General features: G+C 31.1%; 10 protein-coding genes and 1 pseudogene across 20 annotated transcripts; 4 read left to right on the top strand and 7 right to left on the bottom strand.

Annotated features, from left to right (window-relative positions):
- The first annotated feature begins 10,348 nt into the window (after nucleotides 1-10,348).
- On the top strand, nucleotides 10,349-14,231 carry LOC100776827 (probable polygalacturonase). The gene is made up of 6 exons (XM_003533549.4): nucleotides 10,349-10,473; nucleotides 10,675-11,010; nucleotides 12,225-12,345; nucleotides 12,767-12,941; nucleotides 13,094-13,164; nucleotides 13,317-14,231. The coding sequence occupies exons 1-6, from the start codon at nucleotides 10,438-10,440 to the stop codon at nucleotides 14,030-14,032; spliced, it is 1,455 nt and encodes a 484-aa protein (XP_003533597.1). The 5' UTR covers nucleotides 10,349-10,437; the 3' UTR covers nucleotides 14,033-14,231.
- Nucleotides 14,232-14,817: 586 nt separating this feature from the next.
- On the bottom strand, nucleotides 14,818-19,950 carry LOC100801808 (mitogen-activated protein kinase homolog MMK2). The gene is made up of 6 exons (XM_003534498.4): nucleotides 19,522-19,950; nucleotides 18,302-18,431; nucleotides 17,354-17,491; nucleotides 16,712-17,044; nucleotides 15,839-16,022; nucleotides 14,818-15,138 (listed from the first exon to the last, which is right to left on the bottom strand). The coding sequence occupies exons 1-6, from the start codon at nucleotides 19,680-19,682 to the stop codon at nucleotides 14,963-14,965; spliced, it is 1,122 nt and encodes a 373-aa protein (XP_003534546.1). The 5' UTR covers nucleotides 19,683-19,950; the 3' UTR covers nucleotides 14,818-14,962.
- A 4,341-nt stretch (nucleotides 19,951-24,291) lies between these two features.
- LOC100801262 (protein BPS1, chloroplastic-like) lies at nucleotides 24,292-27,079 on the bottom strand. Of its 2 annotated transcripts, none has more exons than XM_006586625.4 (2): nucleotides 26,691-27,079; nucleotides 24,292-25,590 (listed from the first exon to the last, which is right to left on the bottom strand). In XM_006586625.4, the coding sequence occupies exon 2, from the start codon at nucleotides 25,576-25,578 to the stop codon at nucleotides 24,520-24,522; it is 1,059 nt and encodes a 352-aa protein (XP_006586688.1). In that variant the 5' UTR covers nucleotides 25,579-25,590; nucleotides 26,691-27,079; the 3' UTR covers nucleotides 24,292-24,519.
- Nucleotides 27,080-33,029: 5,950 nt separating this feature from the next.
- LOC100800724 (probable serine/threonine-protein kinase At1g01540) lies at nucleotides 33,030-36,769 on the bottom strand. Its single transcript, XM_003534496.5, has 7 exons — nucleotides 35,850-36,769; nucleotides 34,473-34,577; nucleotides 34,240-34,362; nucleotides 33,980-34,150; nucleotides 33,705-33,834; nucleotides 33,403-33,612; nucleotides 33,030-33,275 (listed from the first exon to the last, which is right to left on the bottom strand). Exons 1-7 carry the CDS (start codon nucleotides 36,464-36,466, stop codon nucleotides 33,150-33,152), a joined length of 1,482 nt encoding a protein of 493 aa, XP_003534544.1. The 5' UTR covers nucleotides 36,467-36,769; the 3' UTR covers nucleotides 33,030-33,149.
- A 6,651-nt stretch (nucleotides 36,770-43,420) lies between these two features.
- Nucleotides 43,421-51,129, bottom strand: LOC100799658 (CAAX prenyl protease 1 homolog). Its single transcript, XM_003534494.4, has 14 exons — nucleotides 50,920-51,129; nucleotides 49,554-49,701; nucleotides 49,323-49,407; nucleotides 49,144-49,239; nucleotides 48,888-48,953; nucleotides 48,614-48,712; nucleotides 48,367-48,480; nucleotides 47,704-47,814; nucleotides 46,339-46,401; nucleotides 45,553-45,645; nucleotides 45,175-45,288; nucleotides 44,437-44,508; nucleotides 44,183-44,248; nucleotides 43,421-43,735 (listed from the first exon to the last, which is right to left on the bottom strand). The coding sequence occupies exons 1-14, from the start codon at nucleotides 50,948-50,950 to the stop codon at nucleotides 43,619-43,621; spliced, it is 1,275 nt and encodes a 424-aa protein (XP_003534542.1). The 5' UTR covers nucleotides 50,951-51,129; the 3' UTR covers nucleotides 43,421-43,618.
- A 5,252-nt stretch (nucleotides 51,130-56,381) lies between these two features.
- LOC100800193 (50S ribosomal protein L5, chloroplastic) lies at nucleotides 56,382-59,623 on the bottom strand. The gene is made up of 3 exons (XM_003534495.5): nucleotides 59,250-59,623; nucleotides 58,450-58,650; nucleotides 56,382-56,898 (listed from the first exon to the last, which is right to left on the bottom strand). The coding sequence occupies exons 1-3, from the start codon at nucleotides 59,508-59,510 to the stop codon at nucleotides 56,557-56,559; spliced, it is 804 nt and encodes a 267-aa protein (XP_003534543.1). The 5' UTR covers nucleotides 59,511-59,623; the 3' UTR covers nucleotides 56,382-56,556.
- Nucleotides 59,624-61,770: 2,147 nt separating this feature from the next.
- On the top strand, nucleotides 61,771-69,086 carry LOC100776293 (uncharacterized). 8 transcript variants are annotated; one of them, XM_003533548.5, is made up of 11 exons: nucleotides 61,772-62,711; nucleotides 62,815-62,913; nucleotides 63,086-63,285; nucleotides 63,459-63,652; nucleotides 63,860-63,965; nucleotides 64,122-64,432; nucleotides 65,640-65,670; nucleotides 65,935-66,050; nucleotides 66,306-66,387; nucleotides 66,497-68,071; nucleotides 68,766-69,086. In XM_003533548.5, the coding sequence occupies exons 1-11, from the start codon at nucleotides 62,650-62,652 to the stop codon at nucleotides 68,918-68,920; spliced, it is 2,931 nt and encodes a 976-aa protein (XP_003533596.1). In that variant the 5' UTR covers nucleotides 61,772-62,649; the 3' UTR covers nucleotides 68,921-69,086. The 8 variants fall into 8 exon arrangements, with proteins under 8 accessions (XP_006587831.1, XP_003533596.1, XP_006587834.1 ...); XM_006587771.4 differs by having other exon boundaries at nucleotides 65,887-66,050; XM_006587770.4 differs by having other exon boundaries at nucleotides 65,884-66,050.
- Nucleotides 69,087-69,933: 847 nt separating this feature from the next.
- LOC100775747 (protein REVEILLE 5) lies at nucleotides 69,934-74,421 on the bottom strand. Of its 3 annotated transcripts, XR_416140.4 has the most exons (9): nucleotides 74,082-74,421; nucleotides 73,695-73,751; nucleotides 72,632-72,755; nucleotides 72,384-72,549; nucleotides 72,139-72,261; nucleotides 71,495-71,604; nucleotides 71,255-71,314; nucleotides 70,655-70,746; nucleotides 69,934-70,459 (listed from the first exon to the last, which is right to left on the bottom strand). XR_416140.4 is itself a non-coding variant. In XM_041005166.1 (8 exons), exons 3-8 carry the CDS (start codon nucleotides 72,710-72,712, stop codon nucleotides 70,431-70,433), a joined length of 564 nt encoding a protein of 187 aa, XP_040861100.1. In that variant the 5' UTR covers nucleotides 72,713-72,755; nucleotides 73,695-73,751; nucleotides 74,082-74,421; the 3' UTR covers nucleotides 69,934-70,430. The 3 variants fall into 3 exon arrangements, 2 of the variants coding, with proteins under 2 accessions (XP_040861100.1, XP_006587829.1); XM_041005166.1 differs by lacking the exon at nucleotides 70,655-70,746 and having other exon boundaries at nucleotides 69,934-70,454; XM_006587766.4 differs by lacking the exon at nucleotides 70,655-70,746 and having other exon boundaries at nucleotides 74,082-74,417.
- A 2,365-nt stretch (nucleotides 74,422-76,786) lies between these two features.
- On the top strand, nucleotides 76,787-77,604 carry LOC100775202 (uncharacterized; annotated as a pseudogene).
- A 2,114-nt stretch (nucleotides 77,605-79,718) lies between these two features.
- LOC100799136 (C-terminal binding protein AN) lies at nucleotides 79,719-86,931 on the bottom strand. Its single transcript, XM_003534493.5, has 7 exons — nucleotides 86,257-86,931; nucleotides 85,365-85,518; nucleotides 85,134-85,264; nucleotides 81,108-81,884; nucleotides 80,903-80,950; nucleotides 80,568-80,681; nucleotides 79,719-79,958 (listed from the first exon to the last, which is right to left on the bottom strand). Exons 1-7 carry the CDS (start codon nucleotides 86,812-86,814, stop codon nucleotides 79,887-79,889), a joined length of 1,854 nt encoding a protein of 617 aa, XP_003534541.1. The 5' UTR covers nucleotides 86,815-86,931; the 3' UTR covers nucleotides 79,719-79,886.
- Nucleotides 86,932-102,526: 15,595 nt separating this feature from the next.
- On the top strand, nucleotides 102,527-104,987 carry LOC100527231 (uncharacterized). The gene is given in 3 exon segments (NM_001249809.1): nucleotides 102,527-102,607; nucleotides 103,034-103,109; nucleotides 104,478-104,987. Coding segments are annotated over 3 exon segments (513 nt in total). The 5' UTR covers nucleotides 102,527-102,601; the 3' UTR covers nucleotides 104,909-104,987.
- Nucleotides 104,988-105,021: the final 34 nt, after the last annotated feature.

Genomic DNA, 105,021 nt, shown 5'->3' with positions numbered 1-105,021 from the left:
CACATACATGTCTGATATATCAATGTATCATAACCTGTTATAACATCCAAAAAAGGGTTCTGATATATTGTAAAAAGGAAAGAAGTGACAGAATACTGAATCTGAGTATAATATCCACACCAATTCCAGAACTAAAAACATGTAGCCTTCCAGTTTTGATTTCCCAGTAAATTTCTCTTCTCATACCAGCTGCAGATTTTATGCTATATATGTCTTTGATTTACTTCTCCCTTCTCCTTTACTTGTATGTTAGCCTGTTTAATGGAATAGAATACTAGAAATATTTTTGAGAACTTTTAAAAGTTTTTCTGCAAGAAATTTTTTTATATTTCTCGTAGAGAAGCTCCATCTGTAAATTTAAGAGGAGACTTCGTGATTGGACATTTGAATTTCTAAAGAGAAAGTCCTTAGTTTTATTTTTCAACCCTTATAAATCCAATTTCCTGAATTTACAAATAATTAAAAATATGTATTAGTTTAAGATTACAAACATAGAAATTGGATTAAAGTTACAAACATCTTCTATGTGAACCCAACTTGTATTTTGCTCTCGTCTATTTTTTTCAATTACTTATTTTTACATATAAAATCAAATATGCTAATATAAACTAATTAAAATGGATTTCCCAAGGCCCATGCCTCGTTATTTAAGCTATACTTTCATTTTTATAATAAGAAAACAAAAGTGCTGCATGCATCTTGACATTAATAACAAATTATTAAACGGTGAATTACTTCAATAAATCTATATTTTTTTTGGATAATTAATATATTATTAAGACGAAATATTCCATCATCGGCTAAATTTGCCGATAACAATGAAAGTTCCTTTGGATATCCACTTCCAGAGAAGACATTAATTATGACATTATATTGTTTTGATGATAATAATAATAATAATAATAAAAATAAAAAGTTATCGTTCTTAATTATTTGAAGAATACCATAGATTTCTGATTGTGGATGATAGAGAACAACGGATTGGAATTGCTGGATGGGGATATTGCTTATAACAATATATGCAGAGGGGAACGTGGTATACCTCTCTAAGGCAGTTGAGAAGAGTATGGGCTTGTTTCCAATTTTTGGTTGGATTATACGTTGTACGTAATTACGTAATTAATTGCATGGTGGGGTGGAAAGGTTTATTTAATGGAGGGGGGTCATTATTGAAAGAGAAGCTCATCCCCGTTACTTTTTATTTATGTTCTCAGATCAACATAAATACTCTGTAACAGTGTGTTTTGAGCAACTGGGATCTTTTTGTAATTAATAGCGGTACTTCTGGTACCGATTTACTTAAATATAAATATTTTGCTGATTAAAAAAAAAAATAGGTTACTGATTGTTAAAGATCAGTATGGGGTATTCAATGGGTTCCTTGATACCTAGGACTATTTATGGACTTCAATTCCTTAATAATACTTAGAGATTATACCTTGCTAACTCTCATCGATGATGAAAAAAAAATAGAAAAAAGTTACATAAACACCCAAAAATCTTATCATTGGTTATGATGTGATAAAAAGAAAAAGAAAAATATAAATATGATAAAATTTAATTATGATATGATAAGAAGGAAAAGATAGAAAAAGAAATAAAAAAAAAGTGTGTATGTATGATTTTTTTTTTTTTTACAAAAGATGTGTATGTACCATAAGAGATAAAAAAGAATGAAATATGTTTAATTTGGTTCCTCTAATATACCTTTTTGTGATTATGAAATTATTTTTTAAAATAGTCTTTGTGAAATTTCCTTTTTTATATTTGTTTTGGACCTTGTTAATTTGTTTTAATCATTACAATATATTCATTTTGTTTTATTTTTGTTCTTCAAAATAAACAAAATAATATAGGAATAAATTAAACAAAAAAAGAAAATAAAAGGATTGAAACATTTAAAAAAAAAGGCTTGATTGCACATTTAAATTACCACTAACTATCATTTTTTTTTAAAAAATTTACCTCTCAATTTTTCTCTTCATGCATTTCATTATCATATTTTAATTTTTGCGTATATTTTATTGATGTGCTAAATGTGTAAGTGCTAAAGTGTCTCTAAAATAGGTCATTCTAATACAAACATGATGGTAAAATATGCAAAAATTTAAAAAAAAAATATTGGTAGAATGCATGAAAAAATAAACTTAGGTTGTAAAAATGTGTGAAATTAAAATTAAAAGCATAATGATAAAATACTCAGAATTTTTTTTAAAAAAAAACTTGGAGCCTAAATTTTATGAGGACCATTTAATAAAAAAATAACAAGAATAAAAAACAGTGTTATATTATAAAAATTAAAAACATTTAAATGTAAATGAATAATAGATATCGAGGAAGTGTGTAGAATGAAATGATGTTCACGTATAAATTAATCATATATGTACAACTGTGAGTAAAGAAATTATTACCTCATAAACTAAAACATTTACATATAAAATAAAGAAAATTTTGATAAAAATTTATATAAAAAATGCATATAAAATAAAATAAAGAAAAAAGTTGGTGATCATTAACCCTAGAGCTAAGATAACTATATATATATTTGGAGACATATTAGCGAGGAAGAGTCGTCGCAGATTAGCGACGGATTAAAAAGGAAGATTAGCATATCAAATACCTTAGAGAGAGAGAGAGACCTTCATTCACGGCGGGGTTTGTTGCTACCAGCGTCAACAACTTTTCCATTTTTGGATTTGTGAAATCCAGGCCATCTTCTGTTGTAGCTGACCCTCTGCATCCTCCACCTATTTCATCCAACTGCCCAAGCTTCTCTTTATAAATTACATATTTCATCCCTATAATTTCACCATTTTTAGTTTTAGTTCCTATACTTAAATTTTTTATTATTATTTATAATTTACATTTTAATTTTATTTTAGTTCTTATAGTTTAAAAATAATCTTTTTAGTCCTTACCGTATTTGTATTTTAATTCTCTTTTGTTCCTATAATTTAAAAGTAATATTTTAATCCATATAATTTGTATTTTAATTACCTTTTAGTTTTTACTAAAAAAATATAAAAATAATTAGTTACAAATTAGTTATAAATTATTAACTATTTTTTATTATAAATTATATTACGATAAATTAATTATAAATTATTTGTTAATATTTTCGTAGTTAATTATAATTAAAAATATTATTCATATTTTGATAGTAATAATTATAAGAGAATTAAAATATAAAGTACAGAGACTAAAAGAAAATTAAAATACAAATTATAAAAACTAAAGAAATCACTTTCAAATTATAAGGATTAAAAGAGAGTTAAAATATAAATTATAAAGACTAAAAAAATTACTTTAAAACTATAAATATTAAAAGATATAAATGATTAAACTATAAAAATCAAATGAATAACTAAATCTAATATTTTGATTATAAAATTCCCTAATATGGACAAGTAAAAAATGAACAATAAAAAGAAATATAGGAATTGATTATGGTCATGCTTTGGTAAAATTTTTTTACCATTCATTCCCTATTCTTGATTTTTTTTTCTTACATATTTTTATGTTATAATATTTATTTTAATCATTGTATTACTTATAATATTTAATTTATTATTTCAACACTATATTTTATCTATTATTTTTTGAATAATTTTATATAAGATTATTTATTTTAACTATTACTCTAATTAACATAATAAAAATATAATATCTACTTACGTATATTTTCTTATATTATTTTAAGCTTGATTAAAAATATTTTAAGAAATAATATAAGATTAATATGAGAATCCTTAATATGAAAAATGTAACATAAAATAATAAAATATAAATATATGTATTTTTGTTATTTTATACTTTTAAACTACTTTAATCATTAATTTTATTAAATATTTATAATTTAATAGGTTAATTTTTCAGTTTAACTACCAATAACTTCCAACCACCAGCTTTTTTATTTTTGTGCTTCCAGTTAATTTTATCCAACATAAATTAAGGGAGATATTTTCCATAAATTAATGGGAAGTCAAATTGGTGTACAGATTCAATGAATTGCATTGATAGGGATGGGATATGATTCGTTCATTCTATTGCATTATCCCAATGTTTAATTGATGAAGGTAGCTATAGGGAGGAAATTGAAGTACGTGGGAATAATAATATTAATAATAATAATAATGACATCACTGCAATGAAAAATTGAAAGATTAATGATGATCGAAGACTTACTAGTGTTATACGATGTAATAGACTAATAGTAGAAGAGAATTAATCAATTTCTTTTAACGCTAATATGTCTTTTGGAGCTAGTTAACAGTGCAAAGTCAAATGAGAAGAAATGGTTGAGTTCTCAACATTTATCAAAATGTGCATGCATGCAAAGAAAAAAAAAATCAAAGTGCTATAATCATTGATTGAAAAAACAGTAATTAAAATTACTATTAAATACATATTATATATATATTAAAGTATGTAACCATTTAAATTTGAATCGATAATCTTTTAATTGAGGACTATGATTTTCTTTACTCTATCAAGAGGAGCTATGTACTGTGGGTCCACAAAGTCTCAAACACATTCACAAGAGCCCAAAGCAAGATAATCCCAATTTGGTGCTCAACTAATGCTCAAAACCCAAAGATGGGCTGTTTCATATACAAATAAATTTATTCCACGAAAAAATTCAACTTATATGCATTATACACTCTATTGACCAAAAATATGCATATCCAACAAGTAATGACTTGGGATTTTGTTCATACAAGTACAAACACTTTGTGTACCCTCCAACCCATGTTCAAGCCGAAAACCATGTATGATGTATCATCCGAGTTTAATAAAGCAAAGTGCAACAACAACTCACCCTAAATTTAGACAAAAAAGAAGGATGATTCATAGAGCATAAACAAGTCCTCATTGAGCAATAATCACTTCATCTTCCTTTTCAATTCCCACACCAACCTAAATATGATGGATCATCTCTAATTCTTGTACCTTAATCCGTCTTCAATTTCTATATATAATTCTTCAAATATAATCAGTTTGAGAGCGATTAAGTATTAATTGTCTAATTACACCGACAATTTTTCTGGCTAATACTTTTCATAACTTCATATTGTACCTCTAGGGGATTACAACTTTCATCTTTAGATCTTCTTCATCACACAAAGCTAAGATATCCTTCACTTTCACTATGTCTTTGGCTTTGGCTTTGTTGCCACAAGTTGAAATTATTTTATCTGTGAAATTACTCCCTCTCAAATCTGTCCCTACCCATCTTGGCCAAAGCTATATATGACTATTGGATATTATCATCACTACTATCAAATAGTATTTCTTTTTTTTTGGGTTGGATAATTAGGCTATTCATCGACCAAAGCCAACTTTACTTATCAAAACCAGCATATTATAGTCTTTTAAAACCGCACTCGTGAACCCAAAACACAATTAAAGCCAAGACTCTCACTATAGTATGGTCTTTTTAAATCACACTCGTGAACCCAAAACCCGATTACAGCCAAAATACAAAAGTAACATCTAACGTTGCTTCACTACTCAACTTTTTTCTTTTTGCTTCCTCTGTAGCACACTTACCGTCACCACACTTTCGAAACCCAAATCCAACATAATTATGATTTAGACTAATCCAAAACGTTTATGTTGAGTTTCATGTTGGTATGACTATGTTTTTGTCAAATTAATTACTACCTGTTCTATAGGTCTTATTGTGCCTTCAATGTTTCAGACCTTTTAAGGTTGAGCACATTGGTTCAATTGCAAATAAATGATATATAGTTACCAAGCCAATCAAAGCTTCATTTAGTTTCCAATGTTTCCCTATTAAATTTGGTATGGGAGACCCTTCATACCAGTATATTTCCTCCTTTTGCTTATGATTTTGAAGGGCCCACAAATTCAACTTATATAGATATATTCTTGGTGATGTACATATTTCAGGCTAGGATACTTAATTGGCTCCGTCAAATTTTGGTCATGTTTTAGTTGAGACTTCAGACTTCTACTATTCTTTACAGGGATATCATTTTACAATCATGCCATAGTTTACAATATAGTGTTGTTTAACGATTTAGTGCGTGTCTGGATTTGGAATACACTTACGGCAGCAAGAAGCCCAAGGCTGTTTTGCCGTAGAAGCATTCTTAGTATTGTTTTTTAAAAACATAGGTTTCGATTGCCGTAACGGCAATTTAGACACTTGCTTAAATTTGATCGGCTCTTGTTTTATAGAATTATTTTGTTGAAATGATCTGTAACATTATTATGCAGGTATAAAAATGAAGGAATTTCGTTAAATCATCTTCGCCATCACAAGAGAAAAGATAATCATTTGTAGCCATATACGCTGCACTATCTTTAATTTAGATTACTCCTAAAGCAAGCCTATTTCTGGTATAAAAGTATAATACAGAAAAAACAAACTATTTGATAAAATGAGAAATGCTCATTATTTGATAATTTTCAATATATTTTAATTGATTAAAAATGTGTTACTAACACTCTTGAAACAGTTATTAATATACCTTGTCATTTTTGCCTAGCACGACAACGATAATATATAATACCTAAACCGTATATGTGAGAATCTTAAACGTTTTCTAGTACTGTTTGGATTATGGAAAATTACGTTAGTTCCACTACCGACCAAGATTTCTTGTTGTTTAATCAAGCATGTGTTTCTCTTCTCAGCCACCCAATCCAAGAGGCCAGGGTTGCACCATGAAAAAGACAAATTAATATTATCATTTTCAAATAGTTAATAATTGCTTTAATCTCCTTATCCATTATATAAAAAAAACTTTGATTTAGCTCTTTAATTTCTCTGTTTTATTAATTTCTTTTTTTATCCCTTGCGAATGTACTAACTTTTAATTGGTTGATTCATTTTTGAAGAATAAGGGTGATTAATATGAAAGCTAGCTACACATAGTTGTATATGATGGACGTGTATTTTTCATGTATGAAAACAAATCCGCACACACACAAATTAAAAAGCATATGCATTACATATTGAAAGAAGAACAACATATTTGATGCAGTTCAAATTTAGAGTATTCTGTTTTTAAAAATTTCTAAATAAGTTTTAAAAAATAACTAATTTTTAACTTAAATCAAATAAATACTATATAAAATAGCCTACAATGTGAGTGTACGAAAGAAATTATATTTTGTAATTGTAATCGATCAAAATTAAGACTAACACGTCATTAGTCTTAGAAGAATTAAGCTTTAATATTTTAAGTAAAATTTTAAGTTTAAGTTTTGATGATAAAGGTAAACAGCTGAGTTTTGTTTTACAAAAATTAGTCTTTTAACAAATTAAAGTTAATAAATACTTTGTATTAATACAATAAAATAAAAATAAAAAATTAAAAATTAAATTTCATAGTTCACATTAAAATTAAAAATATAAAATTGACTTGATAGCTAAGAAAGATTTAAAAATAAAAGAAAAGAGAAAAGAGAAAAAAGTTACCATTTTAAATTCATTCCACAAATATTTCTAATAAAATTAACAAATTAATTTATTGGTAAAAAAACAATTCACACTAAAATTAGATTAATATAAATTCTGACAAGAGAACAATTTAGTCCATCTAGAAAAGGGAACAGAAGGGACTCTCGTGATGGTTTTGAAGAGAAAAAGGAGTCATTTTCTTGGAATCACATCCACAAAGACCCACTAACGGAGGTGTGGGCGACCATTCGTGAGTGGAACAGAAAAGTTTCAACATATGTAATATTATATGCTCCAGAAGCCTAATAAACCAAAGAAAGACCCTACCACTTAGCTATTAACAAAGCAATTAAATAATATAGCATTGGGTATTTTAATGTTGAGTTTAATTATAATATATTCATAATGTAAAGTTTTTTATATTATTATTTAATAATAGAATGTTATATAATTAAAAATTACTAGCTTATGTATAATCATTCAAAAAATTATATTTAACTAATTATTATTTAAAGAGAAAAAAAATTATACATTAACAGTGTAAATTTTTTTTACAAAATTATTCAATCATAATTTATTATATATAATAAAGTTATTGACTTTTAAAATAATTATCTTAAAATAATTTAAATATTAATTAGTAATTGAACAATAATGTAAAACTATTTTACATATAAGCATTAAACTATTATTTAAAAAAATATTTATAATAATTATAAAAAATTATATTAATTGTGAAATGTGATAGATCAAATAAGGTTAAATAAAAACTTAGGATAATTAAGATGTAAGATTATCAAGTGTGTTAGATCAGTAAGGCAAGACCTAACTTGGCTTAGGCATAATGTTAAGTTTTTGAATAGAACAGATCTAATCAAAATAATTATCTTATTATAATGTATCATTTTAAAATTAAATTATTATATATATATATATATATATATATATATATATTATTGTTATAATTTTTAAATTTCTCTTTTATATCATATTACTTATCACATTTTTTTGTTTTTCTTTTATTTCTCACTTCTTTGAACCTAATCCCACCCATTTGGTGGTGGGGATTTAGTAATTTTCTTTGGAATTTACTTTGCGGCTGAAACACAAAGATGAGAATTAATTTGTCCACCCTTGAAGTGGGTCGGGGGACACTCACGAGACCAAATACGAAAAAGTGAGAACTCCAATAAAGTGAAACCTTCTGGGCGCACTTGGTCCCATCCCATTAACTATAATCCAACATAATTCTCTATTGATTTTAGATTTTATACATTATTTTAATAATCAAATAATTGATTATATATATAACTAATTATTATTACTATTGATTGTGTAATTACATTACATTATATGTTTAGATACTTATATGTAAAGTAGTTTTAAAATAATTTATTTAGTTTGAATTGTATAAAATTATTAATTTTTTAATAAAATTATAAAATCTTTTTTAATAATTCATTTTAAATTAATTAACTATTGGTAATAAAATAGAAAAATAAAATTTGATTGAAAAATCATTTCTTAAATTTTGATGATGATATTCAAAAAAAAAAATTATCATAAAAATATTTTTTTTCTTTGTTAAGATTAAAATCTTGAATTATAATTTAAACTACCAAACAAATTTAAATAGTAATACCAATAAACTCTGTTAACTATTTTCTATTAAAACGATAAATCCCTATTCCAAAGTTTGAAGTAGTAACCACATGAACCCATTAATCATCCTTCTTAAAAAACTGACTCAGTGACAAGCCTCCTCTTAAAAAAGAGTGAGAAAGAGAAAGCCTACAAATGAAGAGCAAGAAAAACAAATACTTAACTATAGGCTTCTTGAAAGGTATCTTTATATTGCTATCCTAATATATAGTAGAGATTCTTTTCTGAAGTGGGTGTAGTGATTTGTTTTTCTCGTGTTAAAAAATCGCTCTCTTTTTTATTTTACGTTTCAATGTTTATTTAGTGTCCATTTTAAGTTACATATAGAGGAGGAAAATTTTTAGTTATGGTTGAACTATAGTCTAAAAGTCCTTCATTTGCCAATGCCAGCCCAGGATGCAGAGAACTCTACAATTGTATGAAACGAGTCGCAACTTTTATGCTATGCATTTAACATAAATGTATGAAGTGTAGACTAAGAACATGAGGGCACAATAATAAGATAGGAAAATGAAATTCTGCCATGGAATAATGACCATGTGCCATTGACATCTCGTGACCATTGTGACGGCAGAGATGATGAGATGAGGCATTGATTTGATAGATCAAGCGTGAAGATGAAAATTCAACACACCTAATTTTTTCTCGAGCCTTCGTATAAACACTTTATAGGACCACAAATTTGAAGGTTGATTGTGTTAGACATGAGACTAAGAAACTTTGTCGAAAGATTCCAAGCTGGGAATTAAACAGTTTTATGCTTCATTTGAAATTTCATTAATAGAATACTGATATATTCTAACAAATATCTGAAACAAAAGAAATCGTTACTAAACGCTTCATCCATTATTATTAAAAAAAAAAAAGCATAAACGAAAACAAAAGATAAATTCTAAACAAAGAAATGAAGGGTTCATAACTTCAGAGAATAGCTACTTGAATTTTCATTAACATATTCTGTTTATGAAAATCCTTCAAAGTATAAAGAAAAGAAAATAAGCATGCACTCAATTTTGTGGAACGAATGATGTCAATCACAACTCCTATTCCAAATTGCAATTAAGGACAGAGAATTGCACTAACTATCATTCTTTTGGTATGTTATGCCTCCTAAATACACTTACTTAATTTTTACCCATAAAAATAGCAATCTCTTAAGTACATACAGGGCTGGTATTTTTTCGCTTCAAGAAAAACAAAAGAAATTTGTGTAGTTTATACTATTTTTATGTTTTAGGAACCAATGAACCTAGTGGCCATAACTTAAGTTCCACTATAAATACCTGCCATAGCTTCACTCTCCACTCGTACCTAAAACAAATTCCAAAGTTCTTTTTCTTAGAATGGAGTTCTTGTGGAAAACTCTCATGAGGATACACGTGAGACCCTTTTCCTCCTCTCTTACTCTATCTACTCTAAGTAATATTCTCATATTCTGTTCTTAGTATATACACTACTTTAGTGCATATACTTGTAGTTGTAGCTTCTACAAGAGAACCAACCCCTTAGCAAGATTATAAAGCCACCTACACCTTCATTTTCTAACAAATTTTCTTTTAATGGATGTATTGTTTTTGCAGGTGATTAGAACATTTTTTGCTCTCCTTTTGGTTGCACTTTTAAGTTCAGAGGGAGTAGAGAGCAGAAAAGCCAAAGTTGTGACCACTTCCTTAGAGTACAATGCTATAAACTGCAGAGCTCACAGTGCTTCATTGACAGATTTTGGTGGTGTTGGAGATGGAAAAGCATCCAACACAAAGGCATTTCAGTCTGCAATAAGTCACCTTAGTCAGTATGCTTCTGAAGGTGGCTCTCAGCTCTATGTTCCTGCAGGAAAATGGCTCACTGGTAGCTTCAGCCTCACTAGTCACTTCACACTTTATCTTGACAAAGATGCTGTTCTCCTTGCTTCTCAGGTATCTCATTTCTACTCCTTTGATGACAATTTAAACCATAGACATGAGGTTTTAAGGCATAGTGTAGTGTGTGTTCATTTTGTGCTTTTTGCAACATTGTGAAGTTTGTTCAAAATCCATCATATGTGCTACCCCACAAATTTTCACCACACTTATGTTAGATCAGAGACCTCCATCTGTTAGCATATGTTGCTTTATATGAACATTAAAATAAAGTCTTTCACAATTTTCACTACTCACATTACTGTCCAGCTTTTAAATTTTCGAAGGGGTATTAGTGCTCACAAGACTTTGAAAGTAGAACCAAAGCCTTTTCCTGTTTATTTTTCTACTGACTCTGGTTTTTAAGAAAGTGTTGTTGTACCAATCACTTGGCTTCATCTGCCTGTTCTTGCACCTTTCCTTTTGGCAGTATTTTGCTAGAACTGTTTCCAAAGTCTGATGACAGAACAAAACAGGATATGAAATACATTAAGAAATGCTCTATGATTTCATTAGTTTAATTGCATGATGGAATATTTTCGAGATTTAATTGGAAGAAAATCAAAGAGAATATTCTTTGATTTTTTTTCTCTCTCAAAATTCTTCAATTCATCAAAGAGTAATAAGTCTTATGTTACTGAAAAATTATTGTATGATCTAAAATTACCACATGTTGATGGTCTTAGTCAATTTTCACGTAACATGTAATTAAATTTTAATAATTTTTTCACATAAGTTTAAAAACTAGACCATATATTTTGTGGAAATTGACCGGAATTATAGACAATACATAATTTCCCCATTATTTGTAACTATCATAAACTCGTTGCAATTTTTTTAATACGAAAAAAAAAATTAAAGGGTTCACGTGAGCTACAAATAAGGAAAGATGTCCAATCAATGAAATGCAAAGAATGTGTCACAAGATTCCCCATTTTCTACCAAGAATATGAGAGCAATATTAGGTTAATGAGAGCAGTATTCTTAAATAATTCAACAATACACAAAATTCCAACCCCCCCCCCCCCCCCCCACAACAACCTCTTTATCCTGGCACTTTTGGTCTATTCCCACATCCAGACAACAATTTTAAGAGTGCCATAGAGTGGTCCATTACACACTTGTCTTGTGTTATCTAGGAGAATGGTTCCAAGTGTGACACGTTTTTGGCACTTTCATGTGTGCTATTGGCACTGCTAACTCTTTTTTATTGAATTCATAAAATGGTTTAGGATATAACTGAGTGGCCTGTGCTCGAACCCCTCCCATCATACGGTAGAGGAAGAGACGCACCGGCAGGAAGATTCACAAGCCTCATATTTGGAACAAACCTTACTGATGTTATTGTCACAGGTAAAGGGGCAAATAGTTTCAGTTGTATGCATCCAAAGGTTATTTCAGTTCTAATTACCAAAATTTACTTACTCACCTACAATATAACTTAAATAAATAATATATGCACTGAGAAACCAGAAGTTTTTTTTATATTATTGTCCAATTACAAACCACTATACATAGTATAATAAGTGGAGATATAAGGTTGGTTTTGTGGTGAAGGAATAATGGAGGGAGGAATAGGTTGTGGATTCGAATTTTCTCGCTAACAAATTAGCAATTAATATTTATCGATTAAAAAGAACATAATATAATATGTTAACTTTATAAAAAGTTATAATATTTTTATTGATTCACTATATAAAAACTTACACTATCGTGCATACATAGTAAACTCTTATTATTATTATTATATCAATGATGACCCTTTTGTTAACAGGTGAAAATGGCACCATAGATGGTCAGGGTGAGTTTTGGTGGCAGCAATTTCACAGGAAGAAGTTGAAGTACACTCGCCCATACCTGATTGAATTGATGTTCTCAGACAACATTCAAATCTCAAATCTAACTCTCCTCAATTCCCCATCATGGAATGTTCATCCTGTTTACAGCAGGTAATCCCATTTCACTTGTCTTCAAGTCTTATAAAAAAAATGTCCTTTTAGTCTTAGATATACATTTCTCATTTGGCACTGATATAGTTACTTTACTCTCTTATTGTCTTTTACTTTTAAGATTATAACAAAAAAAAATTAATACTATGCAGCAATATTATTGTGCAAGGCATCACCATTTTTGCTCCTGTCACATCTCCTAACACTGATGGCATCAACCCAGGCCAGTATTTCATAATCAACTTCAAATTCTTCAAATATAGAATAATGTATAGCAAGCAAGTATTTGATACAATGTAACCAAAGAATAAAGCTTGGTTTGAATGCTAATATTTGCTCTACCTATTTTTCTTTCTTTGTATTTTTTCTCATCAGATTCTTGCACAAATGTAAGAATTGAAGATTGCTATATAGTTTCTGGTGATGACTGTGTGGCTGTAAAGAGTGGATGGGATGAGTACGGCATAAAATTTGGGTGGCCCACCAAACAGCTAATGATAAGAAGGCTAACATGCATTTCACCATACAGTGCAACCATTGCCTTGGGAAGTGAGATGTCAGGTGGAATCCAAGATGTGAGAGCTGAGGACATCACAGCAATCCAAACAGAATCAGGTGTCAGAATCAAGACTGCAGTTGGGAGAGGAGGGTATGTGAAGGACATATATGTGAAGAGAATGACCTTGCATACTATGAAATGGGCATTTAAGATGACTGGTGACTATAACTCACATGCTGATAGTCACTATGACCCTAATGCCTTGCCTGAGATAAAAAACATCAACTATAGAGATGTTGTGGCAGAAAATGTGACCATAGCTGCTAGGTTCCAAGGAATCTCCAATGACCCCTTTACAGGAATCTGCATTGCAAATGTGACACTAAGAATGGCAGCCAAGGCCAAGAAGCAGCCTTGGACCTGCACTGATATTGAAGGGATGACGAGCGGGGTGACTCCTCCGCCTTGTGGTTTGTTACCTGATCAAGGGCCAGAGAAGATTACAGCATGTGATTTCCCAGCAGATAGTCTACCCATTGATATGTTGGAGCTTAAGAAATGTACTACAACCATGACATTTGTTGGAGTGTAGTAGTTTATGTTAAATTATTGTTTTAGGAATACTACTTCTCAGATTATCAAGAAAGCATTTCTCAAGTTCAGAAATGAATGGTGTTTCAAATTACAAAAAATGAAAGGTTTTTCTTTTCTTCTCTCCTTGTTTGTGGAACTTGGTGGCTTGATGCTGCTACAAGTTTCAAAGCTAATATTAATCAATATTTGCTGGTTAAGTCTTGCTGTGAGTATTCTTTGCTTATTCATTCAAATTAGACACAAAACTGAAAATGCTACAAAGAGTAATCATGATAGTTGAGCAAGCCAAGGTATTTTCTGAAAACATTTTCAAACACTAACAAACTGTTATATTTTATTTCATACAATGGGATAATGTCTGTCCCCACAAATAAAAAGTTTCTAATAAGAACCTAGAGAGAACTACACCACAAAAGATAGTTGTTGTAATTGAAAAGCCCAAAAACTTATAAACCATACATACACTAGAATCCCATACATTCAATATGGGACTCAAGTCCAATACCTTGTAATTGGATCCAGACAGTTTCCTTTCATACTATTTGTGTGTCTACATTCTAAAGGATGGAGAAACTGACAGAGTCAGTTAACTGCACTAAAATTGTTTGTCCTAGTAAGCTGAAGGATAGAAATACACCAACAAACAACAAGGAGACAAAGCCTATGGATGTTCCTGCTGAAACCTGAAAGTATGCTGTTTGGCTTCTAATTACTCCAATTGTACATCTCAACAATAAAATTATCCAAGAATGTAAAATAATAATCAAATGGAAGACAACCTCATTAAATTTCAAATAATTTTTACCAAAAGAATCTCAGTATATCCAATATGTTAAATACTTCTGTAGAGAGCTAACAACTCCTCGGTAGTGTTGTAATCCAGTCAAAAAGTATTTCACTATGCACATATGATAGTAAATTCCAAATCTCAATAAATAGGTGGATCAGGATTGAATAACACAGATTCTCTCCAGATGAGTTCCTTGATATCTTCTTCAGTGAAAGATGGTTGCTCAAAATCAAAACTGAAAGGTCTAACGCAAGCAGGTTCCTCATTAATATCATGAAGAGGAGCCAAGTATGGGTGACACAGAGCTTCTTCAACTGCAAAGCGTCATAAGTAACGTACGATTAATAAAAATATATAAAAAAAGAAAATCCAATAGCTATAAAAGATTACTGCATATATATTGTCGACATTCAAGAAACAATAGAACCTTGACCAAATGGCCAACCATACCACAAGCAGTAAACAGTCTCTGGATATAGTACTTTTTAACATTTTAAAATTAAAAGAAACTAAGAAAAAGAATACATAATTGAGATGACAATTTTGCTTTTGATAAGCAATTAGTTTAGGATATGGACAGAATTAAATGGCCTCTCTGAAGAATTGGTCTTGGACAAAACACCGTGGCATAATTTGATTCATGTTACCAACCCCATCTAGTGGAAAAAGGTTTTGATTGTTATTGTTTTCATTTAACCAACATTTAGTATTCAATGTTATCAGAAACTAATACATTTTCTTTTCATATTCAGATTTCAGTTACAACTTTATGAGCACGGTATATCAAGTTAATCATGGTAAATCATATTTGAACAGGATGAAATACAAACTACAGTTAGAAGCAAATGAGTATACCCACTTAACCAATAACAACCTCGCCATTAATTTGGTTGTTCAAACTTAAGAAATTTGCAGAGGTCAGCAAACTCTACATGCATTTAAAAGGGCAATTTACAAAACAAAATTACAAAAATTGTACCCAAAAAAAAAAGAAGAAAAACTACGTTATTTTACCTGTGATGCGCCTATTTGGATCAAAGACAAGCATCTTCTCTAACAAATCAACAGCACCAGGAGACATACTTGGAAATCTAGCAGCAAATTGTTGCCTTGGATATTGTGGAAGCTGTCTCACATATCTACGAGCATTATCACTTCGTAGAAATCCAAGGCTAGTGTCATCAGGTGAGCCTATGAGCTTTTTAAAAGCAAGGAAAATTTGTCAAACTTAAATCAATTTTTAAACATGGAGACTTAGTATGAAAATGAGAAAGAAGTTGCAATCTATAGGGGAAAATGCACAACCTACCCTCCCCCCATGCATTTAAGTTCTTAGTTTTTGGTTTAGAGTGAGTGAAGAAATTTTTTTTAGGGAAACACCCTAGCCACTAATGTTGTGCTGAACTGATAATGAGTCTCTTTCTCTTTAGTGTGAAAACCTAATGAAACTGGGGGAGATTCTCAATTTCTACAGCTTTCTTTACTTTTATTTATGGATCCTTAAGATAACAATCAAATCTCAGCCCTTGAGAGTATTATTCTTTGAGTGCCTGATAATTCTTTAACCCTTATTCTTTTGCTTGCAGACCATCAATCCCCCACATATCCCATATGCCTCTTCAGTTTGACTAATTCTTTTTAATGAAATTTCCCTAAATTTTACCCTTAATTCTCGCAACAAAGCCCTAACTTTGATCCATTGAATTCTGTGCCTTCTCTGCCCTGAATTAAATGATCCATACTCCGCACAGAATTTCTTTCTCATTCTATTTAATTGCAAGTGGATCCAACATTCTAATCTATAAAAAGAAGAATTAAAGAAAGCATGCTTGCAATTCAGGAACCAGATGTAAAAGGTATCATTCAGGATCTCTGACTAGCTAATACCTCCGTAATCAGCCTGAGCTGATGAACATAATCTTTCCCCAGAAATAGGGGTTGTCTTGTTATGATTTCACCAAGGATGCAACCAACAGACCAAATATCAATGGCGGCAGTATATTCTGAGCAATTAAGAAGTAACTCTGGAGCTCGGTACCACCGAGTAACCACATACTCAGTCATGAAATCAGTCTCAGATGTAGTTCTAGCGAGACCAAAGTCTGCAATCTTAAGATCACAGTTGGCATTCAGTAGCAAGTTGCTAGGCTTTAGATCACGGTGCAGAACATTTGCTGAGTGTACATATTTGAGTCCTCGTAACAACTGATACAGAAAATACTGGAAAATGTATCTTATCAGTCACTGTAAGACAGTATAAATATCTTTGGTTATATAGACCAATGTATGCTGAGTACTGTTTTAATTCAAAACAAAAAGGTGAGAGCCCAAGGAGATTCCAAACAGTAAAGTAAAGAAGAAATTTTGGAAACTGCCAAAAGCTCTTGGGAATTTTGATTAAGCTAATTCAGACATGTTTTTGAACTTCAGTTTGGCAATAATACTAAAAAGAAGAATAACCTATAGATCTTTTAATATGGTAGACATTAATAAAAGGCATATGCAAAAAGAAATGGTTATAGTGCTAACCCGACAATGATCATCAGTCAATTGTTGATTGGATTGAATTATTTGATGCAGATCAGTATCCATTAACTCATAAACAATGTACACGTCATTGAAGTTATACCTTTGTGGTGGTCGAATAATGTCTTTAAGGGCTATCACCTGCATTAGAGAAGTAATTGGTAAGTGAGCAGCCTTGTTTCAAATTGAATTCTAATAATGAATGTAAAATTAAAATCCAATAAAAAAACTCCCATGAAACAAGGTGAAAATATAACACCAATACCAACTCTTAATAGGTGTTGACTTACAAAAATGTGTGTTTCACAATATACTAATTAGAAAACAAAAGAAGAAAACTTTTTTTTCGAAAAAATAGATATAAAATGTTATGAAGGATGTAAATATCTAAGTAAGCCAAAAACATGGTACTCAAAAGCATATATAATGTAAATATATATAAAAGGCAAAAGTTCTATTATATCAGTGTATATTGATATCTTAAAAACATAAGCCAGAATACACAGAAGAGATATTTTGGTATGTTGTAATTTTCAAGAGTTTTAAATTTATCACAATAGAAAGCGTAACCAAAAGTATATCAATGAGTACTTCTACCAAATTATAGATATGTTTATGAGAACTAAAGCAAATGTCTAATTTGAGACGAACATCAGGATTATGGTTAAAAGGTCCTTCATCACTAGTAAATTATGGAAAATTTGCCTATAGTTGCAGTGTGCGATACAACCCAAAAATAAGAAGCAGAAACAAAGAAGAAATCAAAATATGAGGCAACAATAAATCAAACAGGAAAGTCCATACTGCTACATGGAAAATGGCACTCCCTAATATCAAAATTTGAGAGGAAAAAAGGAAGATAAAAAATAAATAATTAAATAAATAAGCAATACAAATGGGGGGGACAAGGTTTAGATATGAGAATGCAAGTAAAAAATTTATTTAAATTACATTTTCATGTTCCATGTGCCGAAGAAGTTTAATTTCTCGTAGGGTCCTTTTGGCATCTATTCTGTTGTCAAATGCATTGCCAACCTTCTTAATGGCAACTTCTTCATGCGTCTCTGCATTTACAGCAGCACTGAAGGAAATTGAAGAAAAAAAAAACATTGTCCCTCATATTGTTGATAACAGATTCTAAATTCATATGAATGAGAAAAGACAAGTCATTGTCTAACACACCAAATTTAATAAACCATCCACAAGATACAAAATTACCTTCAGTTTAATGAGTCTGAAAATCCTAAGGATTGTGTTTAAGTGCCAACAAGTACACCAAATTCTCATAGCCCCGGCTATGACACTCAGGTCAGGTAGCTTCAGCCAAAATGTAAATTAAGCTCTATAACAAGATAATCTGAGGCATAATCCTAAGCGCATGAAACTAGTTATGAATATATGATTAAATACACCCACAAGACTAAAACTTGATTCTCATTCAATTACTCTATTCCAATCACTCAAACCCAAACAATGATCACAAAGAATATAATTTTAAACTCAAGAAACACAATCAGCTTAGCACAATAGCCCACATTCCGCTCAGGAATCACATCAATCCCGTATTAAATGCATTGAAGAAAAAAATACAAATTCTTAAAATTACTTCAATCCCCCATTCACATAAATAACATATACATGCCAAACATGTACTTCAACCAAACCCTGCGACAAGAGTCTAGAATCATAGCTAACAAACAAGCAGCCACCAAATGGACTAAGCCTAACTAACATATTCCAAGTTTTCAAGAAATACACAATCACCTATGATTCTGAACCTCCCCTAACATTCAAATCCAAAATCAACAAAAAGTCCTTTGACCACCACCACAAACCACTTCCCTGCTTACAAAGCCAAGAGTTCCACACCCCAAAAAGATTCGAAATTATTGTATGGTCCGAAACCGCTACATGTTTATGGTCCTGAAATATTTCTAAGTAACACATGGCCAAGTTTTATATTGAAAAACTTGGCTAGATATCACATGAAATTTGGTCAGGGCTATACAAAATTTCTCCACGCAGATGCAAGCAATACATACATATCTTTAAAAAAAAAGAGCAACCCTTTATCCCCAAAACACCCTCACAAATAACAAAAAGCAACACATAAAACAAATGAATTCAGCCAAAACAAAAAACTGAACCCCACGAAAAAATTTCTTCCTTACCAAACAATTCCATATGCTCCTCTTCCCACAGGGCGAATAGGAGGGACATACTTCCTAGAGACCTCAAAGAGGTTTCCATAGATATTATACTGAACATAGCCTCCACCATGAGTGTGAACTCCTCTGATGTCAGCTGAAGCAGGAGCTGACTCAAGAGCCATGTATGTCTGTGTGGCGCTGAATGATCCAAAACCAGAAGATGAAATGAAACAGACCCAACAGAGAAAGCAAGGATTTTTAAGAGAAAGGAGCTAAATTGGTGAAGTGGGGTGTGCTGAATTTACAAGGAACGTGTCGGTTAGAGTAGTAAAAGTCGTTGTCATTTGGTTTAGGTAAGAGAGAAAAAAGGAGAATGTAATTGCTCATTTGGTTCCACTTGGAAAAATTGATTGAGTCCGGACTTGATTATAAATATATTTTCATAGTTTTAAATTAATTTTGAGTCTAAAATTATTTTTATTAGAAATAGTGAACTTACTCCTAATTTGAGTGTTTTGGCTTTCCCTCAAGTATTTTAATTTAGCTTTTGCGTTAAATTCAAAAATTTGCACGAATTTTTTTTAATTTGATTTTATAATAAAAGTATTTAAACTTAAATTATATTACTTTAAAATTATTTTTTTTAACATCTATTCAAACACACACGAGAGAGGGAGATTAATTAGGCGTGTTTGTTGCGTACATAAGCGTGCTTATGTGAACATTCAAGTTAGGCTTTTGAACTAGAAAAGCTCGTGTGAATCCGTGAAGATGTAGGCACTTTTTGGAGCTTTTATTAATTTTTTCTTCTCGTGCTAATGCTATCTCTGAATTTTTAGTGTGATTTTGGACTTTTCATTTTTATTTTTATTTTACTCATTTTGTTTTGACATTTGGTAATAGGTTTTTGTTTTGGGAAAGTGAAATCAAGTTGATGCAGTTTGTTTGATTTTCTTTGTTTTCCTTTTGAATCGAATTGTTTTGTTTTCTTTTACTTACAATTTTTAACCAAAGAAATAGTAGAATTAAAGATGAAAATTTGGTAATATATATATATATATTCCAAGTTTGTAACGGATTATATGTTAATAAAAATTATAAATTTTTAATTATTTATTTTTATATTATATTATTGTCTTAATTTTTATTTTATATTTTTATGGTAAATATTTTTTATTCTTAATTATTTTTTAAAGAAATGAAAGTTAAATTATTTTTATTTAAGTATACATATCTTTCTTTTTAATTTAAACTTTTTAAAATATATTTTTATTTCAAATATCTCGTGCACCCCTATATTGTCCAATAAGTTTAACTCGAGCGTAACTTTTGCTTGCAAGTTTATAATAGCACTCGTAATGAAACAATCATTTTTTGCTTTCTTTCTCCTTTTTCTTTGTGCGTGTTAAGCATTACTATATTTGTGGAATTTCCTTAGGCCTTGCCTTTCTCCTTATCTTTTTGAGTTTACTAGTTGAGATCTCTTTAATGGTGAAACTTCCTTTTGTTCTAATAATAAGGTCTAGTATACTTATAAAAAGAAAAAAAGCTGTACAATTATTACTAAACAAATGTTTTCATTTGCATTAACAAAGACACTAAATTGTTTAAACGCGATCCTTTATAATTATGTTTAGCAATTGCCATTAAAATTACTCAATAAAAATTGCACAAGATTTCCTCTCATTTTTTTTTTAAAGAACGGATAAAAAACACAAAAAATTGTGCGTCTACAACTACAAGCTAGGGGGACGACTATGACCCACCAAAATGGTCAAGTCTTGGAATTAGACCAACCAACAACTACAAGTTGTATGTGTAAGTAAGTACGAAATGATCATCAGATTTTCCATCCTCTTTCTCTAGCAATTTTTACACGTCAAATGCTTCATTACCCATTTCCATATGAACATGCTATTGTCCAAAACTCCAAATTAACAATTGGTGTAAAAATAAAATAAAGACAAAGGAATACTAGGGGTAGATCAAAAGAAATTTTCACTCTTCTACACGTATTGAGTTGGAAATACAGCGTAAACGTAGGAATTTAAATGATTTTAATGTTTATGTACTGTGAGTATAAAATATTTTAAATTATTATTAATTATAAATTATAGTTTGAATTGTTTTTAATATAATTATTTTAAAAATTAATAAATTTATTATATATTATGAGTTATGACTGGATAACTGATGTAAAAAAATATCAGTTAATACCATTTTTTTCTTTAAATATAATGCATCATTCCTATACTGTTATGCAATAATAATAAAAATTCAAATCATCAATGTTTAATTAGTCAACTTAAAGGAATAATAACCTTTTTTAAGTAAACCTTTCCATGCTTCGTAGATATTACAATGCTATATACAATATTCAGTCAAAGTTGGAGCCAAAATGTATAGTCCTCTTGGAATCAACGCAATTGGAGTTGGATTTAGACATTTAGTCTTTCCTAGTAAGTCTTCGTTTGTTGTTCTTTATCTGTTATTCTCTTTTTTCTGGTCCCAAAAATTGACCATTGAATTTGAAATCGAGTAAAAATAGAACTTCCTAGATGGTGGCTCTCAAGGTCTTGACTAGTGGGTGGGTACAAATCCCACGCTTAACCTTCATTACTACGTCATATTTAAATATTATGTGCTGAACTCTTTCATTTAAGCTTTATAAACTTTTTATTAACATTTATCTTGGTTTCACATGAAAAAAAAAATGGGGTGATTGTTTAAAAAAAACACAGAAAAAATGAAAAAAGGAAAATCGTTAAAAAGTATTAGCATTTATCTTGGTTTCGCATGAAAAAATGGTTTCATTCAATATTGGATACAAAACAGAAGGAGAGAAGCGTGCGTGTTAGTTACAAAGACATTTTTTTTTTCTTTTTGGTGAAATCAAAGACGATTAGATAAAATAACAAACTAGAAAAAAAAATATTATTGTACAATTTTATTTTGGCCAAACAAATTTTCAAGTTAAAAAATTACAAACACATCCAAAGTAGAATCCGTCACAACCTTTCAGTGACCAACAAAATTACAAGTGTCTGTCCTGTTAATTACTAGTCAGTATTTCCTCATCTGTTAATTACAAGTGTCTGTCCATTCCTCTCGGTATTTTTGTGATTTTGACTACTAAAGCAAAGGAAAGCCCATTTTACAGCATAACGCAACTCTGGGCTTGGGAAGTCAGCACACTTTGAGAAATAGGCTGTCACTTTGTGCACCAGCACTATTCCAATATTACCCTTCCGTATAGTTGATATGAATTGATCAATCCATAAGCGGCCCAAATCCACACACATGTGACTTTGGTGGCTTTATTAATATGATGCTCTAACAATCTGAACTCGTAGATCAATTATGTTATAAAATAATTAATGTTATTATATGTAACACTAAAATTTCTAATGTATATTTAATCCGTATGTAAATTTAGATAATATATTTTGTAACATTTAATTTTAATCTAATAATTAATTTGTTTACATATATGAATTTTCAAAAAAAAAAAATAGTTTGAGTCACTTACAGATTTGAACAATCCATAACCTTGTACGAATTAGCCAATCCGTAAGCCCAATTTACGAATTGCCCAACCTATATGAAGAGCAAAATAGGAATTACACAAATTATGCTGGATGTACTAATAATTTGCATGGTACACGTAACAACACCTGAGGAATAATGGAAGGAAAGCCCACTAGAAACCATCTCCCACAAAATGAGTAAAACTATATTTTGGTGCGTTATATGACAGATATGAGATGAGTCACATCAGTTTATAAAAATTTTAAAATCACTTTAAATTTTCATCCCCTGAAAATAAAAACGTCAGTCAATATAATCCTTTAATTGAAGTAAAATAAAAGACTAAATTGATTGACTTCTAGTTTTTCGGGTACAAAGTAATTTTATCTTTCAAAATTTATGGGACAAATCACAAACCTTCTTTTAGCTTTTAGGAACATGGTATGCTACTCCCCAGAGAATGCAAGTAGTAAACTTGCAAAGTTCCATACAAAAATAAAAAGCAAAAACGAGTAAACAAGGTTGCAGAGGCAGAAGCAAATAAATGTGAACAATGTGTGTAAAAATCATAAGGTATTTTTATTTTCTCACAATTTATGCTTTGCAACAGATTTGATACTTGAGCAAGATAAGTCACGTACATTATTGAACATGAGTTCCCCCATCTAAAACTACTAATCTAAGTGAAAAGATTCAAATTCAAGTACAAATAAAACCCAGAAAAAGATATTAAAAAATAAATAAATAAAACTTGTCAAAAACAATACCATGCAATTTAGATGTAGCTCACCAACTGTCAATAAAAAACCTACTTTATTGCTTTCTGTTCTCACTTTTTCTTGTATATACTTCAGAAAACAGGAAATAGAATGAGACAACAATTTAGATGTAGCTCCACCAACTGGTAAATCTGTGCTCAAGAACAGAGAGACAAAGCATCATAGATGAATACTTCTTCATATGTATTTGATAGTATACTAAAATGCTACAGATTATACTCCATGGAATAAAAAATAAAGCTGTCAATTGCCCTTATATAATCTGTTAATCAAGTTTCAGGGCAAAAATCCTTCCCAATCCAGACGAAAAGACAAGTTAAGAATCAACAACCAATGGCAGAAATTTCACACCCCTTCCCCACCCCTCCAAAAGAATAACCGCAACCACATTTTATGTTTCATGATTCAATCACAAAAATGGAAAAGGTGCAGAGATTTCAGGACATAATGAATAGAAAGAATGACAGGGTTGCAAATTACAAACTTCTGTGAGCACAAGCAACTTTCTTATATATATTTTATCATATAACATTACACAGAAACAGAACATCAGAAATATACATTTCAGAACCATAATAATATAATCATATAACCTATTACTCATTCTAACTTGAATACAATAAGCCAAACATGATTGAAAACCATCAACCATAAAACATGAAACCCAATACCTAGATCCATCAGTATCTACCACAGTTAGGCTGCAACACATTCAATTGACTATTTGTGCATCTCTGTTACCCGCCTGAATGCTGTCAATGAAAGTTGCACCTGACCTCAGACTAGATAGCAAGGTATCACGACCGGTCAAGACCACTTGGAAAAAGCTATCGACTTCCTTTGTAAGAAGATCTAGTCCTTGTGAAAGCTTCTCTGTTGCTCTGCTTAATTCCCCAACAATCTTCGCAAGTGATTCTGTCTCAATGGTATCTGCAATGCCCTGGATAATAGGATATAATTCCTTCACAGAGGAATCAACTACTTCCAACTCATTCAATATAGTAAATCTCCCACTTGAAAATCTTACTCTAATTTCCTCATTTACAAGATCTTGCAAACTTTTAAAGGTTGGAGCCCAAGAATATACATCAGCCACATTCAAATCTGACATATTCTTTGTAGAGCCCGAAAAAGCCGCAGCAAACACACTGCATACAAATACTGTCTGCACCTTTACTCCATACATAGCTTGCATCAAAACCTTTCCTTTAGCGGACTTTTTAACCTTTGGAAGATCAAGTGACCGCAGAAGATCATCCAAAATGCTGCCACATTTCTCAATCCTAGGGTTTCCAGAACCAATATGCTGTTTCCAACCATCAAGTGAAGAACATGCCCGAACATACTGCTCTGAAGAGGAAGAACCTAAATTGTGCAATGCACACTGAAGTAAAAGATGACCCTGGTTCAGGCGTGATAATTCAGAGCTAAATGCAATGCATATATCTAGCAACTTCACACTAATGTCCAAGTACACGTCTATCCATTTCTCATCCCAATCATGTACAGGAAGCTCAAGCTCTGTTATGATGGTTTTAATGTCATTATGGCTCTCACAAAGTGACTGCATAGCCAAAGTCATCCAAGACAAGCTGAGGATCTCATCCTTGCTCTTGGGAATAAGCTTTTTCAGCCTCTCTTCCAAAGTTGCTTCAAAAGCATGTAGAATTAACAACAGCTGTGAAGAAATTTTAGGGCTTTTAGGTGATATCATCCTAAAAGGATTTCCAAAAGGGAAGAATGATTGGTTTGCATCCTGTGCCCGACTCATTTGGAATTTTTACTGAAACATGCAGGATTAGAAAGTAAGAGACAGTGTTGTTGAATAAAAACCATACAAAATCAATTATCAGTCACACAAGAAGCAGTTCACTACAAGTTATTTATGCACTAAGTTCATAATTACAGAGCCAAAATAGTATTTTTGTTTATTTGGTACCACCATAATTAGGGCCTTAGGCTCCCCAGTGGTACTCCAAGGTATCCCCTCAAGCTTCGATCCTTTGGACCAGCTATGAGACTAATCCTTAGTCAAGATTTAGTCACACTTAAAGTTCTTTACCCCTCCCCAAGAGTGTATTCTGCACGGATCAAACCCAGGTTTTTTCCCACAAACTTAGCGTGTGTTGCCAACTAAACTACATCCATTGGGTTGAGCCCAAATAGTAGTATGTTCCAAAGCAATGTTATTAAAATGGAAAATGGAAAAAGGCATACACAAAATTCTGATAATACTTGCAAGGTCAATATCAAATAACTACCCTCCATTAGCCACTCCAAACACAAACCCCACCCCCCCTCCTTCCCATCTAATAATTCCATTAGCATGATAAGCATTTAGTTGGTTTTCAAATTCAAGCAGTAACAAGGTATGAGATAAGTTCTGATCAACTAATCCTAAATAACTTAATGATAATAAGCTTTTTTTTATGTAATGATAATGAGCTAATACAAAGTCAGAAGTACCAAAAAAATTTAAAAAATTCCAAGATAAAAATATTTCACTTTAATTTCCTTTTTTTTATTCTCTCAGAAAAACATAAGGGAATCAGAAATTAATAGCCAACTAGTTAAACTTCCCTACAAAAGCAAATTAAAAAAACAAAAACACAAAATAGGGCAATCACCAAAACCTAAGAGGCTAAGACCAATCAAAATTCTTCCTCCTTCTACTTTCCTACAATTTTTGCATATAATTAAAAATCCTCCCTCCCCCCTTCCCACCTCAGGAAAGGTAAAAATTCTAAACAATATCTACCTATCACTCCCTCACCACACCTAATAGTCATATAAATACTTTTCAAAGGGAAAACAATCTTTTTTTAAAAAAAAAATCCAACAAAACAAAATAAAACAAATATACATAAATCGTCTGAACCTCACCAAATACAATAGATCGAGTAGCTGGAAAATCAATCAAAGCGAAAAACTTGAGCAATTCTCAGATTTTCCACTAAAGGACAAAAATTGGGGGTAGGCAATTCTATTTCGATAGATTTTCAGAGAATAAATAAATAAATGAAAGATCGAAAACTTTGGTTGAGGAAAAGGGGAAAGCGAGATGATCAAAGAGTGAAAGAAAGCACCTCGAAGTGATCAGATCGGAAAAGTTGAATTAGGGTTAGTTGGGTGGTTGTTTTGTTCCTTTGATACGAGATAGGATTTGAGTGTGTGAAATGTGAATTAAATGAATGTTGGTGATAGCTAGTGAAGGAGGTGATAATGATAAAGCTACCAAGTTTGGCATCAGATTCTGTGAACTGAGAAACGTGGTGTCATCTTGTTGGTCCCTTGCCCATCGTATTTATTTCGTTAATCATTTTTTTGTTGACCTAATAACACGTTGTCAGAATTTCTTTTTCCCAAAATATTTTCAGTCTTATCGTAGTACTGCACTCTCTAATATTTATACTATGTTTCTTTCCTTAAAATTTAATTGTTTATACTTAAAAATAATGATTTTAAATTCACTCTATAAATTAAAATAAAATTTATTTTTATATTATAATATTTTATAATTTAGTGATATTCTTTAATTTAGACCCGCATGGCTTATATAATGTTTATTTAGTAGTGGTATTTCTGAAGAAAAAAAAAAGTAATAGTAGTATTAAAAAAATAAATTATAATTTTAATCTTTTTAGTTTCTTAAATTTATGATATTGATCTTTCTAAATTTTAGTTGTATCTTTTGATTTCTCTAATCTTATAAATAACTGATTTTAATCTTTCTGATAAATTATAAACAAATAATTTTGATTAATTGAGTTATTAAATTAATTATTTAAAAAAATTGAATTAAAAAAAATTTATTCTAATTTTTCACAATGTTATATTCTTATTCTTTTCCGTAAACACTTTCTCTACTTCACGGTGGCATGTAATGTTTCCATCGATACTAACGTTACATTAATATTAGTAATCTTTTATTAAAAATTAATGATTTTTATTTAATTTATAATTAATTTAAATATCTAATACTCATAATTTATCAAAAATATCAAAATTACACATTTATAAAACTAAATATCAAAATTAAAAATCAAAATTATGAATTTAAAAAATTAAAAAAAAATCAAATTTGTAATTAACCCTAAAAAAATTGTAGGCAGGAGCGTTGGAATTTGGCAAGCTTATCTGCAACATGATTCATCTCAACGGACGGCTAACTGAACGGTTCACGTTTCGCTTCCTAATTTTAATCGAACGGTTCGTATAGATTGGCAGTTCCATTCTGAAAATTAAGGAAGAAATATTTTATTTATTAAAAAATGTAAAAAAAAAAAAGTTGTAATTTTCAATCCATATATAATATAGTTTTATTTTAACTATAAATATGGTATCTTTATTATTTTTTTGGTCATTTTCAAACGTTGTGTAAAATAATAAAATTAGACAATAAAGTTTATTTTTATTATTAGTTTGTATAAAATTATAAAATAAATAAATAAATTTATTACAACTATAAATAAAAATGAAAATTAATTTTCCAAACCAATGTGCTAAGCCCAATGAAATGGCCGTTGAAGAAACGTCAGAGAGTGGGGCCCACTCCACAGAACACTTTTGATTGTTAGGTTATTAACGTAGGATGCATCAGCCTTAGATGTCTCCTCTAAATTACATCATCACTTCCATTTCCAAGTCAAATAACCAGAAAATAGATTTCATCGATTATGCAGAAGACATCATGACAGAGAATTCACATGGTAAGTAAAATATGTGACCTTCTCTGCAAGAAAACAAATCGAGCCATAAAAATTAGCTATATGCGTGAGTCGCGTGACTAATCTGTGTGTGACGGGAGGGATTCGGCTTTATTTTTGTCATCATGACTACTACAATATTACGTGACTACAACTCTTATTATTATTATTATTCTCATTAATTGTTATTATCATCACTTATCATTATATGATTTGTATCACATTTAACATAATATAACTCAAAAATATTCATCACTTATAAAATCATCTATTATCATATTCAAAATTAAGTCATGACTTGAGTTGTGATGATGAGAATTATATAAGGATATAAAAGAAAAAGCAATATAAATATAATATGTTGCTTGATTTCTATTTTCACAATAAAAACAAACAAAAATTAGATCAAACAATAATAAAAATGTAATTTTTTATTTTGGTTTGATTTTTTTTTATAATTTTGTCCAATCAATTCGATAGTTTAAAATGATTTAATTTATATTGGAACACCAATTTCAGTTATCAACTTACTTTTGAGGTATAAGTATATAACTAATTTTCTTCTCTTTTTTTTTCAAATAACTTTAGCTTTCTTTTAAGAAGATTCCTTATGATACATATTCTCATCGTTTAAGATAACAATTTTACAGTTACACTCCCTTTTTGAGAAATATTGTCCCTTTCTACATTTCCCGGAAACAACAATTCTGGTCCTAAGTCATCTTTGTCCACAAACATACATGATCCTTTACCAAACAGGGTGTGAAATATTCTTTGCTCCTCTTAGTAAGGATGTCTCCTTATCTCCACCTCTAAGCAAAGATGAGTAGAAAAAAGTACCTTAATTTGGAGCATTTGAGCCGGAACAAGCACTCATGTTTTGAAACGTGGTATAGCTTAAAAGATAAGCGTTAATAGCTGGCATGAACTGAATTAGGCATGGAACACTAAACTTTTTTCCCATAAAAATATCAAATACCCCATCACTAAAAGAGCTCAAAAGAAAGGCATGAATCCCTTTCTACCAATATACATAACAAGAACCACACGTCATGCTAACTTCTCATTTTCTTTTTATTTACGATCATATGATGAATGAATGAATGAGTATATGGAATAGTAGTTTCTTGAAGGCATCGCTTTAATTATGTTTGATCGCAAGAAACTTTATAAAATTTTGTTTAGATGCAGAAAAAATTTGGCATTCCTACTACTCTAGTGCCAAATGAAAATGATGAACAGCTAACCACGTGTGCAAACATGTTCTCCCAAGAATTTTAGAAAAAAATGTTACACACATACACAATTCAACTTGAAGGTTTAATATTTATAGAACTATAGCACTAAAAGACATGTCCAGCATATATAAACCATATAACGTAATAATTATTGTCCCTCACTAGTTCTACTTTTCTTAAATAAATATTTTGTTTCAATTTTCCTTAAACTTTTTTTTATCAATTCAACACAATCTTTGAAAAGAAAAAAACCATATTTAGTATAGTCAATTATGCGCTTGCGCTATATAATGTAATGTGTGGCAAGGTCTGATTAATACTACTTATTATAACAAAATTAATAGCTTCGATATGAATTTGATGACTTTTATTTAAATATAAGATATAATGATGAAATATGAGACTAAAATTAAAACATGTCATTAAAATCAATGAATTAAATCATGCAGTTCATACAAAAATCAATTGCAGCAAAATTATTTTAGAAATTATTTTAATTTTATTAATGATTTTGAGTTTGAATTATGAGTTTTACAATCTATAATAATAATTATATTCGACTCAAGTAAAATTAGTTGTAATAAAAACACTTATGGTCTATATAAAAAAAATCAATTAATTATATTTTATTTTTTATTTTAACAAAATATTTGTTTTGGGCTCGATGAGCCATCTGAGGCCAATGTTACCAAATTCAGTTATCTCTCACATGACCATACTCCAACGCCCTATGACTTAAAAACTTTTCCCGCCCAAAACATTACATCATGAATATGCACGATCTGTTAACAACAAGCACCACAAATCACAGGATTTAAGGATGACAACGATCGTCTTGTTACTCTCTTCTCTCGCGCCAAACATTATTTCTCGACAATATAAAATCATTAAAAATTATAATATAAATCTATCCATATTATCCCATTCCATTTAGTAAAAACGTTTACAATAAAAATAAATTTTTTTAAAAAATAGTATCCTAAAATGCATTTAATTTTTTCCTTGTTTAATAAATTAAAAGGTTTCTAAGATGTTGTAAAAATATTTAAAATTATTACATCTATTATTACCACGTGATTCAACTAAAATACATTTTGAAAAATAGTTAAAAAAAACATTTTCCTTTTTCTTTTGGATATTTGTTTAGAGCATTTTAGTAAAAGAATCTCCTCCCACTTCTAATAGGAAGACATTTTCAAGACAATATGGCAAAATGTTAATTGTACATGACCTAGCAGAAAAGGCAATTCATTAACGATCCATTAAAACATCACATGACATGAGTGCACGCTCCTTCAACCTTACAATGAATGAATTTGTCAGCAAATTGTAGCACCTCAAACAAGGGTTAGCATTTTTTATTTTTTTTGAGGAATAACCAATAAGTTTCAAATGTCTATTCCACTCTGCCCCCAAGAGTATTCACCAAATAATGGTGCTTCTATCTGAACCATGCTACCAATATTTATTAGGAAATTTAGGTTGCCCTTTTGATGCTCGAAAGGTTATGTAAATGATAAGCAAAGCAAGAAAAATCAGAACAGAACAACGAATATACAGGACGAATGAGATTGGGAAATGTCACATGTAAATATAACACAGTATCTTACACATGACTTTCAGGTCAAGAGGATGAGCAAGATTAACAACGTATATCCATTGTTGACTAATTAATGTATAACATTTTGTTTTTATAACAAAAAATATATGGTATTAGTTCATTAATCGGTAATCAACAAACAATTAACATAGCATTTTCAGATATATGAGTGTGTTTGTTATTCGTGTGCTGGTGATTAAAAATTGTTTGCTCCACAGTTCCCTATTACAGTTTCTCATTTGAGTGTACTGAGCCAACATCAAAACAAACAGTATTGCATAAAAGGTTATCAAAGTAAAAGAGGTCTTTTTCTATAAAAAGAAAAAAGTCAATACCAGAGGAGCTTATCCTTATCTATACTGGAAGCATCACGTGGTAAGCATAAAAGGTGGGGTAGTTTAAGCACATTGTCTCACCCCCGACCATTCAATTCCAACATGTTACAAATAGATTATAGGAAGAGAAAGGCTAATAGTAAATACTACTCATTTGAATACACTTTTTTTTTTTATTGATTGGGATTTATTAAAAATCACAAAATTATGTGAATCTCATTTCTTATTTAATGCATTTTACTCATGATTTTGTAGTTTCCAATAGATTTAATTAATAATAAAGAACATGTTCAAAAACGTTACTAGCACTCATATATATAAGAATAAGAATATCATTTCACACTGTCTTCTTTGCATTTAGTTCATTCGTTTACACTGTATAAGAATCTCTTATGCTTTAGCTGGGCCTTTTGACAGCTTTGGTGATTCTTAATCAAGCCAACATCAGGCCCCTAATGCATATGATCAAGCTAGGTCTCCAAAGGTTGTAATGGCCTAATCAATTTGTCGATCTGAACTTTGTAGTTTGGTGAAAATTTTGGTCCAAAACAAGGGTAAAGGTAAAAAGTACATGAGGGAACTAATAGAGTAACATGGAAGAGAATCAAGATGTTTGTACCTTTATAAGTGGTTTTTTTATACGACTTGGTGTAATATGTGTAGTATAAGAAACTAACAAAAAATTGATGACTGCAAATATGTAATGATGAATAAGGAGTGTATTAGTTTCTAATCAGTGTAGGCTATTGAGCTTCTATGGACTAAGTTTGAATTAGTTTAGATAGCTAAGACTAAACCAATAGCCAAATCCACGGAAGACTTCCTTGTGCTACTATTTCATTGCCTGCTTGTAGAATGGAGTAATCTATAAGGCAAAATGACAAAAAGTATCTGACAAAATAAGTTGATACTTCATAATGGTTATAGCCGGCAATGAGAACAGGTCCATTTACCACAAGCATCCAACTATGGGGAGTTGGCAATGATGGTGCAATCTAATTGCTTCTTTCTAGATAGCTGGATTGTGGGTCTGTTCAATGAGTTGAGCATATTAAAGTGGGGACACCAATTTTACACTCAAAACGCTAAGCAATCCAATCATCTTATGAAGGACCATGATAATTACTAAAATCCAAAATGTATGAGCCTAAGGAAACTTGCTCAATTTTATTTAAGGGGGTACCCTTTTTCTTTAATGCTTATCTAACATTGTCCTTTAAACAGATAGCCATAAATATTTTTATTTTATAATAACGAATCAGAAAAGAAACTATAGATAGTTAAGAAACTACAGTGGAAAACTATATAATAAAGAACAAAAAAGCACGTAGTGGAATAATATATAATAAAAAAACAAAAAAGAAACTACTTTCATTTTTAAAAATTAACTTAGACACAAGAATTGGAAAACTGATAGAGACCAAAAACTAAGCACGTAGTTCTATTAAATTATCAGCTTGTAATCATCTCCATCTAGTACTAGCATCTTCACTTTTATCAATGACACCTCCACCTGTTCTCTTATCTAAATTTGAGTCCTTGTGCTCACTTTGATAGGAACGGGAAGACTCTCCCTCAGTTCTTTGTTCCTATAGATAGGAAAGAAGAAAAAAAAAGTTTAAGTGAGTATCACATCATAGCAATGTTGAAAGACATTGATTGCTTTTATTCCAATCAAGTTATAATGTAAAATTTAAGAAGGTAAAAAGAACATACAGTATGGAATAACAGGTCGTCTGCCTCAAGCATGTGTATCACATGTCCCATTTTTGGCCTCTTTGTTGCATCAGGATCAACACACCGAAGAGCAATCAACAAAGCACGTTTAAGAGCCTTTGAAAATGGCATCTCAGGGAGCTTAGGATCAACTACTTCCTCGGATTTTCGATTCCCAACCATAGTCTTCAACCATTCTATTAAATTAACCTGTAATTGTTCCAACATGCATAGTTAGCCCAAAAAAGAGAGAAGATAGCATAAATGTTAACTATGGTCTTTTATTGGTGAGGGCCTCTAACCTCTCCTTGCGGTCTACTATAATCAACAGGACTTCTTCCGGTGATTATCTCCATGATAAGTATCCCAAAGCTATAAATATCACTCTTCTCAGTCAGCATTCCAGTGCATGCATATTCTGGTGCAACATAACTACAGAAAAAGAAAAAAGGAGAGAATCAATATCTTTTGACCTTTAAACATTAGGGACCACTTACACATTGCAATCATACAGGAACTTGAACTAATTATAATTTGGTAAGAGAGATAGGAGAATGCTTAGCTTAATCATACTAACCCAAATGTCCCCATCACTCGAGTTGTGACGTAACTATTCTCAGAACACAAAAGCTTAGCAAGTCCAAAATCGGAAACCTTGGAGTTCCATTGGCGATCAATAAGTATGTTACTTGATTTCACATCTCGGTGGACAACTTTCGGTTCAAGACCCTCATGAAGATAGGCCAATCTGAAAAGATAAACAAAAAGCACAGTTATCAAAACAATCAAGCATCATCAGAGATTTTAATGTATGAAGATTAATCACAAATACGGTACCCTCTTGCAGTTCCCAATATAATGTTCATCCGTATGTTCCATGTCAAAGGGCTTACAGCTCCAACGTCCCCATGCAGCCATTGCTCTAGATTGCCATTGTCTACATACTCATACACAAGCATCCTGTGAAAACAGTACCACACTTCAGATCTCACATCATGTCAAACCAAACAAAATTGATAGCATCAATTTTTTTTTTCTATTTAGTTTTTAAGAGAAGAAGATATCAATACCTGTAGGCTCCCTCAACACAGTATCCAAGCAGCCTAACAAGATTTTTGTGTCGCACTCGACCAATTGCTTCTACCTCTATTTTAAATTCTTTCTCAGCTTGTCCCCTGAAAAGAAGTTAAACATGAAGTATTTATTTCACTGAGAAAGACAAATACAAGACCAGGACCACGAAAACTTCACTAGATAGCAACATGTAATAATCAAATAAGAGGAAGTGATAGAAAAATCAAATGATATAAATAAGAGTGAAAAACTCCTGATAAATGAAACATTATCAATTCAGTAGAATAGGAACAAGGAGATAAAAAAAATGATTCTTTTCTTCACACGAGTGACTCACTTAAAGGATAACTTCTAACAATATCAGACAAGGATAACACACCAAAAAAAAAATTTAAAAGCAGAAATACTATTTAAAGTAAAAGAAGCAAACAGTACCCTACAACAAAAAGCTGATATCACAGCAAAGGATAAATACGGTTGGTTGCCACCAGGACAATCATTGAAGAGAATAACGAACATGTCTAAATCATTTCAACTATAATAGAGGCAACTGAATATTTATAACTAGTATTTCAAGCAAAAGTTTACTAAACTTGTTTGCCTACCAAATAGGACACGACAAAAAACAAATCATTTGCTTTGTCCTTCCCCAGATTCACAATATCAACGGGCAACACAAGGTCAAAAAATCATAAATGAATTTTTCATCATCTGTGAACCAAGTTAAGAAAAGCCAGCTCATACAAGGTTGAAATTGCATCTCATCCATGAGAAAGAAATATTCGAACACTCATCACACAACATCAATAACAGAAAAGGATACACACTAAACAGAAAAAGTTATAAATAATACACAAATAACTTAGACAGTTCATTTTTTTTTAGAGATGTTTGAAGAAGACCACTCAAAAATCCAAACAAAGCATCAAACTTGCAACAAAGACTAATTGAAAAGGAATGGTAGTACAGCTAACTTGTTACAATAAATAATACATACACTCATAATATAATGTCTTTTACAGTGTCATCATATATGGTATTCTGGTTGTTTTTCATAATTATTACCTTAAAAGTCACGCCAACAATGATTCTTGATTGGTTTACGGTATAAAAACTGAGTTTAATTTCTATAAATTATTGGTTATATTGTCAACCAATCAGAAATCATTGTTGATTTATAAGATATTTATTATAAAATTCAACAAACTTATTATACATAACATACACATTGTAATGAATGACAATATCTCAAAGTATACACAATTTACTCAAACTCTTGGTGCGTGCATATTAAACTCAATTTGTCATCACTAAATTCATGTGAAAACCAAGCATATTAAGAGAAAATTGCAAAGAAAAAAAAAAAGGCATACTTGTTATTCAAGAGGTTCTTGACAGCAATTTTGGTACCATCATTGAGTACTCCATGATAGACAATTCCGTAGCCACCTTCACCAACCACATTTTCAGGGCTCAATCCTCCAGTGGCATCCTCAAGCTCCCTCAGAGTGTACCATCTCCCCCATCCGAGATGTGAAACCTCAGGCCCAAGCCCAGGTCCAGACCCAAGCCCAAGCCCACCAACACTCCCACTTCCAAAAGACGACGTCGTTTCACACCCACTCCCCACCGTCACCTTACTCTCCTCGCTCGAAACCCCATCGCACTGCACCACCACCCGGTGCTCCGTCTTCTTCCCCATCTCCACGTGGATCTCCGGCGCCACCGGCCGGAGCATGTGGGGCCCGGGAAGGTGCACGATCGTGTGGATGTCCTTCGCCGCGTCGGCGTCTCCGGTGACCTTGTAGCCGGGGACGGCGACGGAGCGGCGGCGGTTCCGGCGAGAGACGAGGCAGAGGGAGAGGAGGAAGAGCGTGAAGACGATGAAGACTCCAATGAGGATTCCGATCACGACCCAGAGACGGAGGCCGAAGATCGAAGTGTGCTTGGAGAGTTGCGTGTTCATGAAAGCTCCGTCGAAGATTGACATTGCTGCGGGAAAAAAAAGAGGGTAATGGTACGCCGGAAAAGTGAGAAAGGAGTGAACTTTCCGGCACGCGGCGAGGTTCTAGAAAGTGGGTCGCATTTGTTTCGCCGGGGAATTGAGAAAAGGAATGGACTTTCCCGGCACCGTTTGTGAATGGAGTTGAAGAAGAAAGAGAAGAGAATTGTGGAGAGTGAGAACAATGGGAAATTGAGCACTATGTAAGAGAGAGAGAGAGGCCAGCAAAGAGTGTTGAGGAAAGTCTGCCTCTTGCTTCTGTATCCTGTTTCGTTTCTCATACAATAATACTCAACAACAGATAAGAGGAACGTTTTATTCTTTTCCTATTTTTTTTAATAATATTGCATTAAAAAAATTAAGAGAATAAGTATACATAACACTTTATTCATTTTAGCAATCGGGGAACTAGTCAGAAAGTGGCAAAATGCTATAATAAGAACACTTGAAATCAAGGTAGGATTTTATTGTTCTTCGAAGAAGAATTTTATTCCAAGATGTATGAAATCAAATAAGAGAATTAGTTGAGTGTGAAATAAAAAGTTTTAAATTAAGAATAATTTTATCTAACTCAAATATAATTATATCTCATAAAAGATACATATAATTTTAAATATAAAAAATTTATTAAATAGTAAATATTCTAAATACATTAAATTATTAAATTGTTTTTTAGTTTCACATATCCTATTTAGAGTAATTGATAATGTTGATGTAATCTTGTAAGAATATGTTGTGTTCAAAAATAATTTATTTAATGAATAAAATTGTATATTGTAAAATTATTTTGATTCATAGACAATCGTGCATGGTAAACGAAGATTAATCTTTTAATTAGTAGATTGAAAGATATTTGTAACATTTGACCTAACAAAAAAAAATCATATTTAGATTAAGTCAAATAAATTTACCTTGAATTAGTATTAAAAAATTTCTAAGCATCTATATATATATATATATATATATATATATATATATATATATATATATATATATATATATATATATATATATATATGTTATTTTTATAATAATCAATCAATTTCCTCATCAATTATACTAAAAATGGTTTTATTAATTGATTGTATAAAAACTTTTATATTTAAAATGAATGTCTATCAATATTTTAACTTAAAACTATTAATTAAATTAGTACAACTTTCTACTAGTTCATTTACCCACGTGGATATATTAATTATGAAATATTTATAATATTTCATTAAGTATTTTAAATTATTTGTATAAAAATATATAAAAAAAAAGTTTAATATTGACGTACCCATAATGTAAAATAAGTTTATACACTTTCAGAATATTTAATATTTTTTCTAAGAAATAATAGTAAATGATATTTATATACTTATTATAATAAATATTTTGTAGTCTAACATTTTTAATAAGAGTCTTCTTTGACATCATCCGTAAAATCATGCAAGACGTAAACATGTCGACATGGGGAAGAAGGCTCCAACAAAATGACAAAGCCAAAAAAAAGAAGCTTCACGAAAATGAAACAAACAGAAACATTAACGTTCAAAATTGTGAAATCCGAACTACGGCAATGTGCCACATTGACTCAGCTTCAGGTATCTAATTCAGCACTATTGACTACTTTTTTTTTTTGCCAGAGACTTATTATTACTTGAAAAGAAAAAAGAGAAAATTAAGACAAATGCCTTTTTATCATATTTATTTTAAATTCAGCCAATTTTACGTGGGTCTTTTTAAAGAGAAAATAATGTATGCACCATTACCAATATGTAAATGATTTTTGTACTCTCTAACAATCACATTATGTCTTCTAAAAAAAGCAATCACAATATGTTATCTATAATAAATTTATTTATTTTTACAATAAATATTATAAAAGTCATATTAATCCTATTTTCTTATCATTTGACACGGTAAAATGTCTTACTATTGTGCATAAAAGTTCAGTTCTAAGCATACATTTTTTTCTCAACTAAAAAATGTTAGTGTATTAAGTGGCGGATGCACTTGCATGGCTATGGGCTAATTACCCCCACAAGTAATTTTTTTTTATTTAATAGAATAAAAAAATTTCCTCATAAAAAAATAAATCTTACTCTCACAAAAAAAATTTTCTGGATCTGTCACTTGTATTCTATTCAACATACTAACTTGATAAGAAAAACTATGCAACATACTAATCTTTCAGTTTCTGTACAAAAAAATATACTAGTCTTTCAGTTTTATATCATTAATTGCAAATATCTATCACAGGAAAAAATAATCGAACATTTATTGACCAAAAAAAAAAGAAGAAAAAAACTTTTTGTTGGGATTCATTTTAACGGGGTAGGTGGATGGGACATTGTACCTTAATTAATTGGAGCAGATTTCAGCTATATCATGTAACACAAAAATCTTTGTATTGATCCTTGCTTAGAGATGACACTTCAACTATCTTAAGACCAAATGTGTAAGATATTTTCATAATGTTTGCTCCTCTTGAGGCGTCTCATAAATAAAGTGATGCAACCAAAAACCCAAAAACATCGATCAGAAAATTATGTTTCTTTGATTTGGAATGGTTTTATTTAGCATATATATGTTTTCGTGGTCATTATTATAAATATGAATTCACAAACATACTTAAGAAATTAATATTCATTAACCTTCTTTTTTTTTTGCTCAGAAAATATATACCATATACATATTACATATAGTATCCACCACAAGAAACTACATACACATGGCCTAAATTTTACAATAAGAATATATCATGTTACTTTTATTTTCACATGGTTTGTGTTAAATTTTACAAGTCACACATAATAGTAATATATAGTATAATTAAATTATATATATATATATATATATATATATATATATATATATATATATATATTGTATATTTCTATTCGTGTATATTTATAAAGTACATTTTATTATTAAATATAACATGTTATAAGGATATTTTATATCAATCATGTATACTAATTTTATTTTAATAATTTGTAGGTCATATTTATCAACTTTATTGGTTATTAATTTTGTTAGAGAATTTGATTGATTATTTTTTATGGAATATCCTCTCTCAATCTTGTTTTTTAATTCACAAAGTTTGAGAATTCAAAATTCAATTTCACTTTGATAAATGTAAGGATGTAATGTTCCATGCATATAAAAGAATTATTATATGTGTTTAAATTAACATTGTAGTAAGAAATAATGAATTATAATTTTATGATAAAGGTAAAATAATAAATAGTTGTTTCTGCTTTATATAATATTACCATGATTTGACGGGGTAATTGATTTTTTATGTTATTTAAACCAATTATTAATTCAATGATAAAAAAAAATTGAACTTGTACTTGTGTACGTGATCAGATACATGAATTATAAGCTTCTTCCCCTATGCAATTACTGGAAAACGTGGAAAATTTGTTACAGTAGGAAAAGGATAATCAGAGTATGACTTAGCCAATACGAATAACAGTTTTGGAGTTTTCTTTTCGGTTAAGAATGCATGATTGAATCAAGAAATTAAATATTCACCATATGAAAACAACGTTAACTTATTATTATAATTATACAAGGTGGAAGGAAAAAAGAAAAGAAAAGAAGCGCATAATATAATGATTGTAAAAACTTGTTCTCCTGGCACCACAAAATAGAAAGCATCCAAGAATCTTTAGAATCTAAATAATTAAATATTTGAGTGTAGTGTATCCTGACAAAGCCACAAAAATGTACTAAAATAAAGCACTTAGACAGCATAATGCACCATGCGATTTTGAAAAAACCATTTTGTTTGTAGTTTTGTCTTGTGACAGTTGGCCTTTCTTAAAGAACATGGTACCTGAGTCTTGCAATATTGTTCACTCTTATATTATATACATGTGGTTATCTCTAAATTATGACTTTGATAATAATTTGTTGGATAGAAAGCATGAGGGTTTTAAGCCGTTGAACTTTTAACTGTTGCAACTATGTATATTATTCATATAATTGACTTGAGTGCCTCACTAAAGTTTGATGCATTGGATTGGTGGAAAATATAATAGCTAGGGAAGAAAAATACAAGGGGAGTAGGAAGGACATAAGTGGGGTAGGTCCTTTTGGATTGAATTTGTGAAACATTAAAACACAAAGTACATTGTAGAACTTATGGAATTAAAAGGGAAGTAGATAGGAGGTTGAGTGCTTATGGATTAGGAAAATAAAAAAGGACGTTGAGTTCTTTAGTTATGGACCACAGAAGGGAATTTCCAATGGGACAAGGAGAGCTACATTCTCACGATTAGAGAGAGAGAGAGAAAATTGTACTCTTGATAATTATTTTTTAGATTTAACTCTTTTAAAATAAGTGAAGTGGATTTTAGAAAGTGCTTTGATAAATTAAATCATGATTAAATTATAATTTTTTTAATTTTTTTTATATATTTACATGATTTTTTTATAGAACATAATTTCAAGTATTTAATACAGTTGTGTAAAATTTTCTTGGATTAATGACTGTCCACCATCATGAGTTGAATTAATTTTTAATTCAATGGATTAAGAGATATTCATAATCTTTAACCTAAGAGAAAAAATAGCATCATTATCTAATCTTTTCTATAATTATTTATAATAGTTATATACTCAATACTCAAACTACATATTTTTGAAATAACTTATTTTAATTTACCCACATGTTTGTTTATCTTTAAAGAAAGCAGAGAAAAAGATGATTTTTGTTACATTATATTTTTATTTAAATGTTTTATGCAAACTAATGATGTACCGTGCCTCTGTTAATTATTGGATATAATTTTGAAGTGAGGAACTTAATTTGAGCAATTGAAAAGATAAGAATTATAATGTGAGAAATTAAAATTAGATTATGCAAATTAATGATGCACCGTGCCTCTGTTAATTATTGAATAGAATTTTGAAGCGAGAAACTGAATTTGAGCAATTGGAAAGATAAGAATTATAACGTGAGCAATTAAAAATAGAAAGATCAAAGTTGTTCGTGAATCAAACAATAGATGCCAGAAACACAATCAAATCTTTATATACTTTATCCTCAAAGTATAGTTCTTTATTTTAGAAGAGTTGGATCCTTTTTCTTCTTCTATGTGAACAAAATATTATCCTCGTGTCTTTTACCTCTTATCTCCTTTCCCAAATTTTGTTTGGCTAATTACATTCTCACTCTCAAGATTAAACAATTTTTTATTGGATGTCTTTTCCTATTTTAGTCTTGTACATATTTTCTATAGTTTATATAACAATATGACACTCATATCCTTTCTGTTAATACAAATCTCACGGATTTCTTATAAAGTTGATACCCTTGCTTAAGATTTAAGAACTTTAACAATTTTATTTTACTTTAATAATAGGATTCTTAAGCATTTAAAACGGACCTTACGTCGTTGTATTTTTTTGGTTAATTTTGACAAGAAAAAATAGTTTAAGTTAAGAATTCATATATTATATAATAACCGATTTTACACTTGATATACATTTCAACAAATTCTAATGAAAGATACCCATAACGAGAAGTTATTATTTCTAAGAATTCGTACAAGAAAATTTAATGCCTATCTTACTAATATTAATAACTTTATTATCGTAACAGATATGTTATTATAATATCTACAATTAAAATTAATTTAAATACATATCTTGGTTACGTTTAAAAATTAAATATAGTCAATTCTATTAAAATCGATTCACATAATATTAAACAAATAAGAAAGTGTTGAAGAATCCCCGTGATAGGCACGAAAGAGCACGTTTGACTAATATTAATAACTTCATTACTGTTTTTATTATAATATCTAGAATTAAATTATTTTAAATACATATCTTAACTACGTTCAAAATGTTAATAATGTAAATTCTATTAAAATCGGTTCAACGTAATCTCAAACGAATAAGAAAGTGTTAAAGAATCCTCGTGATATACACGATAACACGAAAGAGCACAGCGACCAACAAATTCAGTCCAAGTAAAATAGTTGGCTGGAGAAAATTATATTACAACTTGATAATTTTCCATGTTTGAATAGATTAATATAGACGTTTAAAAAAATATAATACACAGGAAATCATTTACTTCACTTTTAAATTTAAAAACATATAGTAAGAATTGTTACAATTGTCTCCGTTAAAAGACATTTAAATTACATAACTTTTAATTTTAAAAATTACATATTTTTAGAAGATAAAATAAAACAAAAACACCCTCTTAATAATGGTGAGACTCCAAACGCTTTTTTTTTCCTCTGTTTCGAGGTCTCTTTAATTTAAGAATAGATCTATTTCATTTTTTTTTACTTGTAATTATAAAAACACTTATCTTATTTACTTTATTTTATATTTTTAAAACGGTAAAAAAAAAAACTCTTGTTTTAATTGTCAATATTTCTTGCATATTTAAACTAGAAACTTCACCAAAAAAAGAGTAGAAAATAAAAAAAATACTTTCACAAACTAAACGATTCCAAAAACACAAATGAAAGTTTCATTTAATTTCTAAAGCCTCAAAGTTGGGAGTAGATATTCAAAATTAGTTATCAATATTTTTTAAAATTAAATTATCAATAATTCTAAAGTTGCAAAGAGATTGGAAAAAAAAAAAGTTTTTAAAGGCGTACTTGTACTAAATACACTTAACACTAATACCTCATGAGAAGGAAGAGTAATTTTTTAAAATATAGAAATAACTATAATTTTTTTTATCCATAAATGGCTTGTGTAATCTAAACATTCATATATTAAGATGAACTTTTAATAGTCATTTATGGAAAAAAAAATTACTTTGTAATTTAAACATTCATCTATGAAGAGAAAGAGAATGTATTTTACTCTTAATCCCAAAAGGTCAACATTTTTTAAATGTAGTATGAAAGAAAGAAGATCGACAAAAACAAAAGTGGGACATAAACCAAAGCAGAGTAATAAAATGCCATCTAGAGATACGTAAAACTACGTTTTTGCTTTGTCCCAATTAGTCTTCACTATCGTAATCTTATCTTCCTGGACCAAAACACGATCACTGAAACCTAAGCTACATAAACATGTCACCTTTTGAGATATTACAGCTATTGCAGCACTAAATCATAGCAAGTTAGGGTATAGCCAATTTTTGCAGCTCTTCATCTTTAAGTTACTTGCTTAGTCTTCCTTCTTATCCGGTTCGTCCAGCACAGCCAATCTTTCAACAAGGGGAGGATGAGAATAGTGATAAGCAGAGTACCAAGGATCTGTATTCATAGCTGACAGATTCTCCTCCTGAAAATGCAGATATAGAGCATTTTACTTCCCATCACCAGAAACAAAATCTACTTGCACAAAATGACACGAGGAAGAATAAAAAGTGAAAATTGAAAATACATCCACAAAGCAACCAAGAATCAGTGATCTCGCCAAAATTTGCATCGATGTAGTTAGATAAAAGTATGACCCTACTAGACAAACTTTTCAATAAGAAGTTACAGGAGAAAAAAAATAAAAAAGCAAAATATATTCGTGCATCTCTGCTTTTAGAGAAAAAAATAGGTACGAGAGCTTCTTTAAAAATTTAAATGCATAAGTTGATTTTAACACGTGGAAGAAATTTATTTCATTTTACCTTTTAATTTTCTTCTACTATAAGCATTTACTGTGAAATTTATTCAAATAAGGCCTATGTCAAACCAGGAAAATAATAGTATGCAAGCACAGATAATAAAATGTCACCTGTAGTTTCACAAGACCACCGCGTAATCCAGATGCATATCCAAGCTTCTTGGCAAAGCCATCAGCCTGCATAGGATGACAAACATAAACAAAGTCAAAAGGACAGGTGTTCTCAGTTGTAGTTAAAAAGGGTAGGTGAAAATGGCAATGTATTTGGACTGAATAATTTGTAAACAAAATACATTGCTATTTTCCACTAATCCATCTTCACACTTCAACAAAGGGAGATGAAAGGAGAAGAAAAGGAAAGTAACCTGAAATTCAAATGATCGGCTGACTAGGTTCAGACCAAAGCTGACCAATTGCTGAAGTGGGATTACAGTATGCTGCAAATAAATCCAGGTGAAAAGGATATTAAGTGCTTTGTAAATAAAATCTTCCAAGGAACTATGAAAAAGAATAATGGCATGGAGGCTCAAAATTTGGACTTGTGCAAACTACCCAAATATCACTCCTAGTGACATCATGACAGTAGTGTTTTAAGGCACCCAATAGCAAAGATCAAATTTAAAGAAGTCAAATAAACCTCTTATTTTTTACCAGTAGAAGGGGATATCTGAGAAGGTAAAGCTAAATGAGTTTAAAAGTTAGTAACTAAACAAGGTTCCCAAAAGCACAATCCCGGATGTTTCCAATGGGCATAGCATTTGCTATGTAGGTTTGTATAGTGCAACAGACTATGCCCCTTGCATGAACATTTTGAGATGTTTGAATGACCAATGCAATGATACAAAGCTCTAAAATTAAAACAATTGAACAGGAGAATAGAAGTCAAAACCATTCAATTCAGCTAATGAGAAGGTACGGGGAAGGGTCATTTACGCACCCTTATCCTTGCATATACAAAGAGGTTGTTTCCATATTCAAACCCATGACCAACCAGTCATCAAGACACAACTTAGAAACATTCCCATGCAGCAAGATGTACATCCAATAGAAATCAAGCAAACATTTTTTTATTTAGATGGAAAGACCATAATTTTGAAAAGTACCTGAAATATGATGAGCCCAATGAGGACTGGCTGCGTATCAAACCCAAAGCTTCGATACAGATCAGCTGAATTTCGCACTAGTGTATATCCTCCAAATTGTAGAAGTGTAAGAATCTACAACAATATATCAAAGCATTACAAATAATCTCATAGTCAAATATTGCAATGCCTTTTTCCATTAAACATTTAATTATAATTGAATGTAACTATGAGGTATTGTTTACAGAGTTACATCATCAAATGCAATGGTAATAAGTTCTCAGTGATGTCATGCTTGATGCCTTCACAAAGTGAACCACAAATATTCCATTATCATGAATAATCAATATAGAGGCAATCTAGCATTCACTTTCAGTTCAGGAATGCTATTGCACAAACCTGCATAGCAACAAATGTGTACACAGTATGGTTGAGCTTCCAGTGTCCCAACTCATGGGCAATAACAGCAACAATTTCCTCATCGTCTTTGCACTGTATAACATCATTTGATAAGAGTAAGGATCAGTCATAACTAAAACACATTTCTCAAATTGAGTATTTGATATGGACACTCTGACACTCACCATAAACTACTAATATATTCTTGCTCATTCAATATTCATGATTCAATTGAGGTAATAATGATTAATTTCATCTCCTCTTCAGGTACACGTTCTCTATCCCTCTTGTAATTATTACTAGTTGTTATAAACATGGTATAATTGTACATCAATTTGTTTCTTAATTTTCCATCAATTGGTATCAGAGTTTGGGTTGATGCATGTTATGCCAGTATTTTAAACTTTAAAGAGAAGCAGCACATATATGAAATGATAAAAAATATATCCGAAAGTAATAGGCAAGGCAACCATTACATGGGATATTCATTAATTCAGTAAAAGTTAAACGTGGAACAACAAATTCAGTCACCTCAATCAATTTGAACATAAGCTTCGACTACAAACCAACCCTAGTCTAGTCTTCAAAATAGAAATTTTACAATGTATGTAGCATCTCGTTGAATGAAAGCTGGGAGAGGGAGAATAGTACAAACATTTGCAAATATTCACTTGAGAGTATAATGAATTTTACAGAAATAAAGCTCTTCTAAAAGGCTAAAACACAAGAACTGTATATCAACCTAAAAGACAAAATAAATCTCTACAGTTAGTAGTAATTCCTAACCTGTTGAATTAATGTGTCATAAAGGACAATCCTCTTGTTCTTGAAGAATCCATACATATAGGCCTGCAATATATATAGATAAATTATTTCAAGCAACTTTACAAACTGGAGATAAAAATGACATATGAAAGACTATTTTCTATACCTTTTTTTAAGACATAAGAAATTTCAAATAAAGAAAAGTTTTGCAAATGTCAAAGAGTGATCACATATCCAACTAAATATTACTACCTCCGGTCCTATATATAAGCAATATAATACAAATCAGGATCAAGGAAAGTGGTGGTCACATTTAATACTACCATATATTTAAATTTTATTCCAAAAGTGCCCTTAAGTTTAAATGTTGTAAGTGATGGTCTCATTTAATGTTAATACTCATAGTCCAATGAGTGGGTGTCTAGTAAATAGAGTTAGCAATAAATTAAGATATAAAAGACATTTAAATCTGAATAAGTTTGAAAACTGATCATTGTTGCTTATAATTAGAACCAAAGAAAAATACCATTTGTTACTTATATATAGGACCAGAAGTAGTGCAAGACACAAAAATAAACAGCAGCCCTAATAAGCCATCTTCATGAGTTTTTTAAAGACAATATACCCTAAGCAACTCAATATTGAAAAACCACAAGCTATGTAAACCACTCCATAACAGAGTGACGTCAAAAGCAATCCTATAATTCCATCAACAAAAGCATGACAAAATTTGAGCATGTAATTTAAATTAAAAAAAAAAAAATCCTACAAGTACATGACTCCCTGCTGTATACGTGCTTTGTGTTCTGTAATCTATTCCACTGCTATTCAGCTTTGATCGATCAACACCAATATAAAAGTCGTTTAAAAGAAAATATGCATTTGACTATAAGGATGTCCATATCCCCTTTTAAATTTGGGCTGAAAGGGAAGGAGCAGTCTTCAAAACAATGCCATACCATAAAATTTATCAAAACAGTTTGTTATATATTACTATTAACCAACATAGATAAATCTGTGACTGTGAGGATACATGACTGCTAAAGTATAATCATCTCAAGGGATTAAAATAAAAGATAAATGACAGCTAGGCTTTTAACACCTAGGCCAATAAAAGAAAACGCACACAAAACAGAAGAAAATTAAGAGGGGTTAGCATTTCCTAAAAAATCACTGTTATGGTTAGTGACAAAATTCTATAGATTTGAATCCTCAGCATGCGTGCAGATAGGGAGAAAGAAACCATCTCAAGATTTACTAAATCTCAAAGGAGGGGGAATAATAAAGAATACAAATAAAGTTAATCTATTTGAGAGTAAAATATGCATAGTAGCATGAAGGGTAACTGTATTGGATTTGAATTTACAGGAGATTGATATTCCTTACATTGCTGTGACTTGATCTTGTGGATCCATCGACAACAAATAGTTTCTTTAACGGATAGTTGAGGGAGGAAGCAAGTTTCTCGATTTTCTCCCTGAGTTGACCATCTGGAAGCTAGTTATCAAGTATATCATGAGCGCAAAGATAAAGAATTAAAGTGTAGCCAAAAAAAGCAGGAAAAATTACTCTGATCTCCCCTTCGATTTGCACTAATTACTACTACACCCACCCAACCCAACCCCGTTAATTTGCTAATTATGTTTACAGCTTTAACCCAGCAGTTATTGATCTGTTAAAGCATTAACACAAAAACAAACATGTGACTTTTTTTTTTTTTTTTTTCTAGTTTTTCCAAAATTAAAAACACAACAAGACTATTGTTCCCTTCCTCTGGGATGCTTCTCCCAAAACCAAGACAGACTGTTCCTCATCCAAGCCAAGCTCTAAATCATCCCATCCTCACACCACCACTGCCTGCACCAACCTCTACCAACTTGAGTACTTGACCTCTCCTGAAACCTCCTTGTCAGCCCCATACCCAACAGAGGAGAGTCTAAGTGTAATTAGTGCTAACCTTGGAAGAATTCAATGTAATTATCCCAAAACTAAAATAAAAAAATATGGTATATGTATTTTTTTTAAAATATCAAGTTAAGAAATTCTTACTGGAGTGAACTTATTGAAGAGTGGAGCTATTAGTACTGGATAAAGGGTCATCATCACAATAGAAAGACCAAACGTAAAAACCCAAAGATAGATGGCCAAGTATGGACCTCCTTTCTGCCAAAATTCACATGAACATTAAAATAGAAAATCAAAACCAAAAATAACTCTAAATCAAGAACAGCTAGGAAATCCAAATATCAAGCTAAGTTTTAAAGTGATAGTTATTTTAAATAGCAGAAGATTTTACCTGTACTATTACAATGATTGCAGCCACAATAGGTGGACCAATTATTACAGAAAGGAAAATTCCTTTAAGCATGTCCCTAAAGAATAACCATGGTGTTTGCTGTATAATAGAAGATAAAAACATAAGGATAGTAGGACACAAATATACGAATTTTACAACAGCAAAACTTATCAATATTACAAAAATGAGATGTCAAATCAAACTAAAATGGTGTGAACTAAAAACATGGATGAAATAACAGATAGATGGTTGAATTTGATGGAAGAATATGAACCTTATTAAAACCATGACGGGCCTCAATCACAAAAGTTGAGTACAGAGAAAAGGGCAAATCTGTTATCTGCACAATAGGTAGTCATGCACAATAAAGTTTATTAAAATGTAGATATTAGATTGATAATTCAAATGCACAGTTATCAGAAGCACCAAAAAGCTAGCACTATCATTATCTGCCAAAACCCAAAAAGTAATAAAAAAGAAAAAAATATTCCAAAAAATAAAACTTCAGCATTACTATGTCAGAAGCATACCTGTGACCAAATCATCAGCCCTGCTAAGAAGGCAAGGGTATGCAGTATTTCATTCTCAGCATTGAAACCAGCTATTGTCATAAAATCTCCTGATTTCTGTAATCAATAGACATCAAATAGCAATTTTACAATTGGCAAAGAAGGGTTTGTACATCATAAATACCACACCAAAATCTCACCTTCCAAAACCAGGGCAATACCCCAAAGTACAAAATTGTAGAGTCTGTCACTATTGTCACAAACTCGTGAACAAAATGGAAGTGGCTGAACAACAAAAAAGGAATTTGTAAAAATGCTAACAAGATACAATAACAGAAATACACAATTATGAAAAAAATATACCAGAAGCAACCTTGAGAATAAGATAGCATCATCCAATGAAAGAAATTCACATATATTCAGGAACAAACCTTTTATCAAGACTATAGGCTCTAGATTTCTCAAATTTCTCTTGGCTGATAACACCTTCTAAAGTCTTTGGAAGAGTAGGAAGTTTGAGGGCCCTATGTTGTCGCACATCCAAGTAAGTTTCAAAAATGTACATTAATATCATAAATCCTGAAAATAGATCAGAAGAAAACATGGAACAGTTAAATCCTATATTTTATTTTCAAATTTTCAGGGGCTAAATCTCAGCAACAGTGAGTATTAAGATGCATCGAGATTTGGGTTTCAGTTTATCAGTTTCACTTTTGCCTCTGTGTAGGCAGACCTATAGTTTGCCACATATAGATCAAACCCAACCCTAGTGGGATAAGGCTTTGTTGTTGTTGTCTGTTTTTCTCCCTAATTTATACATATGCACTTAGTTACAACAGTTTACTACTTCAACAACATACAAAAGTTTCCACAATAAAAGAGCTGCGTGACATCATGAATCACTGCCAAACATGTTCCATTACATCCATCCAATTTGACATACTTATGAAGTTGTTCATACTACCAAACACACCAAGTCATTGAGGCAAGCAAGCTATGTTTTAATAAACATCCGAGTGAAGAACCAACACAAGATCAAGCAACTAATAAACCTAGCTTAAACACCCCCGAATTGTATAGGCATAAAAACATTCATGTTTTTTAATCCTAAGTTATCTACACCACATACAACCAAATAATTGTAGTTCAACAAGATACAAAAGATCAAGCAATTAATATTCCAACCAGTGACATCTCAGATGCTGCTACAATCGCATCAGGCCACAACACATCCATGACCACCACCACAACAACAAAGCCCTATGTGAGGTCAGCTACATGGATAACAACGCAATTTAAAATTCTACTGAGTTACAACTCTAGGTTTCTTCTTCTCAAGCTATAATTAACTAGAAAAGAAAGAGAAAGACCCTGCCTATTAACATTACTTTTATATTCCCTACACTGGTAGATGGTCAGAAACCAAAGGGGTTTCCATTTTCAAAGAAAACTCCATGCCTAAAACAACAAGAACACAAAATGCATATTGTTCAATGGCAATGTCAATGCAAGCAAAAAAGGGGACTCAAAATCCTCAATTGAATAACCACGGCACTTTCAATTAACGCGTCACCGAAGTCCAATAAAAGGGTCGAATTACACGATAAACTCAAAAACTAGCAAATTCATTAGGAACCCAAATTACTAGGGGGAGAAAAAGATAAAAACTTTCTTTACAGTAACATGACCCAGTAGCCGAAAGATCTGATTTTTAAGTGTGGAAAAGAATAGAAAGGAGAAAAGGGGGAGGGGAATTGCAAAAGGGGGCAATAGAGAGAGAGAGAAGAAAGAGCTCACCGACAACGGCTTCCATGTAGGGAAACGCCATGGCTGAGACACACGCTGATGAACCGAACGAGAAACGAAGAGTGAGAAATCAGAAACAGAGTGAGGGTGAGATCATTGGGTTTTATATTGAGAGATTGGATTTGTTTAAACCCCAATGTTTAGGACAACTCAAAATTTTAGGTATTATTTATAACAATTAGTTCAGAACCATGCGTCTCCACGTAAAATTAGATGTATGATATAATTATATACATTTAAGTGTGATGCTGTAGAACATAGTAAATTAAAACTAAAATTAATATAAAATTATCAAAAAATGTAAAATTAAAACCTCTAAAATGAAAACACAAAATATAATATTTCATATGTCACTAGATATTTATGAACTAAGCAACTGCGTTGAGAATCAATTGTAATTATACATAATATAGTTTATCATTTAAAGTTGTTGTAAAAACTATAAAAATAAAAGATAAGTCATCCTTGAAAAGAAATAAATGAAAATTGAATGTAAAAAAATTGAAATACACAATATATTTTATATAATAAACTGTCTATCTACATGATAATAAGTTTAAAAAAAGATTCATAATAGAAGCATTCTTAACATTATCGTTGAACATGTATCAGCAGTTGTCTATTAGCTTTTTATTTTCTATTAATTGTTTGACCAAGTTTTTATGTTAGTGGTTTGATATTATTTCTTTTTTTTTTTGTTGCAATAAATTTGTATTTAAATAGATGATCATTCAATAGAAAAAGTGTGCATTCATCTCCCTTAATTTTGTGAGTTAATTTTACAATAAATTGGTATCTAGAACCTTCTTCTTAAGGACCTTGAGTGAAACCCATCACAAAAAGAGGCTTAAACACCTTGCTTTAATTCATCTCATAAATGGATTCTAAAACACCATACACAACACTAGTATCACCTGTGTTTGATGAAGACAAATGAAAGTCAAATGATTTTTGGGAAGTTGTTGAGGAAGACTACGAAGTTCTTCCCTTACCAACTAATCCAATAATAGCTCAGACAAAAAAATCAAAAATAAAGGAAAGCAAGAAAGTCAAAGGCAAGAGCTACTTCGTTTGTTGTTGTCTCAAAAAGAAATTTTCACTAGAATTATGACCATCAAATCAGCATATGAAATCTGGAGTTTCTTCTAGAATGAATACGAAGGAGATAAAAGGATTAAAGGAATGCAAACCCTACATCTGGTTAGAGAATTTGAGATGTAGAAAATGATAGAGTCTAAAACAATTAAAGAGTATGCTAACAAGCTTCTTAGCATTACTAACAAAGTAAGATTGCTTGGTTCTAATTTTTTCGACTCAAGAATAGTTTAGAAAATATTAGTGACTGTTCCTGAAAGATTTGAGGCTACTATTACATCCTTGGAGAATATTAAAGATTTGTCAAAACTTACCTTGACAGAACTTGTAAATGCTTTACAAGCCCAAGAGCAAAAAAGAAAAATAAGGGTTGAGGGTTTTGTGGAAGGAGCATTGCAAGCTAAGTTGCAAACTAACTAAGGAGAGAAAAGCAAGTGGAAGAAATACAAGAAGAAAATTTTCAACACCCAAGAAGTAGCAGCTAACACTAGCAACCATAATGAAGACAACAAAGAATTTCCTCCTTGTAAGCACTGTGACAAAATGAGTCATCCTCCTTTCAAATGCTAAAGAAGACGTGATGTTAAGTGTGAAAAGTGCAACAATTTGGGGCCTCATGTGAGAATTTACAAAAGCAATTTTCAACAAAAGAATGTGGTTGAAGCTGCATATCAACGAGAAGAGCAGCAATTGTTTGTAGCAACATGTTTTACAAGCAGCAACCCAAGTGAATGTTGGCTAGTGGATAATGGTTATACCAACCACATGACACATGATCAAGAGCTTTTAAGAGAATTTGACAAATCACAGGTATCAAAAATTAGAATTGGCAATGGTGATCTTATCACTGTTGAAGGAAAGGGAGTTGTAGCCATTGAAAGTTGTGCATGTACAAAATTAATTTATGATGTTTTGTATGTACCTAAGATTCATCAAAACTTGCTAAGTACGGGACAATTGATTGAGAAGGGGTTTAAAGTCATCTTTGAAGATAAACATTGTTTGATTAAAGATGTCAATGACAAGGAAATTTTTAATATAAAAATGAGAGGCAAAAGTTTTTCATTTGATCCATTGAAGGAGGAGCAAACAACATATCCAATTACTGTAAACAATACAAAAGTCTAGCACAAAAGGTTAGGTCATTTTCATCATGCAGCGGTTGAGGAACAATGCATAATCTCACTTGATCATCATACAACGAATGCTTTAAATAGTGCAGATTCTACCATGAAGAGAGCATCGTTAGTGTATTCAAAAGAAATGGACCAATGACTTTCATCCTCTAAAGCCTTGGAGGTTAAAAAGATGGAGTTGGAGATTGAATCACAATTTATGAATGAAGCTCGTTTAGAATTGAATAATATCATTGAGCATTCAATCTAGAATGACAAAAAGGAAAAAAAGATCATTTGTAAAAGAAAGGATGTATCAATTGGTGAATTGGAACAACTTTTTGCTTTAATTAAATAGAAAGAAACGGAGATAACAAACAATGACTCTAATTTAGAAGCGGTAGAAAATAAGATAAATAAAGTTGTCTTTGAATTTAAAGAGATACTGTCAAACATCCAACAAGGTATAACATCCTTCAAGCAAATGATTATTTTCATAGATAAAAAGAGTCCTAGAATTAGAAGTGGAAAAGAAAGTAGCTACTTTTGTAAGAAATTTCAAGGAGCCTACACAAATAGCTACTAAAGCAAAGTCACCGTGTGTTGATAAAGTCACCTGTTAGTTTGATATTTTTTATTAATTGTATAACCAAGTTTTTAGGATTAGTCGTTTTATTTTATGTTACTTAGTTATTGTCATGTTAGTGGTTTGTTATTATGTAGGAAGTAAGTTATTATTGCTTCTTTATTTGACCAGATCATCGTTTAGATAAAAAGTGTGCATTCATCTCTTTTAATTTTGTGAGTTACGTTCATTTTATAACAATAATTTTTCACAAAATACACCACCAAAAGTTATAATTATTTTTTTTTACCGATATTAGTATAGTCTATTATTATAAATGACGATTAAGATAAGTATGAAAATAAAGCACCACGATAATAAATAAATGTAGAAAAGAGAAAATGAATATTAATAATAATAATAATTATCATGGATAGTTATATAATGTAATTGTAATTATGTAAAACTTATTAAATAAGAATCAAAACTAATATGATTTAAATATAATATATTTTATAAAATAACACTCTTTATTTAGTTTTGATGATATTCATGATTATTCATGTTTTAAAATTTTATAAAAAATAAAATACATAATTAATTTTATTGATATTATTGTTAGATATATTATTAGTATATTATTTAGAAAAGACTAAACTATCAACTAAAAATTCAAAAGACTAAACTATCAACTAAAAATTCAAAACTTGTAATACTTCATGTTTTTTACGTCAGAGTCACGGTAATTCGTGTTCTTATAACCTACTCATTCTTCTCTCTCTTCCGCTTATTAACTTCTCATTGGTAATATATTCCTTTGAAGTTTGATTTACTCCCCGTTTTTTTATTATTTGATTATTCCAACTTCCCTTTTATTTGATATTGCATTCTCTCTTCAATGTTAAAACACTCAAAAAAATGGAAGAAGAAATCCCGATATCCTTTAATTTGCCTGCTACACGCCTACACTTCTTCACTAGAAGTGGATTTTGTATGGTTAGCACAACAACAATCACAGAGGCATATTATATGTGAGTGCCTCTTGCCTTTTCTGTCTCCACCCCTCTCACAAAATTAGCCCATCATATCAATGTTTGTATCTCATTGTCTCCACTATTGTATTTTTTTTTAGTTTAATTGGTCAAACCTTTTGGTGTTGCACCTGTGTTTCCGCCAGGAATTATATCAAGAAATTATTTTCTCAGCTTGAAGAAAAAATTATTTTGTATTAATAACATCCAATATGGTAGAATTGTATATTATTCTTTTATAAACCATTTTTAAAAAGAATATCCTTTATTAAAAGTAAAAAAATGCACGTAATTAAACATGTATTTGGGAAAAGTAATAAAATTAAATTTATATATATTGTATGTTATTATATAATAAAAAAATCTACAATAATATTAAATGCGGACACACAAGCACGGTAGCATTTGTATTTCTACTAGTGTTAATTATGAAAATATAAGAAGTTTAGTTTAATTGGTTGAAAGTGTGTGAGCATTTTAAATTTTTTGGTATCATATTGAACTCTGACATTAAAAAAATCATCAATGGTAAGAAATTACTTTTCGAATTAGTGAGTTACTGGTTAAATTACATAAATAGTATATTTTAAAAAAAATAAACTATAAGTTTCATACTTTATTAAAATAATTTGTACAAAAATATCACACTATATCTTAAGAAAATTCATAACAGTTCTATTGACTCACTCATTCACTTGAACCTGCCATTATGTTTGATTTTCTGTTTGGAGTGTTTCAAACTCAATTTAAAAAATAAAATCGATTTTTGTGGCATACTTAATTATCCTCAAAATTACATTTCTTATATTAAAACTCTTTTTTTTTTTTTATAAAAGTAAAACTTTTTGCTTTTGCAAGCTCAGCTTATAAACTAAGTCTAACCTAGATTTAACTTAGTAAACTTTAATTCAAAGAAACAATTGGATTAACAAAAAAAATTTGGCTGGATTATACTAATTTTACAACATTCTAATCCAACAACTAATTCTTCCTGGTTACATCTGTTATTTCCCGTCAATCTAGTTCAATTAGCTAGTCCAAACAAGTTTTGATAACACCAATTTAAATGTAACTTTTTAAAGATTTTAAATAATGATCAAATTCAGCATCTTAAATCTGTTGCTTTAATTATTAGCGACATTTTAAATTTTAAAGAATAATGCATGTTTAAATTTAATAAAATGGAAACAGTGAGACATCCAAAATTTCGTCCCCTTCTGTGGATTATTTTTTTTAACTAATGGAAAATTTTATTAAGAATTTAATATAAATACACTAATAGTAATTATACTGTCATCAAATAATAAATCACCATAAATAATAAAATTATTGTATTTTATAATAATTTTCTTTTAAGGAAATCATACCAAAGACAATTTCTTATAAGTTGACTATTTTCGAATATATTCTTACCTTAGTAATTAGTATAGTATATTTAAGAATGTTGACTATGATATTTGAAATCATAATCGAGTGGAAATTTGCAAATTGTAGACTAATAATAGAATAGAATAACTTAAGAGTGCTTAGAATCCTCAATCCATGTCACCTCAGTATTTTCCAGAAAGAGAACCAAACACACTTAAATAATTGTCAACTGAACCAAATAATCAGGAAATAAATGGAAATCAATTAGCAAGCATGATCTGCATAACCACATTATAACCTTATAGCGAAATAGTTGATGGCATATGCATGCCTCTTACAAAAAGAATCAACAACATATTAACATTACATCTGAATGAAACAAGGAATACAACACAGTGTCTCCTGGTCCTCAACCTTACTTCCTTTTATCCTATGATTTTGCATCAAAACTATGTCACTTCCTTCCTCTTCCCTTTGATTTTGCATCAAAATGATGAGACTTGAGCTTCTTTTTCCGAATTGTGGTGGCGGGACCACTTCCCTCTCTGAAGGGCATACCCATAAGAGCCAACAATTTGTGTGCTTCTTGGTCGGTTTTAGCTGTTGTTGCGATGCAGATATCCATTCCCCGAGGCTTACCAACAACATCAGCTCTGATCTCTGGGAAGACACCCTGGTCCTTAATGCCAATGCTGTAGTTCCCATGCCCATCAAAGCTGTTGGGGTTCACACCTTGGAAATCTCTTGTCCTAGGAAGTCCCAAGTTGACAACTCGGTCTAGGAATGAGTACATCATCTGTAAAAAATCAAACAACAGTTATTGGATTTCAGCTACATAAAAACACAGGAGGTTTTGGTTTAACTTATGTGGTTCTAATACTGGATATCAGTAAAATATGAGCTTACTGAAATGTAGAGTATTAGAATTAGAATTTGGTATTCAATGGAGAATTGTAATGTACTTACAGTTTTTAAATAAAGAATTTCAAACAGAGATCAAATTCACATACATATATTGCAACACATCACCAAACCCTTTGACATAACAGAAACTCCGTAGCATGTTTGGAAATGAATCAGAGACATGATTTTTCACATCCGATAAACACTACTAGCTGTAGCTTTTGAGATTTTTCACATCTGGGATGTGAATTGTTGTGGGTTGTAAATCGTGCTTCTAAACATGCGTATAGTCTCGTTTAGTAAATTCCTGATGAGAGCACTCTTTATTAAAGTAACATTGAAAATTAAACACAAATGGTAAGCGTAGCCTATCCAAAAGAAAACGACTTCGACCTTGATAAAAACACAGACAAAACAGAAGGCCAAAATTTCCTTTCACTTTTGGATTCTGAAGAAACAAGTTCAGGATAACAGAGAATAATGTTACCTACTGTTCTTATAGGAGGAGAATAATGTTTTCTAAGTAAACATTTTCTGTTACAAGATAATGTCTGATTGATGGATAGCATATTATGTCAACAAAGAATATAGCCAATTTGCAACATGATAGCATATATTCCAAACCTAAATAGCAACTCTGTTCTAGGTTACTTTTTAGTGACAAGTATGGAATCTGCATATTTCCCATTATTTAACTTCTCAGGTTATCACTGCTACTAACTTGCCATCAAACGAATATGTCTTAGTAAAGAAATGAAATCCTTTCATAATCATATAACCCCTATTGAACTATATCCCAATTCTCAAACTTCATTCTATTCCTATTTCGCTTAAAGGATGCCAAAAGGCTTACACAAGATTCCTAGCCGCAGATAAAGGACAAGTTAACAAACAGTGGCACATTTATCACAGTATGGAATTTGCACATTTGCCAAAGATTATTTTAACTTCTTAAGTTCTATAGTTGGCCACGAATACATTACCAATGTTCAGAACTGCTACTAACTTACCAAATCAAACCAATATGCCTTAGCAAAGAAATTAAGTCCTTTCATAATCATATATATCCCTATTGAACTATATTCCAAAACTCATACTTCATTCTATTCCTCTTTCTCTTAAGGGATGTCAATAGGCTTACACAAGATCCCTAGCCGCAGATAATGGACAAGTTAACAAATAGTAGTAACACATTTCAAAATAAATTTCCAGCAGCATATCAGCACTAGTCAAAGTTCCTTATACCTAGGCATTTAACCGTAACAACAAAACAGCCACACTATCAGGAAAATAATAAATCCACGTAACAGCAGGGTAGCATCTCGTTACCAAAAGCCAATAACATCATGATACTCGCATTGTTCTAAATAAATTCAGTAAATCATCACATCCCAATCAACTATATTCATTAAACAATATAAATTGAATACTACAACATGCTCACATTTCCTCTTAGTGTCACAGAAATCCCAAGTGGTTGACCTTCCCTGATCTTAAAGGTGGCAAGAGAAGCCCTGGCCCGAGTCTTAATAGGTCTCTGCCCTGTGATCAGTGCTAGATCACTTATTGCCGCGTCCAAACCCTTTGCATTTTGTGCAGCATCTCCGATACCACAGTTCACCACAATCTTCTCAATTTTAGGCACCTGAAATGAAGGAAAAGATAAAACCCAACATTGCAAAAATTGAAGGCAAACCAAATGATCATGCCCCCATTTCTTCTTCAACACTATTTGACACCAAAACTTATGGTATGTTTGGAAGATAGGAAAGAAAACACGGATAACAACTCATAGAAACAACAATTCAAAATTTTCTTCACTTCCATTTTCTCTTCAATTGAAATTTCAACTTTTATCTCCTCCCTAATCTTCCCACCGTTCCAAACACACCATTAATCCCCCTCCCCCCTAATCAAACCCCCAAAAAACTGAAATTTTACTGTGAAACCTCATGAAACCAAATCAACTTATCATGCTTCATCTCAATTGTCCCACTATGTGAAACCAAAGTAGCAAAACCCCATCAACCCAAACCATAAAAAATAAAATAAAACAACAACAAAATTCACATTAAAACCCCATAAATCCAAAGCAGCTTAACACACACCCATCACATTTCCCCCGCCACATGATACCAAACTCCCAGAACCCCACCAACCCAAAACCAACAAAGATTCAAACTTTCACAGCCAAACAATGTTAGAAAAAACATTAAACAAAAGTTACAAAATTTGGTAAAAAACCTGGTGTTTGTTGGTGTAGGAGAACTCTTCCATGAGCAAGGGAATAATTTTCTCAGTGTAAGCTGTTTTGAGCCTATTGGCCTTCTCTGCCTCAGACTTCTCCACCAACACAACCCCAGAAACAGAGGCCTTCACAGAGACCAGTGCATTCCCATGCTTGTTACTATGAGGGAACAGCAAAGAAGAAGAGAATTGAAAGGCACGAAATTGAGAGAAGAAAGAGGACCCAGATGAGTGTAGAAGCGAAGGAGCGGTGGCCATGGCGGTTGCTCAGTGCTCTAACTCCGAGCTGATTATTATAGATAGAGATAGCGTTGGAAGGGGTTTGGAGTTGTAAAGTGCCCCTTGTGTTGAATCTTATTTACGAAGCTTAACAACGTGGGATGAGAGTGAATTTTAGCCAACCAAAAGGGTGTACAATGGCTGTTGTGGGGACAAAAATACAAATAAGCTAAGAATGGATAAGGAGTGGAAAAATCAAACTGTGACTATCCTTTTTTTTTTTTTTTTACCATTTTTGAGAAGAAATGAAAAAAAAAATGTATGGAGTATTGTTTTAGTTATCTAAATTTTTTGTTTATATATGTTAATTTCTTAAAAAATAAATTATTAGAACTAAAATATTTTGTTTTCCTATAAAATTGGAAATATTCATTTTTTAATTAAGATATGGTAAAATTTACCATGATTTTTTTTTATTTTATAAATTTTATCATTCAAATTTTATTTTTACAAATTTTATCATTCAACTTTCATAATTTTGCAGAATTTACTATCAAAGTTTCTTTTTAACAAATTTTATCATCTAACTTTTAATATTTCACAAATTTTATCTTTTAAGTTTGTTTTTTATATATATTTTATCATCATATTGATAATAAATTGATGTAAAAAGTTAATTTTTCTAGATTTTTATACATTGGTTGTAGGCATCACGGATGTAGAAAAATGACTTGCTATATCGTATATAAGTAGAACCAGTGTAAAAAGGTCAAAATCATTTTTCTTCAATAGTGACATAATGCACAAAAATTAAAAATTTAGGTGATAAAATTTATAAAAATTAAATTTGAATGATAAAATTTTTAAAACAAGAAAAGTTGAATGATTAAATTTACAATTAAACCTTTAATTAACTTGTGTTTAATCAAGTTTATGTAATCGGTGAATAAATGATAAACGTTACACTTGCGCAAGGCATTATCTTGTTGGCTTCATGAAGTACATGATTTTAGGAGATTAAATTATTTTGTTGGGAAAGGCTCTTTGTATTTGAAATCTTGTGAAAGCGTATATGGATGTATTACATCTAGAGAAATGACCCAGGGTTTGGCCAAAATGATTGAGCAAGTACTAAAGTTGCATGAAAAAAGGAGAATAAATTGGACTTCATAGTCTATAACTTCTCCTACACACATAGTATCGGTATTGTGAATTTGCACAACTTCAACAGTATTTAATTTCACCCATCTGGCTGAATTATTATTTTGTCATTTTTTGGTCCCATTTTGTTATCATTGTTGTTGCAGAAACTTGTGGAATGTTTTTTTTTTTTTTTGACTTAAACCCAACATAATCCCACCTATGATTACTTCTATTTACTAATTGTCAAATAAAATTGAAATATATTTGCATCTAGAGGATATTAATCTTGATATACATAATAAAATGGGACTCTACCATAATGTTGGACAACGCTAGTTACTTTAAAAGATTAAACTTTAACATGTGATTTGGAGCTCAACCAAAATGATCGAGCAAGTGTCAAAGTTGCAAATAAATTTCCCTTACAATATCTAACACTCCTCCATACATACTCTTGCCCTTGGTATTATGACTTTACATAACTCCATGTTCAATTTCACTTTCATCCATCCTCGGGTGGAGTTATTATGATGTTATTTTATCACTAATATTAATGTTTATTATCACCACCACCACTTATTGTAATTATCATTATTTTTTATTTTTTATTTTCTCATTTCTTATTTTATAATTATTATCATTGTTCATGTTAATACTCGTGAAATATTTTTTTTTTTTACTTAAACTTAACATGATAAAATCCGTGATTACTTTTGTTTATTGAGTGTTAAATAAAGTCGAAATTCAGCCTACAATTATAATTTTGTATTCTTATTCTTTTTTTAACTGAAACATAAAAATTATATTTATGAACTTATTTTAATTTTATTTAAATAAGAATTAAAAATTATAATTAGAAAAATAAAATTCTTATTTCACGTGCTAAATATTTCCTTATAGCTATCTTTTTATTAATTGTAAAAATAAATGTTAAAGTAATTATCCTAAAAATTAATAATTTTACTATATATATATATATATTTATTTAACAATGTAAAAATCTTTAAATTGGGCATACTATTTACACATATAATAATAATTCTGGCAAAGCAGTAAGAATTAAATAATATTTTTTTAAACTTATAAGTAAGATTAAGACAGTAATTCTAATTATTACTCGTTTATTTATCATCGTAGACAAAAAAGGCATTCCTATCCCATAGCTTGCCGGAGATAATTATAATACCATAATAGTAACAACTTTCTCTCTCTCACTTCAAATCTCTCTCTCTTTTCGCTTACTCCCTCTTCCTCCTTCGCGATCCATCACTGCCAAATCTCCCCAAGATTTCGATTCCACACCGTTTCGGCGATCGATTTTCTCCATAACCCTCGATCCACATAGGTCCTTTGTAAAAAATCCAAAACCCTAGTTTTTTATTTTTCTTAATTTCATGGCGGAGCTTTAGATTAGGCACAAACCCTTCAATGATTATGGTCCCTTTCGTTTTCCCTCGGAGCTAAATTTCATGGGTGTTCCCGAAAGTTTTTTAATTGAATCTCTTATCCCTGTGATTTTGCGTTCTGATTTTGAGGCGATGAAGTGTATATATCTATCTCGCAAATTTCATTGAGGAGAGTGTTTTTCGTCTTTTTAGGTGATGGTTTTGCGAATTTTTCACAAAGGAGGAAGCTTGGGAGGGTTTTGGATAGTGGGTCTCGTTGATTGAGTTTGGATCAGTGAGTGGAATTTTGCCTGTGTATATTGGTTCTAGGTTATTTGTTTTCTTGGCTTTGAAGATTTCCACATCATAGATTGTAGAAGTGGGTGATGGAAAAATCAGGAATTGACCTTGTGCTTGCACTAGAATAAAAATATTTGAGGGTTTTTATTTTAACCGTGTTTGGTGTTGGGAGCAGAAGAGTATTTGGTTATGGTTCTCATCAGGGTGAGATTGTGTTATGAATTGTGTAAGTGATGATTACTATTGACTAGTGCTCTTTGTGGTTGATACTTTGCATTATTCATTGGTTGGAAATATTTGGCTGTTTTCATCAACTTTGTGGAGAGGAATTATTGGGTGGAGAGATCAAAATGAGTTTTCAAAGTGAAGATCAGGGCTTGTTGGATCAGGCAACTGATCAAGGATTGCAAGAGTAACCTTTCTTCTTTGATCAGCTTTTTGCTCGTTATACATGTTTTCTATCAAAATCAAAATATGATGCGTGTTGTAACACTTATCTGTTGATGGTGGTTCAGGAAGTTAAAAATTTCATACACAAGGGATTTTTTGTTATCGCTAAGTGGATTGGACATATGCAGAGAGTTGCCTAGTGGGTTTGATCGATCACTTTTAAGGTAAAGATTGTTGTGCCACATAGTCTGTTTCTACCCGGTGTAATGGATGAAATTCAATGCACTGATGCAGGAATTATGGTGTATCTTTTTTATCAATTTGTGATCTTCCATTATGTGTTACGCCTTGTTTTTTTGGTGATCTTTGTCCTTTATTTTTTTATTTGGAAATCAGTGAATTTGAAGATGCTTCTCAAGATCGGCAGAGAAGTACAGGTGGTTTGTCAGTGCATAGTTTTAGTCGACGTATTGAATATAGTTCATCCCCTCCCACCAGAGGTGATAGCTTTTCACGGGGAATACATGGAAAATGGGAAACTCGATCTTCAGGACGATCTGATAAAGATAGTGATTCTCAATCTGAATTGGATTCAGGTTTTTACACTTGATCAGCAAGAATATGCCTGTCCTTAATTCTCTACAAATTAAACTGTTTGGACTGATATGGCATTCTTCCCTATATCTATGACTTAGTGATGGGTATTGAAGTAGAAGTTTCTTTGAAAAGGGTTATTTTCATCTATTTCATTGTTTGTGTCTATTTGCAGATTCTGGAAAACGTTTTGGCAATCAATTGCGTAGATCTTGGCAAGGTCCTGAGCATGATGGGCTTCTTGGTAGTGGTTCTTTTCCTCGGCCCTCTGGGTATACCCCTGGGTTGGCTGCCCTGAAATTTCGAGCTAATGACAACTACCAGCTAAATCGGTCTAATGAGCCTTATCATCCTCCTCGCCCTTATAAGGTTAGTTGTAGTTGTTATATCTCATACACCTGTATGCTGGCTACATTGCAATATTGAATTATTGATTGCTTCCAACAATTCTTAACTCTCAATTATGATTTTCATTTGATGTGGTGAAGTCATGGTTAGTATTGAAATCGCACATAATTTTATTAACTTCAATGTCTGTTACCTTATTTTTTTTATTTTGATTTGGATGCTTTCCAGGCACCTCACTCACGTCGGGAGACTAATGACTCTCTTAATGATGAAACATTTGGTTCTTTGGAGTGTACAAGTGAAGACAGGGCTGAAGAGGAAAGAAAAAGAAGAGGTAATTGTTCTTTTTCAGAAGACATTTTGTCTTGCTGTATCTGTTCTCATTAAATTTGGCTTTAGAAGTTCTGTTTACCTTTGTAATTAGGGACATTGTTAAGTGCATGTTTAGTGAGTTTTAGACTAAATAAATGGATGACAACTTTCTTGCCAGCTTCTTTTGAATTGATGAGAAAGGAACAACATAAAGCTTTCCAAGAAAAGCATAAGTTGAACCCGGACAAGAATAACGACGATTTTGACATAACTTCACTTGCTGACAACGATGAGAAAAGGGTAGTTAATAGGAGCAACGAGTATGTGGAGCCTAATGTGACTCTATCAGTGTTAAGCAATGATGAGAAATCTTCTTCCCTTTCACAGACTCCTTCAGCAGCAAGACCACTTGTACCCCCTGGTTTTGCAAGTGCAAAGTTGGAACGCAATTTGGCAACCAAGACATCCCTTAACACTCATTCAACAGAGGTAACTAGATAAAGTTTGTCATCCCCATCTTAGTTGTGGCCTATTGTAGCTTAGTTATTCTTAAAAGCTGTTATTTTTCAAATGTTAAGCTAAAAGATTAAATTCTTAACGTATTGAATTAGGCATTCAACTAGGTTTTACTTCTAAATTTTAATTTTTGATATCATAATGTTTTGTCTTTGTAGGGAATTTTAGTTGTTACTTGTTACTGTTAATTGTTATGATAGAAAGTTGCCAAGTTGGTATTTCTTGTTTGAGAACTAAGTCCATACTATGTGGTATTTTGAGATGGGAATCATAGATGAAATTTTGTAGTTTAATTCACCATAATTGCTCAGCAAGCATAAAATTGTTAGAATAGAAATCACTAAAGGATTTTATGATTCCAAACTTCAAAGTGATGGTTAGAATGTGGTTATAAAAAATGTCCTAACTGTCTTAAGAGTGATCTTCGTCTTATAAAATTAAATAGTTTGAAAGTGAATGGTGGCTTCATTCAAGATTCTAGTTTCTTTTCTTCAATGCTGGAAGGTTCAAGACACATCAAATCTTAGATTCTGATAAAGCTAGTTTTGATTTTGATGTTATCTTGTTTGAATGTTGGTTTCATGTCTAATGATAAGTTAAAAATCTAAAGATTTCAAGTTTTTTATAGAGCAACCTCCAATCAAGGAAGAGTGCAAAGGAGTAAGGAGATAGTTTATGGTACCTGTAATTTGACTGTGTCCCAGGCGTAAGAGAGGATACAAGAGACTAGATTGTGATATACTGTTTAAAACTATCTTCTGCTCTAATATTTGATGTCCCAAGTACCAAACTCTGATGTCAAATTCAAATTTTGTATAACAGAAATGTTTTATTCAGAGTCTCTACCTTAATTGGATTAGGATTTTGCCTCTTTGCGTATTGGATGTTGAATAAATACAGAGGATATTGTAGGATTTTGCCACATTATGTCTCGCAGAGATACTGCTCTCCATAAAGATTGAAAGCCTAGAATTTGAGGACTCATTTTAAAATGAGAAGAAAAGTCTAATTTCTTCCTAGATTTTAACCAAGTTAACCTTTAAAACCATATAATGTTATTTATTCAACTAGCTGATAAATGAAGTGTGCTTTATTGTAATATATTATATTATATATTATAATATGTGCCATTATTCTTGGCTCTTTTTTAATACATTTTTTTATTCTGATGCTTGCATAGGTTGGACAACCTGCGCCTGGTGATACTGGAGGTAACCATGTATTCAGTATAAATTCTGACAATAAAGAAGGAAAATTATTAACCAAGCAAGTGAATAATGATCAACAGAATCTTCAAAATACAAATCTAAATATTTCAATTAACTATGAGAAAGAAAACATTTTAAATTTACCGTCAATTTTGGATATTGCCGACATTAAAATTGGAATGGGTGATCAATTGAGGAAGAGATCTGCTCTTTCAGTAGTCTTGGAAGCATCAGATGACAATGAATTTATTAATCTTAATGCTGAAGTAAAAGGAAAGGAGGCTGTGGGAGCTTTTAGTCCAGACAATTCAAATTCTATCCTATACAAGCTTTTTGGTAACGCTTCAACACTAGACCGTGACAAATCGACTAGTATTGTTGAGGTAATTGTGGAGCTTATTAGAATTTCCTTTGAGTAATGTCAAAAACTTTTAAGTGAACTTATTGTCTGCATTCAACTATGCCTCATGTCCTTGGGGTTATAAAAGCTAGAGAAACCACAACTGGCAGATATCTTTGTGAAAACAGATACTTAACCTACTTGGCTATATATATTGTGATTTTGACTAGTGTTCTGTTTCTGCTTTTATTCTGCCACATTATTATAGATTTGATTATTTATGCTCTTGCTCTTATAGCAGCCTGATCAGAAAGCAGATGAGACATGGAGTCCACACGCCTTCCAATCTTCCAAGTTTGCTCATTGGTTTGTTGAAGAAGGTATACTTATAAAGAGGCTTTAGCGCTTTCAATGTTTTATGCTTTTCAAGTTGTTCTTTGTGATTTGATTTTAACTTGTTTTGTTCATTCCCTACCCACTTTACTGCAGAAAAGAAGCCAGTGGATGACTTGACACATAGGCCGAATGACTTGCTCTCACTTATCGTTGGTGGAGAAAAAGGGGGGTTGCAGACTTCTAATGTAGAAACACCCCAGCCTATTGCAGCTAATTTTGCTTTCCTAAATTCTGAACCAACTGGTGAGCATATGACATCAAATGTAGCACATACTACTATTGACAACTCTGAGCTATTGTACAAGAGTGATAAACCTGAGGTTTTAGCAGCAGTTCTAACGTGTGAAGATTTAGAACAGTCAATTTTGTCTCAAGTTGGTGAAAATGGCTCATCACGTCCACAGCCCATTCAGGACAAAGATTTTGATGCAAAATCTGAGCAGTTGACTCCAGTTGATAATCATGCATCCCACCACCTCCTTTCTTTGTTACAGAAAGGAACCTCACACAATGATATGGAACTTTCATCTATTCTAGATTCTTCAGACAAGGTGCCTAATACTGAAGGAGTCACTACTGGCAATGTTCTTGATAATCCTGGAGAAGCAAATGTAGATGTTTCCAATTCATCAAAGACATTGACACTGGAAACACTTTTTGGGTCAGCTTTTATGAAGGAGCTTCAATCAGTTGGAGCGCCCCTTTCTGTTCAAAGGGGTTCAGTTGGATCTGCAGGGCCTGATGTTTCAGAGTCTCTTTTGTTTCCTTTCCCTACCTCAGACAATGTTCACCCTCCTACAGGTGAACTTACACTGAACAGGCACGGAAGTGGTGTCCTGCCATCAGAACAAACAAATCATCCCAAATCTAATAGATTTGAAGAGCAGTGGTTGGGGTATGGTGATTCTCAGGGAGATGGTAATTCATCGTTACTTCAGAGTGAAATTTCCAAAGCTAGTGGTTTCAAGGGGCCTCGTGATATTCACCTTCCAGAAGAAGATAGCTTGATTACAGCTAGTGATCCTCTGCAAAACTTTTTATCTGCTGGAAATTTAGTTAAAACAGATTTGTCCCAAGACACTACAGTTGACATTACTAGAAAACTGGCAGCTCTGAATCCTGCATTTAGAGATGACCGACTCGTTACGAGAAATCAAGAAGGTTTAGCATTCCCTCGTGGTCCATATGATATGAGGGAACCTGGTATTCCATATCAGAATCTTAATGTCCAAAGATCTCCACAGATCCACCCTCAGTTGAATCACGGTGGTCCAATGTTTAACCAACTGGATTCTCATCCCCCTCATATAAGTTCTTATATGAAGCTTCCAACTCCTGAGGGCATGGTTCATCATGACTCACCACCAAATCATCAATTTCCAGGAAATATGCTTCGTCCTCCTTTTCGTCAACCAAACAGTGGACTTGCAGGGCCAGGGTTTGATCCTCCAGTTCATCATTCTATGTTACAACAACAAATGCATATGCAAGGAAACCTTCCCCCACCTCATTTATTACGTGGATTCCCAAGGGGTGCACCTATGCCATCTCATGCTAGCAATCCAATGACTGGCTTCATGCAGGAACCAAACCCAATGCAAGGCCAAGGCTTCCCATTTAGTGGTCACCAGCATCCTACTTTTGGTGGCCCTGGAATGCAATTACAAGGTAGAAATTTAATGTACATTACTATTGTGCTTGCTTTTGTATGATTATTGTAGCTAACTTGAATTCATAAAAAATGCACAATTGTGCTTGCTGTTGTACATTTCGATGACAATTGATCCTCTCAATAGTTATTTCTGCTTGTTCATGTTTCATTGACCTTGATGGCTAGGTGTTTTCAGAGCAAGTTTAATCACTTTTCTCTGTGACTGCCATGGGCATGTCAGCAAACACAATGCGCACATGAGATGCATACATCCAATAAAGTGTGTACATGAGCACACACAATGCTTATAATCAGATACATTTGCACATTCACATAACACACTCATCCACCAGTTCAAATTATTAGTCTTGCTTTGTTCTAGTTTACACAGTTGCTTCTACTTTGTGAACAAATTAACAATATTCAAAACCATGTATGCTATGTTTGGAGTGGTGGTACGTTAATGACACCGCGATTCTATTTGCACATTCACACTCAAAGCTACATTTTATTGTTTCTGGTTTTCCATGATGGCACCAGAATTTTTTGTTGCTCATAGTGACACTCAAAGAAGATATCATGCCTGATATTGATTATTATTTTCTCGTTTTGCAACTGCAGTTGTATCACATGACACATTTTCATCCTCATTTTTAGTCTGTTGATCTATTTACAATTCCTGACATATATACTCTTTGGCTATTTCATTAGCTCCTGATGTTGGTGGTGGAAGAAATCATCCAGAAGCACTTCAGAGGCTTTTTGAGATGGAGCTGAGGTCAAAAAACCCAAAGCCAATCCATGCTTCAGGTCACAGCCAGGGGATGTATGGTCAAGAGCTAGACTTGGGTTTTGGGTATAGATAGTGTATTGTCATTGTTGATGTGTATACTTAGTTTGTATTCACCTGATGTTGTGCTTCTCTATACCTCCTGCATGGAAGATGGGTTTCATATGATGCTTTTCTTTGGAAAAATTAGCTATTCTGTAATTAATGATTTTTCATCAATTTGCATTTTGCTGGGATTTCAATTTTCCGCCTTCTTTTTATCGACATAATTAAAATGCTTAACAGGAACGTCTGTTCTCAGTGGTTATATTTTTGGGGCATGAAAGATGCCTGTTCGTTCGACTCAATCACATTTTAGCTTAATGGTATGCTTTCATGAAGAGGAAAGAAAAATAGAGAGAAAATAAGGATAATGATGTGTTTTATTTTGATTGTTTGAAAATGAAAAGGGAGATGAATTTGGTTTTTAGAAACTATAGATTTAAAACTTCCTTACAACCTTCGAATTTTTCTCCAATACAAATTTGATATTTTCCCCCCTCCCTTCGTCTAAAGATGGTTAGACACTTCATCATGTGGCATTATGTTCATACCAATGCGTGATTGGAGGAACTTATTTTGAGAAGAAAACTGTATTATCAGTTTTGGATTTTTTTTATAGAATTACTTTGTAAAATCTTTAGTAATCAATCATGCTTAATTCTGTGGCATACAAGATACATGTTACGAAAATATTATTAGACAGTACTAGACTACTAGGTATCTATGGTCCTAACTAGGATATGTAATCAATATTTTCAATGTACAAGAAAGTTCATGATATTTCACTGTGTCGCAAGGAAATTAATTGAGATTTGGACAGTCTTGAATTATGCAACATTTTTTCCATCACATTTAAATGTTTTTTTTTTACCTTTGTAATCTTTTTTTTCTTAATGTACATACATTTTAATGAAAAATATGTGGATGAGATTAATTTAGGTGCACATTTTAAGTACAGTTAATTCACATCATTTTCATATCTTGATACCCCCTTCTCTTTTTTAAAACTATTGTAACAATTGTCTCACCCAATTTAGTGCGTGTGCATGCATGAAATTAGCACAATTTATATATGCTCTTTATTGGTTTTGGTTTATATATACAACACTGGAAGCACCGCTCATGTATACTAAATTGTAGAAAAAAAGGATCACAGCATTACAGACAGAAGCTCTCAATATTCTGCACAGTACAGCCTCCAGGATACTTAACAGGACTCTGGACTCATTATCCTGCATTTCTATGACAACCATCTTTATAAGATACACACATAAGCCTAAATGACAGTAAATTACATACACGTAAACATCTGCACCCTACAAACTGTTTGTAAAATCTGTAATCCTACCCCTCTTGTGCCCCATATTTCACCATTTGGAGTTAGTGGTTGCTGAGAGGAAAGCTTATTGTGTTTTTGGAAGATATTTAAAATCTATGTTCTTGAGAAACCATTGGTAACACCTTAAGCATATAAGACGGCACTCTCTGATCTGTCACTGAGGGGTTGGTTGCGATGATGACTACCAGATTTTCCCTTCTCCAAGTTAGCATTGTACAACGACAGCAACCTTCTCTGCATTAATTCCGAATGTTTGGTGAAAAGTGAATCATTGAGTATATATTATGATGTTATATTATGGAAAGTCAAATGGAATAAGCCAAGATTTTATTCAGCAAAATGATAGGACAACGAATACTGCTTCAAGTAAGATCCATTGATTAAACACATAAAGTAATTCATGTGACATTTAATTGGCTGACCGACTACCTTTTCCTTACTTTTCCATATGCATGTGCCAAGGAATTGTTCTCTTAACGGAATAATATCCATTATATGCTGAGGAAAGTGCAAAGTGGCAGCTATAAATGAATTTCAGATTGTTAATCAGATACAATATACAATACCAGAAATGAGTTTGAAAGCGCTTATTTTATTATTGACAAACTTGAATAATGTAGCGTAGTTGACATTCAACACTAAAACTATAGGCAAATATATAAACAACATAATTGAACTTTTTTTTTTGCGCAAAGAAAAGCATGCAATATAAAAAAAATCGAAGTTCAATTCGGCATCATAAACACTTTCATAAGAAATGTTAAGAGAAAAAAATTCTGTAGTCCCAGAACTAAGTCTTACACTCTATGCAGTTACCAATAACAAAATACCAAGATTGCAAAATCAATATTTTGATTGCATTAACATAAACATACAATTGAAAATATCATCTCATAACAAGCATCATAATGTATAATAAAATCAAGTAGAAGATCAAAAGATCAAAAAGGCATCCAAATGCAATAAATAATTATGTTTGTCAACAAAATACCAAGAGAAGAGATGCATTATTTTAGGAAAAAAACTTACCTCATTCTCAAATTCAGGACTCCTCAAATTGGTGGAGAGGTTTCTCATCGATAGCAATACCTGCAACAGAAAAGAAAAATATAAATCCCCTACATTGGCCTATTAATTTAAGCCATAAACACTAGACTTCCTTATCAAGTATAGTCTGATAGCTCAAACCTTGGACACTCACCAAGTCACCATAAAAAAACAGGGAGAGAATGATATGGAGCCATAGAAAATAATGTTGCGGTCACTTACAGTTTTCACATTTATTGGGTTCATCTGTTTCAGTGTCTGTAGATGATTAGTCGCATTTGGATCAAATACACTTCCAATGAATCTATAGACTTGTGCAAAATCTGGCATTACTGTTTAATAGAACAGATGAATTTGTCAAGAGAAGCATGAAAAGAATAACGAATGCTAATAAAACAGATGATCAACAGTGGAAACATCGGACATCTTGCATGCTACACATAATGATGAATTTAATAGTACTAAGCATTTCTCTTTATAGAAGATAAAGAATGACTTGAACAATAGTAAGTGAATAATAATAATAATTACTATAGTATTAATGTTTCAAAGATTGACATCACATATTTGAATGTGCGGCTTACCCGTGCAGTAAACTCAGAATGGAGCAATGATTATAATACGCTTAATTTTTATAAGGTTTGTAGGTGTTGCATTTAATACTTTTTACTCATTAAATACATCAAAATGCATGAGCTGAATTCTGAGGGCAATGTTCCAACTCCTTAGTAGTTAGCCCTAAATCAACTCTTACTTGAGTAAAAGTTTGTCATAATCCAAGTACAAATCATCTGTTTACTATTCACGCTTTTCAGTCAATTTCAGGTTGTATCAAATTAAAATTTGACCCAAGAAAGCACTCTTACCTATAATTGACTTTCCTTGATCACTCTCTTTGCTACTTGGCCAACCCCTAGGAGTGCTCTCATTACTACTGCTATAGCAGTAACTGAAAGGATTGGCTTGTTGAATCACTACCACCATATCATCTAACCATAAAAATGAAAATTCATATGAACAGAAATTTCCACATATCTAAATTCGTCATAGAACAAATACAGAAAGGTAAATACATAATTGAAGTTAAAAAAAAAAAAAGGCAGATGAAGACCTAGGAAGACCGATCGGTGGTGCAACATTATAACCCCAAGATGGTAATGGTACACTGCTAACTGGAGTTCTAAGCACAGATGATGAATCTGGCCTATAAATGTTTGATGATTCAGATAAAGCAGATGAAGATTGGAATGGCCGTGCAACTTGGGATATAGTAGGAGCTGATAAAATGCAAAAAATAGAAGAGTTATTCATAAATTGACTAAGGTCACAGATACCTGAAATGAAGTTAGCAACACTAACAATTTTTAGAAGCCTTTTGTGGGTATGGATGAGCAGCTTTTCTCTTTGGACGAGGGGGAGGTACATGTTCACTTGTGCCATTCTTCTGAATTTTCATGAAATATTTCTGTGCATGACTCCTTATCTGCCAAAAAGTGGAAGGGGAGCAAACAATCAATTCTGAAGTTTTGTATAGAAGGATCAAATATATTAAGAAAAAGAAAAGCTACACTATATTTTACTACAAAATTATGAACATCCCACCCCCTGCCACTAGGATCGTATAGAAAAACACGGCAAGTATAAGTTGTGTTTCACTTAAAAAAAATAAAAAGAATAAATAAGTATTGATTTGGTGGAGAAAAAATTATATTAGTATTGTAATAATGGTTGATGTTTAATTAAAGCCAAAAACATAATGTTATGTGTAGAATTTAATGTCATCAATTCATCATCATGTGGAACTCAGGTTTGGGGTTTCACAACTGGCATTTTTTGAAGGAAACTATCATGTCAACCTTTACTCATTTTAAGAGATCCCCCTTTTTTTTGTGTGTATTTGTGCACATCAAAGGTATATATCCCCAACCAACAGCCAGATACTAAACCTTTTAAGGTGGAAAATTCACTAAAGTGGGTATAGGTTCTCTTAATAAACCTTTATTCATACACAGGATTAGAAATCGAACTCTTTACCAATATACTTAAAAAACATAATTACCTACCAACTATGGTGGACCTTTAACAGAAAAATTCTGGAGGAGGAATGCTAGCAACATACACTCTTTAGTCTTTATTATTAGTTTGAATTTATTGAAAATCATAATATAATGAGAGATGTTCGTTAAATAAGATGTGAGACTAATAAAACTTTATAAATTTCAACCAACAAAAAAGACTATTCAAAGAGTGTGTTGCTAGCATTTATCATTTCTTGGAATAATCTTAGAGCCCTGTATTAATTAAAGACATTAAAACTGAGTAAGTTCCCTAACTGCCCAATATAGGAATAGAAAAATGTGAAATAACCAATAAATGTCTAATTGTCAATTTTCACGCTCACTTCTTACTGGTATAAAATTACCTAATAACTGTTTTTGAACCTACAAATGCTTCAATCTTCTTCCAGTCACGTTCGAATCTGAAATCAGTCAGGAGAGAGAAACACAAAGTGAAAACCATAGGCACAAACATACAAACAACAAAAAAGAAAAGATTTTTAGACCCCCATGTTGAAAAAGAAACCCAAAGCACAACCCAAAACCAAAAGGGTCTCCACCGCAGCAAAAATCACAAACACAAAACCTTGCATAATTCAGAACCCAAAATTCACCCATCATGATCAACAAAACACAAACACCCAAACAAGTCTGAAATTTTATCATAAATTAAAACTTAAGAGCAAATAGTAAATTCAACAAAATGAATTGATCATAAATTGAAGAGCAAAAAGAAAAAACAAAACACATACAAGTGAAGAGCTTCAAGAAACTTGTCATGCTCTTGGTCAGTCCAATTCTCTCTGGACTTGGTAATGGTGTAAGGTTTTCGAACCTTCTTACTCTGATCCTCCATGTGGAAGGGGTCGAAGAAGTGAAAAGTTTGAGGTGGGTTTGGGTTGAGGGACACCATAACATAAATAACACTAACACTATGTATGTATCTCTTCAACAGCCTCTAACTATTGTTCTCTTGTTTGTGTTGTGCTTTTGGTAGCTTAGCTAAGTTTGAGTGGGAACGAGAGGCAGTGATTTTAAATTCATTTTTCCACAATTCACATGGTAAGACTGTGGCAACAGTGAGTGGGTTGTTTTGTTATTCTTTCTGAGAAAATAACGTTTGAACTAATTTATTTGATGTTGGTAATTTTAAAAAAGCTTAACACTTCTTCCATGGTCCATACCATTTTGTTTGATGTTTCAACAACATTTATTTATTCTGTTTTTTTGTCATTTTATAATATCAATGAAATAATTTTTTTTTATATTTATATCTTTCTATGGAGTGAAAAATAAAAAAAAATGAAAATGAAAGGGAGTCTAATAAATATAAAAGATAAAAATATAATAATTTGTATAAAATCTAAAATAATAATGATATATTTCTAAATTTTTATGCCAAATTCTTAAACGTAAAACAATATGGACAAAGAGTAGTGTCTACTTTTGGAGTTTTCAACATGTTTCACTTTATAGTTGATATCACATAACAAGAATTTAAATTGTGATTGTGACTCTAAATTTGTTTTAATCCTTAATATTATAGAGAATTATAGACAAATATAGTCAATGTAATTATTCACAAAGATTCCAAAAAAATAACGCTGTGACCGAAATAATGATTGGAAACTGTTTTTAAAACCTTAACACACTACTAGAAAATGGAAATTAGTGATGGTCAAATCCGTCAATAAGTTAATTTATGACAAACACAATTCGTCGCAAACGGTTAGTGATGGATTTTAAAACCTTATGTAATATGCATTTTTTGTTTTCAATGCAGCTTTGTATGAAAAATTCGACTAATCATTTTTACAGTGAAAAGTGAGGATATATATATAATAAAAACTGTTTGTACCTCTCACATAACTCGATCTTGAATGGTAGAGTTAGGGATACATCATGTTTAAGGTGCAGTTTGAATTTGATACTGCGAACTAGCAAAATATCACCCTTCCCCTTCATCCAATCACCATCCCTCTTCCCTGGATCAGAAAGAGGATATTTAATCATTATTAAACACAATAAGATATTCATAATATGTTAATAAAATAACATTCCATTAATTGAACATTTTAAAAAAATAAATATCTACATTTTTTGTTTCAACTTATTTTTTATATCAATAAAGTAATCTTTCATCAATTAAACTAATATTTTATTAGATAATTGCTAACTTTATATTTTTTTATGATTTACCTATTTTTAAATCCTTTATATAATTTTTTTTATCCGTAGAAATCAAAGACAATGTCAAAGTATTTATAATATGTCACACACTTTATTTAATCACCTGAACTAGATATCTTTGACTTTTATAAAATATACGCATGAAAAACATAAATATAGTTAAATATAAAAATAACGATGAAAAAACGAATAAGAAAATAAATAAGAATTATAATGTGAGGTATATATTTCAAAATGTACAAGATAGAATGTAAATTATGGATATAGTACCTTATTTGGACCTCATTTGAAACTTTTCATTTATTTTAATTATCTTACCATTGAAATATTTTTCTCAAGTAATTTGACCCACTGGATGCAGAATAAAGATGTAAACAATTCATGTACTAGGAAAAGATGTCACTAACTAGATAGTATCTTAAACATCACTAAACTCAAAATATCTTTTCGAAATCATAGAATAAAATGCAAGGTTTATGAAAATGATGTATCACCCACATTGAACATGAATCCGTGTTTGTTTGTCCCTTTTTTTCCTCTGAGGAGGAGAGGGGGGCGGGGATTTGGGTTTGGCACGAGGGAGGGATCATAATAGAAGCTGATGAAACTTAGGTCAAAATTCAAGGGGGATTAGCAGCATTGATTTTGTGGAGGACCTAAAAGTTGGCATTTACCTGCTTTTCAGTTTAGAATAACATGCTCTATGTCAACGTCAAACAATGACTGTCTATATCGTCTAAATAAAGAAAGTTTTGCCAAGTTAATAATGTCAATAATGAGTACAAAAATCTATTAAAAATCAGACCAAGATAATTTCTTTATAATTTATTTGTGATATGTGTGTTAGTTATGGTAAACAAAAGGATAAACTACTTAACTACACATCTTTTTTGTGGTTCAAGTTATTTTAACTTTTCATATAACTTTGATTTGTAAGACAATCTTGTTATATTAATGTCCAAGGGAATTATCTTTTGAAAATGAGTGTTAATTAGCAATATATTTTCTATCACACTCCTTACACATTATTTGTTACTTTCTCCGGTCCTATTAGTCATATTCTAGAAAAAATACTTGGTCCCATGGTTATCAAACTCGCGTTTTAAATTATAGAATCGCACGATTTTACGATTCCATTAAGCCTTAGCGAATTAAATCGGAAGCAGAATTGAAAATGGAGTAGACTTGTCTGAGTTAGCACAGACTCGGCGAGTTTGGATAGACTCGCGAGTCTACCCTCAGTCCGCGGGTTTAAAGAAAACCCAAAATGACGTCATTTTTGTGCTTTCATTTTTTTTCCTTTTTGATTTTTGTCAAATGTTTTTTCCCTTTTTACTGATGAAGTCTGCAACTGCTTATTTTTCAAGTGTTTTCCCCTTTTCACAGTGGTGGACCCATTGCAAAGGAGTTGATTCCCAAGCTCACTGTTGTGAGGAGAAATTTATCCTCCAAGCTGGGGGTAGCAATACTAGATATTAACGTAAGACCATCTTTTCTCAAATTATACATTTTTTTGGAATGGAGTTAATTTTTACTTCTATATACATTTCTCATTAAAATGTTAAATACAGGTTCAACCAGTCATTACCTCTACCATATTACTAATGCGGGTTGGAGGAATTCTATTTGTGCTTGGCAGTACATTTGGATCTTATCTTCTGGTAAGGGCTTGTTCTCTTAGCTTTGAAAGGAATAGAAGTTGTCATTCTTAAATTTACTTTTTCGATTTTGATCTTTGTTTTGGTACTAAAGAATTATAACCCTGATTTCTATTTTTTTTTCTTTTTCTAGTTCTTGTATTTGGGGCTTTCTACTCCAATTCTATATGATTTCTACAAGTATAGATCTAATATCCCTGAATATTATTTATTGCTGAATGATTTCATTCAGTTATGTGCAAACTATTTTTATTTCCTATGTTTTTATATGATGATTTTACCTGTGTAAGAACTTTAATATAATGTGTTCACTTTGGATGGCAGAGCACAACACTTTGCGGTGTATTGCTATTTTTTTATAAAGATGAAGTACTAGATTACCAGAAGGCAAATCAGGAAGAAGATCTCAAAAGCAAAGACAATTTAGAAATTAGAAAAAGATATGTGTAATTGTTTCACTGAAAAGGTTATTAAATTTCTTTGTTGCAGCGTTATGCTTAAACCTTTTTGTGTTGATGATTTTGTATGTTGGCACATAATTTGGTTATGAATATGCTTAAGCATTCTCATACCATTCTGTTGTACATGCACTAAGAATTTGATTATTTTCATTTATTTTAGGGTTGAAATATTTACTTATGATTTTATATATAGCAATATTAATATTAATTTTTATTTGAGTAAACTCTTATGAGTTTACGATTTAATTCTACGAGTCAAGTTTATGAAACTCCCCACGAGTCTAAGTAGAATCGTGAGTCTAATAACATTGCTTAGTCCTATTTATAAGTCATCAACTAACCTATTAATAATGATTTTTCAATTCTGTCATTTATACTATTTTCAACATTTCATTATTAGGAAAGAGAAATATTGAGATTGAAGGTTGTTATTGGTCCATATCCATTGATGATGATAGTAGAGTAATGGGTGAATATTAATAATGTCTTGAAAGAGAGAGAATGTGAGATGATAATTTAGGCTAAACACTTAATTAGTTATTAATGGAATTAGTTGGATATATAATTATGTTATGGTATAATTAGAAACTTGTTTTATTTTTAGACATATTTAATAGCTTAACTTCCCTTTTTTATCTTGATGATTCGATTGAAAGTGACCAATATATAGGACTGGAGGGAGTATTAGTTAAAATTTATTAAAAACTATAAATTAATAAGAAGAATTATTAAATCTGAAGTGAGACTCACAAATTTTAAGGTTTTCAATAATTTTTAGCTGATAGTGTGTTTAAAGGTACTTGATGGTAACATTTCTCTTTACTAGATAGCTCAAAGTGATTTATAGTAAAAAAAATAATATAATAATTACTTTAAAAGTGACATTTTATGTGATTTTTTAATTGTTTGATAATATAAAAATATTTATACTAATGTATCAAAATTAAATATTTAAATTCATAATTTAAAATGATGAAAGGTGACAACCCAACAAATAATTCATATACAATTAATGGTAGGACTTATTTAGTGGTTAAGATAAAAAGATGAAATATGATCAATTATCGTATCATATTTTAATCAATTGTTTGGTTAGTTAATAAAATACAATGAGGGTACTCTTTGTATTTATTTTGTCACGTTCATTAGTTTAGAAGATAACCTAAGGGATAATTGGGTTAAAAACAAATACGATAGGATATATAGCCTTCCAATTCTGCATAAAAAACATGAACGTATCACATTCTCCTTTTGTTATCACTTCGCCATCCGATACGTATACAATTACCCATAAACAAGCGACTCATTCACTAATTAAAATCAAGAAAAATTTGAGTCAAGGTAGGTTGAGTGATGGCAACTGACCATGATATTGATAGGTTAGAGTCTTAGAGAGTAGAGCGTGGAAACTAACGCATAATAAAAATTAATTAAGGAAATGTTGGCAAGAAAACTAGCAATATATACAATTATATATAGACCGGACAATCATTCCTTATAGTTCTCAAGCAGTCATGGATGGAAAATGAATACAATACTAGGAATGAGAAACTGGTCCAGTAATCCACTGGATTTGCCGTTAAGATGACAAACAAAATGAAGAAAAATAAAATAAATAAAATTACTATACTGATAAAAAAAAGCATTTAACATAATCTTAAATACTTAAAACTATTTTAAAAAGTAAACATTAAATATTTGTAATAGTTTTAATGTATTTATTTTCCTTTTCAATTAATATTTTCTATTTTCATTTCCTGAACTAGTGTCTTCGATTTTATGTTCAATTGATATAATTTGTATCAAGTTAAATTTATTTATAGAATAACATGCTAATTTTTTAAAAATAAAATAAAATAAAAAACATTTGTGAGAATTAATAATATTGAATTATAAATAATATTATAATTATAATATAAAAAGAAACAGTTAAACCATTAGACTGGGTCAATCACTACCTTGCTTCAATACTTGCGATTTTCAGAAGCTTGATAATAGGGGTTACAGTTACAGGTCAAACTGCAACAGGGCAAAGCCAAAATATCATCACACGAGGGCCAAGTTCATCACTCCAATGAAATCTCACTAAAGTTCCTCAATAAATCATAAATGAAAAATAAAAAATTATGCTCTACACTATGAATACATTCCAATCTTTCACAAAGAGACATTTGAAAGATCATTAAGTCACGGGACTGGAGTAATTTACAAGCTCCTCCCTTTTGAGTATTACAGACCTACAATCACTCTATTCAAGCCAACGAGTAACTCCATCTTCGCCTACAGTTGCCAAAATCTCAACGCGTACATCCAAAACAGCCTATTGTTTGTGTCAATAGGAGGAAACGCAGAGATCAACCAATCAGTTTGCAGAAATTTTACAAACTAAATTATCAACTTATATATTGTTATAGCTATCTGACAAACATGTGAATATAATATAACAATGAAGCAACACAAATTAAGGTATGTGTAGTGTAATGCATCAGGGAGATGACTTGCTCAGGTAAACTGATGAAAGAACTTCATAGTTTATCAGAATATAATGCTTTGTAAGGACATAACTTCTGTTCACAGGAAAAACCTAGACAGTGGATAAACTATCTATGTAAAATTCTTCAGGTCAATCAAAGATCAAGACAACCAAAAGGACAAACGAAGAAACAAAACGAGCCCTTAAAAGCAATCTTCTACATCTCTCCGACATATGTTCCTTATATGCTTTGAGGAAAATTAGGAAATATAGTGCTGGAAAATTATATGTTATAACCCATTATGGAAAACCTCAACCAACGCCACATGCAGCCAACTAAACTAAAATGTTTTGCAACTAGTTACCAGATTGCAGAGGAACCATCTAAATCTCATATATGTATCAAATATAGATAGATTGCAACAGAATTACATAAAGATAACAAAGAGAACTTACTGATGGGTTTCTACAGTTCACCAGTCTGCATTCCTGTAAGGAACCTTCTAGAGTCCAGTTCTCCCAAACATCAAAACTATGACTAGCAAATACAAACTCCATTCTTCTATTGATCTGCAAAATGACAGTTTATAACCAAATTAAGGGCCTTGTGTTTGCAGGGTAATATAACATAGTAGAGTTAGTCATATATCTAAATATTTAACTTTCATTGAAAATACACCACTCAAAAATAGAAATACAGCATGCAAAAGAATCAGCATATATGATAATAATCAATTCTAGAGGAAATCTATGATAAAATTGATAAACTCCGAGCATTATAATACACTTACCTGCAATAATTTTCCACCAGCAGCAAGGGATCGCAATCCAATTGTGTCCTGAAGCAAATGTATTAACATTCAAATATCAGCTAATTTGCATCACCCGTGAGTTAAAAATACATGTTACACCATTCTAAACTACTATTTTGAAGCACATGCTGGCATATAATAATATTAAGTGCCTTGGATAATGCAAAGTTCCTTTGAGACGAACCTTGCTTCTGAAGATGATGAGGAACTGTGCAGCAGGGTCTCTTTTTGACACATTTGACATGGAATCCATGATCCAACCTCCACCTTTAACCCTTTGCCTTGAGACATGAAGTGCAGAACAGTCTCTTGCATACAGAGCAATAATATATCCATCTTTCAATAGTTCAGTACAGTTTCCACTAAGTCTCAGACTTGACTTTATGACTTGAGCACCAGTGGGTTCTTGCATAGATTCTATTGGAGTTTTTCTATTTCTTGAGTCTTCAGAGCTAGAGCTCAAAGCTTGGTCAGTGCCACTCATAGCAGTATCATCTCTCTGAGATGTGCCTTCTTTCTCCAGTGCAGAAGGATCTTCATGTTTTTGTTGGGACTTGTGACGGGTATGCCTTTTTTTGGCCTTTTTACCTGACCTGCTGCGCCTTCCTTCAGATCTAGCAGAGGTACTCTGAGACAAACTTGAAACCTGATGCTGGGACGAAGACTCTTTCATTTGAGTACTTATTTTCTTTTGGGAATTGTCAGGACTTACATGAACATCATCTGTTTGCTCTCTAACAATAATCTGGAGAGCATTTCCGTTGTATTGCTGATCAGATTGTTCGCTTTCATTGTCAACCTCACTCTCTTCTTCCACATCTGACATGGCATTCTTTGGTATAATTCCATCAATGAAGAATGTTTGCAATATAGATATAGCTTTCTCCCTTATTTCCATCCAAACCTCTTCACTGTAATCTGCACTTCGAGGAAGTATCAACACGTTAGGCATCTCCTTCACCTGACGCAGACACACACAAAGTATGTTAGTATAATCTATCTATTAAAACTATCATTGTTGTAGACTGACAGACGTAATCTAATATATATATGATTATGAGTGAAAAATATAAAAGTAAATTCCATCAAGTCAACAAACTTTTGCAAAACCTATTTTATTTTGAAAATACAGCTTTTCCATCCACCCCATTATTGCTTTGATAAAGAATAATCATATTCCAAAGCAGTGTGTGTTTGGGAATGCGTTACATTTCCCAATTCACACTTTCCAAGACAATTTTCCACTCTCCTAGGAAGTGAACATGACTGGAAGGAAATGTAGCTTTTGCGTTCAACGGAAATCTAATGTGAATACAAACATACCCCAAGTCTACTGGATGAGATGGCCTGAAGACAAGTTTAAACATATGTGGGCTTGTAAAACTTTAGTAAAGAAACCTTTCACCCTGATTATCATTTTCAGTGTGGTTAGAATCGCATGAATTGTATGATTCGTATCCTGACTTGATATGAAAGGTTATAACGGGACTCATTTTTTACCTTGAATCGTCTGCTAAATTGTGCAAATCACTTCTGTATTGGAAGAATTGATAATTGGAGCCTTAACATGTGACTCTTGTGCAATGGATCATGCACAAAAAATAGGTAGGGTCACAATAGCCAGTTCTGAGAAAAACCCCATTTTAGGATCAACAAAACAATAATTGCATTACATCTGTCAATATGCCACAGCCTGTTTACTACGATTGTCATAGATTACTAATGTGTGCATCCCATTATCGTGGAAAAGGCGCCTTATCTTTCTAATCAGGTAGGTTTGTGCAAAGGCCATAGCTATCAATCATTGACAGTAAAACCACCAAATTTTCTTTTTGCAATTTTTTTATAAAAATGGAGGAAAAGTGGCAAAGTCCTTTCCTATTATGATCTGAAGTCAGAATATTAAAGTATGAAACCCTAGGGTTGGTGGTCCCTACTCTTCACCTTCAGACTCTTGGACATGTTCAACTTTCTGACTCTACCATTGCTTTTGGTGCTCGGTGTCCTCTCCATTAATGCCTTCCTTTACTCAGTTCTGGTCCCCCCTGCGGGTCCCTTTCCATATCTCTTCTCATGTCTTCTGCTCTTGGTTGCTGTTGAATTTTTTTTTAGTGGGTGCATTGGATCAGACATAGAAAAAAAAGGACATTGATATCACATGGAGCCACTATGAGTGTTCCTCCATATAGGCTTTTAGTTAAGTATTTTTCACATACTTATAGGTGTGGTATTGCAAGGATGAAGCATCACTTTGCTAGAATAAAGGAGAATGTTAGTGCTTGCACATCTATTCATGATGAAGTTAGAGAGATATCTTTGAAGCTTTTAGATAAAGAAGAGGCAAATAATCAAGAATAATTTGAAGTTGGTATCCAAGATGCTACATAAAAAGGAAGGAATATCAGCATCTATGAAGCAAAAGACAATGAATGAGATGTTGATGTGATTTTTGTTGAGGCAGATCAACTCTCTAAATATGCCCAAATTCCTTCTGACCCTGTAACCCATTTGAAGCTCTATCATCTATCATCACTCAAGACTAGGTTTATCACTTGCTTAGCATTGCTTTTACTATTCTACAACTAGAAGCCCATTCCTCTAAAGCAAACATAGATATAAGAGCATTCTTTTATTGTATAATGCAAATAAATGCATAATATTAAGTTGCAAACTTGTCACAACTGGTCTTGCTAAATCCATTCCCTAGGAATGCTTTCTATACAAATTAAGGACCCATGTATGCCTATATATTTAAATTGTGATTTTCTTTGCATTTGCAATGATAGTATAGAAAACCAGGAGCCCTCCAATGTCCTTAAGGACTAAAATTAAGGTAGTGAGCAGCACAAGGGGACAAAAATAATTTAGTTCTCTTGTCCTCTAACATTTTCCTTGCTTCCACAATACCTCCACCAAGCTGTCCAATAACTCAAACATTTGCTTGACATCCTTTATTATATCATTAGTATCAATAGAATTCAAGAAAACAGTCCCACTTGCACTATTAACAAGAAGATTTATAGGTGGCCTCCCTTTCCCATCTATCTGACCATCACATCAAAGCACAACCCCATTACTTCCATTTACTCATATTTCTCTAGACATTTTTGGATGTTATCAATTGCTTTCTTCAAAAGAGAAACCCTCACCTCATGATAAGTAGGAGGCTTCAAACCCCTACCATATTCTCCAACCACCTTTTTATATTTGGATAAAAAGTGGAGTCCTTACCATCCAAATTAAATGGTAAACGGTAACGCATTACCAAATTCACATTATCAAATTTCTTGAATAATTGATTTTCAAGCTACCAATTTGAAAGGCTATACTGAACAAGTCAAGGAAACAGTTCTTGGTTCAACTGTCAAACTAGTTGGTCTAGTCTCGTTATTTCAACAAATTACCATAATTTTTTTTCAATTTTTTTCCAGGTGGCCACAGTGCCATCTATTGTTTCCAATTTCACCATATCCCCTTTTTTTCTTGGAGAAACAAATTTCATTAGGATGCTTTTTCTTTTCCAGTTATGCTGAGAATTATGACAAAACTATTGAATTCATTAGACATTGATTCCTATACTGACAAGTTTCCTACTATTTAATTGATTTTCTTTCATCTGTAACAGATGATGCCCATATTTGGTTGTATAAAAGATGATTATTTAATCACTCTATTCAACATATATCGATCAATTTATATTCCCCTAATTCTGTCATTTTTTCATGTGATTTGGAATACTCAAATGGTCAATTCCTTTTTTTTTGTTTTCCATCTTAGTTTTTCTATTACCCTTGTGAATGAAAACAAGGGAATCTTCCATTATGATCTGGATTAGTGGATTGGACTTTTATAAATATCTCTAACACTGTTTCTTTCACTCACTGTATCCACCACAGATAGTGTTGTTTACTATGAGGAGTTTGATTATTTCACACACAAATACATGGATAACAACTGCAAACATGTACTTAAGACCATGCATGTCCTGCTTAAAATTGGCCATCTCCCCATTTTTTAGAAAAAAGAAATGGTTGGACCCTTGAGGATAGTTTTGTTCTTCTGACAGAAGTAAAACTTCCTCTGAAACATTTGAGTTCTAGTAAGAAGGGAAAGGAACAATAAGTTGTGAATGAATCAGTAGTTTAGACATTTGTGAATGCCTGCATCATACCTTGTAAATTAAAGAATTCAAAACCTAAATTTACCGTACCCATGCTTCCATCCATTGAGGCCCTTCTGCCCCATCCAAAGCACATCCAGCTAAGGTTCCATCAATCAAGAGCTGCTTTACAGCACAATCATCCAAAAGTTGACTACTGCCCGTATTTACAATAAAAGCTCCTATGAAAACATTAGAAACATTATGAATTTGTGAAGATAATTCAAACCACAAATAACTAACAGAATCAAAGAAATATATAACATATGAACAAGTAAATACCAGGTTTTACATGTTGAAGACATTCAGCATTAATAATCTGCATTGTTTCATTTGTTAAAGCACAATGTAGTGATATAAGATCACTTGCAGCTAGTAAATCATTAAGAGTATCCATTCTTCGTGCTGCAGGAGGGAACTTTACTTTTCCTTTTTCCTGTGAGTGCAAGGTTGAAGACAAAATTAGCCAAAAATATAGTATCCAGTCAGCTGTTTGGGATTAGTATGTTCCAAAGAAACAAAAGAATAATGGAAATCAAAGAGCAGATTATGAAATACACATTCAGAAGTAGAAAAATAGAACAACCAGGCCTTATATTCTGTAATCCCCTTTCACTTAAGCTACTGGTAGTCAATTGATTGTGTACGTGCACGCTTGTGCACGGTCGTTAGGGAAACAGAAACCTTAAGGCACAAAAAAAAAAACCCAAAATAAAGATAACATTGCATGATTGTTTGAGGAAATATGAAGGCTCGATCCCCCAACCCCCTTAACAAAAGCTGGACCTGTATCTCCTCAAAATTAAGAAATAGCATTTTCCCGTATAAGTGATTTCATACCAAATAGCATTTCTATTATAGTAATTCTACTTTTTTGTCTGGTTTCTTGTTATACTTCAATACGGTTGCAATACCGTTACTACACATGCTAATCATGAAATCCAAACTGTTAAACACCAGTTGCAATTCCACAAAATTAAAAAAAAAAATCCTTCAGAATCATGCAATAATGCTACAATGATGACATTTTTTTAATCACCAAGTCTCGCAAACAATTGGCATGCTAATCACAAAATTAAAGCATAGAAACCTCAATTACTACTTAAAATTTCAACGGAAAAAGGTTTTTCAATCAATTAAACAAACTGATCGAAGAAGAACAAGAAGAAGGTACCGCGCGAGCATCGAAATACAGCACGCTCATTTTGAAGGCCAAGCTGCGAGTGGCCAAGGACCTAGCGGAAGAGGAGATTCCGACGATGCCGAGAACGAGGCCGCGGCAGCGGCGCATGCCGCGGCAGAGCGGCTGAACGGAGCCGAGCCAGCCGGAGGCGGAGAGCGCGTGGCGGGAGAGGAGGTGCGTGCGGCGTAGGAGGCCGAGGAAGAGCGCCATGACAGTGTCCGCGATCTCCTCGGCGCGCGAGGTGTCGACGTGGACGAGGCGGAGGCCGAGGTCAGCGGCGAGGGCGGAGTCGACGGCGCGGTCGGCGGACCCAAGGCAGAGGATGAGGTGGTAGGAGCGGAGGCGGCGCTGGGCGGCGCGGGGGAGGTAGGCGAGGGAGTGGAGGAGCACGGCGGCGGCGGACTCGATCTTGCCGTCGGAGAGGCGGCTGAGGGGAACATGTTCGACGGTGGCGACGCCGGCGAGGGATTCGAATTCGAGGGAACAGTCCTCGACGCAGTTTAGGGTGACGACAAGGGGGAGAGGCGCAGGGTTGTTACGGTGAGGCATTGCCGCACACGATTGGATCTACTACTCACTCCTTCCTCTCTTGCCTTCTCAGTTATGCTAATGCTTTCACTTTAGAACCCTATGTCTGTTGTCGCCACTTTTGGGACCAGCCATTTACAAGCGCCTAAGAAAAAGGGATTTTTTTTTAAATTAATATTTTAGCCCCCGCTAAATAAATAATTGTTTTTATATAATGGAAAATTATAATAAATCACTATTTTTAATATAATTTTTTTGGTAATGAGTACTTTTAATTTATAATTATATTTTAGCTTACATTCAATAATTTAAATTGTAATATAAGATTATTTTTAATTATTAATATTTTAAAAAACTATTAAAATTTAGAATAAATAATTATTTTGGTCTTTAAAATGTATAAATCAATCACAATTTAATTTCTGAATTTGTAAAATATTATGTCCTGCAATACGTTATGTTGAATCATTTTATCATTAAACATAATGTTTAATATAATAACCAATTGACATGAAATTGTAAAATTCAATATCATTAAGTTATAGAGAAATTAAATTTCAAGCCATGATTGTTAAGGTATTACTTCTACTCAAAGAGATTACTTCTTTTTTTTCCAATTGTTACTGATGACAATTCTTGTCATTTAAGCTATCAAATACTAGAGTTTAAGCACTGATTTATAGTTCAGGCGACTAAAATGGTGTAAGAAAGTGGTTTCCAGTAAACAAATTACTTTATAGTGTTAAACAAGGTTACACAAAATAAATGCAATATGCATGAGAGACCATATTTTGAACATCACAATTACATGAGTATGGACAGAGAACCAAGCAGCACTGATAGATAGCATAATAAACCAAACCATACACATTAAGACCTATAGAACTTTAGTATATTACATGTTCTTATCTTTAGCTGAAACAAATAGGTTCTATGGTCTATTTAAGTACAAGACTTTGCACGGACAAATCACAAGTTCTAAAACATTTTATTAAAATATTGATGATAAATGAACGTATATATCACCCTTCTCACTAATTGAAGCCTCGTTAATTTGCCGACTTGTGTGCTGTTGTTGCCGCTGAATGAACTTCCCATGATATTTTTGGAAGGCTTCTAGTTGCATTGTCCATAAAAAATGCAGGTTTTGTAGGCACTAGTGTGAGAGAGAACAACTATTTAGCATGAGTGCAACGTTAGCCATGATTGGTCTGTTGGCTAGATTTTCTTGAACACAGATTAAACCAATATGGATGCATGTTATCATTTCTTTCTGTGAACTACAGTTTAATGATGAATTCAGGGCCGATCCAACATAAAGTAAGACCTAAAGCAAAAATTAAGACAAACATTTTATTTTAAATGTGATAATTATATAGTAAGTTCTTTTGCCAGCATACATGAATTTGTTGCCAACACATATGAGGCCTCTTTGCTTTATAAAAACAAATAGCAAATAATTTTTTCTGTAAATGGACCTAAAGCTTGAGATTTAGTTATCTACCCTTGAGCTGACCTTGGATGGATCTATAATATTTGTAACTGTCCCTCTTGCCAGTTTCTCCATGCCATCAAGAATTTGCACAATAGCAAATAATGAAATATTAGTAGATCACCAAATTCTATTTCTTCATTAATACTTGCAACAAGCTGAAGATCCACCACCCACGTCCACGCCAACCAATATCTACTTAATAGTAAAACATTTTATGGCCATAGTTACTGCCAATAAAAGCAATATTTATTTCCATTGAGGGTGCTTTTTGTTGTAGATATGGAAGCAACACAAAGCAGCACTGATAGCATAATAACCAAACCATACACTTTAAGACCAATACAACTTTCATTTATATTACATGTTTGTGTATTAGCTAAAACAAATAAGTTCTATGGTCTATTTAAGTACGATACTCTGCATGGATAAAATTCAATAAAACTTAGTATTAATAACATTGATGCAAATGCATATATCCCCCTAGCTATGATCAGAATCTAGCGAGGGTATAGCTCAGAAATTGAAGCCTCGCTTACTGAGTCGTGAGCTGATTTAGTTGTGGATTGATTCGATCTTGTTGTCCCTGATTAACTTCCCATGACATGTTTGGAAGGCTTGTAGTTGCACTATCCATAAGAAAAGCAGGTTTTGTAGGCACTGGTAGAGTGATAGAACACCTATTTAGCATGAGTGCAACGTTAGCCATGGTTGGTCTGTTGGCTAGATTTTCTTGAATACAGAGTAAACCAGTGTGGATGCATCTTATCATTTCATTTTGTGAACTATTGTTTAATGTTGGATCTATAATATTTATAATCAGTGAAGGATCTAGAATTTTTGGTCAGACAAGAAATAGTTTATAATATTTTTATAAAAAAATATCATAATTTTTTATAAAATATTTAATTTTTTATAAAATAATTTTTATGCATTCTTATTGAAAATATTATGTGATTGTTTCAGTATCAATATTACAAAAAGAAATCTTTATATAAGTATTCAACCATTTATCTACTCTAATGTGATTAAACATTTTATTCTTCACAACATTGTATAAAAACATTTTAAATGTCAAACTTTGATAACTCATTTCTTGCTCTATTTAAAAATTAAGATGAAATCACTCAAATGTAATGTAATAGTAAATGAATGATGTGTTCCATTGAATGTTTATTAGAAGAGTTGGAGTATTAAAATTTGGATTATTATTTTGGCCCTTTAAATTTTTTTGGTTCAATTTAGTCTTTTTATATTTAAAAATTTCAATTTGATCCCTTAATTTATTTATATTAAATTTAATTTAATCAATTTTTTTAAAAAAATTAATTAGGTCTTTATTTTTTAAAATGGAATAAATTTGGTCTCATTTTTTGAAAACATTTAGAGATAGTAGAAGAAAAATGAGATTAAATTGAATACATTTTAAAAAATAAAGAACCCAATTTAACCTTTTAAAACTAAAGGGACTAAATTGAACCTAAAAAAATAAATTAAAGGATCAAAATAATAATTAAATCTAAAAATTAAAAGGATAAAATAGTAAAATTAATATCAATTTATTTTTTTTATTTTATATTTTGTATATATTTAAAAAATACTATCTTATAGAAAAAATACCTATTTTTTTATAAGGGTATTTTTTTTAATATACACATATAAATAAAAAAAATTAGTGAAGGCAATTATGCAACACATGCATTCGTCCCTGTCTGTAACTGTCCCCTCTTGCCAGCTTCTTCATGCCTGCAAGAATTTGCCCAATTGTAAATAATTAACCAAATATTAGTAGATCACCAAATTCCATTTTCCTCATTAATATTTAGGAGGCCACAATCTTTTAATTCGTACATTTAATTGGAAGGGCAAAATAGTATTCAGAAAAGGAAGACTTACAAAGTTTAGCAGATCTTCTATATTCTCCCCATGACGAATACCATGTTTTTTTTTTTTGCCACTTACAATCTCAAGAACTATTACACCAAAACTAAAGACATGTGATTTTATTGAAAATTATCCATGCATTACACACTCTGGTGCCATATATCCACTACATGTCAATATGAACAAGCTTAATTAGAAAAGTATGTTATGATTCTTTACGGTAGTAATTTTTCACTATTTCCATTTTACATCCATCCATTGATATTAACGTTCTAATTTTAATTTCATACTAGTGTTAAAGTAATGTATGCTATCACTCAAACATCAAATTATATTTAAACGATCTTAACTATTATAGCAATTAATCAAACGTTAGACTCTTTTAGTAAATTAAGCTCCCATGACATTAGAGCATATTCTAATACTTACTAGGTTCCAACAACTTTACTTGTATTTTCTTGTGTTTGGCATGAAACAATCAGTCTTGCTATATATACCAAAATCTGGTATTTTAGGAATCATCTTTTCGTCTAAGGGAACATTGCTTGCTTTGAGATCATGATGTATAATGCACAGTGCAGTCGTTAATCCTGATGAAGATAAATAATACCTCGAGCAATACCTCTAATGATTTTGTATTGTCTATCCCAATCCAGTTGTGCTTTCTTTGTTGGATCTGTATGTGTGTCAAAGCCAAATGAATTTTAGAGTTATGTTAATGTAGTTGGCGGTCTATTTCATGAACCGGAACGAAAGTAATAGAGCAAAAGACTAACTATGCTAATATTTAAACCTACCAAATATGAAGTAATCAAGGCTTTTATTAGGAACAAATTCATAAACAAGTAGCTTTTCTTTTCCTTCCAAACTAAAGCTTGGCCAGTAAAAGGACTTCATTATTAAATTCCATGCCTCCTTGGCCAGAATTTGTTGACAACCTTTTGACAGCAATCACCTGTCCATTAGAGAGCCTGCCCTGAAAATATATTACTGTTAGGTATATAATAAATTCTTTGCAGTCCAATTTACTGGTATACCATGTTTTGATGAAGAGGTGATATCTATATATGAGTTCTATGTTTGGATAATCACTTTACTTTTGGATGCTGATCAAATGTACTTTTGGAGAATGATATCTTTTATATATGAGTAATGAATGAGTAATATGCACTGACAGACCAACTAGTCGAAAACGGCTTGGTTGGAATTTCTTACGCGTTACTGTTTTGTTGGCCCGTCCCATGTTTTAAAAAGCTGTAGGCTGATGCTAGGTGCACCCAGCATTATTACTGGTGCACCCAGCACTTAATCGTAAAAGTTCAAAATACCCGTGTATTTTTTAAAAACTTTTGTGCCCCAGCCTTTTCTTCTTCCGCCAGTTTCCTTCTTCCGCAACCCATTAGTCTCCTTCTTCCGCGACCCTGAGTGCTGGTTCTGCCACTGCGAGTGCCTCTTCTTCTTCCGTTCTCCGTGAGCATTATTGGCGGCGTTATCGTGGTGGTTTTTCTCTTGCGGTAGGACGTACATTGCGGTGCTCCACCGTCAAGGTAAGCTTATTGTCCCTTTTCTTGTGTCGTTTTGCTTCCATTTTTGGTTGTGTAATGTAGTTTGTAGGGATGTAGTTGATTCGCATAGGGAATGTCATCCGCAGTAGAGATAGGTTAGAACTTAATTGATCCGCAATAGGACATAGTTGTTCCGCAATAAAAATTTACGGATCAACTTGATCCACAAGTAGCATACGGATCAAGTTAATGCCTCCCAAAGGAGCATTACGGATTATCCAATAATAAGGTAAATTAAGTAATACCCTCTTCTGGTTCTTTTTGGACCTTTATTTTTATTGCTCCATCTGTCAAGCCACTAGACCAAGTTAATTTTGATAACTCCACTTTCTCAACACATTACTTATTATATCTATTACTTTCTCTTTCTCTCTTATTTTTCTTCTTCCAATATCTCTCTTCCTTCACCTAATTTCACCATAAAATGGAGTAGAGACGTAGTTGTTTATAATTTTCATATTTTCTCATTTTTTTTCACTTTCACTTTTTATATTCTTTCTTTTTATTTTTCTCTTTCTATACTCATCCCCCACCTCAAAATTAGTTTAGACAAAACTTTTATCAAAGACTAAAGATTAATGATTGGGGACGCTTCTACATTTTAAGCATTCCATTAACACTTATATTTTTCTTTTTTCTCTACTTATTACATTAATTATATCACTTATGATACTTACACTTCTCTCTCACTAGAAATATAAAGAAAATCTTTCCACCTGTATTGGAATTTAGGATTCCCATCGTTTGATGAATATAATTGACTGGAAATTTTGATTAAAAACATTTAATAATTAGTTTGATAGTGAGAATTGATGTTTAAATATTTCATATCAAGTATATATGAGTATTTAAATTTCTAATAAACTAAAATACAATTTTAGCCTCTCATTCTTTTTTTTTGTTTTAATATAGTCTCTCATTCAATTCATACACTATTGGTATGAATTTAGAATGACATGGTAAATGCCCATATGAAGTGACATTTATGAGAGTTTGTCCTATGGCACCACGTAGATCAAGTAAGGTTACTTAGTGGATCAAGTGTGATAAATTGTTCTAACAAAAAAAAAAAAAAAACTTTGAGACTAAAATTTTTTTTTTTTTACAATTAATTGATCAAACTAAAACAAAACATTTAGACAAGAGACTAAAGTTATTTTAGCCTTACTAATATGAGAAATCCATAAACTTCAAAGAATCACCTATGAAACGTAGAATATTTTCTTCTTTGTTGGCTTAGTTTTCCTTATTATGTTGGGCTTTTTTTCTCAGTAATTAGTTTTAAGAATAATTGATATTTTATTATCCTTAATATTTAAAATGTCTCATCAAGCAGAATATTCTGGGTTTTGCAGAAAAGGACAAGTCATTACGAACTATAATCGCCATAGTTGTTCCTACTATTCTCGTTGTTGTTGTTCTGTTCATTTTTATTAGCATATATTTTAGGAGGAAGAAAGGAAAATTCTTCTATTTGGTAGGTCTAAGTATTAATTGATTTATCGATACTTATTATTTTCAACTATGTTCTATATTGTGATTTTTTTTATGGATAAAAATAAATGGTTAGTTTGTTAGTTTTTTATTAATAAATTTAAATTATTAGTTTGTTATTGTTTAGACTTTAGACTTCTCTCTCACGAGCTAAAATAATATTTCCTAAAATAGTATATGGGGCCCACATACTATAAAACTATCACTAATATAATAATAACAATAATAAGGTAAATTAATGAGGATAAGAATGAAAAAAAGGAAGCTAGGAGCTTATATATTTTGTTAACTATAAGTTAGTTAAAATAACTTATGCAATAAGCTAAAAATTATTAAAATAAACTAGCCTATCAAACCAATTTAAGCTAGTCAATCTAAATTATAAACTCTTAAAGTGACTTGTTAAACACGCTCAATATGTAGGTGACAGTGATAAACTAGTATTTTATGCAATGCACATGATATATTTTTATTTCATATAATTAAAATTTATAATATAAATAAATACTTTTAATTATATAAATTATATCATAATTAAAATTCATAACAAAAAATAATTTTGAATATAGAAATTATATGTTAGATTTATGATTAACAATTTATTTTGTGATAGATTATTTTTAACTATTGATGATTTATTTTAAAAATATATTAAAATTTAAAATTTAAAATAAAGATAAAAATAATAAATTAAAAGAGATATGAGGTTAAGAAAAATCTCTAAAAAGACTAGTTAAAAAAATTCCTAAAATAAAGCTCAATGAAAATAATTATTTTAATTTTTTTATTATTATTTTATTGGTATGAAATATTTATCTTTTTTGTTAATGATTAATGTCCATCGAAAAATCTAACTAACCATCTTTAATGAAATTCTAGGAGATCAAGTCCACTAGACTAGACGAAAAATTTGGTGATAACTATTTTAATTTCAACATAAAATTACACTTTCTTAGCTAAAAATACAAAGCAAAAGCAAACTGTACTCTTTTGTAAATGTGTCAACTAAAAGCTTCCTAAAAATAAGGGATCATTATAACTTATAAGGTGATTTTAAGAAGTAATTTGGATTAAAAAAAGTGGAATACTTGTTGACTCTTATGCAGAAATATATTGAAAGTGGATGAAATAATTCCAACACTTTCTTTTATATATATAATATTTTTTTTCATTAATTTAAACTCAAAATATTATTTTAAAAAAATTAAATCTAATATTATTCGTACCAATAATTTATTATTTGCCATGGATTGGTTGGATAAATAGATTGCCACCGAAAAATTAAGATAAAAAGTTTCCCAATTATGCATGGATATAGCATGGGGGACAAACAAAAGTATATTCTTCTTCTCTGCTTATGAGCCTTAGAAGATTATCATCATATCATCAAAGAGAAAAAGTTGGGCGGCTATCCAGTTAGCTAGCTACTCATCACTACGACCACTAAAATTGCTCGACAGAAATAGAATCACGTATCAATGTCAAAAACTCAAAACAATAATCTAAATAGGAAGAAAAAGTCTGTGATTATAAGCTATCGAGATACGTTAGCAGCAAAAGTACGTGCATGGTGGAACCAATTAATGAAAATGGTATCTGAAAAATGATGATTTTCGTTTGGTAATTAAAATATAGATAATTTAGGAAGTATATTCTAAACTATCTACATTTTAAAATACAGACATAAACATTTTTATCACCCATCCGTGTAACTAGCCACCTTCATCTTCATCCCTAAATTGTAGTGATTTAATTGTATATCTAACTTGGTTTGGTCTATGCGTTTTTACTTTTCAGTTTAGGTTATTTGGTTGAATTTAAGTTAAAAATATAATATGTGCGATTCTATACAAATTCAACAGATAAAAATAAATTAAAAGTAAAAGTAAGGGTGATGATGCTTCTACTCAAACACACTTATGAGACCACAATGTCAATATCTTAGCCCAATACAAAATATGGCTCAAAAAGGATCTTGAATGCTCATATACAAACTCATGTGAATAGATAAGGATATATAAATAATTTTATATTATATTTCTAATAAAGCTTTTCAATTTGAGAATCCTCGCCATTTTCCTTATTTATAATTGGAAAATGTTTTAACTTTTAAAATTAGTTTGGTAATCACATAAAAATTATTAAGCATTTTAGGATTACCTTCGTTAGTATATTCTTCGTGTAACAAAAATTAAACTAGTAGTATGGACATTGATCGAAGGTTTATGTGTATTTTACGTACTAGCATTTGATATAATAATAGTATATATATAATTTTTTTATTAATATCATTTATCATATTATTAGTATGATCTATTATACTCACATTGTTAATATTGACATTACTCACAATATTTATATTCAAATTTAATTTTCATTATATAAAAGCTATACTAACAAATACTTAGATATTTTTTGTTTGTTAATACAAAAAATTATAGTGTATTTTTTTTTTATCATTTATGGGTTTTTTTTTAACTACAAAAGATGCCGGCCGGTGCTCATGGACAGATCCAAGAATGCATCAAAGGAGGACTAAATTTCTTGTTGTACTTTAATTATTTAAATATCTAACTTGCAACAAATAAATATTTAATAACCAACGAATCTATAATAATTTTATAGGTAAAACTATTATTATAGGAAATACATAATTGTTTCAAATTTTAAAAAACTTTTTGATCTTACCGGCACAATAGGAATCAAACAGAAAAATATTTTACCATTAAAAAGAGAAACAAACTCCTTATAATAGTAACTAGGGTAAAATAAGTTTTTAGTCACTTATATTTTCAATGAATCCTATTTTTAGTCCTCAAACTCCCACGTCATGCAATTTAGCCCTTAAAATTTATAAAAAAAAATGAATGAATTTTAGTCTCTGGACTTACTCATTGATTTTTGTATTTTTTGTTAACTCCAGGTTATGAGAAGAGACTAAAAACATACTTTTTATAAATACCAACGACTAAGTTGCTTAGTACGAAAGTTCGAGAACTAGACGCAAGATTCAATGAAAATATAAAAATAAAAAACATATTTTATTCTAATAACTAAAATTCATCAAATTTTATAAATTATATAAATATTTATAATATAATCTTAATAATTAAATATATAAATAAATAAATGAGACTTATAATAATACATAAAGCGTTAATTAAAGCAACAAAGTGTAGTTATTCTTCTTTTAGCTTATGTCATGAGAATGCAATTTTTGGGTGCTTAGCTTCTTTTTTATTATTATTTTCTCCTTTACGTTCCAAAAATAAAAAAGTACAGTTGCTTGATTCCTCTGGTAAGTAGAGTAGTTGCCACTTTGACTCCCTAATTAATGTATAAAATAAAATAATTTTTCTTATTACATAACTCGATGAAACCTCCTGTCAAAAAAAAAAAAAAACTCGTTGAAACCAAAGAGTAGGAATTAAAGTAATATTTTTTTGAAATAAAAAGGAATTGAAGTAATATATTTATTTACATGACTATTTTCTTATAATTAAATATTTTGACAAAACCTTTTTTCTTATCAGCAAAATTTGACAAAACTTGTTGAAACCAAAGAGTAGGAATGAAAGTATTATATCAAAGCAAATTTTAACGTAGAAAAAATTAAAATACATTGTTGAAAGAAAAAAGAAAAATTGAATACCTCTAATTTATGATCCATGGGCTCTTGCTCGTTGAGATAACCATGACCATGGCGGCCATTCTAAAATATACGGCGCCCACCGCCGCAGCCGCCAATTTTGTAACTGTGCCATAGGGGTTCAACCGTGGGACCCGCATACTATAAAACTACCACTCTCTCACGTGCGAAATCACACACGTGAAAGTTGTTCCACGCTCTCACGCGGCACCATTTGCGCGTAGGAAGCTTCTGAGGAGGCAGAAGTAGTATATTATAAAATACTGTACTGTAGACTATACTGTACTTTACGACACTGAAAAAAAGTGATAATGACACTACTAGCTTTCTGGCACCGCCCACTGGTCCCACCAGACGTGGCATTCTCAAATTTCTATTTATTGCTCCTCACTCATGCACAGTGTTTTATCATGCAATTTTCTCAATAATAAGAAAATAATTGTATTGTACCTTTTTCTATAATTACAAAATAATTCCCCTGTTTATGCTGCAGAATGATAAATTAAATGGAAATTTTTGAATTAATCCATTTAATAAGTGTAAATGTATAATGGTTATATATATATATATATATATATATATATATATATATATATATATAATATGAAATAAAGATAAAAGAAAAATAATACTAGTGATTAATTGAATGCTTGTGTAAACTAAAGTTCATATTAATATTACTATGAGTAAATATGTACTGTAAAACATTTGAGTAAATGAATATCGTCAAATATAAGTTTTTCTTTCTTTCTTTCTACGTTAAGAATTTGTTTTAATGGTAATTACATGTTGTGAGAGTCATCAAAGACAGAATTATGAGAAGAAATGCATTTGCAAATAATTGGATATATAATATAAGCCATACAATGAGTTGACATGTTACTCATCACATTCGAATTTCAAACGTTACTTATTACATTTCAAACTTTTGTTTTGTTTCCTTTTGGTATGAAAATAGCATTCGCATGCTTGTTTATTTATTAATCAAGCATTGAATAAGATTCTACTACTCTTCGTAATTTGAAAGCAAGTTTCGTGTTCTATATGCATCCAACTACTTGTTATCTTCTTATTAATTTCGATATCAATAAGCACTTTCGGTTTTTGATGAAGCTATATATAAAATATATTTTATATATAGTGCCTTCTATTGAAATGAGTTAGGTGGATTGTAACTCACAAGGATGCCGTTTAACTAAATTAAAAATATATTAAAATTGTTTATTATTTTAAAGATATAAAAGCTAATGAAGCTTATTTTTTTAGTGATTACAATTAATGGGCATATATTTAATACTATTTCTTATAACTAATTTTCTCAGAATAATTGTATATAAAAATATAATGAATAATTGAAAAGTTAAATTTGTTAATTTTTAACTAAAACAAAGCTCAAATTAATTTAATATGATAAACATATGGTCATAATGAGTATACGTATTAAGCAGCATTTGGAATCTGTCACACTGGTTAATGTTGTCTAGACTTCAAATTGTCAACATTATGTACTGACACAAATATGCTAGCATTATATTATTAATTTATTATGATATTTGTTTAGTTTTTTCTCTTTTGATTGACGGTTTGGCTCATGATACAAATCAAACATGCAAATTAAGAACAAATTCGTAGGTAAAACGCAGTATCCACCTAATCACCCAACATGATACTATATGGGCAATTTGAATATTTACGGGCGAAATAAAATGTGGGCAATTTGATCATTTAGCCCAGTATTACATTATGATTATTAAAGTAATGCCATGCATATAGTTATAAAAATATTACAAAGCAGCATGATGCTATTTCCTTAATATATACTATGCACATGATAAACAAAGTATTTGTTTTGATTTTGTTTTATATGTATTTTGACAACAAATTACAATTTATGGAGACTACTGCTGTATTTTGATTTGCATGTAGTATAATGTAATCTTTTTTTATCTGTTAATATATGTAACCTAAATACCCATTAAATTAATGAAATGGAATAATGTAGGCTCGGCACAAATAAATATAGTTTGCCAGTAATTTATTTTGAACGAAATAAACTAACCAAAACCATGTGATGAATATTGATTTGTGGACAAAGATCTTTGTTTTCCCTCTCAACCTTGTCAATTTCATCTTCTTAGCTTTCTTTGAACAATTACTTATCGAAGTGATTTCTCTCTCCTTTTCCAATCAATGAAGTGAAAAATGATCTGCATTAAAAAGAGCATACGCAACGGGATCGACAATTGCCTCAGCCTTAATTTGCGTCCTGTGTCATAGGACTTCACGGGTACCAAATTTCCTGTCTTATTTTCTTGTTTCTATCTTCTTCAATACCTTTTCATTAAAAAAATAATACTTTATTTTTCTCTTAAAAAAGATAGATCAAAAGTAAGAAAAGAAAGCAGTTAATTTGAATTGAGTGAACGAAAGAAGTAGGGCCCATTTTCCTTCAGAAATTACAAAGTTCTTTATAATTATAATCATAAAAAAATATTTTTGGTCTAGACCTCCTCTAAGTTTTTAAAATAATTGGGTATTTAGAATTAACACTCGACGTCACTTATTAAGTATGTACAGTTCTGTATTAATTGATTTAAGTATTTGATGATAAAAAAGAAAAATGTTATAAAATGAATTATGCAATAAAAGAGATAAAAAAATACTATATGAATAATAAATTTAATTAAAACATAGTAACTATAGTTCTTATGCTATTATTTAATGTCAAATTATTTTATATAATAAGATTATTAATTTTCATTATATCTTTTATAAATTTGTATACCAAATTCAATATATATTTGAAATTAAATTCATCAATAATGTAACTCATATGCCCTACCCTCTTGGGGTGCGGTATGATATTTTTGGAATAATGACGCAATACCAATTCTCATCTTATCCCTTTCTTGGACAGTTTGGACCTCATTTTGTATTTGTTTGATGCGTTTGAAATACGCTGTCACCCCCTATATATTATGTAGGTAACTATAAACTATAATTAATAATTAACTATGATTTTTTTTCTGTACATTATACAGTTATAATTTTTTTAATAAAAAATTAAATAGAATATTATATATTTTATTATCGGTAGTTAACATTTTATTACATTAAATAGAGTCAGTAAAAACAAATTACATTAAATTGAAACAAATTAATTAAAGAAATAATACTTTTAAAATATATAAAAATATAGAACTAAATTATTTAAATAAAGATTGATTATCTTATTTTACAATTCCAATTTGTTACTCAAACCCCATTTTATTTATTGTTATTTTTAATTTCTTAAAAGAAACACATTTTGGCTAAACTCGACACTGCTCACTACTTTAATAAAGTGAGTTATTTATTTATTTAACGAATAAGAATAAAATTTGTTAGTTTAACACTAGCTTCTTACATGTCAAAACAATGATTCCAAAATTTACCCCCTCCCCCCGCCCCCAAATATTTGCAAGTTTTCCTAATTAAGCCGTAATTTACTCCCATATCGTGTAATTATTGTTGAGTTTTATAAGTCATTACCAACATTAATTCACTGATATTTAAAAGAAACATTATTTATTATAAATTATATATATATATATATATATATATATATATATATATATATATATATATATATATATATATATATATATATTTGTCGGATAAAGTGTTTATTAGTTTTTTAACTGTAAAAAATTGTGAATAAAAGGGATAAAAGCTTTATAATCTCCAAAATGATGCAACCAAACTTGCGAAAGTGAACATTATCATTTATCACCATTGAAAAAGTTTTTAGAACTAAAAAAGAGTCCGAAGGGAAGGAACACCAAGTGGTGAATTCCCTTTTCTCAAGCTACTAAGAGCCAATCTTCAATTCAGGCTAAGAGATAAAGCTTTTCAAGGTCCTTTCGAATAGTCCCTAGGCCTCCAAATCTTGATTGACTAAAGATTCCCCAAACAACTTTCTCCCACGTTCAATTCATGAAGCCAATGGGAGGAAGGTTCCATGTGATACATAAAGCTATAGAATTATAGTAGCTAGGTGTTTTGTAAAATATATGAATTTAATAAAACCTTGTCTTTAAATTATATGATATTCTTTTCAAACTTATGTATATATTAAATTATATAACTATATGAGTGTGTGTTTAATTTTTATTAGTGTTCTAAAAATATAATTTTATCAAAATAAAAGTACAAAATAAATTGTTTTATAGATAAATATTGAATCCCTCTGAAAAAGAAAAAACTTAGAACACATGCTTAAATTGCCCCACCCTTGAAAATACTTGGTCGGAAAATATGAAGTTTATTTTTATGATCTCTACATCTTAAAGTGATTAATCTCTTTGGCAGGAAGAAACTTATAGATATTGTTCAACATGAGGGAAATATATTCAATAAATTAAAGTTTTTCATGTTTTGTAAAAGAAAATGTTTTCTAGGCATTCTTAAGAGTATTATACCTACATAGATTGGAATGAAACTCTTATACATAACTTATAAAATTATTACCTTAAATTATCCTTCATTATTTTTAGTTCCATCATTACGTACCAATATTACCCTTACCATTATTATTAAGATTGTTGATACCATATGTACTATTATCATTGTCACCTTTATATCATTATTTTTTTTACAACACAATTACTACGTACTATTATGTATTATTATCGTTGTTCTTAGTATTGCTGATGAAACCATTATTTTGTATTACTATTATCATTCATATTACTGCAATTACAAGTATCATTATTAACTGTTATCGTTTTTGTCATAATAATTAACTATTTATTTTTTTATGTCAATTAATTAAGAGTATTTTGCAAAATATTATATTTAAAAAAAATACTTTATTTAATTAAAATGAGAGATGTTAAAAGAAAATAGTGTACATTTAAGTTTTTTTTTTCTGATCAATTACATCTAAGTATTTACCCTAAAAAAACAAAACTGTTTGTTATTTTGATAGTACAATGTATTTTTTTTATATAGATAAAAAAATATTTTACATTCAAAATTCAAACTGAAATATATTAAATAAATTAAAATAATTTTACACTAATTAAACTACATGCACTCTCGATGGTATGCAAACATATGTCAGACAGAATCATTGGATTGATCTAACGATAGGTCTGAGTAATATGCACGAAGTTGTAAAAGCACGTAACAAAACATTAGAAGGAATTAATTAAAGAGAAGACCTAATACAACCTTGTGGTGGCCCTTCACCAAGTAGTCACACGTTCAGCAGCTTCGCGTGGCTTTTTGCTGAGAGAGTGAGAGAGTGATATATGCTTTGTTCACACAGTTTCATGCGTAGAGGGGCTCACTCTGTTTCTCATGTCATGGCCTATAACCCTCCACTTGTTACCATTACATTATTTTCTGTAAATATTATTACTCATTACATAGTACTACATCTTCATAGTTGTTGATGTTTTCCTCCTCTCCCTAGCTTTTTCTTTTCTCTCTCCTATTCTGCAATTTCGGATTTTCCGGTATTAAAATGTTTCCAACTCCTCACTCTCTGTCTTTTTCAACATAGAGAGCATTATTCGATTTCGTATTGCACTCTCTCATCTCATCTCCCATTCTCATTCTAGCTAACATCCCCTTTTCTTCTTCTCACTTCTCTCCAAGTTTTTTCTTCACATTTCTCTGCCTTTGATCTGCACACACAACAACATCCCTCTAAAAAACATAGAGGGATAAAATAAAAACATGAAGGTATGATTCTTACTTTCTACTTCTGTTTTCTCTTTATCCTTTTTAGCAAAGGATAATTCATAATTTATAATTTATGAGCTCATCAAAACCTTGATTCACTTTTGATTCACCTTGAACTTTATGCTTTTCTTTCTCTCTTTTCCTTTCCTTTCCTTTTTTTTTGGGTGCGTTTCAATTTAAAGATCTGGGTTATGTGTCTGAAATGAATATTGTTATCTTCTCCATCAGATTCATGGTTCTGTATTTAATTGAACATATGGGGTATGAATAAAGTGTCATAAAAGGTTTCAAGTGTGTCACTTTTAATTGGATGGTTCGGATTTAATGGGTTATTTATTCTATGAATATTCTTTGTTATTATAAGGTTGTTATGATTTGAATCTGGGCCTAATGAATCACTCTCTGATACAATTTCTTTACTTCCAGAAATTTGTACTCAAGTTAGATTTGCCAGATGACAAGGCAAAGCAGAAGGCCCTGAAAACAGTTTCAACACTTTCAGGTACCAAATCATTGTTCACCTTTTTTTTTTTCCTTCTAATTATACTATGATATCTAGATTTCTGGTTTGGGAATGCCCAAATCTGGAGAATGTCACAAAATTTTAAGATCCGGTGAAGGAGAGTGACAGTTAACCTGATGGGTGACGCAACCTCCAAAATGATTGTCACGTGACATTGGAGCAGAGATCATATGGTTATTATTTTCACGAGTTTTATTTAATTAATTTGTGTCCAGTAAAATATTTTAGCAGTATTTTAAAATCATATTATATCATCTTATTACAGTATTTTAATTTTTTATTACTTATTATGATATTCAAACTTGTTGAATGTGTACCGCACATGATGTGATAAGAGTATAACAAAATTACTCACAAAGTGAGTGAAAACAATGTTATTGTAATTATTATATTAGATCAACCGTATTAAATACTGTGGCAATTTTGTCACAGAGCATGTCGTGTCTTTGTTTAGGGATGAAGACATACCAAATGCGTTATAATTAATTATGCTATTATCTAATTTTTAATTAAAATATTTTGAATTGGGTTTTCGTGTTTTGGAAGGGTTGTGGCTGGTTGCACTCTCTTTCATATAACCAAGAGTAGAGAAATTTTATGGTGTCTCTTATTGGTGGTACCCATAATTTTTTTAATAATATTATTATATACTAAACAAAATATTTTTTGCGTGGGCTTAGATTAACTTGAGAATTTATTAGAAAATACGTGTGGATGTGTTTAAAAATTAAAACTAATCAAAGGACAAGAGTCACAAGATCCATTATATAAAAAAATAATAAAGATCCAAGATCCAAATGTTCTGCTTAAACTTTTACTTGTTAAGAGTCAATTAAGTTCACTCAAATTATAACATGACAGTTTTTTATTGATCAACTTTCAATTACTAATTTGTTAAACAATATCTCTTTAATTTGAAAGAAAATTTTAAAGCTCAAATAGAAAGGTTTCTGAACTCTTAAACATATAATTAGAGATAGTTAGAGGTTTGATCTTCATGTATTTGTCTACGAAAGAATATCTGTTGGGAGACTTCAGTTCTCTAAATAAATTTCTGTACATGGAAGGATTAGTCTTTTGACTCTAAGTCAAAAGATATCTTGAATTAAAAAGAAAAAACAGTGATTATTTATCATACACACAATATAATTACATTAAATAAACAATTATTTAGTCTTGGACAAGGTAGTTCTTATTTGATTTGTTTGTTCTGATTAATTGGATTGGCCTCCTCCACGTACATTTGAAGTTTTGATCATTTGTCCCAAGGCATTGTATTGCTTTTGGTTTCAATTTCCTTATTCTAAGGCAAAAAACCCCTAACAATCAAACTGTGGAACAATGTAGGGATTGATGCCATCTCTATGGACATGAAGGAGAAGAAATTAACAGTGATAGGAACAGTTGATCCAGTGAATGTTGTGAGCAAACTCCGCAAGTATTGGCAGACAGACATACTCTCAGTAGGTCCAGCAAAGGAGCCCGAGAAGAAAGAGGAGCCAAAGAAAGAAGAGAAGAAAGAGGAGCCAAAGAAAGAGGGTGAAGCCAAAAAGGAAGAGGAGAAAAAGGAAGAGCCTAAGAAAGAAGAAGAGAAGAAGGAAGAGCCAAAGAAAGAAGAAGAGAAGAAGGAAGAGGAGAAGAAGAAAGAGGCACCACCCCCTCCACCAGACCCAGTTTTAGAGCTGGTCAAGGCTTATAGGGCTTATAATCCCCACATGACCACATACTACTATGTTCAAAGCATGGAAGAGAATCCTAATGCTTGTGTCGTTTGTTAAATACCAAGCTGTGGAAGAAAACATGAGGAAAGGAAGACATATATAAAAATATATATCAAACTTTCTCTATTTGCAATGGAATCAATCAGGTCAATTTCTCTTTCATGAATCCT

The sequence above is a fragment of the Glycine max genome, chromosome 9 (genome assembly GCF_000004515.6).
Source record: "Glycine max cultivar Williams 82 chromosome 9, Glycine_max_v4.0, whole genome shotgun sequence".
In the NCBI taxonomy this organism is placed as follows: Eukaryota; Viridiplantae; Streptophyta; class Magnoliopsida; order Fabales; family Fabaceae; genus Glycine; species Glycine max.
This window is presented reverse-complemented; position numbering and strand designations above follow the sequence as displayed.

Coding starts and splice junctions, on each gene's coding strand:
- LOC100799136 (XM_003534493.5), bottom strand. CDS start 86,814: ATGCCTCACCGTAACAACCCTGCGCCTCTCCCCCTTGTCGTCACCCTA. Junction 85,265..85,364: donor TCTTCAACATGTAAAACCTG/GTATTTACTTGT, acceptor ATGTTTTCATAG/GAGCTTTTATTGTAAATACG. Junction 79,959..80,567: donor TGAACTGTAGAAACCCATCA/GTAAGTTCTCTT, acceptor CACAAACAATAG/GCTGTTTTGGATGTACGCGT.
- LOC100801262 (XM_006586625.4), bottom strand. CDS start 25,578: ATGAGTCGGGCACAGGATGCAAACCAATCATTCTTCCCTTTTGGAAAT.
- LOC100776827 (XM_003533549.4), top strand. CDS start 10,438: ATGGAGTTCTTGTGGAAAACTCTCATGAGGATACAC. Junction 11,011..12,224: donor CTGTTCTCCTTGCTTCTCAG/GTATCTCATTTC, acceptor AAAATGGTTTAG/GATATAACTGAGTGGCCTGT. Junction 12,346..12,766: donor TACTGATGTTATTGTCACAG/GTAAAGGGGCAA, acceptor TTTTGTTAACAG/GTGAAAATGGCACCATAGAT.
- LOC100775747 (XM_006587766.4), bottom strand. CDS start 72,712: ATGGCACAAGTGAACATGTACCTCCCCCTCGTCCAAAGAGAAAAGCTG. Junction 72,262..72,383: donor CCACCGATCGGTCTTCCTAG/GTCTTCATCTGC, acceptor TTTTATGGTTAG/ATGATATGGTGGTAGTGATT. Junction 70,460..71,254: donor GTCCTGAATTTGAGAATGAG/GTAAGTTTTTTT, acceptor GAATTAATGCAG/AGAAGGTTGCTGTCGTTGTA.
- LOC100800193 (XM_003534495.5), bottom strand. CDS start 59,510: ATGGCCACCGCTCCTTCGCTTCTACACTCATCTGGGTCCTCTTTCTTC. Junction 58,651..59,249: donor CCTACACCAACAAACACCAG/GTTTTTTACCAA, acceptor CCTTCATTTCAG/GTGCCTAAAATTGAGAAGAT. Junction 56,899..58,449: donor CTGTGACACTAAGAGGAAAT/GTGAGCATGTTG, acceptor GATTTTTTACAG/ATGATGTACTCATTCCTAGA.
- LOC100776293 (XM_006587768.4), top strand. CDS start 62,650: ATGAGTTTTCAAAGTGAAGATCAGGGCTTGTTGGATCAGGCAACTGAT. Junction 66,051..66,305: donor AATCGACTAGTATTGTTGAG/GTAATTGTGGAG, acceptor TTGCTCTTATAG/CAGCCTGATCAGAAAGCAGA. Junction 66,388..66,496: donor TCATTGGTTTGTTGAAGAAG/GTATACTTATAA, acceptor ACTTTACTGCAG/AAAAGAAGCCAGTGGATGAC.
- LOC100801808 (XM_003534498.4), bottom strand. CDS start 19,682: ATGGCTCTTGAGTCAGCTCCTGCTTCAGCTGACATCAGAGGAGTTCAC. Junction 17,045..17,353: donor TGACTGATGATCATTGTCGG/GTTAGCACTATA, acceptor TACATTTTCCAG/TATTTTCTGTATCAGTTGTT. Junction 15,139..15,838: donor TCCAAATAGGCGCATCACAG/GTAAAATAACGT, acceptor GACGCTTTGCAG/TTGAAGAAGCTCTGTGTCAC.
- LOC100800724 (XM_003534496.5), bottom strand. CDS start 36,466: ATGTCAATCTTCGACGGAGCTTTCATGAACACGCAACTCTCCAAGCAC. Junction 34,578..35,849: donor AAGAACCTCTTGAATAACAA/GTATGCCTTTTT, acceptor ACTTCTTTTCAG/GGGACAAGCTGAGAAAGAAT. Junction 33,835..33,979: donor CGAGTGATGGGGACATTTGG/GTTAGTATGATT, acceptor CTTTTTCTGTAG/TTATGTTGCACCAGAATATG.
- LOC100799658 (XM_003534494.4), bottom strand. CDS start 50,950: ATGGCGTTTCCCTACATGGAAGCCGTTGTCG. Junction 49,408..49,553: donor GCCTATAGTCTTGATAAAAG/GTTTGTTCCTGA, acceptor TTTGTTGTTCAG/CCACTTCCATTTTGTTCACG. Junction 48,713..48,887: donor CCCGTCATGGTTTTAATAAG/GTTCATATTCTT, acceptor TCTATTATACAG/CAAACACCATGGTTATTCTT.